General features: G+C 41.1%; 8 protein-coding genes and 1 long non-coding RNA gene across 15 annotated transcripts in view; 2 read left to right on the top strand and 7 right to left on the bottom strand.

The window, feature by feature from the left end:
• Positions 1-4,155: 4,155 nt before the first annotated feature.
• On the bottom strand, positions 4,156-7,846 carry sox7 (SRY-box transcription factor 7). The gene is made up of 2 exons (XM_058612623.1): positions 7,233-7,846; positions 4,156-6,318 (listed from the first exon to the last, which is right to left on the bottom strand). Exons 1-2 carry the CDS (start codon positions 7,462-7,464, stop codon positions 5,348-5,350), a joined length of 1,203 nt encoding a protein of 400 aa, XP_058468606.1. The 5' UTR covers positions 7,465-7,846; the 3' UTR covers positions 4,156-5,347.
• A 1,973-nt stretch (positions 7,847-9,819) lies between these two features.
• Positions 9,820-29,523, bottom strand: pinx1 (PIN2 (TERF1) interacting telomerase inhibitor 1). Its single transcript, XM_058614138.1, has 7 exons — positions 29,370-29,523; positions 28,656-28,765; positions 27,650-27,742; positions 27,300-27,381; positions 26,611-26,700; positions 22,959-23,041; positions 9,820-11,167 (listed from the first exon to the last, which is right to left on the bottom strand). Exons 1-7 carry the CDS (start codon positions 29,386-29,388, stop codon positions 10,535-10,537), a joined length of 1,110 nt encoding a protein of 369 aa, XP_058470121.1. The 5' UTR covers positions 29,389-29,523; the 3' UTR covers positions 9,820-10,534.
• Positions 29,524-34,907: 5,384 nt separating this feature from the next.
• LOC131443261 (uncharacterized) lies at positions 34,908-39,885 on the bottom strand. Its single transcript, XR_009233593.1, has 3 exons — positions 35,892-39,885; positions 35,639-35,816; positions 34,908-35,545 (listed from the first exon to the last, which is right to left on the bottom strand). It is a non-coding gene; the product is annotated as an uncharacterized LOC131443261 (long non-coding RNA).
• Positions 39,886-43,398: 3,513 nt separating this feature from the next.
• tdh (L-threonine dehydrogenase) lies at positions 43,399-49,500 on the bottom strand. 2 transcript variants are annotated; one of them, XM_058614321.1, is made up of 9 exons: positions 49,352-49,500; positions 47,500-47,697; positions 47,134-47,176; positions 46,942-47,012; positions 46,253-46,402; positions 45,976-46,148; positions 45,781-45,871; positions 45,240-45,509; positions 43,399-44,878 (listed from the first exon to the last, which is right to left on the bottom strand). In XM_058614321.1, the coding sequence occupies exons 2-9, from the start codon at positions 47,687-47,689 to the stop codon at positions 44,739-44,741; spliced, it is 1,128 nt and encodes a 375-aa protein (XP_058470304.1). In that variant the 5' UTR covers positions 47,690-47,697; positions 49,352-49,500; the 3' UTR covers positions 43,399-44,738. The 2 variants fall into 2 exon arrangements, with proteins under 2 accessions (XP_058470304.1, XP_058470305.1); XM_058614322.1 differs by lacking the exon at positions 49,352-49,500 and adding an exon at positions 48,425-48,499.
• A 2,087-nt stretch (positions 49,501-51,587) lies between these two features.
• mtmr9 (myotubularin related protein 9) lies at positions 51,588-60,677 on the bottom strand. Of its 2 annotated transcripts, none has more exons than XM_058614056.1 (11): positions 60,573-60,677; positions 60,021-60,205; positions 58,676-58,784; positions 58,388-58,513; positions 58,103-58,276; positions 57,700-57,917; positions 57,317-57,478; positions 57,025-57,166; positions 56,330-56,550; positions 56,053-56,204; positions 51,588-53,598 (listed from the first exon to the last, which is right to left on the bottom strand). In XM_058614056.1, the coding sequence occupies exons 2-11, from the start codon at positions 60,200-60,202 to the stop codon at positions 53,417-53,419; spliced, it is 1,668 nt and encodes a 555-aa protein (XP_058470039.1). In that variant the 5' UTR covers positions 60,203-60,205; positions 60,573-60,677; the 3' UTR covers positions 51,588-53,416. The 2 variants fall into 2 exon arrangements, with proteins under 2 accessions (XP_058470039.1, XP_058470038.1); XM_058614055.1 differs by lacking the exon at positions 60,573-60,677 and adding an exon at positions 60,293-60,312.
• Positions 60,678-66,210: 5,533 nt separating this feature from the next.
• Positions 66,211-118,369, top strand: xkr6b (XK, Kell blood group complex subunit-related family, member 6b). Its single transcript, XM_058613955.1, has 3 exons — positions 66,211-66,975; positions 110,699-110,895; positions 111,608-118,369. Exons 1-3 carry the CDS (start codon positions 66,413-66,415, stop codon positions 112,576-112,578), a joined length of 1,731 nt encoding a protein of 576 aa, XP_058469938.1. The 5' UTR covers positions 66,211-66,412; the 3' UTR covers positions 112,579-118,369.
• Positions 118,370-119,310: 941 nt separating this feature from the next.
• On the top strand, positions 119,311-126,773 carry ccm2 (CCM2 scaffold protein). Of its 3 annotated transcripts, XM_058613375.1 has the most exons (10): positions 119,312-119,711; positions 122,334-122,510; positions 122,695-122,778; positions 123,242-123,425; positions 123,759-123,895; positions 124,250-124,385; positions 124,464-124,521; positions 124,614-124,749; positions 124,924-125,062; positions 125,535-126,773. In XM_058613375.1, the coding sequence occupies exons 1-10, from the start codon at positions 119,682-119,684 to the stop codon at positions 125,837-125,839; spliced, it is 1,386 nt and encodes a 461-aa protein (XP_058469358.1). In that variant the 5' UTR covers positions 119,312-119,681; the 3' UTR covers positions 125,840-126,773. The 3 variants fall into 3 exon arrangements, with proteins under 3 accessions (XP_058469356.1, XP_058469358.1, XP_058469357.1); XM_058613373.1 differs by having other exon boundaries at positions 119,311-119,711; positions 124,250-124,521; XM_058613374.1 differs by lacking the exon at positions 119,312-119,711 and adding an exon at positions 121,514-121,729 and having other exon boundaries at positions 124,250-124,521.
• A 5,918-nt stretch (positions 126,774-132,691) lies between these two features.
• Positions 132,692-138,757, bottom strand: fam167ab (family with sequence similarity 167 member Ab). Of its 2 annotated transcripts, none has more exons than XM_058613377.1 (3): positions 138,060-138,757; positions 135,426-135,792; positions 132,692-133,418 (listed from the first exon to the last, which is right to left on the bottom strand). In XM_058613377.1, exons 2-3 carry the CDS (start codon positions 135,783-135,785, stop codon positions 133,155-133,157), a joined length of 624 nt encoding a protein of 207 aa, XP_058469360.1. In that variant the 5' UTR covers positions 135,786-135,792; positions 138,060-138,757; the 3' UTR covers positions 132,692-133,154. The 2 variants fall into 2 exon arrangements, with proteins under 2 accessions (XP_058469360.1, XP_058469359.1); XM_058613376.1 differs by having other exon boundaries at positions 135,426-135,789.
• Positions 138,758-138,892: 135 nt separating this feature from the next.
• lca5 (lebercilin LCA5) overlaps positions 138,893-143,408 on the bottom strand; it is a 6,106-nt gene continuing 1,590 nt past the window's right edge. For both annotated transcript variants that reach the window (XM_058613370.1, XM_058613372.1), the window contains exons 2-8: positions 142,244-142,656; positions 141,832-142,073; positions 141,406-141,702; positions 141,140-141,277; positions 140,932-141,028; positions 140,511-140,647; positions 138,893-140,416 (exon numbers count right to left, since the gene is read on the bottom strand). In XM_058613370.1, the coding sequence (XP_058469353.1) occupies positions 139,427-140,416; positions 140,511-140,647; positions 140,932-141,028; positions 141,140-141,277; positions 141,406-141,702; positions 141,832-142,073; positions 142,244-142,625 (2,283 nt within the window). In that variant the 5' untranslated portion in view covers positions 142,626-142,656 and the 3' untranslated portion in view covers positions 138,893-139,426. The remainder of the gene's footprint in view (positions 140,417-140,510; positions 140,648-140,931; positions 141,029-141,139; positions 141,278-141,405; positions 141,703-141,831; positions 142,074-142,243; positions 142,657-143,408) is intronic.

Below are 143,408 nucleotides of genomic sequence, written 5' to 3'. Positions count from 1 at the left end.
CATATAGTCTCTCAAGATGTAGTGTGTTGGACAATTCTCTCAGCCACAAGTTGTATATATGTTGGCCCGGAGCCCATTTTCCACACACGTAAAATCAGTTGATGAATGTTTGTAATGTGGATAAAACAATACACAACCATAAAGTTCTTGATGGAGAATTTTAATGGGGGAAATGACTGAGGAAAAAAAAAGAAAAGCACTTCCTTCAAAAGCAGAACCCGTTTGTAGATCCTGCACAAGCTTTTCTGCCTGCACTGGTTTGGTAAGCGCGGCGTACTTATGGGGTAAATGGAAATCTAGCCTTCTCCTTCCCTGGGTTGGCAGCCGTGTGCTGCTGGCCTCCCTCTGTGGCTTCCACGATCGCCTGTATCTGCTTAGAACAGGTGCCGGAGCCTGTTCAGCTGCAGCATTCACCGCACAGGTACGGATGGGAGGCCCTTGGCTGCTTGTACAGTCCCCCAAGTTTTTCCAGGGGTCCCCATCTGTGTCCCTGCACATCCTCTGCCACATGGCACCCGTCCCTCGACGAGTCTGGTCCATTCTTTCGTCCGGCAACGTACACGCCTGCCCACCACCCCACACTCCGCCTGTTGTTGAGCCACAATGAGATGAAGAATAGCTGCACTCCATAATCCCTTGCTGTGCATGTGCGTGTGTGTGTGTGTATGTGTGTGTGTGTGTGTTTTGCCTTCTTTTCCTCTTCTGGCCAGATTCAGGTCCAAGTACAAATTGTAAACAGGTCATTATGCGGCTGTAACACACTCCAGTTGGAAATGCATTCCGACAACATTTAGTATTTACTGACGTGTAAGTGTGTCTTCATCCGTCTCGCAGACTAGTTTTTATTTGGTGTAAACTTGTTGTGATGGGTGAGTCTCCCTTTTACAAAGCTTAGCAATAATATGTGACATTAACATGACTTAGAATGAATGAATTAATCAATTTAAACACAAAAATGAAAGACAAAATGAATCATATACACTATATACTGTATATATACTATAGTACATATAGTATATAGTATATATATATACAAAAATGTGGGGAAAAAAACCCTTTAAAGTTTTAAGGACCAGCCAAAATGTCACACATTTCATAACATAACACACACACACAGATACACACACACGACCTCTGGCCTAAACAATGTGTTATCCTTAACCTTAAAGGGCCACTTCACCCCCCAAAAATAGTGTTTTTTTTACTCATTTGCAGAGATAAATGTGTTATTTGATCATGAGACAATGGATCTAAAATATAAAAATAATAATAAATATAATAAAAAAATAACATAAATTAATAAAATGAACAAAAAGCCGACGTCAAAGTCACTTAAATAAAAGCCCTATACTGTTTGCTGTGTTTCTGTTTTATGAATAAAAAATTGCACAAGTGCAATTTGCATTACCGTAATTATGTGAGAGTTTGTGTTATCGGAAAAATTCCAACGGTTTCTGAAAGCTGAGAAATTGCAATCGGCGTCTTTGTCACCAGAGAGGACAGAGTTGGAAAAACGCCTGCACATAGTTTACATTTTTTGGCCTGTTTTTGGACATTGAGACAAAGACTCAAACAATACTGTTCAAATTTAACACACAAAATCTGGTGTTCATGTACTACAGTGTTAAATCTACATAAAACCTTTTGTTTTTTCTTAATTTTAAAGTGTTAATACGCTATTTTAACATGCAGTCAATTGTAAGTAACTGCCAGATATTGAAAGTTATTCTGGAAAAATTGGCAAAAGCAATTAGTTACAGGACATTTTCTGCCAATAAGCAAAAAAAAAAAGGTCCAGACAGAGATTTTAAAGGCTTAGGTGTTAAAGGGTTATTAAGTTTATCCTTCATTTGACCAAGTGGGAGAAAAATGGGTGAAACCTTTAACCTAACCACAGTGCAATTCCTCAGAAATAAGGTTCTGCTCTTGTGTTTATGCCAGAAAAGGTCCAAACACAAGTACACACCACACCACACAATACATCAGCTCACCCACCCAAAACCAGCACATAATGTACCTATAGTGGCTTTAAAGGGCATCTCCATCTCATGCATTGATTTGCCTTAGTCACGTTGTTCAAATCAGCCACTTCCTCTTGACCTACAGTGAGTACGCAGAGAACGTCATATAGCACAAACAGTCAACCTTCACATATGACGTGAGTGGACGATCCCCCGCCAGCTACACAATGTAGCGCTGGACCAACCAGACAGTCGGCCTCCTCCGCGCCTCCGGAGGACACAGTATTTAAAGTGATCACTGCTCACCTCAGTCCAAGCAGATGGATATAATACTTTACACAGCTGTGCAAAGCTCCGGGCCCTGTCCACACACACACACACACACACACACACACGAGGAGTCTTGTGCCGTTACCTTGACAGTTGATGTTGAGTTAGACCTGCCGAGTTGTTTGTTTGGCCAGGGAAGTGACATGACGGCAGGGGAGGAAAGAGGAAACATAACAGACTACCTGACAGACTCATTCCACAGGCTTGACCTGAGACTGGAGCTGCGCCAGCTAGCAATCAGAGAGAAATAACAAGAGGAGGCTCTTTTGTTTGTTCAGCCTCTGTCCTTACATGTATATTCACAAATATTGAAAATCTTGTATGCAAGTTTGCAAAAAAAAAAATTAAATTCATCAAATTAAAAATGAGATGATGCACTGGATTCTCGTGGGATTGCTGCAAGTGTAAAGTGCAGTGTTTGAGCGGTGCACGGCAATATCACGCCACCGTTGTTTGACACTTTATTTTGGTTGATTGTTTGTTTGTTTGTTTGTTGATTTATTACAAGTGAAAGAGCAACGATGGCGCTCTATGCTGACGATGACTTAACAAGGGAGTAAGAGCAAGTGAGGCTGACAAGCTGAGTGTTTTGAAATCACTTCCCAAAAGTCACATTTACTTAAGTAAAAAAAATACTTAGATCTCATTAAGGCATTTCAGAAAACTATGCAGGTTGATTATATCCTCACTGCAAAAGTATTTTATTTAAGATAAACCAGTATTTATAATTTTATAACAGGGTTGAATTTTTCCAAACCAACCACTTCTGTATGGTTTATTTTATAGTTGTATTGTCTGAAAAATGTTATGTCCTAAAATAAAAATCAGGACATTTTCAATTTTTATATCTTACTGACATATATATATATATATATATATATAAATAAGAATGTAATTATGACTGTAATGTTATGTTATGTCTGATGAGAGGACGCTGCGTTGATGCCGTGTGTTGACTCTTTGTCCTTGCCGGTGTTGCCCCGTCCTACCCTGAGGTGGTGGATGTGATTGTTTAGACACTGCAGAGCATCTTTACCAAGGGAGTCTTCAGCAGCACCCTGACCTGACCCCGCTCCCCCCAACAACTCTGGGGCTGATGCTGCACCACAGACTACTTTCTCACCCCGAGTGCCTGGGGCACCACCCGTCCGATTTTGCCACGTCCAAAATGGAGCCTCTGCAGAGTTTTGAATCCCTGCAGGCACAAAGGGTAATGATGTAACCCCAATGACAGAAGAGCACAATATGTAGGCAGTATGATGAATGTTGTCATTCAGGTCAGTTTATAGTGCTGGACTGTGTGTAATGAAAGCACATTCAGGCTTAGAAGCGAGGTCATTTTCATGTATGTTCAACACAATTTGTGTGGTCACTGCACAACAAGCCAGGTTGAAAAAAGTTTCTCCTGTGGTTAAAAGTAAAGACGGGTAAGTAAGATGCTAATCAGCACGGCCGAGTTTCCTCCCACTCACTGAACAGCGGGTTCCCTTCCCTCTCTCTGGCTCTTTAATGCAAGGCCCAGCCAGGCCCAAACATCCTGACGGAGAGAGGCTTTTTCCTTATCAGCCAGGAAACACCGCTCCTCTGCCACATCCTTTTTACAAGAAGCACGACTCAACCGTTCCCAAAAAATGCAGGAAGACCCAGCCAGACTCCAGGATTTGTCCAAAAGCTCCCCGAATTCCTTTTATCGAAAAAGAAATTTTTTTCAAGAGAACAGAGAGGGTGAGAAGGGGAGGAGAGTGAGTGTGTGTGTGTGTGTGTGGTGGGGGGAGGGGGGGTAAACGAGGGGCGCGTAAAAACAGTCAACGAAGCCTGGGATTTTTATTTTTATTTTTATTTTGCACAGATTACGAAAGGTCTGCATCAGCAAGATATAACATGGGATGAAGGGGTGGTGGTGGTGGTGGGGGGGGGAGTGTTCAGAGAGCGTAAGAATGGCATCCAGAATAAGACTCCAGGAAAACAAAGGACGGTTTGAGATGGAGGCGGGTGGCGCCGGCTGTGCCTCCTTTACACTAATCCTCTGAAGCCCGGGATGAATTGAAAGCGAGAGGAGCCGGATGAAGAAGGATGATGTGATGGAGGGTGGAAAAAGCGAGCAGTGTCATAATGGGCCACTTGCAGTAGTAGAGGGACACGGAGCCCAAAAATAGAGGAAAAAATAGCGTGCCACTGGATTCCAAGATGGACAAGCAGCACACCACGTTTTCCACATTCTATTAGAGCCCTACTTTGTTTTATTGTTTTTATTCAGTTGGATTTTAAGTGTGAACGTGAATCTGTGGGCACATTATCCGAGGAGACTTGCAATAATATAAAAAAAATTTGACCTTTATTTTAAATTATTGTCCGTCACAAACCTAAATCAGCATACACTTTTAGTTACCATTATTATTTTTCATCCTAGAGGTTATGATTATATATATATATATATTATTAAGTACTGGAGAAGTATAAACGTCTTTTTTTTTCTCGTCATAATACACGATGTTAAATTGCATAAGAAATGTCCAACTACGACCTCATTCAATTACAACTACTGAGGTAAGACTCCCACACTAGTGGGAGTGAGAACATAATAATAACAATACAAACATTCGAGTGGAAAGCGTCGATAATAAGCATTACAGTTAGCATTTTAGTGTGAAACATCAAAGGACTTAAATTAGCATCGAGAGCATCTGTACAACAGCGGCAACAGTTAAGTGGTGACATTTACAAGTGGACGACAAGTGTTTCTATTTTATTTTTTTTTACGATTGTTCATCTGGTTTGGAAACTTCACAACAACTGGAGGTGGCATACTTTAGTTTGAGTCTGCATCCCTGAGGTGTCCATCTCCCTTTCTTCATGTTCCTCCAATTGATCTTTGCTCTGTCCTCGGCTCCAGACAATCATATTGCTCAGTAATCAGTTTTTTATTTTTTAATCATGGTGGGATAAAGTTGCCGATAGATGCTAATAATGAGATCGTTCCCCGTATCAGCGGCCAAGTGCAACGTTATCCCCAAGTGTCTGCACCCATTTTTATAGCTGTAGTGTCTGAACTTAGCTTATGAGATGCCGTAGTTGTTGTAGTAGGCCGCTGTCGCGTCGGCCAGCACAGAAATGAGGCTGGTTTCTGTGCTGCTACTGGGACACACGGTGGCAGACACTGTGGCGGCTGAAGCCACCTGGATGTGTCCAGTCACAGTCATGCCGCCACCGCCGCCGCCGCCCTGCTCCGGGTGGTACCCGGCCCCTGTAGAGTTCAGGTACTGGTCAAACTCATTGCGGTCCACCTCTCCCAGCAGCTCAGCCTGGCTCAGCTGGTCTAGAGTCTCCAGGTGGCCGTGTGTCTCTGGTGGGGGGGACAGCTGACCCATATGAACCTGGTGAAGCCCGTGGTGAATCTGGGGGAAGGACGAGGTACTGTAGTATGACAGCGGAGGGCCGGGGATCAGTCCAGTGCCGCCTCCAGTTTGGGACATGTGAGAGATGTGAGCTATGTGTGTGCCTCCACAGTGGATTTGGGTGTAGTCAGTGTGGTAAGGGGGCGGGCTGCCAATGTGTGTCTGGTTCTGATGGTGCTCGTCTGGACAGGAGCTGCCAGACGCTGAGTAGTAGGAGGGGGGTACGTGCTCGTGGTCCATGGCATCTAAGGGGGACATCTCAGGAGGAGTGGGCAGACCGTAGGGGTAGGTGTCGAAGCTGCTGTTGGAACCCGCAGGGTCTCTGAAGCTTCTGACGCTGGGCAGAGCCGGGCTGGGACTGGAAAACCCGCCGTTGACACAATTAGGGCTGGTCTCGTCTTTGTCAGGGGGGTGACAGAGGACTCGCTGCTCAGGCAGCGTGTTCTGGTCAGGCGCCAGTCCACTCAGGAGGAAGGCGGGGTCCACTCGCTTGCAGATGCGTTTCAGCTGCTTCTTCCGGCGAGGCCGATACTTGTAGTTAGGGTAGTCCTGCATGTGCTGAACCCGGAGCCTCTCTGCTTCCTCCACGTAGGGCCTCTTCTGCGTGGGAGTCAAGGCCTTCCATGATTTCCCTGAATAAAAAAAAAAAAGACAGAGTTGTTTTTTAATTTGTTTATTTGATCTAAAATCCAAAATATGCTTCAACATATAACAATTTGAAAAAAGACAAATAAAAAAAGCCTGATTTATGTTATAATTCAGTATAAACATGGATAGTATAAATTGTACAGTAACTATTAAATCTATGAGACATTAAAACATATTTAAAAGAAAATGCTGTAGGCTTGAATTGTCTTTAATAAAATATAAAAGAATGAGGTTATTCTAATTTAAGGTGAAATTAAAACAAGTTTTCTAAAATCAGACAAACGAGAAATGACATTTACAAACTGGTTTAAATTTATATAACAATTTATAAAGTTTTTGGAGTCTTTATTTTGCATTTGCGTGATGATTAAAAAAAAGTCGGAGTTCAAACTTCATACAAAACTGCTTGTACATTTTTTTTGTTTAGCTCTAAACTTTATTTAGGAAACTTAGCTGTAAATAAATTATTTCCTGATATCATCTCTGAAATGATCAATCACCGTGAAGTCATAGTTTACACTTTCGTTTCGTGCATTGTTGTTCTGGTCTTGTCTTTAAAACAGATCAAATCGAACGCATTATTATTATTATTCAATAATAATAACATGAATGTTTTCTGTAATTGGACTGAACTTCAAACGAATTTAACGGAGAAGTGAGACTAACTTTTACATTTAGGAGACTTTGACATGTTTATTAATGTCGTCCGTGAAACTGGACATAAACAGACCAGAGGCAAATAATCCTTTAATAACACTTGCTTAGATATTAATAATTCACTCTTTGTGTCTAAAACAAGTTAAACACTTTTATAAAAATGACAAAGGCCTGTGGAAATTTAGCAAACTAAATATATAATAATAATAGTAATAGTAATGTTTGGATAAGTTTTTCTCACCCAACATTTTGCTGAGCTCTGCGTTGTGCAGGTCCGGATTTTGCACCGCCAGCCGTTTGCGCTCATCTTTGGCCCAGACCATGAACGCGTTCATTGGCCGCCTGATCCGCGGCTCCGGCGTCTTGTCCGCGGGGTTCCTGTGCGGACCGTGAACGTCGGTCACGTCCACGTCTCCGGGAGGACACTCGAAGGACTCCGGCCACGACGAGTACGCGCTGATGAGGGCTGCCATCTGCGCGCTCCAAAAACTTGAGATGCGCCTCACACTTTCTTTTGGACTAAGTTGCGCTCTGTCTGATTACGCGCGACACTGAAGGGGGGAATAAATAATAATAATACAAAATGAAATGTGCGCAACAACTTCAGCGGGTTTTTTAAAAAAAAAGGAAAATCCAGCCGTGGATCAGTGGAGCTACAGGCTGCAGGCAGGTGTGAGCAGAGCGCGCACATGAGCTGTGTTCCTTCTAGTGACTTATGATTCAGTCTTTCCTGGTGGATGATGATCATGGGGGGAGCTTTATATTTGAGGAGCAGGATCCAAGAGAAACCCCGGAGATTCTCAGCTCCTCCTTGTTTGTAAATTGAGAGAGAGAGAGATTTCAACACTACTTAATACTTAAACTGGCCTCACAACAAAGCAACACACTTCACGGATGACACACTTGACAGATAACGCAAACTTTAACAGGAGTAAAACACACTCACTCTGATCATCTTTCACACTTTATATGTCAAAACGACAGCAGTTGAGTGAATACATCAAAACAACGTAAAACTCTTGCAGAGACTAATCCTTGTTTCATCGTACCATATAAAAAGTGACACACTTTTTATATGTGGATAAAAAGTGACACACAAAAAGTGACACACTCCCCAACCTGTTCTGCAGTCAACGACACCACACAGCAAACTATACACTGCACAGTGACGTTTGCAGATTCTATTTCCAAAATCAAGTTGGTCAAGTTAAACTAAGGTGTGGGGGGGGGACTGTCATGAAAAAAAAACCCACACACATTTCCTCATGTGTCACAGTTCAGGTAAAAACCAAAAAAAGAATAACTAATATGTGAACACAGAATGAAAGTTATTTGTGAAGAGTGTGTGTGAGAACTCACTGTGGATGACAAACCACTGAACACACACTACAAACAAATCAGTTTCCTTCTATGGACATATCAAATCCAGGAGTTCCTGTTGACAGGATACTCTTGGGCTGCAGCCATGGAGTAGCGCGCACGCACGCACGCACGCACACACACACACACACACACACAGGCATAACTCAAGAGGGTAACCTATAGTACATTTACAAGTAACTCACTTGGGTATTTTTAATGTTAATATGTATAACTGCATTTATCTTCATGTTTCAGGTTTCATTTTATAAGAATTCTCATACATTTAAATGAGTGCATGTTAAAAAGCATAACAGTAACTCCCCCAATTTATTTATTTTTGCCAAAACAAAACAAAACAAAAAAAACTTTTCCCCCTCCTTTATACCACATTAATCATTAGTCTAGTTCAAGCACAGAAAATACTCATGCCCGAGAAGTTCTAGCTCGGATATTTTCCTGCATCTGATCACTTTCCTGGGCTGTGCCTCATGGCTTAAGTTGAGATGCACATCCTTTTGGTCAGTTGTGCCTGCAGCAGCCGTCAAACTAAAGTGTCAGCTTCATCTCAGCTCAAGTCTCCCCCCCGCCTCCTCTAAACAGGAAGAGGATACGGCACCTGAAGCCACAGATTGTGCACAGACCGGGCACATCAGTGATATATTGGGCTGCACTTCCTTTTCACTGCTCGGACGTGGATGAGCAGTGAGTGAAAGTGTGCAGTACAAAACAAGAGTGAGCTGATCATATCTGTAATTCACCGTCAAACACGTGAAAGCGCCGAGCTGGGGGGGGGGGGGCGTTGTTTCTGAAATGTGTCATGCATGTATGTGTTAACCACTGTGTGGGTGTGACTTGTATCAGCCTGCTGTTGTCCAGCCTTTCAGCGAGAGAGAGAGAGAGAGAGAGAGAGAGACATGTGGCTACTGGAGATTCGAGGAGGGGGTTGTTTGTTCTGTAAATGTTACCATAGTAACTTTTTTTAAACAACGTTTTCTTTCAAGGATTAACTGTTCCTTGTCATACGAGTGTAATATGTTTTTAAAATGAACGTGAGCATCGTCATGTGTGCCACAAAACTGTCCAAATTGAGACAAGCATTTCTTAATCTATAGCAACAATAAAAACTGAGTTTCTACAGTTATTTACATCTTAAAGCATTCGGTGAACTACATGGATGAACAGGTGTCTACGTCTAGTACAAGAGGACGAAGAAGGAAAATACCCTTCACACCCAAGATGCTTACAGTAAAAAGCAGGTTCCTTTTTCGTCACAGGGTGACAAATAAACCAGTCCAATCCCATCAGATTTTCCAAAATAGTGACAAGGAATGTCGTGATGTATTTGCTGCGCAAGATCGGACAGACTTTTCCCTCCCGTGACTCACACTACCCACAGTCACTGCCAAACTAGACTGACTTGTTAAAGGGTTGTCACATCAAAGAAAAAAAGACGTCATCATCAAATGTAATCTGGAAGATGAAATGGTAAGTGTCTTTTATTTTCAGATGTCTTTTCTTAGATTACAAGCAGCTTGAATTGCCTAATCCAGTCTACATTTTATATCTTTATAAATCCAACCCTTTTCAAGTAAAACAAAAAACACAAACATTTGATTTACAGCATTTAACTAAATGCTGCAAGTAAATTCATTATTAAATGTATTTCTAATCGCAGTGTTCTATGTGCTGCTTGAAATACTATCAAGATACAATTAATTTCAACTCTCATATTTGTCACTTAATAACAAAAGCCACTGAAATGTTGCTCAATGATAATGTATTAAAAATTGAATCATACACAATGTCAACATTTGCAAGCATTTTGACAGGTTACATGATTGAAGAAGAACAGGAAATCTGACTGTTTAACTCATGAGACAGACTTGTATAAAATGCAGCACATTAGCTTGATCCAATTCATTTAAAGAGGTTTGTTTGAAACAGTTTGTCGGCTTCAGTCAAACTGCATTTATCTGCAGGAATAATAAATCCCAGTGTCCACTTGTACAAGTCTGTGGCTTCACTGTGCAGCTTGATCAAATATCAAACCCTCACTTTCTCACTGTAGAGTAACAGTGTTGTTTATAAACACACTGATTCACTCATAAAAGGCCATTCCATTGAGCCACAAGAGCTCAATGAAAACTGAAGGATTGTTTTATTTTAACCCCCGACTTCAAACTATTCTTGATGTTTCTTCTTCTTCTTCTTTTTGGATTTCTTAACAACTACCACCTCCTCGGCTGGACCATCGTCAATATCATTCACCTCCTCTCTGTTTTCCTGTTTCTGTTGCTTTTTAAGCTTTTTCTTTTTGGAAGGAGGAAGCGCCTCACAGTTCTGCTCCACACCAGAGGTGGAGCTGCAGGTTTTGTCTACAGCAACTTCATTTTCCTCCAATTTCCTCTTGTTCTTCTTCTTCTTTTTCTTTGAACCGTCGTGCTCCTGGTTCTCAATAACTTCCACAACAATGGGAGTACTCGAGTTCTCTTCCACCACTTCAGACTCATCTGTAGCCCTGTTCTTCTTCTTCTTCTTCTTCTTCTTGGGCTTCTCCATATCCTTGTTGCTAGTGTAGATGGAACTGGATTCCTCAGATGGACCCGACAACTCATTGGTCTCTGTCTCCTCTGTGGATGTCTGACTCTGTGCCTGTCCCCGACCTTTTTTCAGTTGGGCCATTCGCTGCGCGAAATACTCCTGCATCGTGAGGACACTTGTCACAGTCTTGGTGATGGACTCTGTGTCCAGTTCAGAAGCAGCAAGAGTCACGCTCTCCTCCGGCTCACACGGAGAATCACTGCCGCTGCTCTCCTAAACCAAAAAAAAAACCACACAACAGGGAGTCAGGCTTTGACGCAGCATTTAGGGGAATTTGCACAGAAACACACGACACACAATGAATCACAGAGAAGCTTAGGCGACTGTCAATCAACATGCAGTGAAAGTGAGAGAAAATAGAAATGGGATGTTGACGCAACAATAGGTGTTAAAAGAATCACCTTAAAATAAGCAGCACAGATCTGTCACAGTTTCAAACATGCAGACGTTTGTCCTGTCACTGTTATCTCTTTCACCGCTGTCCCTCTACAACGGCTCCTCAACAATAAAGCAAGCTACAGCTCACACTTGATATTATGCTTGTGAAAAGTGACCTAGGGATACAAGCCTAAATTATTATTATTTTTATTACATGAATGTTTCGTTTTTCAAACTGTATATGTGTCTGATGAAGGCAGTGTAAAAATCTAACAATCACGTTGAGTGTATGGGCCTCCCTTAACACTTATTATCACATATAGCATCCCTGTGCAAGTGCACAAAGGATACACAGAATATGTTGGAGCTGCTTGCTGGGGGGGGGGGGGGGGGGTCAGTGAGACTTTTAAAAACAGCTGATGATCGTTGTGTGGTGCATGCAACAGAAACAAAAACACTAGAATGCAATGCAACTCTGGGAGAAAGACTGCAAATTAATCACTTGCGCGGCTCGCTGAGAGACGGGGAGAATTCTTTTTCTGCTGCTTCTGTGTCACTATCACCTGGCCTGTATCACTTTTGACTGTTTGCATATTATGTTAATAATGCTGCTGCCCGATTTGTGCATCTGCCCAACACTCACACACAGCTTGTATGAAACAGACTAAAACTGAAGCGCAATGCAAGCCGTTTTGTTTTAAAGAAGACAGTGTTACCACAGGCTTGTTAGACTTCTTTAGATTTGAAATAATCAAAGAAATGTCAAAAGTCAAACTCATAAAGTAATTTTCTTCGCAAAATGTGTTTTAATTTACTGTTTAAATATTATGTGGTTTCTGGAAACTTGATGTATTAGGTGTTGGGGCAAGCTATGACATTGGAGGTTTGGGACACAATGATCAACATTTTTTGGAGTTATTATGGACCAATAGATTAATTAATCAAGAAAATAATTAACATATGAATTGATAATATGAAAACAGTCATTAGTTGCAGCCCCAGTTCACACAGTACACAAGCCATTTTATTTTTCAATGGTGACACCAAATTAACACTGCTCTTCGGAAAAGACCTGATGGCAGAACAACTCTGCAGTTAATATATAAATATATATATATATATATATATATATATATACACATATATATGTATTTATATATATTAATATATAATGTTGCACCCCCATTAGTCAGCGATAGTGAAATTTACATTTAAACCATCCTTATTATACATCAGTAGTGAACAGGGGCAGCGCACATCTGCGTCTGGGGAGCAATAGGGGGTTGGGTACCTTGCTCAGGAGCACCTCAGCCCTCGACCATCCCCGGGATTCAGACTAGCAATCCTCCAGTTACAGGCCCTATTCCTTTCCACTTGGCCACCTACCACTTTAGTGCTGTAAAATGTATTTTTGTTGAGTAGTAGTGTTGATGTCACGGTTTATTTTAATAATCTAACTTTGCAATTTCACTTATCTTCAGTTATTTTTGGAAAAAAAAAATAGGCCACGCTGAGATCAAAGTAGCAGCTTCTTGGTGGCAAAAGAGAAGGAAAGAGACAATTCCAACACTGAAAATAAAGACTGATGACAAAGGGGGAAAAAAAGCAGCCCTTGTTCATTTGTTTTGGTTCAACCGGCTCCACAGTGAGGGTGCAGGGCAGTGGTCATCACAGCTCTCCAGCCTTTTTGCTGCACATTAAAAACAGGCCCAACTTCACAACTGTGAAGAACAACATGGTCCAGATTTTAACTCTACAGCATGAACAATTTGTCACGTCGCCACCGCGACCCATTTGTCTTCATTTTCCTAATGGCCTACTCAATGCATAATGATTTGTCCAGAAGAATACAGAAGCTCCTCCTGAGGATCGCACTAAACAATACAGTCGCTCGGTGCATTACCTCGGTGCATTACCTCGGAGACGGCCAAGCGGACGGCATTTTTCAAACCCTACAGATGAGAGATAAATTGAAAAAACAGTGTCGTGCCGAGTCACCTCGTGGTTTGGCCTTTCAACATTTACATGCAGATTACACCACTTAGACCATCAGCCCTGATTGAGATAGACAAGCTAACTGATGGCTGGCTGAAACAATGTGGATGTGGATCTGAGCAGGTCTTTTGGGACCTCAACAGACATAAATACAGATCCTCTATACTTTCTCCGGGGATTTCCATACACCATATCTGATTTTAAATAATAACTTTGCTTTTCTTTTTCCTCAGAAAAATTGTTAGCGTTACTGCAAAAGCAGCCACCGGGGACATCCATGACTTCACACAAGTCATTTGTCTTAACCCACTCAAAGTCAATATGATTTCCATAAGGAAAAGAAACCATTGTTTTTGTGGACTAATATATCGATTAATAGGGGGGAAAAAAAGACCGCTCTGCAAATATAACTGGCATATATTGTCTTGTTTTTTTATTACCTTACCTAAAGCTTAAACAAGAGATCACCTGATTTGAATGTTATATAACCTGATTAGTAGTAATAGTAGCTGCAACTAATGATTGTATACATAATCTATTAATCTGTTGACTATAGTCTTGATTAGTTGTTTGGTCCATAAAAAGTCAGAAAACGTCTCCAACCAAAATGATTTTCTTTTGATGATTTGCTATATGGAGCAAAGAAACCAGAAAAAAAATTCACATTTAAGAAGCTGGAAAATCAGAAAACTTGATTTACTAACCCTAAACCCTAACCCAACCAAATTAATCGATGCTCAAAATAGTTGGCAATTAATCTAATGGTAGATGGTCTGTATTTATATAACGATTTTCTTGTCTTGTTGACCGGCTTTGCCATTCACCAGTTCACTCACACATTGACACAACGCATCTATGTGCAGCGTATTTTCATATCACACATCTTTCATACCCATTCACACGCTGCCAGCACAGCTGTAAGGAGCAACGTGGGGTTAAGTGTCTCGCCTAAGGACACATCGGCATGTAGACTAGCAGAAGCCAAGAAACAAACAACCTTCCACTGCACTGAGCTAACGTCGTTTTGTAATCTTTTGAAATTAATAATCAAGTCTCGTTGCAGCCCTAGAGTCTGAAGCCTCACATTGATGTGAGGCACTCGACTGAAGCCAGGTAAGTTTTCTTTAGAAAGAACCCCAATTTCTAACAAGCGGAATGAGGCCCTTCAGGTGCCATTAAACAAAACTCTCCAACTTCCCAGAGAAAATCTATACTCCCTGTTACTGCACAATGGCATCTTCTCTGCTTGGGAAAGTGGCAGCGCTGACCGCGCCAAACAACATGTAACTGGGATTTGGGAAGATGGCTGGGGGCCACTTTAGAGCTGCCTGTGAAATTACTCTCAAGAGAGCAAGAGAGGGTGAATGAGCAAGGAGAGGAGAGCCACAGAACACAAACATTTTCTTCATTGGGGGGAAAAGTGGCTGGAAGTTGGTACGTGGCTCATCCTTGCTGCCGGGGAACTCCATTAGACTCTGGTGTGGCGCGGGGGGGGGGGGGGGGGGGGTGCTGCGCTGAGTGCGGGCTGGTCATGCACCCGCACAGTTTGGACAAAAAGCTACAGATCAGTACGACTCACAACCCTGGAGATTTTTGTTGGCAACTGCTGAGGGCAACGTGTCACCAAGAAACAGATCTTGTTTCCTCAATTTCCCGGTGTGTTACTTTCTCTGGCCTGTTATTTTTTAGTCTCTCAAGTTCCATTGCATGTTGAACACAGTGTGTGCAGCACTTCTCTGTATGCAATAATGCAAAATGAAAGCTTCATTGTTAAGTATTCATAATAAATTATCTGTGAATTTGAAAAGTAATAAACAGAACCACTTAAAACAAATTACCCGTTATAGGACATACCAGAACAACTATGGCAGCAGATTTAAAAAAAACAAAAACACCAGAGTTAAGTCAAGTTACTGTTATTTCCATTCTATTTATGTATTCAAATGAAACTCCCATCTACATGTAAAAAAATAACTTAACCACTTTGCAAACTCTGCATAATTGCTGGAACCACAGAATAATGACTGGGGGGAAAAAAGGCAGTCCCAGGCTGGGACACAGAGTGGGTTCAAGAGTGGAGGGTTGAAAAACACACCTATATCCAGTCGTGTTTACTCCTCCTCCTCCCAGACCCACAACCCCAGGAAAAGGATGCGCTCAGTGCACTGTGTGCAGGTCTGAGATAAGGCTCCTTCAGCAGAGGAGCGGTCTGGCTGGCTATCGGGCCCTTCCTGCTCTGCTCTCTCCCCTGGCGGGGGCTGGGCTGGGCAGGGAACACAGGGAGGGCCCGCAGAGGGTCTCAGAGAAAAGGAGAGGGTGGGAAGACATACAACAGGCCACCTCCTTCAAGATGCTCCAGTTCCATCTCCCTCTGCTAATGTAGCCAGTGGAGGGCCAATGGTAAGATACAGTATGTGCCAAGACAAAGAGGCCAGCACATTCAGGAGGAGAGTCAATCAAGCCAGGAGAGGGGAAGATGGAGAGGGTTTGCTCGAGTGTATATGAAACTTTTTTGACACAAAATCAGCAGAGAAACTGATTCAACTTTGCCGACTAGATCCGGATGAAGGGATGGAACAAGTGAAATTACTTATTGCTTATCCATTTCTTAAGAAAATAAAACTCAAGATCAATAATTAGAAGGATGTCCTTATTATGTTGTAAATGCATGAAAAGATGGTATGAAACTTCCATAACAGAACAACCAAGTTTTCATCCAGACATGACACAAAACAGAAATGAAGCCAAACTATTAAATCTTGGCTCAGACGAGAATATATAATTTCTTCATTGAGGAAGCCACTCGGTCACAAAACCCAGTGGTGGAGGGCTGTGGTGACAATTTGAATGCTGAAGTAAAGAGTTAATATTAAAATATTTATCACTATTATATCATTTTTAGCATAAGAAAAAAAAAAGACCAGAAGGGGTCTGAACATTCTACAGTTGCCACAATTTCAACTATGTTTACATTTGTCTTTTATTACATCAAACATTCCACCACTTTTTTGAAAACATGCATGCACAAATTGAAAACATGCATAAAAAGGAAGACAGAAAGTCCAATATTATTTATCTGGAAAATATCCAATTAAATATTGGGGGTATAGATTAAACAGTAACAATTTTTAAAAAAAAAGAAAACTACACCAATCCAATTCTGAATGCAATTATTACCATGAAAACAGGTGTTTTAAAACGGTGTTGTGATTTCTAGTGTTTTGACAGCCCCATATCACTGATGCAGCAATAAAACAAGTGAATGAGTTTAAATCAAGGAACCTAACACACTCTGCTATATGAGTTTTTATATGCACAACCCGGCAGCTTCTGTGCTAAAAGTAAAATAAACTTGTATCACATTTTATATTAAAAGCAGGATAAAAAAGATTAAGTATGGTGATGTTATACTGTGTATTAGTCTTTTGGGATCTCAGGTTAGTAATTAAAAAAAAGGTAAATATGAGGAGTTATGTATAACTAATAAGCCTCTGGGGATATAAAATAACCTGCTTGCTCACATAGTAATTAGCTTTTGACAAAGCTGCAGTTGGTCATTTATTTTCTTAAAAACTGCCTGTTTGCATTACTTCTAGGTTTTTTTTCCAATAAAATCTAGCCAATATTGGTTGGGTCTGTAATTGCACAAGTGTGCCCTCATTGTCCTGCCACAATAATAAATTTGGCGATACTCAAGGTCTATGGATCAGGCCCTGATTAGGCAGCTGTCTCCCCCTGATGAGCACACAGGTCTAGCAGCCCATTCTTCATAGGCCTGATGTGGGTGGACAGAAAAACAGGTGAATACCTTATACCCTGGTAAATAAGCAAACGCTCCACATGACCATCTATATTTGCTAAGTAAACCACTGCAGTTCTGCGGGAATGTTTGCATGGAGTTGAAAACTATAAGGGTGTACCATACGTAAATTAAATGCCACACATGAAAGCTTCCATGAAGCAATACATTTGCTGAAGGCATGTTTTCTCTGTGCAGTTAAAAGAAAAACAAAACAAAAATGGGTTTTGAAAAATTACACTTTGTGCCCAGTGCGAGAACGTTTATCATAAGTAACAAATGAAGACAACATTATGCATGCAGAACGACTACCCGGTGCTTGTGCAATATCGCAAACGCTTGCCGACAAAGCCCTCCTCAAGAGCATGGGGTCCCCCCTACCCTAACCCCAGAGAGGGGAGATGCAGTGATTATTTTCCCCAGTTGTGATTTATTAGATTAAAGAGTCAGTGATTAAACGGTAGTCGGTGGCTGTAAACAACCGAGAGGGCTGGGAAATCTTTGGGCGGTTAGCTGCACCAGGCTGTAATTGCTCTGGCCCCGTGTATTCACGCTTAAGCCCGTAACTAAGAGACAGACGCACGCTTTCTCTTTTTTTGTTCTGTGCTAATCTGTAAGTGTCAGCGAGCTGGCATGGCCAGGAGGGAGCAGTCCACAGAACTGCCAGGGAGGTAGGTGGTAAATGTGAGTGTGTGTGTGTGTCTTTGCAGAGGGGAGGAGGGGACACTTGGCGGGTCTTGATATTTTCAGCGGTAGAAGCAAAAGGTCCTGTCAACAAACGTGCTCAAGAAAAGGGGAGCTTTTGCTGGAGGTAATTAGATGTTATCCGAGAATTAATTAGAGCTTCTCAGCGTCACAATGAGCCTGGCTCCCTGCATTTTAAGTGCCCATTCAAACTGTATGAACCACACAGAGACATGTTTACACCAGCATCTCCTTTCAACAGATCAATGCTGCAAAGTTTAAGTAACACTCAGTGGAAAAGTCCATATATGTTTATACTGAAAATGATTCAGTGCAGTGAAACTCTACAGTAGGTGAAGAATGATCCAGTTACAAACAGGACACTCAGCCCTGTGGAAAAAAAAAACCCTAAATAAAATAAAGCAAATACTTTAAATTATAGCGTGTCAACGTTCAATGGCAACAATTATCAGTTTATATCCTAAAAAACCCGGCTTTTTTTTTAAGAAAATAGTCAAGGGACTGTTTGCCATGCTAAAATATAAATGTGTTGTATTCATGGCCCTGACAGAAGAGCAATTTTGACACTGAAAAAAAAACCCGTCAATGTTCACATCTGTGGCAACCTATAAGCCTTGCTTTAGACACGAGAGCTAAAGAAAAATTTCTGCATGTGCTCCTGCGCCGTCAGCAAAGCATCCTCCTGCGCTTTGCCGACGCATCTGCCAAACGGCAAGACCCCCAACACACGTTGCCTCTACCCCATATTCCTTGAGATAGCGGTATCACGGGAGCCCCTGCTGACGTGCGATCCTTCATGTGGACCGTGCGTGGGCAGGAAAGACTTGCAACAGGTGCCACCCGAAGAGGCTCGATCCTCGGCCCTTTGTGCCTGAGCAGGAGTGGGAGTGAGAGAGGCCGCAGGGGTCAGACCGACCCGAGAGCAGGGTGCGCCATACCGACCGTCTGACTGGAGAGTTCAGACATCAAAACAAGGCTTGTATCAAATAATTATCCTTGACTATTTTTCTTTCCTGACATATAAACAGTGAGCTAATGAACCAGTGGATGCTGTCCCAATTTTGATGTTTCTAATAGCGAAATAGTTGGAATCGTCAATCCATCTTAAAAACTTAATTCTGTCAAAGATATTCAAGTTATTGAGTAAACCGAAGGGATCAGAAATGTTTTATACAAAAGTAAAAAACTATCCCGAGTAAGAGTTTTTCCCCCCAAAAAAGTAAAGCATACATTTTAAAAAATGTCCTCGTGAAATATTACTTCTTATTCAAAATTATTCAGTGGGAACCTAATCATGTGGCTCTAGACTGAAGACGAAAGAAAAAGATAATTAAACTGAATTTTGTCTTCTTGAATGCACTGTAAAAGGAAGATGTAGAGGGAAATATGGCTGGAAAACTAAAACTATGGCTTGTTTCCACCTTTCATCTGAGCTGGCGGCTTTAAAAAATGACTAACTTTTGTTGATGTATGAATCGGCGGGGAGTCTATTTATCAGCAGGCCCTCTGCGGTCGCCCGCTTGGGTCCCTCAAGTCACAAGCCGCGTCGCTCCCCTTTGACTGATTAATTAGCCAATCAGAGGACATTTTTCACTGGGCGGCAGAATGGTTTATTTCAGCTAATGCCGGGCTTTCGAGCTGAGGCCCGCTGGAGCCTCGTCGGCTCTTTCGGCCTGCCTGAGTGGCCGGGCAGAGGGGCAAGGGAGATAAATCAAGCTGGGCTGGCCCTCCATGTGGCTCCCCTAACTAAACCCCCTGAGGAGGGCACAGAGAGCCGGGGGCGGTGGAGGAGGAGGAGGAGGAAGGGGCGAGGGGGGGTGCAAGACGGCCAGGGGCACTGCTCACCCGCCGATAAGCACAGGGAGCACAGGGCTGCCAAAGTGCCTTCATTTAGAAGTGGCCGGGGCTTTTTGATATCTCGGCAGAGAGAGCCTGTCGTTTGTCATGTGGTGAGTAATTGTGCTAAGGGGCACAAGAGGAGGGAGAAGAAGGAGGGGGCTCACAAGTGTGGGATAGGTGATGGATCACAGAGACCTGTGTAGATGGACAGGTGTTTCACCACAGCCTGATAACCCTTACTGGTCAGGGAGCGTAAATAATTTTAAAGCAACATTTTCAGGTGGCTGAGTGAAAAGAACAGAATGGCTGTTATCAAATCATCTTGTGAATAATGTTTGGTAAAGTAACTCCTACATCTGTTTTTTCAATGCCAGGCTTGAACTTTGTCATCTTATACTGCCATGTGTACAATTATCTGATATAAATGCACCTCAGATATATTGAATTCTGTGCCATTCAATTTGTGAATCACTGCTAAAAAGAGCTTAAAATACTGACCATCTACAATTAAAAGCTGTGCTCTGGTCTTTAATGTGTTTTTCCTCTCCATCCTTCAACCGGTTTCCTACATTAATGAACCATAAAGACAAGCTCATGGCTTCACACCCTCCTGTAATCACGTATACAAAGTTGCTCTTTTTTTTTAATTCTTATTTTACTTGTAATTTAACTTCTTAGTCCATTTCAAATTGTGCATATATAGTATATTATTCTTCCTTCTCTAGGTTTTCCACATTGAAACATTCACATTCAAGGGGCTGAAATATCAGAGAGCTTCTTTTAAATATTAAATAAATCTCAAACCAAATTATCGATAACCAAAATCGTTAATTTTATAGATTTAATAGATCTAGGAATTGTTGCAGTTTTATATACAAAATACTCTGAAGACAGTGGTTCTTTACCTAAATATAACTAATAAAATACACAGGGGGTTTGTAATCTGTCCCATTTGCTCATATGTTCTTTTCAACACATCCAGCGCTGCCTTTGATGAACAGAGGCATGTGGGACTGCTGAGAGTGTGTGCATATGTGCCTGTCTGCATTTCAGGCAGCGTTGTGCGCAGCGATAAGGGGCAAGCAGGAAGCACATCACTGCAGAGGAAGGAAAACCCCAGCAATGGGGGGGGTGAAGAGACAGCAGTGGGTGGTAGGTGAAGTGCTGGAAGATTCATGAGGGGGAGAAGTGGGTAGTTGTGAAGAAGTTGATCCAGATTTGGTCAAGTCTCCTGGCATCCCCTTGTCAGGATGCAGATATGTGATAATGTGAGTGGTGGCCGCTTCTGAAAGCCACAAATCAACACCACCACAACAACAAAGCTCCCAGTGTGTACAATGTGACTAGGTAGGAACACCGGTTTAAGGAGAGTTGGGATTATTGCATGTGTGTATACAAGCACCACATTTTGTGCTGGAACGGTAATGGTGGATGACTGTAAACACAGATCAGAAGGAGCTCAGGGTCACAACAGTGTCACAAACACACTCGCAGGAGATCCTGCACAATACCTAAAGGTTGATTGGTCCATCACCCTCTTTACCTCTTCTCGGCAACCTCAGATGTTGCTGAGCTTCAACACAAGGCCTCATGGGAAGCCATTGTAATTGTGTTCAGTGTTTTCGATATGGTCAATGGTGTCCCTCCTGGCTGAAAAATAACAACCCATAACCAAACGATTAGGGAGAAAATGATGGTGTGTATTGCCTGCATTTCCAATGTTAATCAGCTAGGGAACAGCGGCCATTGTGATGTTATGGCTCGGCACTTGCTGGGGAATAGAGAAGGGTTTTTCCTTGTATATTTCATGGATTTTAAGTTGCCAATTTCTTCAAGCCAAATGCTGGTGATAAATAGGGGAGGCCAGCAAGACGTTTTTCGGTCTCTCAGTTGAAAAGCTCTAATCGTTCCTGTCTTGCGTTATGTCTTGTGTCTGTACATTTAAAATTTCAGTTAATATGAATGCAAAATTAAAAGTCCCATGTGTTTTTGAGTAATAGACCAAGAAGAACTTGTTGGGCTTGAATTTGAGGGACCCAACTTGCTCCTCTCTCTCAGCCTTTAAGCTTTATTTCAATGGCATGAGGGCAGCACCACACCAAACTGCAGAGTGACAACCAATACCAAGAGCAAAAAGACAACTTTTTTGTAAGAGTCATCATTTCAGATTTCTGCAAACCCCACCGCAATTTTGATTTGCCTTTAATAATGTCCGTTGGCATGTGTTTGCTGCAGGACAGAAGCAGAGAAGTGGGTATGAGTGTGAAAGAGACAGGGAGAGGGGGGGTGAGAGTGCAAATCCTTTAACTGGATTTAAGTGCTCCTGCTGCCGTCAGTGGCCCGGTGGCTATGTTAAAGCTACATGCTGTGACATGGCTTATCCAAGGCCAGAGGCTGCTCAGGATTTGGGCCCTGGAGAAGCAGAAAGATCCCATGATGCAGCAGCAACTGATGGAGGGATCAGCACAAGTGGTCATACTTAATTATCAAGAGAGAAGCAGATAAGCTTGAGCCACCTGGCCAGAGGTATGCCATCTTCTCCCATGAGCATGGTTTGATTTTAACATCAGGTTCCTGCCCTCTCAGGTTAGACAACTTCTCTTTCAGTGCAAAGAGTCACTTAGATCATAAATAAAAAGTGTTCCGTGTGAATCATTTGTATCTGGACACAATGCATTTTGTCATAAGCACACGTGTATGCTGTTCATCACTTGGAGGAAATATGTTCCAGTCATTCATCTATTCATACACAACACTGTTTGTTGTCTCTTTTAGGGATGGGCATTTAAAGCAAAAACATAATATTCAACAGGATTATTCAACGAATAATCTAAACTCCAGAGCATGTGAAAGTAATGCAGGGTGTTCACAGTATGTTGAGCTACAAGAATCAGCTAATGAGAGGCATTCAAAGATCCTGGTAAATCTCCAACCTTCTGATCTACAGCATGATGAGCAGATTCAAGATGCATTCAGGAAATCTTGTAAATTGTATCACTTCTGCAAAATTAGGTAGTCATTGTTTTTATTTTTATAACTTCACTTTGTTTCGGCAAGTTGTATGTGCACATTAATGATTGACAAAATAAAACAAGACCAAACTTTATTTACAATGTTGTAAAGTATGTACTGTAATAGTTCAGAGAGTGAATAGTTGTTTTATGGTAAGTTTTGAATAACTGATTATAAGCTGCAGCTTTCTTTGTTTAAAGGATTTTTAAGAAAACAGCTTGAGATGAAAAAATTTAAGTTAATGTTACAGAGGTAAAAAAAAAAAAAGGATCTTACCTGCTCTTGTTCTTTGACAGATTTTGCTCTCTTTCCAAAGATACAGTTAAGGTCTGTTTCACTACGGGAGGACAGGTCCTTTCCTAAAAGAAGGAAAATAAAAGCATTTTTAAAAGAATTACACAGCCAAAACATGTTTTTTTCGATCACTTCTATAAAAAACACACAAGGTTTATTTCAACAACAGGTTCAAAAGTAGAAACAGAAAAAAAGTAAATCCATGAAAAATAAGTAATTAAAAATAATGCACCAAAAAGGTAACATTTTCTACAACATAAAGTTTAAAGCATAAGATTGTGTGTAGGGGTTTGGTGGGGGGGTTAAGGAAGGAGGTCTCCAAGTAAAGAAAAGGGAGGTTTGCTTGGCCTGCTTCTTGCTTCAGGGATAAAACAGTAAAGAAAAATAAACCAGCGACATGGTCTGTCACACCACGCCTCCGGATTCCCATTTTCAAGTCAGGCCTCAAAGACTCCTGGAGCACACAGTCGCCTGTCTCAAGCTCGGGTCCTGTTCGTACAGCTGCATCCTCTTCCTTCAGCAGGGCTCTGATAACATTTGGTTATTTATTGCTTTTAAACCTCTATCTCCCCTACTCTTGGCTTTGAAAGCCACTGCACATACACGTCTAAGAAGTTAAACCAAGAAAGCATGCTGAAAACCAAAATAAATGGAGAGGGGGGGACCGTGATGTTTGTCAAATGTAGAATTATGACCAACATGGCCTTTCTGTTGTTTGGACCAGGAAGTACCTGTCAACATTAACACTACCTTTGTCTTTAACATTACAAAAGGTGGTTGGATGCCATTACGCAGGATGCTGATGATAAAGTCGTTGCTTGAGTGTTAGTGAAAACATGCTGGTTTCCACAGTCACAGTTGAAATAGCAACAACTGTAATTACAAACAACAAGTCAAACAAGACTAAATTACCAAACAGGTCAAAGCAAAATTGATGTCTACTCGTATCAATGTCTCAATATGAAACTCAAAATCTGCTTGGTTGAAAAGCACAAAAACTGCAACAAATACAGTCAGAGCGCACAGCGGATGGAGAGCTGTAGTTAGATTCTGCATCAACCACCCTCCCTGGTCTGACAGGTGATGAATGGAGGCAGCAATTAAAACTGGGTTACTGGTTTATGTTGTGGGCCCCCAGACCTCAGCAGCAGAGAATTTGATGCTTTTCCCCACAAACAAAGGTCATCAATCCTAAGTGCTGGCAGTCAGGGAGCCAGCATGAACAGGATATCAATAAAAAAGCAGAAGAGAGTGAGGAGGAGACCTGCAGTGAGTGCCAAATCAAGAGGTTTGTTATTGTTGTTACCATCGTTTCTTTAGTTTTATTATAAAAGGGATATCAACTGTTGAATAAATATTTAATGACAAATTAAAAATTCAATTTACTGAGGTTAATATTTAGTGTTAAACAACATATTTATATGGTTTTTAATCTGACATCCAACACATTTAAGGCTGATCTTTGGCAAATCCAGAAATATGAGTAAAGTACTGACATTTTCCATCTCATGTAACCAGCTTAGCAACACTAAATCTATTAACAAGCCTTAAGTTGGCAACAGCTTTGCAGGTAGGAGAGTCAGAAACATCGCATTCAGGGGCAGCATGCAAACAGGTGAGGCAGGTTATTTGTTGCCAGGTAACTCTTGGGTTACCCACAGTGAACCAGACCCCAAAACTGAACCATTAGAAAAGGAGACAATAATTTTAAAAACCCTAAAAATAGGACTCTGGGGGTGTTCGATCAGGTATTTACTGTATGTAACTTTCTCAGACATGAAATATTCACGATCAAAGTGCACTAAAATTTCCCTTAAGTCAGAGCAGACACAAAACTGATGTCTCAAGTTTCCAACTGAGTCGTTTGTGGAAAAGAGAATAGTGCCAGCGTTCTGTCTGCTGCATGACAACCGTTGCAGGCCTCTTTGAGTAAAGACGGGTGACAGTGGTGTTATGTTGCCAACCACACCTCAACTGACATGTCTACTGCCTGGATTGAATTCCAGTGAAAACACTCCAACCGGCATTTTCCTCCAATCCGTTTCCCTGTCTACTTTCTAGAAGTCTGACAATCATAAACATAACAGAGATGTTAAACACAAATGTTAGGTGCTACCTGCTCTGTTGGGCTGATAATGGAAGAGGTCTCTTCAAATAGATTACCACTTTAAGACATGATGTGCACCCTAATGCAAAAGTTGATAAAAAAAAAAAGACCCAACTGCACAGTCAGCACAAAATGTTCAGAGGTGACCAGAGAAATATGGCTGTGCAGATTTTGGGCAGAGTATAATTTCAGGAGCTTTTTGACAAAAAAAAAAAAAATCTTACATTACATATATCATGCCTATACACCTGTTACAATAAGTGGAATTTTGTTATTTGTTAAGTAATAATTGGTAACACTGAAAGGTAAGAAGTGCTATTGAGATACTTTGAAAATAGACTCACAAAAAGGGGACAAGTGCCAAAGACAAAGGTATGTGTGGAAAATAAAAATAAAAACACCCTGATTTGTATGCAACTGAGGGAATAAAGGAAGACATCTGATAGAAAACACTTTTGGAAAAAAAATCCAGCTTCATACCCTTAAAGCCTGTGCAAAGTGTGCAAAGGTGCATCTCATCTGTCAGGAACATGCTTTTTTTTGGCTCGTGCCAAATTAAGATCACAAAAACAGGGTGAGAAAGACTGGAGGTCCCAGACCACATTTTATCAGGCAGGGTCATCTCGTGGGTCATGAAGCCCCTGGGAGGTGTTGTTTTTAGGCAAATGGACAGTAAATGGACATCCCAGATGCCCCAAACAGGAAACAGGAAGTTGCTACTGAATGATGTGAAATATAAGCAGCTCTTCCAGGTGAGAAGTGTTGGGATATTTTCTTTTCCCATCCATGCTGACCTGGTTAAGTAGGTCTGAACCCATTAAGAAACAATTGAAGAATCATTGCTTTAAAAATGTGCATGTTTGATAAAGATTTGCAAAAGTTGTTAGAATGCGTCATGAATCAACATCTTCTACCACTTCATGTTAGAAGATTTAAACATGCCAACATTACTAATGAATTTTACAAGTATATTGCTTATGCAGTCACTAAACCATGCTGCATGGCATGCTCAAGTAAAGAAATTCTGCAGTAATCTATGGGATAGCGGTTTGATTAATTTTGCTCTCCAGTGGTCCTGAACACCAAATTCCTCCTCGTGCCTATCGGTGTGATGGCCTTGAACAGCAAATCTTGACTTCCTGACGTGTAAAGGAGTAATAAAAGTAGAAGGAAGAGTTATAAATAACCTCCCCTTGCACTGACCAGGTCAACTGACCCGGCAGGGCTGACAGAGCTCTGATCAGTGTCTGTGGTTCGAGCCAAGACCTCAGGGTTCAGCGAGGAGTAAAGTATGAGCATTTCGGTACATGTGCAAAACCACATTTATTTTGAATGGACAAACACTAGTTTAGGTTAATATGTTAATTTTATTATGCGAACGATAGATGATAATGTCTGGTTTAGATAGTTTTCAAAGCCACACAATATCATGACTGACCATAGCGAGATACACTGTATTTAGCGTGTTCTGAGGTCATGATTATCCTTCTGCTTCATCTTCTGTCAGCTGCAAAAAGACAAACCCACCTTTTGTAAATTTCATGTAATGGACCCTCTTTTTGGAGGTCTTGGATTTTTCTTCCAAGCTGAAGCCTTTCTGCTCATCTGGTGGAGGATCTATACAAAGTAAAGAAAATTGAAACACTGTCATATGAAATTATAAATTAACCACACTCAATATAACCACACCTAACCTCTTCCTGCTCCCATATAACACCAGTCTATATGTTGTGTGTTGTGTGTGAAAAAGGATAGTCAGGTTCCTCTATGACGGTGAATCTTCAAGAAATGTACTCAAAAACAAAGCGTTACACAGTGGCACCCCCTACTGTTCAACTCATGGACCAACTTAAAAAAAAAAAAAAACACACACACATCCTGTTCATGTGAAGTAAAACTTGCCTTTTACCAAAGTTACATTTTATATGCAAACATGCATATTTAAACATAACAGTCAGCTCTAAGCATAAAAAATGGACAGATTCCAAATCAATAGTGCAATACAATGTCAGTGACCAATTCCTTGGTACACAGGCCAACATATAAAAGAAATAATTTGGTTTAGTAGAAAGAGCAATTTAACATCATGCTTAAACTTGACAAACACTACGCAAATCACAAGCTTATGGTGTTGATACCAAAAATAAAATGCTCAATGTATAGTCAACATCGCATAATAAACATACATTACACAGCTTGGTAAAAACAAAATGTACCGTTGCTGTTGTTTTGACCATGGCAGTTGTTCAGCTGAGCAAGTAGCTCATTGAAGTCATCTTGGTGGGCAATCCATTTGTCCTGTAAACACACAGATTAGATTAGAGATAAACTCATATACTTATTTATGTTGCTTAGTATTCCTGATTTCAGACTATTTAAAAAAAAAATGGTGATTTAAATGTTTACAGATACAACCCATATTTTATATAGATACCAATACATATACTGTAAATATAAATAATGCTTAAAGTAAAGTAAATACAGCCCATCACATCACATAAAATGAACCATACCTATGTATTTATTCAATAGTGTTAAATCAGTGTTTAGTGTTGAAAGCACTCACTTCATGGCTGGTATTGGCTCCAAGCCCATAGCTGTTGTTTTTCAATTTTACTTTGATATGATCAGTGGAGCCTTGCTCAGTCCTGCCCAGGCCCTAAATATGAAAAGAGAACAAAAAATGTGACATCAGTACAAGTTAGTTTTATTTGGATAGGGCCAAATCACAACATACACTATGGCACTGTGTATAGTAAGGCAGGAACCTTTATATTATTATATAATTGTAACCTGATATTAAGATGTGGGCGTCTGAGGTGGTAATATATATATATATATATATATATATATATATATATATATATATATATATATATATATATATATAACCCTTTTATGATAGAGCAAAGTTCTCAAACTCATGGACCACGGGTCAGATGCCCACATCTTAATATCAGGTTACAATTAGTTATTTCTGTATGTTTAATAGATCAAATTTGCATCATAAATAAGTTTATATTGTGAACTATTTATCATTGCATATCAAAACAAACTCTTTTATTTTGAAATTCTGTGAAATGTCATCACAAACATTATTATTTGATGTCTTTTTCTCAAAAGGTTGGACTTTTTTTCACTTGACCGGCCCCATACTGACCAAACTAGACACTCAGTGGCCCCCTGGTCATTTGAGTTTGAGACCCTTGTGATAGAGAAGAGAAACACAACGATTCACACAATGAGCTACAGTAGGCATCAGTGAAGAGGAAAAAAAAACTCCCTTTTAACAGGAAGAAATCTCTGACAGTACCAAACTGAAAAATGTGCAGCCATCTGCCTCGACCGATTGAGGTGAAAGGGAAAATGGGGGACAGAGGAGAGTTGGGGGACAAAAAGTTGTATCAAGTTATAGATTTTAGACAGGACAGTTCTGAACCTAACACACAGTAACATACACTGTTCAACATCTCATTAATTAACAGCACATGAGTAAACAATACCAGTCTAAACAAAACCACTAACTGACCACCACTTTCCCAAAAGTGGAAAAAGCATGTCTCAACATTTACCTTGCCCTTGGACCAGCCCATTCGCTCCAGCATCTTCTGGCCAAATTTGGATTCATCCTTACTCCAGGCGCTGTTCCTGGGGTCAACAGACCACTTCTGCTTCCTCCGGGCTGAAAAGAAGCAGCATTATCATTTTTAATAACAGTCAAGGCCACTCTGCAAGCTGACAACAAGATGACTGGATTCATAAGTACACACAAAACTGACTACAGCGCAGAACCAAGATAAGGCACACATATGATCCTTCAAAGTCTGTTTACTCTGGAATAAAGTGGACATATATAGCCCAAGCAGCACACACTACAGTGTCAGACAGCTGTCATTGCTGTGAAAATAAGAGAAGGAGCGTTTTCCTGACAATGCGCTGCGGCACAATGACACCACCTATCAAGTTTGTTGAAAGAGGCACTTCAAACTAATCAAGTACACAACACCGTCCAGGACAAAGCATTTTACTCCGAATAAGCTAACGGAGATACTGTAGATAACATGCAGGGCTGCAGGAGGAAACACGTGTTTACAAAAAGAGTTGTAGGTTATGCTAATGCTAACTACCGGAAAACTTAAAAGCGAATGAATACCGAATACTTTCGGAGGAAATTCTGTCCACAGGAGAAACGCGGTCGTTTAAATTACACATACAAAGAAATTCATATAGTTACAATGAAGTAGAAAAGAATATATACATCAAAAACAGAGAAGAAATACACATACGCTCAGCAAGCATGGACATCCTGGGGTCCTGAAACAGCTTGACGAACGGCAAACAGGTATCTTGTAAAATGCCTGAAGACAATGGGTGACCACCATTTTTGTTGTATACTTGTGCTATTAAAGCAATTGCAAATATGTGTCGCACGCCATATATTCGAGAGTTTATTAATAACTATTAACGATTGATAATGTCACTGTTTTTATTGCAACTTTACATGTAATTATTTTTGCCAACAGAGGGCGCCACGCACAAACACAAGAAGGCACGCAAATGAGTCAGCTGTGTCGGACACATGGTGCCCGCCAGGTCACCCAGGTTCAATGAACTTCGGCTGACACCCGAAATAACCAATGCTGAATTTGCTGATATAAAAATATCTTAATGATATAGCACATTCTTCATTGAAAATTAAAATGGTTAGAATTACATTTTAACATTGAAACTATACAGATTACAAAACAATGACAAAGGCTGCATGATATAATATAAAACAGATGTTTTATTTATGAAATAACATGCATTTATCAAAGCATACGATACTAAGATTTAATATTTGCAGTAAAGAGCTGCTTCCAATCCTAACAGAAGGAAGCAAACAACAAACCAAGTGGTTTACATTCGATATAGTGCTTTGAGCTGGAAAGTGACTTTGAATCGTGGTCCGCCTGTGCTGCCAGCGAACTCTTGAAATCTGAAACAGATGCTTTGATGCAGCACTTGAAGGCAGCTGCTTTAACCACCACCGAGAGAGAGAGAGAGAGAGAGAGAAAAAAAAAGCTGGAGCAGAGAAATTGAAAAGAAAATTCAATTCCATACAAATATGAACATCCTGTTAACCTCATCACACTCCTTTGAGGCTGCTCTACAATCTGGATCACCACCAAATTCTAGTCATTCCTGTCTCGGGCCATATCCTACATTGTAGAACTTTCTAGCAGGCAAAGCTATTTGTCTTTCATTCATTTATCTGTTCATTGTTATAACTGGTATCAAAGCACCGTTGCCTTTAAAGTGCCTTTAAGGTGCATCGTCAAAGCCATGTTTTGTTATATATCGCCTTCGTATGCGCCTTTGTAAATTTATCTATCATCAGAACCTGTACGACTTGTCGGTTTTACAAGTCAGTAGCTAACAAACTGCTAACTGACCAACTTCAAACTAACAAACTGTCTAACTGCTAACTGACTGCTGCTTAACTGTGTATGTGGAATAAACCTTCAGAAAGACAGTCGAGTTGTGCCCGCCGTACTTGTTCTGGTTACCCTTTCCAGAAGGGAGTATTGAGCTGGACAGACCAGCCAGCAGAAATCTGGACATACATCTTAAGAAAAACATTTTATCCTTCACCTTTTGAGTTGTGCTTCTCACAGACAGAAAAAACAGGGGAAAAACACAGCCAAAACATGACCTTCTTGGTCGAAGTAATAAACGGTGAGAATAACCAAGGTTTAGGCAGAAAGATAAAACTGCCAGGTAAAAGACAGTGAGGCTTACCGAAGTAATAACAGTTGACGACAGTGACACATACTTGGCAGGAACAGGATGAAGGCTTTAATCTCACTTAGTTGCTCTGGGTGTTACAGTGGAAGCCTGGAAAGGACACAACTATCTTATTATCTTATCGACAGTTTGACGAGTTGTTTGAACTAGTCAGTGTTATTGCAGGGTTTTGTAATCTGCAAGTCTATAAGCTGCAGTTATAGCACAATTTGGGCCTTGTCAAATAAAAAAACTAGTCACGTTAGTTGTTTAAATTGTGTTGTCATGGCTCCAAATTCATGTTGTGTGGTGTTCAGTCGTCCAACGTCATTTTGTGTTTTTTTATGCCGGTCAGTACTAAGTCGTGTGAATCTCTATCTGAACATGAATCTGTGGTTTAAATTACCACTGGCAGAATGGGATTAAGGTGAGGTTGTACAACAGAATCCTGAGAGGGATCAGTGGCATTGAATGTAGTCAACGTTTTATCGCCCGACTGGCCTCCAAAGACGTTGACAATGCAGATATTATTCTTCAGGATCACGACATGCACACCTGCCGGTCCTGTTTTCTTCATTCACATCATTTTTAATGGGTTCATTACAGGTTAAAGCCATTTATAACTTATTTATAATTAAACAAACATCACTTTCTCACACATAGGTCACACCGAGGTCAGGTCAGGTTCCAACACTTGAAATTTATAGCTGAATTATTTGTGGGGCTCGTTAAAATTGATTTTCTGACTACCACTGCATCAGTCCTGTTCCAGCCTGCTGGAGCAGTGAGACGACCACTGACTAAGAAAGTCCACTTCTTCGTTGTCCCTTCCTGCAGTAAAAGCAGCATATAATCATACAACATAAACATAAAATGCCGCACAAGCCTTTACGTTTCTTTTGAGGATCAAGGGTGGGAGGGTGGTGCTTGGGTCTTGGTCTCCACTGCCATGGCAACAGGTCTCCATGTGGGAATAACAGCTGTGGTACAGAGTGTTATGGCATGTTTTGGCACACTGCCCAGCAGCTCCCTCCCCCAGAGTGTTCTTTATGTCTCGTCCTTCACTTTCTGCCCCCGTCTGCACACTGTGAGAATCTTATTACACGATGACAAACAAAACACTGGGGCCCGGGCGACTCGGGACGCACTCTGATTGGACGGTGTGAGACGGGCCTGCTGGGGTATGTGCACTTCCACTGAGACATCTTACATAAGAGGCAAGGTATCCCTACAACAAGGACATGAGCTGAAAAAAATCAGGTTGGTTTTGTTTTTTTTGTTTCAAAACACATTCCTCCACCCTCTCCTACTACATCTTAGAAAGATTAATCACACTCCACAGTAGCCCGTACCATCACTTCTACACTATAAGGTCATCTTTACTCAAGCTGACTGTTTCCCACAATGGGAACTGAAATTAAACTGTATGTTCAGAAAATAAAAATAATAAAAAAAGATTTCATTTCACCATTCTACATCTCTGCCAAGCGCTTGAAAGCAAATAATGTCAGTCTTTCATACGAGGGTCAAATATTTTTCTGACCAAGTGACTGAATGTAGTAAAGTAAAAGCACCATAATGTAAGCACATTTAATCGTCAAGGTTGATATTGGCCGAGCTGAAAATACTGGGAAAAAAGATTTAATGCAATAATGAAATAATACATTTTTAATTCCGTTACTGATGTTTATGAATTGACGCAGTGAGATCATGTAGTGTTTGTAGTGCTTTACAGGGATGAGTACCTCCTGAATGAGACTGAATGGAACATTTACACTGATTTCAGCTGAATGAACTGTGTTCACTCAGCAAATCCGCGTGCCCTCCCCTCCCACTTTTCCCTCTGCAGCACAAGTGCGACACAAAACCAAGCAAGGTCACCTGGAAAAGCTGCAATTACTGACACAGAGAAATTATAGAAAGGCTCTCAGGTGTGCAGTGGAGCGCCAGTGCTGTCCTCTGGGTTACAGTTTATGATTTGGTAAAAGAGCAGCAGTTTCAGTTTGGTGCATTTATTGATGTGCTGAGGGGGCATTTTCCTCATCTGGGATGATGATTTAGCCACTTCTCTGCTGGAGAGTGAAGCACAAGCAATTAAATTGTATTTCTCTTCTTTGTACAGTGTAATTTGTGTATTTTTCCTTCTTAATTAACTCCAACTTCCTCTTTTGTTGTTGTAATAAAATAACCTAAACAATAACAAAAAACTAAAATAGTTGATCCACTCGATTTGATTAATATAGATATACATCATATACTTATGTTCACCCCTTTGTTATCATTTCATAATTTCGCCTTTTTCCTCATGACTAATGGACGTTAAAAAAATAAAAAATAAAAAAAATAGAAAGAAAATATAAAACACTTATTAAAGGGGACACTAACAGACAATACATGTGAAAACCAAAGCAGTTGATCTACGTTTATGAGTCGACCAGGCTGTAGTGAGTCTGTGTGACACGAATGTAAAATGAGGTAGTAAATAATACTGCATTAACTGTCCAGGGTGTCAACTGCCTGTCGCCCTATGTCAGCTGGGATTGGCACCAGTGACTCCGTGACCCTCATGTGGAGAATAAAGCAGTAGAAGATGAGTGAGTGTATGTATATACTGTGCACAGCCACGTCAGCTCAGCCTTCTTGACACTTTCCCATTAGTTGATTTATTTATCTTTTTTGTTCATGACCCATGAAAAACAACATTGTAAGGGCTATTATTTTATTCATTTATTTATTTTTGGTTTTTGACTGAAACCATTTTGGTAATTAAGTTTCATTCCCTTGTAAAAGTGATTTGAACATTTTGAATTTCTCGCAACACAACGAAACTCTTATAACTTCGTGATGGAAGGTCCGATCTCAACCAAACTTGCGATGATAGATGATGGGCCAGTGCTGAAGAAGTCTATGTAAAAACTGTCAAGTTTGAAAACATCGCCTCCTGGTGGTGGCAGAAAATACTAAAAAAACAAACTGTTACAACTTTGCGAATCCTGGTCCAATCTGAACAAAACTTGCTTGGGATTGTTGTATCCACCTGAAACTTGATATGCGAGACCCCAGACCAGTCCTGAACATGTCCATAAAAGATTACCTCCCCACAGGAAGTAGAAACCCGAAACAGTGTCCTGAACACGTTTACGGACACGCCTTCCACCCAACAGGAAGTCGGGCATTTTAAACAGGAAGTACCCTCTAACATTGCGCAGGGACACCGCTGTAAATAACTAGTAACGCAAACCGTGAATGAACGGGAGATGAGCTAGAGGCACGCATGGCGACGTGGGCACACGGAGACTCGCGAGCCCTCGAGCTCAAACCCGTTCAGAATCGCTTGCGGTACTGGTTTTTAAATTTCTTTGTTCCATAGAACATAAATCATTAAAACCAATTCATTTTGTGGACAAAACAAAACATTTGAGAACATCATTTCCAGGTTTCAGAAACAATGATCAACATTTTTCAACATTTTCTGGTCCAAGGAATCGAAAAAAAATTTGACTGGTGAATTGAATAGAAAAATAAATAAATAAATCAGTCCCTTCTCCACAAAAGCATAATCACACAACCAAAATGTCAGTCATCTCTTCTTCCTGTCGAATTCATAATGCACTGGATGCTGAGACTGGAAGAATCGTCTACTCGCCCCCCCTCCATCTTGGGTCACCAGTGTTTGCAGCTTGCAACAAGCCACTGACCTCTTTGTCTACCGCTCGGTTGTCCCAAGTCTGATCTTTACTTTGGGAAACATCTTGTACATCTGCGCCTCACACTTTTTTATTTAACTGCAGAATATATTCCTGCACTAATGTGTGGAGTGTTATCTGGCTCTGATTCATCACATCACCTACCTGAGGCTGAGACAGTTAGCATTGCATGTGTGGCTGCTCATATTGCTGCTGGTGTTAATGGTACTGCAACACTGTTCAAATAACTATTTGAAAACTACTTTTCAAAACAACTCTACAAAGTGCTTTCCATAGTAGAAAAATAAAACCTATAAAATGGTAAAGACAGAACTAAAAGATAAAATGAAAAGCTAGATGAAATAAAATAGTAAAAATACATCTGTAGTTAAAAGAAGGCATTTTAAAGCATTAGCTATATTTAGTGTTAGTGGCTAGAAGTAAAGAAGTTGTGAGATGGGGGCAAGTAGCAGCATCACCATCCACTGTAGCATTCCCTGCTTTAGAGTCGAATTTATTATATTCCCTTTAAAACCTTGTACAAATCCATATAGGGTTTGAGTTTTCTGGTTAAGGTCAACCGAACACTTGGAGCAGTGTCAAAAGGTGCCAAGTCTACAGTAACAGATCAGTGCAATTCGTTTTAAAAAAATTCCACATCTTTAAGTTCAAAGCACTAACTTGTCAAAATAACACTCATCACAGAATCACTGAAAAAATACAAGTCAACCATAAAGTTAAGAACAAAAGTTTTACTTGATATAAAGAAGGCAATAAATACAAGTTTTCAATGTCTAACATTACAGGCTGAAAGTAGCAGTGTCTGTATTTTAGTCTGGTAATGCATCACATGTACAGTGTTTTGTAATATGTGGTTGTGGGTCAGTGGGGACGGGGGGGTTAAAGTCCATTTAAAAAAAAATATATATATATCTTGGTGACCATGTCCTGTTGGGTAGAGTGACGTAGCAGCCATTGAGGCATGTGTACAGTTTGGCAAGGTCCAACATCTAACAAAAAAAATAAAATAAATAAGAGTCAGAACACTTTAGTATTAAGTAAATGTGGATTAAACTTATTGAGTACCATCTGAAAGAACGTACCTGAAGACATCCCGTGGAAAAGAGGTGGAAAAGGTCAGTTCATCTTGGGCGAAGTCCTCGTCGTAGAAGGGTCGGTTCATCTTGGGTTATCACCACAGCCATCCAGGACGGGACTTCTCCAGGTCGTGGTGTCCAACATGGAGTCCTCTGATCCAGGAATGTGCTGCAGCCTTCATCTCTTCAAAACAAGGAAGAATTTGATAAGTCACAAGAAAAAAAAAGTAAACAAATGACAAATCTTCAGGTAGCTCACCTGGTCAAGTGTGACAGGTCCTCACATCCAGTCAGAGCTCACCGATGGATGCCCTCCCTAACCTATACCTGCCTTTCCTGTCCTACACTGACAGTTACAAGTAATCTTTGCCAGCCATTTGGGATGATGCTAACCCCAATGTCTTGGTTGGCTGCATGAAAAACTGTAAATCTCCCAGTTGCCCAGACAAACGTTCCTTCCGATTCTGTAGCTTCGCCACAAAAACGTCCTCTGCTGAAACCCTCATTTTGCTAAGCATGAAATCAATTCCACTTTCCTGTCCTCAGATCTCATGTTCTCTCCCTGCAGCCTTTCAACAGCCATTGCTGTTGTAACATCTGCAAGAGGCAGCAGTTTCGCAATTCAGAGCTTCTTGTGTGTTTAGCAAGACAAGGCACCAGAGTATTGACAAAGCAGACACCTGAAAATGCTTGACCCCCAATTTAAACAAATGCTTCACCATCTACAAGTGATGTGATTTACACTACAAACCTGTCCATTCCAATCCTTTGTTTCGGAGGAAGATACATGCATATCATGACAGGCGGAGTCACAAAATCAGATGGATCCTTGTCTGATTTTGGAAATTGCACAGCCATGGTATGCCATTCAGTCAGGATCCGTGGCCAGATTTCTTCACACACACGGAGAAGAAGGGGAAGGACGAAATGCCTTACCATGTTACGAGTCGACTCAATTTACCTTGTTCTCTGTTGTGTGAAGAAGACCCAGCTCATAAAATCTTGACTGATTTAAAAATTGAGCAATTAAATAACTCAAACATCGATGCTGTTGGGTCATAGAGAGAGCTTGCGATCTTTTGCATGGTTTCCCAAACATTTAGAGGTCAGGTTACTCAAAAATCCCACTTTGGGCAAGCCACTTTGGGCAAGCCATAAAGTCCTATCATTTAAACCAGCTGCCAGCTTCACAAATAAGAGGCAAAAGACCACTTGTGTTTACACATGATCACTGTTAAACACAAAGCTCCAGACATCAAGTCAATCCAAGAAACAAATCAAATAACGAAAAATAAATTAAAAAGCTGCAGCTGCTCACTCCTGCTACAAGAGGGTACTTGCAAAACAGTCATTAACATGAAGCCAAATTTGGTCTGATTTCTGTCTGAATTCAGCCCACAGAATAAAGGTTTTATTTCAAGTCATCGCATCGAAAGATAAAAGGTTCTAACATTTGGCGCAACTTTCACTTAAATAATCCGAGTTGTCTCTCTGCCAGGTTTGTGTCCTCCTAAAGAAAAGAAACGCGCTATAATCCTGCATCCTACAATCTAATTTATGTAAGAAACTATGCAGGATAGCCCTGCATCCCTAAGGCGAGTAACGCATAGTTTTGCAGGGGAAGATAAAAATCCCCTGCTGGGAGGCCTCCCAACATGACGCGCAAAAAGACTATGAACACAAAAAGGTTCAACTCCTTTAGAGGGAAATAAACTTGGCAGAGTGAGACAAGTCAGCATTAATATTGAATTTGATTTCAGTTAGCAACTACAAAGGCTGATGGCAGTGTGTAAAGTTTAAGACTTAAATGGATATCAAAAGTGTGCAAACAAATGCCACATTTAAAGTATATCATAACATTATATATGGGCTGAATAACACCTACAATCTAATGTGACTACACTTGCATATAAATCAAAAGTTTAGCTTCATAATCAAATCAGGACCCAGTTATCTTATCAAAGCAATTACCAGTTGAGAATAAAGGAAGACCTGGTACAGCTCATCATAATCAATTACTACATTTTTACAGCACTTTGAAAGAACTTTAGACAAGCTACAGTAAACTTTGATGCATTTACTACATGATTCATCAGCTTCCACGATTGTCAACAGTCCAGGTTGCAACCAAAATTACATTTTTAAATTAAAGCCATTTCAAAATAAGGTACCAGAATTTCCTGCAGAAAATCAGACACCTCAAGACTAATCAACTTTAAAATCATCCATTTAAGTTGAGACTAAAAAAGTGACTAAATCCGACACACAGGACAAACGGACACCAGACACACAGGACAGACAGAGACCAGACTCACAGGACAGACAGAGACCAGACACACAAGACAGACTGAAAGAAAGAGAAACAGACACAGAGAGAGACAGAAAGACAAAGGACAGACAGGCAGACAAGACACAGACCAGACACGAGACAGGCAGAGACCAGACACTCGAGACTGACAGGCGGACACCAGACACATGAGACAGACAGACAGAAAGACACACAGGACAGACAGACCACAGAGAGAGAGAGAGAGACAGAACAGCGAGAGAGAGAGACAGTGACACATACCATGATGGCAGTCTTGGCATGCGTCAGTGTGTAAATAAAGGCCTTTGCAAAACAAAAAATTTGATTATTGTAATGCCATTATGTCAGGCATTGTAAATGTTTAGATGCAAATTAACTTTATAAATTGAGTGGACACGATTTACCCACAAAGATCGTGTGGCAAAGGCCTTTAATACTTACCTGAAAGGTAAAAAATATTACCTGTTTTTGAATGAATTTGCTTGTTGTCTAATTGGTGTGCATCTTGCCAGTCTTGCAGCATACATTTTGTTCACCTTTCTGGTAAAGTCAATTGGAGCGTTAGTCTTGGTCCAAAGGTCAGATAAACGTCAGTACACACACACACACGAAAACTTAGTAGGAAAAACAGATCAGAAATGATAGACTGGCATAAACACCAAGACCAAGTACAGTCATGACACAGTGGCCATGAAGAATCAAGATTCAGGTCACAGCAGGTATAGTAATGGCACAGCGGCCAAGCAAGAAAGAAAAACTGCACTTACCATTTGAAATTTTAATTTTAACTAAAACGCAAACTAATTAGGATGGACATGCAGTGATGTCGGTGCTCCTCTTGACTGATGCTAAAAGAAAAGTACAGGTTAGTTCACTTACTGTGCATGGACACGGAAGGCGCCCATGTTTGCCTATGTAAAATTACTATACGCGCAAGGCCAGAGGTACAATGACACAAGTAGGTCATGAAGGTTTTTTCCTTTTAGAAGTGAGGAAAGGCACGAGGAGGGCCAGGACAGATCGACACAGCGGCCGGAAGAGCGATGGCCCGCGGCCTGCGTAACAGTTGGAAAGAAAAAGTGGTTAAGGGCACAGTGGCAAAGCAAGAAAACGTGTTCTTACCTTTGCATGTAAATTGTCAGTGTGAAATGGTAGTTAGCCGTGGGCAGCTAGACTAGCAAGTCAGTTGCCGACACCTAAGTACCATCACTTTCAAAAAACACAACACACAAGTTTTATTTTGTTTATTCCCCTACTCTGCAAACCCTACAACACATGGAGGACAAGACGGTAGCCCCCAGAGAAGAAATAAAAAAATATGGACTCACCCTTTGTAGACAGACCTAAAAGGAAATGTTAGTGCATTATAACTTATCAAGCATCTAAACCCTTCAAGACACTATATCTACTTTAATGTGAACTGCTGAACATAATCATATTCTCAGACCATCTTAACTATTCAATCCAGGCATCTCAGTCCCAGACAACCCCTTCATTCAGAGAGAGAATTTCAAACACTCCATCAGTCACCTCATTCTTTCACATCACTCTCTCAGCAGTTCCACAAAAATATAACCAACAAGGACCAGATTTCAGACCACCCAATAAAGTGGACAGGAACATACATAGCCAACCTGTGGCAAATGCTCCATGTACAACCCTCAGCTATTTGACAGATGGAAAGCAGGAGAATAGAAAGAACGTGGCCATGTTGGACAATGCAGAGATGTAGGCACGGCGGCCAAGAAAGAGTGGGTGACACAGCGGCCACCCAGAATTAAATCATGACACCTACTATTTGACGATCTTCATGAAGATCAATCTGGGGGGAAAAAACAAACAAACAAAAAAAATGTTTGAGTCCAGTCTCCAGCCTTGACAATGTTCAAGTTCATACCGTTACAGGTGTAAAGTAACTAGGTAAGGTGTTCTACAATGTGTTTGTATGAGGTACAGACATTCACCCAGCCTGAGATATAAAGACTCACTTTCAGTGAAAACATTGCTGCCAGCACAAATTCTATTCTAACAGTGAAACAAAGAAATGAACATAATCACAAGTGATGAAAGTTGAAAGTTGATTAAGATTTAAGGAATGCCTTTTAAGGTCAAGTATAGAAATGTCAGTAGCCACACTCTTTAAAAACACAAAAAAACTTATACATGTGTGATTAAATTAATATGATATATTACCATCAGTTAAATACATTATGAAAATTAGCCATAACATTTTCAATGCAGTAGTAAATGCACCTTTTTTTTTTTTGACAGACTCAGGTTTTTGTATATGGCGGGTCCGACAAGGTCTCTGTGAGCAGGAAGCAGGTTGTTCCTTTAAAAAAAAAAAAGTTTGTATTTTAATGACTACATTAAAAGTTTAGAATTATAAAAGACATGTATAACCCTGAATCTGTTTTTAAACATTTAACATGAAAAAAGAAACAAGTCTTTCCAGTGAAAAACTCAATAGTAATGACCATGAGTGGAACAGTGAGTTAACATAGCACTGCAGCCATTTTAACTTGTTTTTAGTCTTGTTTTGTCTATTTTGATAATGGATTGGTTTAAGTTTTTGAGTTTCAGATTTGTTTTTTTATTTTGTTAAATGTGAATATTTCCTCATTTCTTTCCTCGATGTAAGCAATCACTGAATCCAAATAATTTAAGAATATAACTGAATTTAGAAACAGTGAACAACATTTTCTGGACCAAACATGAAAATAAATAACAGGTTAATGAAAATAGAAATGAGTTGCAGCCCCATTTAAACCAATGATTTAACTGCTGTAACCAGACAAAAGGCTGCCAATTCAGATAACTGGCTGACAATTTTGAGCTAAGTTTGAGCATATAATTCAGCAAACAGAGTCACCATTAAGATAACTTGACAAAAGTTACTCACCATTCTGGACGGGCCACCAATCTGGACCAGGTCGAAAACGCCACCCTGGAGCGCCTTGCTGCGTTTTTATACAGGAGCTGATGCACGAGGCCACCTTTTCGGCGTCCGGCGTCACGCCGTGGTAGTTTTCTTTTGTTTTTCCTCTTCTTTTTTTAAAGTTCCCTCCTTTTTTGAGGTTTCATGGCGGTTGGTGCATTACCGCCACAAGTTCCCTCCTCCCGGAACAGTCTTAGTAGCTAAGCAGCAACACTTTTTTCGCGTCTTTTTTTTTCGTTTCACAGCTCGTGCAGCTTCTCTTCAAAGTAGCATCACGGAAGTGTTGGCTGGAGGGAGATTAAATAAGAGGAGGAGGAGGAAGCAATCAGCGCTCATCAGCTGATTGAAAAACACCTGCGTGAAGACGAACAGGTGTGTTGCGTGTCACCAATCAATCAGTCCCTGCTTTATGCTTCTTCTCTTCTCTTCTTCAAACAATGATTTGGGGCATTACCGCCACCATCTGGTATGGAGTGTGGATCGAAATGTTGATCTAACTGAACTATTACCTAAAAGTAAAAATAATAATAAAAAAATAATAATTATATATATATATATATAGCAGACAAGGATTTTTCTGCATATTACAAAAAACACCTATACATGCAACCTATATATGCATATATATACATACACCTATTCATACAAAAACACACATACACATACACACATCCTATATCCTCCAATCAACTTTGTGGTTTTAAGAAACTTCTCTCTCCCTTTGGTATTTCTGACATTGTGTTATAACATGATGAATGGATTCCTCCTGCCCACAGTGATCACATCTGTCTGTATTGTGTTTATTGATAAGAAATAATGTGTCGTTCAATCCAGTATGGCCAAATCTGATCCTCGATATTATATTTTCCTCTTTCCTGCTTCTTTCCGTGTGCCTTGCCACTCCCACTTTGCTTTGGATACTGTAAAACCATCTTCCTTTCCTCTCCTCCTCCCATTGTTTTTGCCATCTCTCCTTTAGTTTTTGTTTATTGATGCTGTTCATTTCTGTTTTGCTTAATTTTATTGTAAAATCTATATTATTATATCCTGTTGCTGCTTTTGCCAACTTGTCTGCTATTTCGTTCCCTTTAACCATAAATGTGTGCTGCATAAACATATTGCTGTGAGTCCCATCATCTGAACTCTATATAATGTTTGTTGTATTTCTGTTATGAGGTCTTGTCTGCTTTCAGAATGGCTGGACTGTAGGCTTGTGATCAGTGTTGGGTATGAACGCGTTATTAGTAACGCCATTACGCAACGTCGTTACTTTATTCAGTAACTAATAATGTAACGCATTGTTTTTTTAAATTCAGTAACTCTGTTTCCATTACCAAACGCTGTGTTACTCCGTTCCTTATGGTGAGGGAAAACCTCGGTAACTTGTAGACCGTATCCCGGTTCAAAAATACTTTCTACGGCGAAACAACAGCAACAGCAATCAGCTGAAGCACCTGGACAAGCGACATGCTTCGAAATAGTTAGTTCATCTGCTGTTGGGTTTAACGTACATGAACAAAACTTGGTACACACGTTCATTAGGTGGGGGCGGTCAAAAAAGTCGACAACGACTTTCCTGTGACTACTACAGGAAGGCTGCCCCCTTGGATTGCACGCCAAATCGGACGCGATGTTGGCCATTTTGCACCAATGGTATTTGAACGGACTTGTCCTACAGCTTTTGTGTGATTACCTTCAAACTCGGTGCAGTCACTGTGGACAAGTTCAGGTGCTTACGATGCTTATGGTTAGTAAAAATGTCACATGGCACACGAGAACAGGAATTCCAACAGGAAGTCGGCCATTTCAAACAGGAAGTGCACTCTAACTTTGCGCAGGGACGCCGCTGAAAATAACTAGGACTGAAAATAACCAGTACCCCAAGCGGTGAATGAACAGGAGGTGACCGCATGTCGACGTGGGCGCACGGAGACTCATGGAGACTTGCCTCAATTCTAAATACAGGTCTACAGCAAATATGGTTTTAAACCTGTACTTATTTTATTCAAACCTGCACTTATCTAATTCAAAGCAGGCTAGGACAGCTGGAGGACATGTCTCTGTGCAAATCATAACTCGTGGATTCATGTCATGCCATATGACGCATTCACCGCACAATGAGCTGTTTATATAAATTATAGCTCAGGTTTAAAAAGGTGCAGGCTTTGACATGTGTCACATTACCAAATAGTTTAACTCATTACTGCAACAAGACAAGAATCTACTTGTTCCATGAAATGCTAAAAATGTAAGGAGGTTTTTTTTTTTCCCTCCAAACTAGGTCAGATCACCTTCAAGTTTTTCTTTTTTAGAGATTTTGCAGTTCATTGCATTGAAAAAAAAATATTGTTTTTCCACTAAACTGCTGTGGGTGCCAGTGGATCTGATACTTAATGGCGTTTGTAAAGACAGATCCACTTAACAAAGCTCATTATCCCCGCATCGAGATAGTAATAAAGCAGCGGGTCATTCAGGTCTCATTACACTGCAAATGTGGGAAGAAAGACAGATATGCAAACAAAATGTAGAAAATGTTTAATTTTCAAAGCCATTTGCGACTCAAAAGACGCCAGAAGTTGCTGAAGACTTTTTCCAAGAAACCATTTTAAACATTTTTACAGGAAGTTGAAATACAGAAACCACAAATGTGGCAGACAGTGTCACATTTCCCTTTTATGTCAAAATATATCCCAGAGTTTCAGGGAAAAAAGAAAAATATATATATATATTTATAAAAGTGGACAGAAACAATTAGAAAAAAGCAGTATTGAGAAATACTAAACTTAAGGAAAAAAAAAAAAAAAAAAAAAAAAAAAGCGCCCATGCATTTAACACCGGACAATAAATAACATGTGGAATAAACAGAAGAAATATCACTCCCACAGCTCAGACTACAGATGCACTGTATCAGAATATCAGATTTTACCCCATAGGCTTTTAGTCATCAGTTTGTTTGTTGTTTTTTTTTTTTTTTTAAAACAGATCATCTAAAGTGCAAAGGACACAACTTGTGCATCTGAAACCCCCTCCATCCAGAGTTTTAGACCCCCGTATATAAATGTTGGATGGGCAAATGGATATTTATGCAAACAAACCTGACCTGCTAGAAATACAAAATTAAATCATTTGCCATTCTACACACCACAGTACAGTACAGGCAGTGTGGCGGTTAGCACCATTGCCTCACAGGAAGAAGGTCAATCGGACAAATCCTCGTTTGACTCATGACTTCACCGTCTTTGTCAGTGTTGATTTTTACATGTTCTCGCCGAGTGTGCGCGGCTTTTCTCTCCAGGCTTCCTCTTGTACATAGTTGTGAGTGTAAATGGTTGTTTGTCACTGTGTGTCGGCCCTGTGATGAACCGCTGACATGTCCTGGATGTACCCTGCCTTTCACACTGTGTCAGCCGGCACAGGCTTTAGCTCCCCGTGAGATCCTCAAAACATAAGCGGTAGAAAATAAATGAATTTTACATGATTTCATTTTGTTTTTCCTCCCCCACAGCCTTGTAAACATTGAGCAATTCATAAAACATGCAAGTCATCTTTTAGCCATACACACTTGCACAGGGGCACACCGTTATCGGATACCTCAACTGACAGAATGCCGTTTACCCAAATGTCCAAGCTGTAAAAAAAAAAAAAAGGGGGGGGGGGGAAGAAGAGAGCAAAGCAGGGAGGGGGATTGTCTGGCTTGCACCCACTTCTACATTCTGGACACACGAGAACCTTGTGTCAGGCAAGCAGAGCCCCTCTGGTTTTACAGAGAGAAAAGAGTGTATGTACAAGCCCTGTTCCTCTTTTCTCTTTGGTCAGTCTATACTCAGAAAGTTCAAACAATACACAGAATGCTGTTGCGCTCAGTTAGCATGAGCCACACATGTGTCTGTACCCAGGTAGTTGAGCATTGTCTGGACGAGCTCTGGCATGTCGTAGTCGTGTTTCCAGCCCCAGTCTCTCCGTGCATTGGAGTCGTCGAAGTTCATCGGCCAACTGTCAGCTACAAAGACACCAACAAAAAGGAGATGCATACTAAATACTAAGTGTGGCTTTGTCTTTTCAGCATTGAACTTGTACTTTGTTTAACCTTAAATTACATTTCACAAACTCAAATTTCCTCTTTCAAATAAGGAGTACAATGAAAGACTACAACACTCATCCCTATGTGGCCTGGATTGACCAATATATTCTTGTTGGGCAACTTAGTAAAGAACGATTACCAAAGCATGCTGGCCTTTATGACCTTCCATGTGATTCTAAAACACAACATTCTACAGCTGATGGATCAAGACAATAAGGAAATTAAGGCACCGTGGTATGAACACATCCTGTGTTTGCCATCAATAAAGTTCAAAACTCACCGATCGCCTGTCTGACGGTGTCTACGTCATACGTGACCTCCAGCTCGGGCACCTGCTTGTGGAGCTCCTGGGCCAGTTCCTCGGGGGTGAAGCTCATGGCGTTGATGTTGTAGGTCCTCATGCTCAGCGTCTCAGCTGGAGCCTCCATTACCTCCAGCGTGGCTCGGAGGCAGTCGTCAATGTACATCATGGGCAGCCTTGTGTCGGGTTTCAAGTTACACTCGAACTTGCCGGTTTTGATTGCGTCATGGAAAATCTGGACGGCATAATCTGGTCAGAGACGGGGACAGACACTATTGCTTTAGTTCTGGAATTAAAGCTGTAATGCGCAGCAGCGTGAAGTGAAATATCAGAGAAGCTCAGACAAGAGAAAGAATGTGTACATTATTAGCTGCGGGCCAAAAGAAATAAGCCAGCAAGTCATGACAACCATCTGGTAAAACCAGTTGCATAACAGACTCGTGGTGTGACCGGAGCAGTACAGGAATAGACATTCATTAAAACTGAAACCCTGCATAAGAGTGAATATAATCTCGCTCACCTGTTGTGCCACCTCCGGGCTGGGAGTCAGCAGAGATGATTCCTGGATAACGGAGGCAACGGAAGTCCAGGCTGTAGCGGTGGTGGTAGTACTGTTGCAGAAGAGAATTAACCATTAACAAAATGTCTGTGTGTTTCTGTGTCTGCACGTGTCGGACCAAATATCAATACTATTACTACTGATCCAAGGCCTCACCTCTCCCATCAGCTCAGCGTGGACCTTGGAGACGCCATAGATCGTACGAGGTCTCTGCACACAGAGATCCGGCGTGGGGTTACGCGGTGAAGTGGGACCGAAGGCACCGATGGTGCTGGGGACAAAAAGACGCAGACCATGCTCCGCTGCAATGTCCAAGATGTTGTGAAGCCCTAAAAACGGGGGGGGGGGGGGGGGGGGGGGTGAAGAGGTTTCAGATTAGGACTATCCAGTTTTTTGCGATTACTTTTGAGACAATACATGTTACAGTTCTCACCGGTGATGTTGACAGAACGAGCCAGGGCCACGTTAGCTTCCCCGACAGCACTAAGGAGAGCGCTGTAGTGGAACAGCCACGTGATGCGATTGTTCACAACAATTTCTCTCAGGTTCTTGTAGTCCAGAATGTCTGAGTAGATGAAGGGACCTAAGGGTGACAGAAGTTACACATTTAATTTCATCTTGTACACGTATGCTTATTAAGAATAAATACAGTTATTGCCATTTCCATCACAGTAAAATGAAAACACGATATATTAACGGCTGTTTCTCCATTCCTAAAGGTAGTATTGTGCACGACAGCCTTGGAGTTCGGTGTTGTTTACAGCCGAAGTCTGTTATCTGCTACATCCTTTTATGCCCTTGAGAAATGTCATTACCAGACTCTGGCAGAACAAGGCCTCCACCATGCGTCACATATTGACTCAGGAAAATTGAACAACCTTTTTCGGGGAAAGTGTGACGTCCCCTCGTACACAGATAATGAAAAAAATCAATATGTTCAAGAGGGCTTTTTAACTTCTCACACAAAAAAGCAAACAACTAGGCAGCAGTACTGCAATCTGTACTGCCAAACAACCTTAAAAAGAGATAACATTTTCACTTGCTTATTTGATTGAGACATTTGTCTCCTGGGAATACACAACTCTGTACGATACTTTAAATTCTGATTATTTTCTTACTCACCACTGTGGAAAACGTTGCTGGGAGGTTTCCTGATGTCAGACAGGATGACATTGTTCTTTCCGAACCTCTTCCTGTAAAGCAGGAAATTATAACACCACTTTGAAAAAGCGTCACAACCTGTCTCGTGTTCCAGAAGTAACAACTGACCAATCACAATCTAGAGGGAATTTATGAACCAAGCACAAATTTTACCTCAGCAATTTGGCGAGCCCCACTCCAAGCTGCCCGAGTCCACCTGCATTGAATGGAGACAAAAAAAACACACACACACACACATTAAATCAGCACTAGTTTCCATGGTGATTGGGAAAAACGGTAAAGACTGAGCCATAAGGAAAAAGGTCACAGCACTCTTGACGCCTACACTGGTTTCTTAACATTCTGCCTTCATTGACAAACCCTGCCAAGAATCCTGCTGGTTCTGAACTCCTGTGGGAGTATGTTTTTGCACTGACTAATGACTTCACAATCTTCGTTTCAATGAATGTGTTTTTTAAGCAAGTTATCTCAAACTGAAACATAGTTTTAAGTAAACTGGGAAAACCTGGCGCTGCCTACCTGTGATGAGCACCTTGGGATGGTCCGTCTCCGCGAAGGACACGGAGTGGAAGCTGGCATCGGAGGTCACCTGCCTTGGGGAGAAGCTGATGCTGCGAACAGCCACAGTAAGAGGCTGGCAGCCACACCCAGCAGGGCTGCTGAGCAGCACCTGCCTGGCTACTCTGCTGAGATTTCTGATGGCAGTCATGCTGATACCTGCAGAGCAAAGAAGACTGTGTTCAAGTCTTTGAGGCCAAATCCAGCACGGACTCATTTACAGAAAAATGCACTCAATGACAATTTTGTCCCCCTTTCATAAAAAAAAAAATAGATGACTTAATGAAAGCCACCTATGTGTCTGGGGCCCATTTTCAGCTAAGTTTATTGACTATGGCATGAATTTCTGAGTGAAGAAAACTGGGCTTCTCTCCATACCTCAAGCACAAAGAGACACACAGTAAAACTGACGCTGAGGGAACAAACCACTGAATGCATGTGCGCTAAAATGATGACATGTGCGAGAGATCAAAGGAAATGGAGGGGGAAATTAAAAAAGTCTGGAAAATGTTTCGGCGTGCAGTGGAACACGTAGTGGCTCTTTGTTTTCAGTCTCACACACACACGCACACACACACAGCAGCACAAGCAGGACTAGTCCAGCGCATAGCAGCACCTCTGCGTTTCCACACACACACACACACAACATAGTTCACATTTATGATTTACCCTACACAAATAATTAACACAGAAAACAACAAACCTTGCAAGAGTGCAGCGTTTTAAGAAAACAAACAAAAAAAACCAAAACAGTATTTCTCCCCAAAATAGACAATACATTAAAATGTTCATTCAAGTAAAAGTCAGCACGTGTGAGTTTATCAATTCATTCACAAAGCCGCCTAAAAAAAGTCTGCGCTTCGCATTGATACAGACGTGAACTTACCGTAGTGGCTGAGAGCTTCCAAAAAAGGGAGGATGGGTGCAACGTGAATGCATTTATACGGCCCTGCCTTCACTGAGAGCCAATCAGGAGGAGAGGGCGTTCAGCGACGCATAAAACAGGCGATCACTGCCAATATCATGGCTGCTTAACCGTAGTGACGGGATTGGTGAATTACAATTCTCCCCCACGGGGTAATTATTGTTTAAATCAAACATATATACGTTGTATTATTCGTCTCAATTGTGAGATAAAACTGTACCGTTTTGCGTACCTGTTCCTCCTTGTGCGCCGTTCACTGTTGCGCCAACGCAGATTTACGTACAGTAAACACTACGTAAGCCAATGCAGATAAAGTGAGGAGGTGGGGGCTTTTTATTGTGTGTGTGTGGGGTGAGGGGGTGTCCCACGTGGTCGTTGGGGCGCGTAAAAGGCTTACAAAATTTTGAATGACTGAGAAAGAGCAGCAGACAGAAACTACTTATATATATATATATATATATATATATATATATATATATATATATATATATATATATATATATATATATATATATATATATATATATATATATATATATATATATCTCTTTGACTTGTTTAGGAGTGCTAACCTAGCCTAATAACAGTTTTCTAATGTCTAATATTTGAGCTAACATGCTACTAAAGAGGGTCACAATTGAAATGACTTAAAATATTAAGGAATTATTTAGGAAAAAAAAAAAGGTTATAGGAAAAAAACATAATACAAAATGTCCCCCAACCGTCGGTTCAAACTACATACAACCCCATAGACGTGACTCGTCTCAAATGTCTTGAATAATAATTATGATATTACACTAATAACACAAAATATACACGCAAGAAAATAGGCAGCATATAGCCTTGTTTCAGAACTGTATCGTAAGTGTGTGAGTTTCTGTTACTCACCGGTGTAGACGAAGAAGCAGCACAAATAAACCCAGAGAGAGAGAGACGTGAAGAGAAGATGTGGCTTGTGTTTCCTCCTGTGATGTACGGTTAGCTGCTGCTGCCACTCTGGCCTGCTGTCTGGGAGTGTTATCCTCACCAACTATTGCATCAGCTGCGTTTATATACGAGCGCCGCGTGTTCCCGGCGGCAGCCGGCGTCTCTCTGATTGGTGGAGATTTGAAGGTGCGGTCCTCTCTCACAGGCCACGCCCACACAGAGACTCTGCCCAGCCAGTGTGTGTGTTTTTTTTTTTTGCGTCCCCTCAGCTACGTGACTTCCCCAAAACTTGGCTCTGACGGTCTCTGACACATAGGCCGACACATTATTGTCAAGTACAATCCTATGCACGGATTATACTGTTCAAACAAAGCTCATGTTTTAAAAATCATGGTTATTATGTAGCGTTGCCTTAAAATTATTAAGATATGTGTTTCTAGTTTTATATTTCCTGGTGTTTATAATGCTATCTATCTATCTTATCTATCTATCTATGCTGCAAATGTCTATCTACATTTAATAACCTGAAATTTGTATTTTTATCTTATATTAATCATAAGTAGTTAAAAAAAGTGAAAAGTTGAGCAGTTTTAGTATTCATTGATAGCTTGAGCTCTATATACCACTATATAAAAGGTAAATCCGTACGGCATGGATATGTATTCCTTTAATTAATGTTAACATTTAAAGCCTCCAGACATGGATTCAATTTGGCAGCGAATAAGGTTTTTAAAAAAAATTCTAATTCAAAGAAACTAAGGAGGAATTTAAGGCATGTAGAGCAGTTGTAGACATGTACAAGAGACAAACAGAAGACAGATTTTTGTAAGAATAAAAATATATAAATAAAAGAACCAGCTATATATACAAGAAGACTCATAAACATCCAGCCTAACATTCACAACATTTTGAGTTCATAGGGAGGTTTAGTTTCCCTAACTCTTCGACTTAAAGACCAGGGGGAAAAAACAGCTGAGTCATATTTATTTTATCAGTTGTATGACATTTGCACAGAAACAGTCAGACCTTTAACTATTTGCTTTTGTCGCAGCTTCATTTTATGGGACACCTTGTCCATTATTACGTCTGCATTTCCACAAAGGACTTTCGTTTTTTTTTTATGAAGAAACTCTGGAGTATTTGTGTGAGATTTTGTGGGTTTGACCATTTGGGTGTTGTTGCAACAGGTGCTACATCATGTCCTCAAGCAGAACATCAACAAGCTGGACACTTTAAAACAAATGTGCTCATGTGTTTTGACACTATTAAAAAAGGAGGAACACTTTTAATGACTAGATAATCAAGTCCTTGTGGTTGAACTGCAGGTATGAGTGGCCTTGAAGGGAGTGCTGTAACGTTTTCTAGTGGCCTTGGTAAAAGTGTGAATGTGAACATGAGGACACCCCGGGTCTGACTGTCAGTTTTGTTTGCAGTCAATAGAGGAGGGTGAAAAAGGTCGTGGAATGTCTCTGAGTGGATGTGAGCTATGGGGTGGGATTAAGATTGGTGCCGGTGTGTGAGTGGAGGACAAGCGCACACCCCCGCCAAGGCATCGACTTACTCAAAAACAAGTTCATAAACTGACAGACTTTCTGTGCAATCAAGAGGGAAGTCCCATTTCTAAAAACATCACAATAATTGTCCCTTATATTGAGGGAATTTATCTTTTTAGCCTACACAAGAGGAAATTATAAGAACTTCAATTCGATTGTCCCTGACAGTAATAAACCTCTGATCTTTTAAATAAGGATACACAACCACATCAATATGTGCTGCCGTTAAGTAAAACGGTGGAAATAGTCACGGCAAGAATTTGTCTCGTGAAGAGTAAAGGCTTCACGTGGCAGCTGATCTTTGGGGCTATTTATTCCCCCCGTCACCTCCCCCAGTCACCTCACATCAGATGATCATTTCGTCATAGCAGTGGTAACATATTCTGTGAGGTGCCTGCCTTTTCTGGACAGTATGGGAAAATGTTGATGATGATTGGACAGCTGCTTATTTTTCACTGTGGGACGAGACCAAAACAATGAGCCTAAAAATGCTCCTTGCAGCTGAGGAGAAGTGACAATTACATGTAACAATTTCATACGATTGACTTTTGTTTGTTTTTTTGTCTAAAAACACATCAGAAGCTTTAAAGGAAGGCGTTTCTATAACAAGGACATTTAGGACAAAATAGTCAGCAAATCCGCCATGTGCTCAAATGCTTTAATAGCTTAAAAAAATAACGCAATACAACAGAAAAAAACCTGAAATGTCGATTACAAATTCTGATTCCACAGAAAGTGACAATAATAACTGTTGTCAACAGTGCAACAACCAAATGAAGAGCAACTCAAGACATTTATTTAAGATCATAATTTACTTACTAGCTAACTTAAGCATGGGTGTGTTTTTGGCTGTTGGAAATAGTTCTGGGCATCCAAAGCATATGTAAACATTGACAATCAGTCAACGCTGCCGTTAATATTATTCCATGTAAATATTGAATATTTTTTTTTAAAAAGACGAGGAACTACAAAGCACAAACACAAAGAAACAAAAATGGATGTAGCTTTGTCTCATAAGTTAAAAACTTTACCCATTAACTGATATTAAGGATAAACATTAGTGTCACGAGAACTTAGGTCAATTTGTTTTATATATTTCTCTCCAATTTCAGCTGCAATTACAGAAAGAAGCAAAGTCTGCGTGGTTTTCCTGAGCATAGGTTTCCTATGATGCGTTCAGGGTGTTGGTGAGAAAATTGGTACATTGGATGGAGGCGTTTCCCATGACACGCTTTCTTTTTCTCTTCTGTGTCGATTAAAAGAAAATGTACAAGTTTGCATTATACATATTGGCATGTTTTCACATTATATAATAGCACGTCCATAATGGCAACCAGTTGTGAGCACTAACAGACAAAATATGCGAGTTACAATAATTATATTAGTATTTTTCGGATATTGTAGCAAAGGCTTCACAAACATAATTGAAATGCAATTTCACACAAAGTGCATTAGCTTTAAATGTTGATTAATAATGCATTTAACGCAACAATTTTATTCACCTTAGGAACCTAAATATGAAGCGCAATATCTGGCACAAAGCAGACACACCTCCAACATGTGATGTGTCAATAACTCTGTCAAGTCATGCTGATATTCAGGATCTTGTCGCCTGAACCTTGACAACAAGAGCATACCACCATCACTACGCCTTTTCTCTATATAGTTAAACATAAACATATTTTATAGTTACAATTCTACTACTACTATTGTTAACAATGAAGCATGGTAACAAAAAAATGGCATTACCAAGTAGGGAGACATTGTTTGTACAAGGTTTCCTTTAAATGATTCTGTGTAGACTCTGAGGCCAAGCTGCTGAGTGGAATGTCAAGTCAGGATCGGAATCGTACTAAACGAGCCTCCTCGTTTACTGTACGATACAGTAGGTGATGACCCTTCCTACGCTTAGTACAGTATATCATCTGGATGTGCAAGGTCACGGGCCACCTTATAGCACTCTAGATGTTGCCATAGTTACTTAGCAGTGCCGTAGTTGTGTATAGATTCAGCAGGATGGTTGGTGAAAATGTGTAGCCCGCAGTGAGTGTCCATCAGTAACAGGATTAATGCCCACAAATACATCAACCTCATTAATTCAGCGTGAAGATGCCGGCGTCACCTTCTTTTTACAACTGTGGACCACAGCTGAGCCGTAAAAGCAAATTCAGTTTTCTTTGAAATTCAGTAACTTATGAGTAGTTCTTCTGTTTCCCTCACTGTTCTGCTTCATCTCAATGTTAATGACGGACACCGACATGATATTAGCCATCAGTGACGGCAGCTTTCAGCAAAAATCAAAGAGAGGCTAAGTTTGATGTTCATGGAGGTATATGGCATGTTTCATGTAGAGTGCAAAAAATAAATAAATAAAAAGAAATCAGCTAACAAGGCCTTAACCAGACTGACAATTAGTTACATTTTCTCTCATCTCACACCCATTTGCATGTCTCATTCTCTCTGTCTAACTATGTCACACACTCTCATTCTCCCTATGGGGTTGAAGTAGGGGATCTTCAGTTTCCAGTTGGGCCAGTTGCCTGCGCAGGCTGTTTACTCGGTTCTGTAGCTCCTTGTTGTATTCAATTATATGTACCATTTCCTCATAGGCTTCATCCAAACACTTGGAAGAACGATTCCAGCGGAGGAACACTCCTGTATTGAAAGAGCAGGAGATCATCATTGGTATTCATGCAAAACCAAAAGAAAACCCCACAAAGATTTGCCTAAATTGTTTGAACGGTGTGAACACTGCAGTAGTGGGCGGGGTATTTTGGCAGAGGGTTGTGTGGGACTCGTATACTGGAAATACAAGTGTAACCACTGAGATGTTCAGTATGACAGAAATGCACAACACTGTAAAGGTTAAGTCGCCTGTCGGAATGAGAGCAAACTATTTTAAATGATCGGAACGTCTTTAAATCGAAGCACAGTCGCACGTTAAGGAGACAGGTGTTTGCAGGACTCGGACGTGACGAAAATCTCATGTATCTATTATTTGATCATGTTGCTCATTGACATAATTTAAAGTGGAATTAATAAACCTAGAGATAAAACTGAGAAACATAAATTCCAGTGATGTTTAATTATCATTGATGGCCAGAATTATATATCATAATTAATTTATGACAATTTGTTAGTGTGCTGTTTAATTTTAATAATCATTATTGCACTTGAAAAATGGAGAAATGGCTTTTGTTTTCGTGTTTTAGGTCAGTTGGGGCAAAAGGCTTCGGCTCCGGCATTTATTAGCAGGTCGTTTTTTTTGAACACATCATCAGTTCTCATTGGCGTTGACAGCCACAGATTTAGACTTCTATGGGGTCTTTAAAAGTTGGTTCAGGGGTGTGCTTCACTCTCTTTGACAGAACTGCGTCAAAAAGGCTCCCGTTGCATTCACGTGCTTCAGCAGCCCTATGTTCCTCTTCATATGCAATGAGGGTGTGGCTTCACGGCTTTAGGCATGAAGGGGGCCTCACAAAGGAACATCTGAACCCAACAACCCCCAGTGTGTTTACACCCCCCCCCTTCCCTTTTTTCCTTCATGAATGGCCTTTGCTCCTGCTCATGTGAGATTCAGCATCTTTAGACGATAGTACTTTTCTGGAGTTAGCGCCACTGTATCTACACTCACTGAAACTAATTTAAACCCGTCTTATTTAAACAAACTCCTACAAACGTTTTTTTTCTAAATAGTTCATAACAGTTCATAAATCACATGAAATCTTTAGAATGAGATAAATGTATAAATGCACTATATAAAATAGCTATAAGCATTAAATGTACCACAGGTTTATAGGGTGCATTTGACAGCAAACCAACAACTAGTGAATCATAACTGTCACTATCAAATATCAGGAAGCTCAGGTATCAAGAGTGTTGTAAGGACACCGTTCTGCAACCTCCAAAAAAAACATGCTGATCGGTCACACCATTTAAAAAACAATCTGAGCAATGTTGACAACACGGAAAGGTGCTGAGATTATGAACGATTATTGTGGCTTTGAACACAAAAGAGTCAAAAACAAAATGCTGATCATATACATATATAGAAAGTATGCCCGAGTGGAGCACATGGTGAATAGTGCCCCCTTCTGTTGAGAATTCAGAACGTCGGGCTAAATTAAAGAGCCATTTGTGGAAGTGAATCTGTTGCTTTGCGAGCAGTTTTAATACTCCTCAATAATGGCAGGTTGGTATAAGCTCCCAACTCAAATTGTCATGACAATTCTGTCATGGTGAATTAAGCACCACACACTTTAAGTGGTTTGTTATTGGAATTACTGCGGTGTCAATAAAGGATGTGAGAACTGTCCCCCGCCAAAACATTTACCACACTAAACGACAGACTATTTCAAAACCTCATGTTTATATTTAAATGCTTCTGAAATATTTTTCATGTAAAGAGAATTTGCTACCTGGAAATGTTATCAAGGCAATACACAACTCTCTTTGTTACACATGCAAACCCCAACCTTCTCTTCTTGTCTGTTGCTGTTATTTAAACAAAAGCTTGACTCAGTCCAGCTGATTACACTAACTCGCTGTTGCCAGCTTTCACCTGAAAACCTACAGAGCTCCAGACGTCACCTCTTGTTTACGCCGACCGTCATGGGGGCAGAAAAAGCCCTTTGCAAAATCAAATGACGCCAGTGTTCGTTTCAAGCTGGCTGAGGTCACTGCGGACTTTAGACCCACAGGTTATAACATCGAACCTGACACACTGAATATATCTAACCCTAAAAAAGCCCCACGGTGTTTTTCTCAAGCATGTAAACAGCTGGAGCGGACATTATCGCTGACCTGCAGTAACCCGACATCTTCAACTTTCTAATGAACCTTCCCTCCTCCTACTCTGGAGAACACTAACACATAAAAGCATGTTAAATAAGCAATATATTAGTGATGACTAGTGATGACTACACAAGAGAAATCCATTTTATGTGGGTTACCATCACGGCACTGTTTTGATTCTGACTGTGGCATGACGGATTCTGGACATCAGATACATATAATACACGACACTGATATGGCTGTGATGACCATGATATGTTTGTACACCACCTCCTGCACATCCTTTTAGTCACTGCATGTTCTTCGGGATCTTACCTTCCCACAGCAGCAGGCTCTGAGGGGCCACAGAGGGCCAGATCACCAGACTGTTGGCCTCGTACAGAGGGTTGGTAAGATGCTCCAGCTCCTGGGGCCGATTCACCCACGACCAAAGAGACACGGTCTTCTCAGGAAGAGACAGTTTGGCTCTATGAAAGGATTTTACCAATCAAAAAAATGTTGTGTACAGGTTATAACGAGTACAACTAATATAAGCATGAATAAAGAAAATTGCGGAAAATATAATTTCTCTAAAAGCGAACTTCAGACTTACCTCTCGGCTGCACTGTTGCCCAGGAAAGTGCCAAACTGAGACGCATAGGCGTGTTCGAAGAGCAGCACCAGGAAACTCTCACTGAATTCAAAGGAGCAGGGAAACTGGCGAAGGATCTGCCACACACAATCCAAGAAGAGCAGGAAGGCAGGAGCCTCTTGGCGGGGCTTGTTATTGGAGAAAGCTGACTGGGCGCAGCGCTGCCGGAATGGATGACCCGCCTGACCAGGTGGTTAGAGAGGGGGAAAGGGGGATTATGGGACAGAATGCAAAGACCATTTAAATGCTTACTGGATTGATTTCAATACCCACATTTATGGGTATTATAAGTGTATGAATATAAACTTCTGTGATGTGATGTGGATATTAGCCACATTCTAAATATTCATGCTGACATACACAAATGCATTTGATCAATTTGAATATCATTTTTTTGTCAAATATGTCAGTAAGAAGGTAAACAAATACAACACGAGACATAACTGAGGACAAGTGTGGAATAACATACTTGCAAGGAATGCAAATCATTCTCTTTAAGCCAAGTTGAGTTGAACTCCCTGCCATCACTGTGCACTGAATTAAATATGAGTGTTACTGTAATACTGTAACTCTTGTCCATCTTGTAGTGCATTCACTGAAGAGACACAGGCCCATGTAAGAGCCTGAAGTACAGAGATATCTGCAGAGACGCTCACCTGGAGCCACTCTCTCTCCACCAGGCCCTGGAAGCCTCTGATGGTCCTGCAGGACGGATCAAGGATAATCTGAGCCAAGGAGGTCACCTGCAGGGTGGAGTCTGTCCCTTCTGTGCCATGAACAAGCACTGATGCTCCCTCCCTGAGAAAAAAAAACCACAACACTTTTCCTCAGCGCTTTATGTATTGTATAGTCTATACAGACACAGCGCTGAATACTGAGATCATGTTACATCAGTATACACACAACGAGAACAACAAGAGCAGGTGAATTTCAATGTAGTTTTCTGACCTGTCAATACACTGGGCAGCCAGACAAGCAGTGGTAAGGATTTCCTTGACATGAGTCTGCCAACTGGAAGCCTCCAGTTTACTTAACCAGCGGTCCATGCTGTGAGACTGGTCATTACACGCCTCTACCAGCTTAATCAGGCTCTCCTGGAGCACATTGGCCCTGAAAATGACAGATGTAACACAGAACTAAAAGATGTATCTAATAAATTCCAGAATCAACATGGAATATACAACTATTTCACTGTTTCTCACACATAGTACCAGAAATGATTTTTATCCAAAGGTTTTTACAATAACCAAGACCAAAAGCAGAGGACAGTTTCAAAAACAAAACTAAGAACTAAGATTAGACACTATTTCATGGATCAACTGATGGCCCACCTTTCAATGGACTTGTGGATCCTCCTCCACTGGGGGTAGTTTGCCTCTGATTCAAATCCTCCACCTCGAGCTTTGGCTTGTTGGGCAACACTGATAGTGCGTGTGTCGATGATGTAGCCACGTTTGCCGGGCCTCAGAGTAGCATTGATCAGCTTTTCGTCTTCCTTACACCGTCGCCCGTTGGTTCCAGTCAGAGGTTGTCCTGATCGCATCATCACCTGGAAATGGAGAGGAATTGAGATTTAAATATACATTATATATCATATATATATATATATATATATATATATATATACTATGATATGTATATTTTTATTCATTTCAACATTTATTTCATTCAAGTAAAAAAGATTTTAAGACAGAAACAGTCTGACTCATATCAACTCTAATTCTTTACACTTACCATGCCATTATTTTTGTGGTAATAGCTAAGTACTGGGAAGCGGCCACCATGGCGGAAAGTGGCCAGTTTTCTCAGTGTGTCGTCGTCAATATCTTTGGGCACCGCCACTAAAGGGGGATATGACGGACACACGCTGAAGTCCTTGTTCACGTCACTTAGTCTCCACTCATCAGTCTGACAAAAATGGGATTGGTGGCGGGTTAATATGCACACGTGCAAAGCAAGTAAAACGGAGGACTGGGGTTATGCAAGTGTCAAAGTTTCTCTTGCAATGAATGAACATACCATAGACTCCAAGTCTTTAAAAGTGTCTTCAGGAAGGAATAAATTCCAGCCATCTTCTAGGACTTCAAACATGGGTCGGTAGAAGAAAGGGTACATCAGCGAGACTAAATCAAGTGTGGACAGAGCCTACAAATGCAGAATGTTAAGAATATGTTTTGATTAATTACACATCTAAAATCCCCCAAATAACAACCAGGATATATATATTTTTTTTAATATCAAAAGGGAATATTTAACAATGAACAGCAGTTAAGTAGTTAGTTAGTCAGCTAAGCCTTTTGTTTTTACCTCTATAGAGCTGGCAATATTGAGACATTCCTCCATACCAGGGATGTCTAGCTGGATCACCCTCAGGTCTTTGCATTTGACAATGATGCTTCCTAGAGACCCCACAAACCTGAAAGTCAAGTTAAAAACTTGTTTTACAGGGTATAAAGGGCAATAAGGATGTGAACGTGTTATATAATAGGAAAGACAGAGTCTCAGTGCTGCCTCAAAACCCTTTAGTACTGACTGTGACTTATGACGTATGTTATTTCAACGTCATATTTTCTGTTACTCTGAAACTCCTCACAGTAAAATACATGCACATTAAAAACTACAATGAGGTGTGATAACGAAATGTACCCTGTTTGACAAAAAGGTAAATGTGGTTAACACTCTCAACCACACAAAAACAGAAACAGCACAGCAGCACAGAAAAATCCCTCAGTCAGGTTCAAACTTCCTGTCACAGAATTTCAGATCCGGTTAAAGAGTCACTGCACTTTCACTCTCTTTTCTCTCGTTTAATTCTGGCTTATCAAGAGATGCCACGATGCAAAATACACTTATCTTATTTTGTAGTCATCATCTTTTTTTTAGCACAGCTAATGAATCTGCAGTTTAAGAGAGAGTATCTGGACAAGTTTTAGTTGTAACTCTGGTATTATTTACTTGAACACACACACAGCGGGCCCACAATTATATCGGGTAGATTGCAACAACAAATAATTTCTTCTTTTTTAAAAAAAATGAAAAGGTATGACAGCACACACCATATAACACAAAAGCCTAATAAATGCCACTTTTTTATCTTTATGTAAACAAAAAAGACCGGAGTGGTCATATGTCTCAGAGTTACAAATTTACTACCTTCATGGGAGCTCAAACCCTCTCTATAGGAGCTCAGCTCAAATTGGCTCCCACATCACTCAAACCCAGGTTGTTAGGAATTGTGTGTTTTTATATCTGTACACTGGGGTGAATAAATTCACAACTACAACCAGAAAATACAGCTAATATGTATGCAGTATTAACATATCAGCAGCATTTTTGAGTGACCACCCTTAACACATGAATGATAGCAGGATCCTGGTTCTCTTAAAGCTGGAGTAGAACCCTAATTAATGTAATTGGTAACATCTGTCTGTCCTACTGTTGATGTTGTAAATAAATGGATATTGTGCCTGGTTTATACATGTTGTAATTAGAAGCTTACTAATACATGCACATACCAATATATACAATACTTAATAACAAAGCTAGTTGTGGCCTAAACTTTGGTGTGTGTGTTTTAAGTACTGTATGTTTAGAAATAAATGCAAAATGTCTATACAAACTATACAATAAACACAATGGTGTAGCTCATCACCTCTTCTCTATGGAGTCAATGTTTGAGTGAAGCAGCCATAGCTCCTCCGTGTTGTCCTGTCTGGAGGAAAGAATGAGGTGGTGACCTGTCAAACACAGAGTTCCCTCTACAGTGGGCATGAAAGGCCGATGCAGGACAACCCCATCCACCCTGGGTGTTTTTATTAGCTCTGCAAACTCCATGACCTGAGGGAAAACAATGGTACAGGTTTAACTGACACGTAAGGACAACTTCTTGGCTGAAGCAACTCCTGCTAAATAAGACACACCAACCCACGCAACGCCAGGCTGCTTCTTAACAAAGACACTAGTACTCGATGTCATTTAATAATACTAAACGGGAAGTCTGTCAGCCGACAGCAGTTAGCTTGACTCAGGAAATGAAGTGGCTAACGTTAACTAGCAAGCTAATCGTGACAGAAAAGCTGTGGAAACATTGTCCTTGATTATTGCTTTGTACCGACACAGTACCGCCACCACACACGCTGTCGGTGTAAAGTAAAACACGTACATGTGTGTTTTTCTTGGATGATAAAAAGTATCGATCAATTACCTGGTTATCTGTTCGTTTACGTAGTTGGGCGAGACTGGTACGTTCACAAAAACACTCCGTGTTGAAACAACGTGGGGTTCAGTTGCCGAGTCCCGCGAGCCTGCCGAGAATTGCCATGCATCTGACGGGAACGCGCACAACTCAAGCGGAAATCATACTTTTTGGGATTTACCCGGAGACAGTAGCTTATGTTTACACGTACTTGGCGAATAGTGACGTTCTTCTTACGATAAATTCTGGAAATAATAAAACAAACAGGGGACGAATTTTTGGGAAGAGCTGGTTTTAGAGCTGATAAGATTAGCATCCACGTTTTATTTAGCCAAGAACCTGTTACACATGTGAAATTAACTCTCATGTGCAAGAAGACATCCAAATATAACATGATCCACCATTTTATTCTAAAGATCCACTATTGCGACTGTATTAATTAGTGCTGCACTGTTCACTATGACTTGACTAATAACAGTATTAGACTAATAACAGTTATCTCAACAGAAATCTTAGATATGACATTTTAGATCGAATGTTGACCAAACATTCCAAAAATCCTGTTAACATTAGTTAAGTGTTCTCCACTTGCCCAGAATTAAATGGTCTGTGTCACTGTGAGGTAAAGATGAAATGAACATGTATGTGTGTCTTGAACTTGCTGGTGATGACTTGAGATCCTCATGGCTAGCAGATCAGAATACCAGCCTTCTTTTTCATTCCTGTAGGTTTGCACCCCATCTCCAACACGATTACTATAGCCTCTAAAATGGTTACCTAACTTAAATGCATCAATATTATTGAGTCAGACTAAGTGTTTAACACTTACTTGTGGATGAGTGACAGCACTGATATTGGGTTTAATGCTACTGTGGGAATACTTTTCTTGCCACTTTAGCTACTGCTGATACTGATGCTTTTAATACTACTTATGGTGTTAATGGTATGGTAATACCGTACTAATAATACCTTTTATTTAAATAGCACTTTTCAAAACCTTGAAACCATAAAATTTGAAACCGATTTTGCTTGTCTGATATCTACAGGAAGGGAACTGAGGGACCATGACTGAATATGTCTGTATATATATATATATATATATATATAAATATATGTATATATATATATATATATGTATATACAGACACAACCATTTTCATCTGTTGGCAGGGTCTTTCCTATCCACCTCCTGGTGTATGAACACTGGGTGGCGACATTGGAACATTTTTGAAAGGCTGCTGGAGCTAAAATTCAATATCACCTTGATTTAATGCCCGGAGGGTACATGCTGCATGATCATGGGAAATAAATGATTGTGTCGGCCAAGTCAGGGAATGTGTGGGAGTTATTACATAACAGATCAGAGGATGCTACATGAGTCAAAGGAATTAACTTAGTGGTGAAGTGGTTTTAACCACCTGCAACTGAGACTGAGATGAGCCTGGAAAACAGGAGGGACACAGTGATGATAGGTCAAGAAGAGTGAGATTTAAAGGCCACGATAGAGCTAATGTTCATATAGTAGCAGCTGGGTGTTTATTCTTAAAAAGGTGGGTGGGGATTTTGTCATGGCTCTGCAGATAGGGAGGAGGTTTGCATGCTAAGATTTTAAAAAGCATATGAAGGAACGCTCAATGACGTTAAATGGAAGACTTGATATAGTGAACAGAAGGAGAGGAGAAGATGGATTGGTCGAAGACAGTGTGCCTGTTTGCATTAGACACATCTTTATCAGGATTGTGTGTGCGTGCAAGTGAGCGAGCGAGAGAGAGATGTATTGCCGATCAGCACAGTTTTTGCTTCACTTGCAGCCTGTCTGGACTTAACAATAGATGGTTTGCTCTGGGCTCCTACATACCTCATCATAGTGAGAGCTGTAGATGCCAGAGCTCAATTGGTTGTGAAACCCAGCGTGCTTTACAAACCAAATAACTTCCCTACATCTGAGTAAAATGTGCTGTGCTCTGTGTTTTTTTTCCCCCTTCTTTTTCTTCTTCTCTTTTTTATTTGAAGAGAATAAAAAAAGCTTCAAAGCAAGTGTTCATTTAACATCCACATACAGGAGACGAGACACCGAGCGTCTTTTCTTTAATGGGATGCTGTGACAAATGTGTTGGAGGGGATCATTTTCAGGAGTGGAGTGTCGGATATTTAAAGAGAGTGCTCACTTTTGTCACATCATACATCAGACGTCAACATTTACAGACACGTTGGTGATATTTTGGTTCATCATCATCCAGCAGATTTCTTCTGTTTGTATCCACACCTACACCCATTACTCACATGCAGCTAATTTGATTTCCAGAAAACACAACGTCTCATCCATGATTTAGTCTCTGTGTTTAACCATCTGTTCTGAATGTGGATAGGTTGTTGAATTCCTATTATGTTATTTTGTGATTTCAGGCAAATTTTCTTTCTTTCTTTCCTTCCTTCCTTCCTTGCAGTTTTCAGGCAGTTATCTCCTCACACCTTGTTGGGAGAATCTGTAGAAAGGTGCAACAGCTCCTGCAGGATTCAGCGCTCATTACATTCTTTGCATTATTTAGCACATGTATCACATTTTACATTTACTGCGGTAAATCTTGTGAGCCTGATCTGAATGCTGGTCTATTTGTTGTTATCAAATTTTTACATGTTCAAGCTGCTTGTTATTATTTATTTATTTATTCTTATAGCATTATAGCAAACCATGGAATATATTACCTGTGATTCCTTTCTAAATGTTTATAGTCATTTACTGATACTGGATGAATATCTTATAAGTCAGTTTACATATTTTCCCACTTATTTTCCCTAAAAATCACTGCAGTGTAACACTGGCTTTCTCTCACACACGCGTGCACGCAGACACACATTTGTGCAACTATCCTTCTTAGGACGCTGCACTGACTTAAAAAATAACAACATTATTCCTAACCTTAACCATAACCAGTTAATACATTACCCTAACTTTAACCTAACCACAATCTTATGCTTACTGTTTATGTCTTTGTTACATACATACTTGCAATTCTTATAGTTCATTGCATTTATGTGTATGTTGTAGTATACGTTGAGGTTCAGATTCTAAATTAGAGGAGTGGCTATTTTCCTGTTTATCACGTCGATAGCTCTGACTTTTTGTACCACTGATAACAAGCTAAAATGTGAGAGTTCCTTTGTAATTCCATTACTAAATGAACCGTCAACTATTATGATAATTGATTCATCACTTTGAGTGTTTTTAAGGAATTAAAACAAGCCTCCTGATTGTTCAGCTTCTTAATCAAACGATTACTTGATTAATCGAGGAGATAATCGACAGATGAATCGATTATGGAAAGAATCATTAGTTGCAGCTCTATATGCAAGAGAACACCATTTACAATGATTTACCTTAACATGACTTGCGATTGCTTCATAACTTGACATTCTCATAGTGGTGCTATAGTTGTGTTATGGAAACATTTAAAAAGTTTGTTTTAAAGAGCCGCACTTGCTATGTTGAACCCGTGAACTGGTGAAAGCGGTACGAAAAGAATGACTCCATAACCATTCCTCAGGGCTGCTAAAAATTCTTTAAATGTGACCAAATGCACACAAGAGGGTATCATTATAAAAGCAGTTCGAGTAGTAGCCTTGATTTCTCTCCTCTCCTCTCCCCTCCTCTCCTCAGGGCTTTGGGCCGCCACACTGCCTTTTGAGCTCAGCTCCGTTGCTCACAAGAGACGGTTTGCGGCTTAACGCAGACGAGGCTCACAGTGATCAAAACAGTCACAACGCACGACATCCGTTGGAATTATTCAGCAATGATTAGCCATTTCAAATAAAACGTGACTATTATGTCTATGTGAGAAAGGGAGAGTGAACGGAGGAGGAGGAGGAGGAGGAGGGGTGTAGTGTGTGTGAGAGAGAGAGAGAGAGAGAGAGAGAGATGGGTGGCAGGTTCAGCACTATTTCAGCACTGGACAGCTCAAATCCGGTGTCTGGACAGGCAGAACAGAACAGAACAGAGTGACATTATCCAATCAATCTCACCCCGGACGTGACCCTCTATCTCTGTGAGCTCAGTCTAATCACAGCACTGTTGAACCCATGGCAGCTCTTTGCTACACGAGAGGGTGGAAAAGCATCACTTTTCAGCAAATCCTTAACCCCTCGATTGCTGCTGAGAGGAAAATGCTGCAGAAAGGAAGAAAAAAAAACCCCAACATGTCTCTTAGCAACCATTACAGTGACCTATAGATTCCCCTACGGATACATTTTCCTGTACGTTGGGGTGTGTAGACGTTGTCCAGTGTTTGTGTGAACTTGCAACATACACCCTCTTCATTCTCCACAGTCAACTTTATCTATCTGTCACAAGCTCTCTTCGTGTATATATGACAAATCCTATATACACGCATTAACATACAGTAGCTATACATCATAACCTTGCTCCAAATATATGGCAAGTTTTCATAGTCTGTTAAAAGGTCCAGTTTGTAAGATTAAGGTGAATCTGAATAACAACAGTAATGTTTTTACTGTGTACTGTGTCCACTGAATGTATGATTTGTTGTTTTCATTACCCGAGAATGAGCAGGTCTTCTCCACATGTTGGAAAACCATGTTTTTAATGGACAAACCTTCGTGTTTTAATGATAACTAGAGCCCATAGTGTGTATAATATAGGTACATGCTTAGAAGGGAAGGGTACTATTAGATGAGACGCAACATGCAGCTTCACCAGTCGACGTTGTTATCACTCGGCCTAGAGGGGAAAACCTGACCGCAACATGAACCTCCCAAGAAACCACCATCAGCTGCACATTAAACAAACCTTTTTAAAAGTTTATTAAAAACAAGCGCTAATTGTCTGCCGGCAGTCTGACTGTGGGTGGTGCAAGGGAGGTCCATTGCAGCCCGGGCCACCAATCAGCTTCCAAGATCCACCTAAACACACATATGCATGCAGGGAGGGACAGAAACAAGGAAAGGTAGGACAACCCTGGGGTTGTAGGAACGTTGCCAAATCCTACACACTGTACCTGATAAGTCTGATTTTGTTGATGGGATAGATATAAATTACGCCTATTTAAAAGTAGTTACAATACATATGGAGATAAATAAACAAAATAAAAGGCACAGGAAGGTCACTATAAACTTTAGCAATAGGAAAACTTTGCAAGATGCTTTTGTTTTATGCTCACATTTCCTCTCTGATGCAAATATTCGAACAACAGCACTGGCTTTTCTTTCATGGTGAAGAGGCATATGTTGCGTTACATCATGGGGTCCTCTCTGTGTTGGGGGCTTCAAAACGAGACACTAGATGGCAACCAAGTTAAGAGGGAGAATCGGTGAGTGTGTATGTGAGAGGAGTGTGTGCGTGTGTGTGAGAGAGAGAGAGAGAGAGAGAGAGAGAGAGAGAGAGAGAGAGAGAGAGAGCACTGGGGAGAGGTAGTAGCGAGGGGGGTGAATTGCATCGGTGTGGGACAGTGGAGGGACGGTCTGCTCATGGCACACAGCTTGCAGCTGGAGCAGAGCTGCAGAGAGGGGAGACAGCTGACGACGACGGACTCTTATGCACAGGTAAAAACCTGGTCCACCACATTTGGACGCACAAGGTCAATACTGAACAGAGGGAACCTGTAGATTAGATCACTGTCACCAGGTGAGAACAGGTCTGCAGTGGAGGGAAAGCGAGAAAAGATGTGGTGCGTCCGTGGCGCCACTGGCGCGCCGTGCGGGAACAGAGTGATCCACGGCCACGCGCTGACACCCAGCATTTAGATGGCTCCAACATTTGGGGTGCAAAACAGGTGCCAGGGAAGTGTCGTCACGAACCCCGGAAGCCGGAGGAGGTGGGAACATCAGAGGGAAAGATGGCAGCGAAATCCGATGGTCGCGGGGTCGTCACCGGTTTCGCCCAGCTGCACAACCTGGACGAGGTGGTGGGGACCGGGGAGGACGATGATCGGAACGGTAGCTCATTCCACATCTGCCACTGCTGCAACACCTCGTCGTGCTACTGGGGCTGCCGGAGCGCCTGCCTGCATTACCTCCGGGGGAAGGGGAAGGGGAGAGATGCGGCGCGGCCACCGCAGGAGGAGCGCCTCTGGCTGGACTGTCTCTGGATCATCTTGGCACTGCTGGTCTTCTTCTGGGACGTGGGGACCGATCTGTGGCTGGCCATCGACTATTACCACAAGCAGGACTTCCTGTGGTCAGGCCTGACCCTGTTCTTCGTGCTGGTGCCCTCGGTCCTGGTCCAGATCCTGAGCTTCAGGTGGTTTGTGCAGGATTACACTGGGGGCGGGCTGGGCTCCGTGGAGGGGCTGAGCAGTCGCAGAGCTACAGCCTGTCTCCAGAGAGACAGGTGCTGTCGCCTCTCTGTCTGGGTCTGGCAGACCGTCATACACATCTTTCAGATGGGACAAGTGTGGAGGTAAGACAAACTCAAAGTTTATCCTTTTGAAGGAAAACGGTGAAACCAATCAAAAGCCACTCCGCTCATCCATTCACAACTCTTTCGCCTCCTCTTGGCTGTCACCTGGTATAACCTGCTGGTGTGAACATGACCGGGGTGAAAATCAGCTCTCCCCCCCCCCCCCCCCTCCTCACCCCCTCAGTGAGACTGTCCACTGCAAACCACAGTCCATACATTTACAATTATTTATCACATGCATTCGTGTTATTATGACAGTTAAGCAGCGTACAACACATTGCTGCGGTGTCCACATCAAAAGCACAACAGAAAAGAAACAGAAAAGCCACAGCTGTAATTGTTTCATCACAGTGCGCCATTGCGCTTGTGTGGTGAGGGAAGAGGGCTACTCGTTTAAAGAGGGACAGGTTGTGTTTGTGTGCGTGTGTGTGTGTGTGTGTGTGTGTCTCCTCGATTCACCTCCTCTCCCTCCCCGCAGTCAAAATACTCCCAACTCTGCAACTACGGAGGCCACACGAACATCTGTTTTCACGCCTCACAAAACTACATCTTCCTCCCCACAGACATGATGTCATCGATTCCTCTGCGACGCTCGACGTGTAGAGAGCCCAAATCTGCCTTTCGGCCATTGGTCATGTTCAAACTGATGCGTCGGGGGCGAACGGCTGGATGTGTAGCACGGTTATCTGTGCGCAATCAGATGTGAATGTGTCATGTAGTGGCTGCGTTTGTAGTAGAAATGGTGCACATGGCGCGCGCGCGCGCAGCTCATCTATCCAACGGCTCAGACTGTTCAGTCAGCGCTTCTGAGCAGCGAATTGTTTTTCTTTTTTTCTTTTCTTTTTTTTTTTTTGGTGCAGACAGACGCAGTGGCTGGCATTTAATGGGAAAAAAGTAAGGCATGACGGCTGCTGTGAGAGGACTGTCACAGACTGTAAAATGTACAGCAGCAAACACTGAGAGACTCAGTGGAAGTGGTCACATCCTCTCATCCTGGCTTCCAGGCGACGTTTGTTGTGTTTGTGTATGTGGTTTTTTTTGTGCAACTTAGGCTGAGACTGGCCAAAGATTGTGTAACATCGTTTGTGCCTGACAACACAGTTTGCTTCCCATCACACAGATTGACTTTGATGGCCAGTGACTGTGTTGCAGTCTAATATGAGAACTATCGTGCCGTATAGTGCTTGATCAGAGTAAACCCGAAGTGAAACTCAGTGGCACAAAGGAACATGGTGATGTAGCCAGAGTTTCCTTTCATGAACCACGCTTGTGTGTTCAAAGACCATGAAAAGTCTGTCCCACACGAGAGGATAATTTCAGGTCCAGATTGGGCTCTTCCGACAATCGTGGATGCCAGATTTGAACAGATTATCTGTCCAAATTATCCTGTAGTGTGAGGGGTTAACGGACATAATTTAACGTCATCAAACACAGTAGAGTCTTCTTGATTTCATAGTACACGTGGACGTGCAAAGAACCCCACAAAAAGCGGATGTTGCGTACCACGCTGACCATCCGCGTCTATGACTGTTTATATTCTGAAGTCACGTTAAATCCCTGGAATCTCCTCCCTGAAATCGTTTGATGTGTGGTCCTGTGTCTCAACTGTATCGTTCGTTGTTTCTGTGGTCTCCCATGTTTTTAAAATCTGTCACTAACCGACTTTCCAAATTTGAAAACGTCTGATACGTTGGGGTCATGTCCACTGGAGGCGCCAAACACACACACTTTCATGTTTTAGTGGGGACCAAAGTCCATCAACATTGCCGCCCATGAGTGTTTTTACAGGATATAAACATAAAGGCACTGGTAGCACTGAGGGTTTTTATATTGGTACAGCTTTTGAGGAAGGAGTTGTACTAAAAATGGCTCCGCTTTGTCATTGAGACAAGGAGAAACTGTTTTTCATTCAGTTGTCATTTTTGTTCACGCGCACACAGCAAGTACATATTTACTAACATAATGAGTGACGAGGAGAATGTTTCCCTTTGCTTTACACGGCCTTTAAGTGAAACGTAGCTCACACTGTTGCAACATCTGTCAAAATGGGCTTTCCCAAGATGAGACAATGACCTGTGCTTTCCTCCTCTCTGTTTTTGGAGACACCTGACGGCTGCTGTATTGATTACAGCTGCAGTTGCGCTGGCTCGAGTTTATTTGCATCACTGTAGTTTCATATGTGTAGAAGAGGCAGCATTGAAGTCCCAGGGATTATAAGGGATACTCATACACCACTGAACAAACATAAAACTGGTACAGCAGATGTTCAGTCATGTCTGACAGGTTTCATGTATGCATCATGTACGTTATGTCTACCATAGTGCTGACATATGGATTCAAGCGTATACAGCATGTGTTAGTCTGTGTAACACATGAAGTGGGGGCAATGAATCAAAACCAATACTTTTATTCAATATCAATATAAGAAAGGTTTCCTATACAAACACACTTGTTGTTTTTCAACTTCAGATGTGTTGCATGTGTCTGTGTTTCTTGTTTAAAAACCACAGTGAACTGGTTTCTTCAACTTTCACCCAGGAGCAAAACATAATCTTTCATGACCTGACATTTTATAATGATAAGTATGGATGTGGACTGATTAAAGACTTTTGGTTATGGTTAAAACATCTAATTGGTAATTGGTAAAAATCTTGAGTTCAATATTTACAGTTATTGATTTAAAGCAAGATGGATGAAAACTTAAATATACATGTTTCTAACATTTATATTGTATGCCGCTTTTTAACCCTTTAACACCGAGTGTAACGCAGACTATGCATCACTAACCAACCAAATCAGCGTCTTTGTCCCCAGAGAGGAGAGAGTTGGAAAAACGCCTGTACATACTGTCGTTTCCATTGTTTTTGGCCTGAAATATGTTTAATACTGTTCAAATTTACATTTAACACACATAATCTAGTATTCATGTACACCTACTGTGTTGTTTTTGAAATAAAACTTTTTGTTTTTCTTCATTTTAATTAATTAATTTGTTCATACACTATTTTTACGTGCAGTAAATTGTAAATAACTGCCAGATATGAAAAGTTATTCTGGAAAATGGGCAAAGGTGCTTACTCATAGGACATTTTCTGGCCCTTTTAGGGTTAAAATAAAATAAAAAGCAGAAAAAAAAGTCCAGACGGATATTTTGAAGCTTAGTTGTCAAAGAGCTAATTGGTATTGAGCATAGACCACTCAAAAATAGAATGACTAAATTGCAGCCTTTAGAATTTGTTTACTCTTTTAAATTGTGATGTCGATTTCAAAATAGTGTTGTTATTTAAGCGAGGTTGTCTTGATGCTTCAGTGGTGCTTTGGTGAAATTGAAGGTGATTTGCCTTTTGTGGTTTCAGACTATACGATTATTATTTTGGAGGATACAGCAGGACATCTCCTTCTACCCACAGTGATACACGCTTAAGGGACAATAGGATTTAGAGGCAGGAAAAGCTGACCCTCTATAAAACAAAACCTAATTTAAATAAAAAGAAGAGCCACTCTTATAAGAAATGTAATGTGATATGGCGAACATGTTGTGGCAGCACGAAGCTCGGGGTGAGGGATCATTGTCAGGCCACTTTCTCCCCACGGACATGATCCGCTCGGCTGCTGGTTCTGGGTTGAGGGTCAAAAGCTGTTCTTGTCAGCTAAGCGAGAGTTCACAGCCTCGGACCCACAGGGCTACAACTTGATATGGAGATTATTAGCCACCGCGAGGGGACAGCCTTCCAATAGCAAGCATATGTTTTTACATTTTAATATATTCTCGGGCGAAACAGTCATTTACGACTCTGCTCAGTTAAGATTTCCCTTTGGAGAATAAGTATCGAGGTAGACGGTTTGATCAGGCAATTGATTAATCTTGCCATCTTTTAATCAGTGTAGACCAGTTTTTATTTAAACAATCACACATTTACACTTTTTTTTTGTTATGCCAAGTCACTCAAATGTCATTTGACAGTTACGTTCTATAAAGACCTGTTTCGTGTAGTTTTTATGCTTCAAGTTTTATTATTTTAAGTGCACCGTAATGCAGACACAGTGGAGATCGAAGACACGGATCCTAAGTCTTGTTTAATAAAAGTTCATTAAAGAATGATTTTATGTATCATTTGTAATTATTAAGTTGTTAAAAAATAGTGGTAATTCTTCATGACTGAGGATGCAGCAGCTTTCCTGGCATCCTTACTGAGATACTACAGAATCAGTGTGTGATATGTCTGCCTTCATTAATATGTGGAAAAACAGTCGAAGAGCTGACAGGAGTCAAAAACATCATCATGTCTCATTAGTCACTTCTATATCCACTTCTACTTTTAATTATCTGTTGTCTCTCTCTGTGCAGTGTGCACCTGAAAGGCTGAGTCTCTGAGCTTGTTTTGCAGTTACCTCGCTGTCAGTTGTCGAGGATTTCCTCTTTCCCAGGGAAACATCTACTATGTCACTGTCTCCCCACAGCTCTTTCATGTCCTCCCTCCCTGTGAATCGGCGGCGTTGCCGTTCGGTGTCTCCCTAAGCTTTTTCGAGATTCCGCTCCACATGCGCTCCGGCACACGGTGGATCATACATACACTGAGGTTTCTTGGCAATGCGGTTGACAGCTTAATCAGTGTAAGCCCCAAATTAGCATCTGACTGCGAAGGAACTGTATCCATCGCCTCTCTCGGAGGAAAGCCATGTAGAAAGTTTAATAAGCTTTGTTGTTCACAAATCCCAGCAGAACTGGATGGAGCAGTGTCCTCTTCTGCCTTTTTAATTTCTCATAGTTGGCTTAAAATATTGTATAATACATACATTCTCTAGTGAAGAGTGAGCATTTATATAACCTATTTCTCTTCTCACTCACTCATTTCTACCACTTTCTCCTCCACGGTCATGGAGGTCAGCTGACATGGGGCGAAATGCAGGGCATAAACCACCTGAGCCCATATATTCTCTCATGTATCTCAGAATTAACTTTCTTTTCACAGCCACACATATTTATTACATCAATGTGGTTAAAATATTATATACTTTGAGGGACACTCTACTGTGTGAGAAAATTCTAGTGTAATTACTCACATATTCTTATGAACAGACCTGCTGTACAATATTAACAGCCATAACTTAGGATAAGACACAAACTAGGCGCCTTTCAAGGTTCCCTCACTAGATACCAAGGCGCCAGAGGCATCTGGACCTGATACACTTCCTCAAGGCTTACTAACTATATGTATTAGACCTGGCACGCTGCACGCCAGAATCTGCGATGATGCCTCACTGTTCCGATGTCATTGTCTCAGTTCTTCTTGGATCTGAGCTGTCTTCAATAAAATCTTTCAACTTAACTCATCACTGACTCCACATGATCCATCGCTAGTCATCTCAACTGATTATCAAAATCTCCGTAACAGCTACTAACTGACTTTGGCTCTCTGTAGAGCAAAAATGTCTTCTGTGGCTTCTAAGGAGGTTTCATTGTTAAAAAAATTAAATAAATAACCTTAGTCACATGCTGCTAAGGAAATGTAAAAATATAGGATACAGCATTTTTGATGGCCATAAGTAAGGAAGCGCAGCATGCATTCCCATAATCCCCATCTCACGTAGCCTCAGATTTCCATATTCATTTAGTCTTTTTAACTTGCCGTATTATTGATGGTGCATTTTAAATCTGCTCTCTGCTGTGGGAAAGCTGATTTCGACCACTTTTACAGAAATCTGTGCCACTCAATCTTATATTTTGTCCAATTTTCCTTTATGTTTAAAGTCATGTCAACAGAGACTTGAAGAATAATTTGAAAGATGGTCAATATCTGTCCGGATACATAGTGCTTAACACAACTGCGGACCTCTCGCTCCTGAAATCACTTCCCATACCCTCCTCTTAATGGGAGCTGTCCAGTGCTGAAAGTCTGACCCGAAGGTTTTAATGCTTTTTCTTGGCATTTCTTTGAATTCATTCTGTCCATAACCTTAAACTCACCGAGTGTTATAGAGTATGAAAGCATGAGAGCACATATTGATTTATTTGTTCTCATAGTCCTCATAGGTGTCACATAGTCCTACAGGCAAATACAACACTGTGCTGCGCGGCGTCCTAACCACAAACAAGATTATATCTCAAAGACGTGCATCTTTTTCTTTTGGTATCGTAAAAGACTGGATTTATATTGCATTGAGTGATAAAACACTTGATGTGAAGACAGGGAAGATAGCTGTATTCAGCTGATGTTACCAATGGTGAAATGAAATCCATGACATCCATGTCCACCAAAACGAGTAGAGTATTTACTAGATGTTATCCTCACATTGACTCCATAAGAAGTGTGTAGGTTGTTTTAGTCTACAAATCAGCCGGGTTCAGTGGAAGGATGCCATCAAAATCAGACTGTCCAGTTTCAAATGTTTAAAGTTCAAATGAGACCACACAGAAAGCTTTTAACCCTTAGAACACAGAGCATTTCGGCTGTTTTTTTTCCCATTACTATGTTGAAACGTACAGTATATATACAGAGGCTATAAGAATGTGCAATATAGTGTGTGTTATATCCTTTTTTTTTCAGCACAACCTAGACAATTTGATGAAAAACTGTATAAACACACTTGAGCAAAAAGTCCTCAAAATGTTTAAAATCGGATTTTTATTTGTGACATTTGGAAATACGTCACAGTTCTTTTTGCTACTTTATATCACTACTAAAAATGTAATATAAAATGAATCATAACGTTGACTCAAATACACATTTTGTAAAGCCTGAATATGTGCTCTATAAACACACATCCCCAGGATGTCCATATAAGGAGTGGTGTATTATTCCCACGGCAAATTACCATGGGTGCACCTGCAGCACAGGGTTAACAAGCTGGTAAACAGATGTACTTCTGATCATTTTTTAGAAATAATTTCAGTGGCTGTGGTTGTATTACTGAAACTACATCCATCTTGTTATGAAGGAAATCTCCAGTTCTGCAGGAGCCAAAGGGGTTTGAACACTACAAATCCCACGCTTGGATTACTCTTTAATCCAGAGCAAGAGTCGGCTCTCACCATTGACTAACATGAAGCCTCTGCCTCGCATGGCTGACATGTACCTCTGTTTTCTAGCCTAGTAAATATTAATACAGACTGGGAAGTAGTCTACAAAAGCGCCTCTTGGCTGGCTGGGCTGCTTGTGGTTGCCAAAAAATGTTTGTACATGCAACGGAGTGAGACTTAGAGATGATACAATTCAACTCGCTGCCCGCTCAAGTAAAACAGCTGAGGGGTTGAAAGCAGGAAAAGAATGAAAGCTTGGGGCAAATTGGTGACAATCCATATAATTATCATTGAGAGTTTAAAATGATAAAAAGATGAAACCATATTGCTCCCTTCACAGTGAAAGCAACCAAGTGTTTTTTGGAGGGAACTGAGAGACGTCTGGGTCCAAGTTGGCTGCTCTTCCAGTTTGCTGGCAGAACAAATAAATCCGAGAGTTCCTTTATAACCCAGTTGTTCTCCATCGGTGTAAAAAGAACATGAAAACATATAATGTAATTTGGTGTAGAAATGAAAAACACGGCGTTATATTGTTTACAAATAATAAAAGATGAAAAGAGCACACAGACAGGGGAAACGCACGTCTTTATTAAGGTTTACATCTGTTTGTGTTATTTACAGGAAGCACATTAATCTTCCCTTGCTGGAACACAACAGTGCAACACTACTCATTTTCTCATTAGCGCTGATAACGGGGGAACAAACCTTTTAAAGTCAGCGCTCCAAGAAAACCCCCAATTATGTGACAGAGGAGCAGGATGCAAGAAGAGCCAGCTTTTTTTCTGGGAACCTATCGCAGCTGGGGGTAAAGAGACAGAAAGCCATAAATGGCGGCGAATTAAGTGCCTCGCTTTTTCAAGTGGCAGGAAAAAAAGAGACGTGGAAAAAGGGATTCAACTGCTATGTTGGTTAAGTGTCATCAGATTTGAGTTCAAGCTGGGTTATTGAATTAGATGTTGTTGCTGGAAAACGCGCGATTCAGCCTGCAGTTTTTGTTTAAATCAAAAAAAGTGTGTTGCTGCTCACTTAACGGACAGATGGTTGCTCAAACTGTGTCATAAAAAGAGAAACAACTTTTTTCTTTTTTTTTGCAGAATGCTCTCGGTGACATTACCTTTGTTGGTGAGTTAAACCCTAAGTAAATGAGTAGCTAACACTTTAGCTGATTGCGTTTCTACAGGCGACGACACCTGCTGTTACTACTGAGAGCTCTTAAGCTCAGTGCAGGGTGAATGAATGAGGATAAAGAGCCTGTGATGATCCTTACTTTAACCACATCAGGCCTGCCTGCGGAGCAAAACAATATTTTGTAGTGGAAGCCTCCAGGCCCTGATGTTGCATCCTTGCTGTCTCTCAGAAACAGACACACACACACACACACAAAGGAATATTAAACACATGGGCAGATGGGTTACCAGACACAGATTAGTATGCACATCACATACGAGTGTACGCACACTCCACACCTCAGGGTATTTTTTTTTTAAATAAACCTCCTTATTTGTAGTCTCCCATCCCAGATCCCCTTTTCACTCATGGACGCACAGAAACACGCACTGTGGCAGAATTATATATTTCCATATCCTCTCCTTTCTTTAGGCACTTTTGAGAGAGTTGGTGCAGCCAATAGACGATGATCTACTCCCACCATCTTTTCTCATACATTCCTCCTTAAAAAAACATGTCTGCTGTGATTAATGGGGCCGGTTTGAGACTTCACCAGGTCAAAAAAGGGCTGGGGTATCCCTGGGCAGGGTATCCAACCTCCTCCAGGTTTCTAGTAGAAAGACTAGACTGCTAAAGCACTCATTTATTACATTTATAACACGTGTATCATTGGTTGGCTGCACATGGATATAGACAACTGAATTAGGTGAACGACAAACCGAATCTTTGATCTATAAAACTGCAGTGTGTAACTTTCAAATATAAATACAACCAGATGGTGTATACACACAAACGCTCCCTCCGTCAGGTCTGATAGTATTGCTGGACGGGCAGCATACTAATAAGGTTGCATTGTTTCTGTTCACAAAGACCAAACAGAGGCAGAATAATAACATCAACGACGGCGACAATCACCAGCAGTTGCTGCATCTTTAAAGCAGAAATCTGGTCTTGGTCCGTGATTTACATGGTTACACAATGCACTGGCTGCAACGACACTGGAGTTTATTTTGAGTTGCTTGATTCGGAATATTCATAATAGTACATGGTATGTGTTACTGCACAGTGCTTTAGGAAATCAACAGGTCTTATTTTAAAATGAATCTGACATCTTAGGTGAATTCATGTCTTTAGTAAGAACCAACAGGCATGTGAGTGTACACAAGGAACAGCGAAGTCAAAGAAGGGAGGTTCTTTTAATGACGATAAGAAAACACAGAGAAATGAGTCTGTCTCTTTTGAATTTGTTTCGAAACATAATTGCCAATATTTTTTCCTATTTGCTTCTGTCTGTATGCAAACATGTTTACAATCTGTTTGCTACAGTTGTAGCCCGCATGCTTGTGGAACTTGGCTCGTGAGGATTTAGGATTTACTGACTCTGATGTCTGCTGTTTGTTCAGTGTTGTGTGTGTGTGTGTGTCTGTGTGCGTGTGTCTTGTTCTGTTCGGCAATTACATTGGTGGCATCGGTTCAATTCTCGGCCGCCCCTATACACGACTATCTCTCCTTCCCATTCTGCTCTAAACCATGCCTGTTGCCACTTCACGACAAACTCACTTGTGCATCTCGCGTGATGTATATGTTCCTACATTACTCCACCGCACATTCTCCTCCAGAGAAAATCATTACCTGGGCCCAGAGGACATCGAGTCGGAGTTGGAACACTCGCGTACAAAAGGCTGTTTTTCATCTGGACTCCCTGGCCTCAGTACTTTTATTCCCACCATATATATATATATATATATATATATATATATATGTTTATTTCTGCTTTTCTGTAGAAAATAGGTGAGGCGCACACACTCCCAGGTGTACAATTTGAGATCATCACACGCGCTCTCTGTCCATTAGTGATCCTCATAAGCTCAAGCCACCACATTACCATCTGTCCTCCCTGCGAAGTTAACATATGTTTTTATTTTTATCCCTCCCTATCACTTACGCCTATTAATGTTCTGAGACTCCTCATAAGCCTTTTATTCCCCTCCATCCATCTTGGAAGGAGACACCACACTGTGTGCTCCTCGGTCCTGTCTCATCCTCTTCTCATTTACTATAGTTAGAGCCTCTCTACACCGCGTGTGCTCAAAAGCTGTGTCCCTTACCGCTAGTTAAACTCATGATGGTAGCTCCCTCCCCTCCATTTTTCTCTTTATGTCTGTGCCTCTCTGCTGCCTGTGTTGCCTTCCTCATAAAGTTGTGTTTGACCTCCATTTGTGTCAAGGAAACTAGAGCATCTGGCTCCTGCCCCATTACAACTCCAAACCCTGCCTCCTTCATCCTGCCATACCACCCATCTCTTACTCCCTCCAGATCCCATTTTCAGATTTCCCACATTCCGCCGCACCCTCACACTTCTGCTTCCTCTCCCTGTCAAAACATTTAATTCCTGCAGGAAAGTGTTGGACCCGGGTTTACGAGTCAAACTGTGGATTAATGGCTCTCCTCTCAGACTACATGTCATTTCTTTGGACGTGCGGCATTTATTTCACAGGTCTATTTATACTCTGAAGTGAAAAGACTGCACTTGAAAGAAAGTGTTCGCTGCTAACTACCGCCAAAAGAAATGGAGCGGCTATGTCCAACATTTGAAGGAACAAGAAGAAAAGATTCCATCTCACCAACCAAATAAAGTCACTCCTGGGTTTTATGTTTATAGACATCCATGTAGCGCTGTGGAGCTATGATGCTGTGTCAGGACCAAACAACCTTACATTTGATTGGCTTACAGTCACGCTGACATTTAGAAAGTTGAACTTTTCTCAATTTCCGAACACACACACACACACACACACACGATGTGAGCGAAGTGACAATGCAGCGCGGCGATGGCTCCATGCCGCTCCATTCATCAGCTGTTAGTCACTTTTCAGCTCAAGTCAAAACAATGTCACTTTCTATACAACTGCCGACACTCAACAGGTGACGCGGCGAAAGGCCAATTTGAAGGAACGCGTTCGTGGTCGAGATGAGACACTTCAGCCTCGGCTACGTCAAACCAAGGCTGCGCTGTCTTGTGCAAAGGAGGATCTCGTAGTTTCCATTGTGAAGCTGTCCATTTTCATTTCGCCGAAGAGCGCGAGATGTTTTTGAAGCGCGGGAACCTTTTGCAACACATTACACCCTTCTGGTGAAGCGCCATGCCTCGGCTTGTTAGGTGAAAAGAGGCTGCTGGCCACGCAGCTGTTTCAAGCTGCTCTTTCCAGCCCCTTCAAGCCTCTTTCACACTAGGCCCCCATTAAAAAAGGTGATTAAAAATCCCATCGCCAGTGGTTGTTCTGCCCCGTGAAACAGAGCCGATAACACAAGCACGATGGAGCTCAAGTGACAATGTGACGCTGGCTACTACTTTGTATCTATTACTTCCGTCCCTCTGTCAATCAAGTGTCCACTTGATCTAAAAATGATTTAGGACTGTTTCCAACACCTAAGCCTCAAAATGTTTTTTGCTTATTTTAATCCTAAAAGGGCCAAAAAATGTCCTGTGACATTTGTGCTTTTGCCAATTTTTCCATAACTTTCAATATCTGGCAGTTCTTTACAATTGGCTGCATGTTAAAATAGTGTATTAACAATTTAAAATGAATAAAATTAAAAAGTTTTACGTAGAACTATATTGATTTTGCGCTTTAAATATGAAAAAAATACCACACTTTATGACTCTTTGTCTCAATGTCCAAAAACAGGCCACAGACATTATCTCAACTCTCTCCTCTCTGGTGACAAAGACGCTGATTCACCGGCTAATTCAAGTGAAATTACTGTAATAACCATACGTTATTACTTTGACGTGCAACTTCTGAGCTTTCAGAAACTATTGTAAATGTTTCCGATAATGCAAGTGTGCTTGAGCAAACGTGTCAAAAGGGTTTTACACATTCTCATTGGTCAAAAATCCAATTCAACTTGGTATTAAATAGTTTTTTTTGGCCAGTGGAAATGGGGCAACACACACACACACACACACACACACAGAGTGGGTAGCATCACGGAGGCTGCATCAACCGAACGCAGAGAAATCTGCGTTGTTGAAGACCGCCATTGTTTGAGTCTAATCATGGCTGATGCTCCGGGCATCACTTTGATAAACAGACAATCTTGGCTCATAAATAATTGAGCAGCTCCGTTAGTTCTGTCTTTCTCACAGTTTCTCTCTTTCAGGGCTTTCACGGCCGCCTCTCCTCATTCTCATGTGGTGGTGGTGGTGGTGATACCCTGCTTAGCGAGCTGTTACACACACTGAGACACTGTGATGGCGAGAGAGCTTCAGTCTCACGGGCACGCTCTCAGAAATCTGTTTTCATGCAAACACATCACAGATAAGGTGGTTACAAGTGACCCCCCCCCCCCCCCCCCCCCCATTATGTAACGTAATAGAAATTGAGTGTGTGATTGTAATGATTAGCTTTTGTTCGTTGGATTTAATTGGATGGCATTAAGAGAAGGATTTCCATTCATATTTGGTGGTTTTGCTAATAACAGCTTTTATCAGTTAAGTGCTTACATGTGTCTGAAAGAGGCAGAAAGTTGTTGCCGTCAGCTGAGAATTAAGTATTCATTTCATTAAAAAAAAAAAAAAAAATCTGAATTTACAATGAATTTTGCAACGTACAAACTTACAGGCTAAAAAAAAAAAGCTGTAATAAAATCTGATCTGACCTACATAGTGTTTGGGGCCTTTTTCATATTTAGGACAGCTTCATTTTGAGTCCTCCTGCTCAGCAGTCCATTACTGTCCTTCGCGTGTCCTTCCGCTCGTTCTCATGACTGTGGCTGGGTCACTTTCTCCAGGTGACCACGGTGAGCCAGGAAAGCCAAACTGGGTCCTGAGATGATCACAGTACAGAGGTCATCATCATCATCATCATCATCATCACATCATCATTTCTTTACTCTTTCATTCTCCTCGTGTCCATCTTGTCTTTCATTGTTCCCATTTGCCTTTGCTCCTTCACTACGTCGTATTTCCCACATCTCCTCCTCCATCGGTCATTTGCTTCTCTTGGGAGCTGCAACGAACGATTATTTTCATAATCGATTAATCTGTCGATTATCTTCTCGATTTATCGAGTAATCGTTTGGTCCATAAAATATCAGAAAACCTTAAAAAATGTTGATTGTGTTCGGCAAACCTGGAAATGACGATGTTCTCAAATGTCTTGTTTTGTCCACAAACTGAAATGATTAACTTTTAATGATTTCTTTGTTATCCAGAGCAAAGAATTTAAGAAGATATTCACATTTAAGAAGCTTAAAAGATCGGAAATTTTGTTTTAATCATGAAAAAAAGCTTCAAACCGATTAATCGGTTATCAAAATAGTTTCATCGATTAATTGTTTCAGCTCTACTTCTCTTATCTCTGGCTCTGTCCCCCCCAGGATACTTGCTCGTAGTCTGTTTGCCCTTAATGGTAAAAGCAGCCTGCATGCTTTATAGGCCCTGCAGGATATTAAAATACATACTTTATTAAGTATGTTGTGTGTGTGTTCAGGCAAACTTGACTGTTATGTCTCTATCCCTCACTTTCAACTTCAGCCACCTGCTTCGCACTCACAATATGCGATGACGTGAGCATGTGTGAACGCATGTATAGGAGGTGTCGATGTACTTCTTACTTCTCATACTGCGATGAGTGTTGAAAGTCCTTTCATATGGTGCAGTGTAAAACATCTGATGCAGAAAGACGAGGTGATAATAAGATCATTACGGACTCAGGGCTCCTTTATTTTCAAAAACGAGGGGTATAGCGTTTTTAAATCACAAGTTTCTACGTGTTTATATTTGAATCATAATGAATTAAGGGGTTCGAGTTTGCATGTTCTCCCCCCGTGTGTGCGTGCGTGCGTTTTCTCCCACAGTCCAAAGACATGCAGATTTGAGGATTAGGTCAAATTGGACACTCTAAATTGACAGTAGGTGAGCGTGAGAGTGGATGCTTGTTTGTCTCAATGTGAGTGTGACCCCGCCTATCGCCCTAAGTCAGCTGGGATTGGCACAGCGCCCCCTGTGACCCTCATGTGGAGGATACATGGATGGATGATGTTGTACCAAAGTAATGCAACAAGAAAAAAACTTCATTTTTCAGTTTGACCTTGAGCGTTAAAGATCAAAGTCAAACATCTCATTGTGTTTAAGGCATATTTTAGGCTGAGGTTTGACGTGTAGCAGTTAAAAAATGTCTGCTGTTAGTCACTATTTCACTCAAAACATGTTGTGTGTCTGCCTTAGTGTGTCATCAGCATAAAGAGGACAAAGAGATTAATCACATGCTGGGAACAAAAATGGCAGTTTGCGTTCAGAAAAAAAGATGAAGACACACCACATTTTAAAGAAGATGATGATGATGATGATGATGAGACATTGTCATTGTCCTGATGTATGTGCCTCACACTCACATCTCATTTACAGGCATTTCCTTAATTGGAAATGACATCTTAATTCCCATTCCTCCCAACAATATAGGATGAAAGGTGTTTTAATATACAGCACATGACTTAGGGCCAAGAACACTGATCCACTCTATGTTCCCTCTGCAGTGGTTTTAGGGTGAAATGGAGTTAGTGAGATATTTTCAGCCACCGTGTCTGAGTGGATTAGTCCAGTATTTCTTTAAGGGACATAATAGTGGAAAAACTGCTGCCGCAGCTCCCTTGCTTCCATTTGGATCGCAGGTTTGGAGGAAGTAACACAAAGTATTATACAAATTAGGAATTATGTAAATTAGAATTAGAATGAGTTATTTTTGCACACACGCAAATTAGTGAGAGTGAATTTGACCTCTGCATTTGTCCCGTCCTTTTTTTTTTTTTTTGAAGGAAGTGACTTTGAAAGGACCACAAGTGACTTTTTTGTCAATTTTATTTATTTTTTTCAATCCCGACGTCCTCTGTCGGTGTGGGAATGAGACATGTATCTCAGATCCACAGTCTGATGATCGAATCACACATTTAGCTCTGGAAATGAGTAAGAAACTGTATATTTTTTGGGTGAAGTGGCCCTTTAAGTGAATACTATTTGCTGTGATGCATTCATTTCTTTGAATCTTACAACTTAATACACAGAAACACACATACAGAATCGTTGTGTTGTCTTTTCTCTCAAGCCCACACGCTTGTATTCGATAGCATATGGCAAATTGACACGTTTGTAACCTCACAAATAGTGACAGGCGAACACATTTTCTCGCACTTCTTGTCTTTTTATAGTTGCCACCCTGGAAACTGACGGTAATCTGTCTGCCTGTGTTTGCCTCTGCTTATATTTCATATGGATTTATGCTCTGTGGAGTGTTTATGTAGAATGTGACCAGATTAGCGGACCGTTAAATCATGGACGCTTTTGGAATAAGCATAGTATATACCTGAGTATAAAAAAAAAAAAAGAGTACTTGACTGTTTTTTGCAACAAGGAGAACAGAGAGTCTTTGGGAATTCAGAATCAATAGTACAATCAAATGTTTGAGTGTCTGTTTTTTTCCCCCCAAACCATTTATTGCCAAGAGACGGGCGTTTTTTTTCCCCCTCCTTTGTTGGTATTTTCCCTCACGGCCACAAGAGATTCCCGACTGGTCTTTGTGTTTTTTTATTTATTTATATTTTTTGCATGACTGAGCTTTTCCTCTCACTCTCACCTCCCCACTGAGCACAAAATCTCTGCTCTGAAGACAAGTGAATAATGTAGCAAAAACATGGAGCAATATGCAGCACAGTTACGCAGCGCAGGCCGACAGCAGACACACAATCTACACGGTGATTAATTCACGATCAGCTGTGCAGCTACACGTTTGCCCCACAGAGTATTTTTACTCTAATAATGACGTCTTCACTCTGTGTCACCTTCAGAATTCTTTCTTTCTTTCTTTCTTTGAAGTTTTGTGAGTGTCTGTGTTGGACTATGGCAGTATTATTGACTTGTTTTATTTTGTGTATATTATTGTAATGGTGTTTTATATACTATGTGAATGGATTCATTGGTGATAAATTGATAAATTTTCTGTTTTTTATTAGTGTATGAAATGAAATAAATGAACTAAACTGAACGAAAAACTAAAACAACGTCCTAAAATTGACGTGTCTTGATACAGCTCCTAAGCAAGAATGGCAATTTTCCAGTTCTTTGGCAAATCCACCAGTGTCTGTGGGGAAATCCACCAGTTTTCCATGTAAGCACACATCAATTTTCGAGCTGTAAGTGGCATTTTGGGCAATTAGATATGCTCACTTAAAAAGTCAATAATGGAATGGAAAAAGAAGATAAAGCATGTACTGTATGTTCTGTGCAAACTTATTTTCCTTTTTAAACGAAGCTTGACAGACCAAACAAGAGAGAGGTGGCATATTGGTTGTCTATATGAAAACACAAGGATGACGTTTTTGAGGTTTTTTCATTCTGGGACCAGTTTTAATAAAAATTCATCACTCATTTTCCTTTGTACTGCCCCTAAACCAGGGGAGTCAAACTCATTTTAAGTTCAGGGGCCACATACAGCACAATTTCATCTCAAGTGGGCCAGACCAGTAATAAGGTTTTACATTTTAGTATCTTTTCATAAAACATATGAACAGCCTGAAATTTCTTGAGAAAAACAAGTGCAATATCAACAATATTATGCACAAGTTAAGCATTTACAAAGGACCAAAACCTTTAGCCACAGGTATCTGGAACAGGAAAAATATCACATTTCACAAATCGATCCTGCCGTACGTTTGACACCCCTGCCCTAGACCATTGTTACTTCAGTATCAAGTTAATCCATAAACAAAGTACAAACTTTGCATGTCAACTCGTCTCGTGTGTTTTTTATATGAACAAATGAGTCATATTAAAAAGTGCATTCTATTGCTAATGTCGATGCTATAGAGTCAGTAGTAGAACACACTATTGCGGCAGACTATTAAAGGTACATTTTTGTTTTACACATTTTTTACAAATGTTCTGTCTGTGGGCCACAGTCAGAGAGCTGATATGTAGATGTGTGCATAGAGAGCTGCTAATGAGGTAATGCCCTGCTGCAAACTGTGACCTAGATTCATAGTGGAGCCCAGTACTGCACTGACCATTCAGACATGTACTGTGGCAGTCCTTTGCTTTCGTGTGAAACACGCTTGCCTCTATGCGTCAAGAAATGTGGACCAAGAAGAGGACAGCGTGTACTGAGGTGAACAAAACACAAACACTGTCATAATTACATTGTGTCAACAACATGCATCTTCATTAGGTGTTGGGCTGCATGAAAACAGGTGAGAGGAGACAGGAGTTTGTGAGATGTAGTCGCGGTGACGGTGATGGTGACGGTGAGGTCTCAAAAGGAGGTCTGAAAGATTCATTTTAATATTTATAACTGTCTCTGGGGACCATTTAACTCCAGGAATACAGACTGAAAGATTGCTCATCGTGGTAGAATGTGTAAACAATTCTGACAGCGTGGGAACATTGAAGTGATGGTGATTTTTTAAGATGTTATGGAAGATCACTCATAGACACAATTCTTAATGTCATATAAACACGTTAGTCCGACTAAAATCAAGCTAGTCTTAGTCAGACTAACATACCTGAATAATGCGATTCATAGTCCGATTACTCCTGCATGTATACGCTTAGTCGGGCTGGAGTCAAGTCGTTTTTCTGCGATGTAAAGGTCAACAGGAAACAGATTCTATACGCATTAGATTATACGGAGACACAGCGCCACCTACAGAGGCGGATGTATGTCAGACGTACACAGTCAATAAATAGATTTTCTCCTCCACATGTATACTTGGACTCGGCAAGTTGTCCGAATGCCCGACTACAGTCTTAGCTCGATTAAACTGTGCATGTAAACGTACTGAACGTGAAAGCTCATCTTTACTGAACTGTCAAAGTACAAAAGCACACGTAAACCAAACTCAAAAGCTAAACAACAATTTCCTCAGTGTGTTTACAGACTGTAAACACATAAATAATTAAAATGTGTACTTTAAATGTGGAAAAACCTGGCAGTAACTGAGGATTAAGAATGAGATGTTGGTAAACATGTACCTGTGCTGCGGCAGAGACACCTGCGTGTGTGTGTGTGTACCTTGTGTCCAGTGAGGTGGACAATGTTGTCTGCTCACAGCCATACACCTGTCTGACCCGCTGACTGTGATGCTACACTGCACTGCCTTGTCACAGCATGACCTCGGCGACCGGCAGTGGACTGAGCAGTCTGCCTGTTCTGTCCCGTCTTCTCTCACATTTGAGCTCACTCTCACTGTCCTCTCCTCCTCTGTCTCGCTCCCTCTCATTCTCTCATTCCCTCTCCTCCCTCTACCAGTTTTACCCCCGGTGGGCCTTAGCAGCCAGCAGGTGATGACAGTTGGATAAGCAGTCGATTGCAAGTTCACTTTTGCTCAACCCCGCCGAGACTCAGCGGCATCGACCGTGCCACAGAAACAAAGGGACAGGGAGACGAGGTGGTAGTAAATAGAAATGATTTAAAAACAGAGGAAAAGCAGAGGCATTTGTTTAGGATTATATGCAAGTCTCTGTGGAAAAATATGGATAATATGCTGTAAGTTGTTATTAAATTTTTGTTTTAGTGCATTAATTGGATGCTTTAATTAAGTCTGCGTTAAATGAAAAAAAGAAATAACTCAGGTCCCTTTGACATCAGCTTGGATATTTTCCACGACACAGTCAGTGAACACCACCTACACATGTTTATGTTTATTTGCTGTGGTCCTTTCAGCTCAAATAAGACGAGCAAGTCTGAGAATGAGTGCTGATGCAGGTGGGTGTAAAATCAGATGTATAGAACCCTGCCATCCCCTGATTGACATTTAATTGCCATGACGACGAGTGGGCCGAGCGAGATGGCTCCCCTGAGAGCTTTTAGTCACCAGGTAGCGAGAAAGATGGAGACTGAGGTCTTTTCAACTGAGCTTATCGCCGCTGTCTTTGCACCTATTCACCCTCAAAGGCCACACTCTGCAGATGTTCACCGCCGTCCCTCCTTCAAACATCCAGCTGTTGGCCCCTGTATTCGCATGTAGCAGCGAGTCATGATTAAGTGTTAGACGACAATCAGTTTGCTGGAGTCTGGCGTTCCTGGCTGTCACAGTGTTTTGGGTGCTAAGCGCCATTGCTAATTGTTTCCCCCCCTCGGTTGGACGTCGACAGCTCGGTGTTGATTACAAGGTTCTGTGGTAGATTTCAGGTTCAGGGAAACAACACAATGACGGCGACACTCTCTGGCTTCCAGATGGTGTTTGTCTGTGTGTTGTAATCTGTCCCTGTACAGTGTTGACTCATCCCACTGAGACTCCCCTTGCTCGTGCTGCTGCCTTCCCACCTTGCCTCCTGTGTCCTGGCTTCTCTCTCTCTCTCTCTCTCTCGCAGACACTTGTTTCTTTGCAATCAGTAGGAACTGTTGTGCAAACAGTGATCTGAGCAGCCACGCTAATGTTTGGGTGTGGAATACTGACGGAAGACAGAGACAGCGGTGGGAGAGCAAAGGGAATTCCTGTAGCCTGTTTTTGCCCTAAAATCTGCAGGTATTTTTTTGCAAACGAGTGATCCTAAAAAGGTGATTATGCCCATTCCCATGTGCCAGAAACAAAATGAGTTGGAGGAACATCACAATGGAGCTGAGTGACAATTTTGCAGTCTTTCCTATTTTATCTTTTACTTCAGTCGCTTCCTCGTTAAAGCTCAGTGAGTGAATGGTTTTACGTTGGTGATAAAATGAAATAAGCGAATAATTCAGCTATCGCTCCATACGGGTGTTCAAAAACTCGCAGAAGAGTCGCGTCTAGTTGCCATTGCACTCATTTATAAACACGAGCCTCCCCGCTGAGGTCCGTCTGTGGAGGAGTTTTAAGCCCCTCAGCACATGGTGTCAGTCGAACGCGCCACGGTCCACTCGACTTATTGGAGTCATGGTGGGTGGATTCTTGGGTCGGTGTTTTGCTCAAGACGTTTTTAGTCTTCTTATTTTGCAGGGTGACGAGAGGCCGACGCCTCCCACAGAGCAGCTTTGTCCTCTGCCTAAGGGTGCAGTCATTTTACGTCGAAATTATTAGCTGCTGCGTTAAATTAAGTAGAAAGATCTGTAAATGATACGAGGAGAATATTGCTGAAATATTGTTGGGGCATGAATTTGACTTATTTATAATAGTAGGGAAGAGAAAAACACATTGGAAACAAAAAACCTGCTGATATTTTACACACTTTTCTTGCGTTAGACCAGGCAGTTCTCATGATAAACTGGATGGTGTTCAAAACAATTCTGAAACAATTAAAAAGGAAAAACGAAACACGGCTTTCTCTTCAGTGGGTAATAAAAGATTGGGATTGGTTCAAAGCTGCATTGCATAACGTTTACGAGTGACTTATTTTACATCATGACTGAGCAGGTGAGGTGGAAGAAGCACATACCGCAAGTAAAGCGAAACAGCTTCATACAGCAGTGGTATAGCTAAGCTAATAACCTCAAGATGCACCCACAAAGAGTTTCAGATGTGGATTCAATAATAATCATGAATTCCATGCTTGACTACGTGCCTGTATGTGCCGATCGCAGCAACTGCTGTTTCCTTTACCATGCAGCTCCAATTAAATTTCCAGTCTGGACAAGCAAACTGTAGAAATAACATCACAGGACAGCAGTGCTTCTTTGTCCTCTCTCTAACCCTGTATGGTTTGTATGTATTTGTTTGTGTGTAACAGAGAGAGAAAGAGATTAGGTAGGAGTGGAGGAGAGAAAACTAGGTCATAGCATATACCGTAGGGTCATAAATACCACACTGTTTTGGTAATTAGTCAGAAATCCATAGGGGGAGACAGAGGTTTCGCACTGGAGCTTTCACTGGCAGCGAAAAAAGTATTCCGGGGAAAACGATTCAATAACTGGCACCAGCAAATAAGCTATTTGGCCTTTCACGCTTTCAAGTTACCAAACACTGTAACTTTAAGTTAATCTGCTCTTCAGCTCCCACTGTATTGTGTAAGTGTAAGGGTGAAGGAGAAAAGATTCACACAGAGATTCATTAGGGAGTGCAAGCTGGGTTTGGTATACGGTAAAGTTTGACATTTTAAGTGGAGACCAAGGCCTTTTAATGATGTGCCTTCACTGGATCAATGCGCAGGGAATGACGGGCTGTATTAATGACCTACATAACACATCCCAGCAGTTCAGTCTCATTTTAGTCTTATTTCATGCAGTACATTGGAACCAAACCTCAAGGGCAGAGGGCATATGTGAATATTTTGTGACTCCACTCGATATTACACAACATCTCTGTTTCTTTTTTTTTTCCACAGCTGCCAGGTACCATTCTGGTTACAGGCGGCTCATCTGATAATTGGGAAAAGGAGTTGTGTGTAAAGCCTGAGGCTGTGCGGCTACTGAAACAGTTCTCCATTTCTCAGTGGAAATTACAGTTGGTCTCTCACACACAGACAGAGGAAACTGACGTGGGACAGAGGGATGACGGCGAACATACAACGCAAACTCCAAACTGGCATTAGTAAAGCTTAATCATTATATTTTACTCATCTTTACACTGGTGTTGATTAGTTGGTTTCTTGTCCTTCTCCATTGTGCTCCGTACTGACATTTCTTAAACTACTTGATGGATTTCTTGATGGAGAGATTCTAATGGTCCAGAGATTTTATTTGTTTGTTGATTTGTAGAGTTAATGGACTCTCAGTGGTCACAGTCTTTTTTTTTATAATCCTACTAATCATGTATGTTTATTGTCATCTCTTTTAGATTTTGGCTTATTCATCTAAAAAGAACCTTTTTAAAAACATGCAACACTGACATAGGAATTATCCGGGGCCAATAAACGGAAATAAATAAATGAACACTAATAATATTAATGGGCCTGATTCCCAGGACGGATGAAAATTGCCATTAAGGTTATGTTAACATATATAGTGTAAAGTATACTTTAGAAATACACAGCGAAATCTAGCACCAACAGCGTCCACAACATATTTAGTTAATAAGTTGTTTTTCTGAACCAGTGAAGCTGAGCTGCACATCAGAGGGAAAACTGAAGTTGTTAATTTTATTAAAAGCAAGAAACTCCACTGTGCTGCTGACCTCCGCCACAGCATCACCACTTCCTCTTTTAATGAAATGTCTTTTATAATGAGTTTACATCTTTATTTATGGATTTAATTGAAATACAAGAAAGTGTTTCGATCAAAAAAAAAAAGAGAAAAGATTGTTGATATAAATAAAGAATGATCAGTCACACATTAGCCTTTTGGCTGGAAATAAGACTCGGATTGAGGATCCCACTAATTCACGGGCTGTCAATAAAGTTATATTTCATCTGCCTGCCAAAGTAAGGAGGAACACGAGCCAGTGTGTCCAATTAGGGTGAAAACTGCTTTAGACTTGTGCCATTGTTACTGCAGTCTATGTGAAGTAACTAAAGGCAGAGTCTGCCTCCACCAGATCCTCTAAGAACTCACAGAAACACAACTGTGTGAGATGTTTTCTATCATCTGCAGAAAAAGAACATTTTTCTTTACTTCTTTCACAACAAATATTTACATTTCTGCTACTTAGGTTAAACAAGAAAGAGGGTTGTCGTAGTATATTTGAAAAGACCCTTAAAATGAGAGATGAGAGGAAAGACAGGAAAGAGAGAAATAAGAAAGTGAAGGTGGAAAAAAAATACCCAGACAGGTTCAGAGTGGGTCACCAAGAGAGAAGCCATGAAAGAGACTTTGTGACGTGCGTCTGCCCATGAACTATGCATAAAGGGTTTGATCCGAGTCGCTTAGCCTCATGCACGCCACAGACTCGGCTGTGAACTTAAATATCCTGCAGTCACATCTTTTATAGTGTCTACACTGTGTAACTTGACCTGGTTAAAGCTATTCCTTCCTTGGATGTAGTACGACGTATATAATTCATTATGAGGTAAACATTTTTAAAGCCTGACTTACGGCCCAGACTGTTTTCCTCTTTCTTTTCCCTATTTCTTTATATATTTTAATGATAATATACCTAATATGCCCTGTGATGCACTGGCTATCTGTCCGGGGTGTGACCCCGCCTTTCGCCCTATGTCAGCTGAGATACTTTGAGAATTCAAAATGTTTAAAAACTGCCTGCCTGACGAATGTATGTGATTAATGAATATATCAAATTTAGAGCGAGTAGCACCTTGAGTGAGGTCAGAATATCTTTTCATTTCACGGCAGCACTCTATGGAACAGCTTAGCACTTCCTGTGAGGGGAAGCTCCAGCTTTGCCACCTTAAAGAGGAAAGTGAAGGAGTGGCTCGTATCCTCTCAGACCTGTGAACGCTAATGAGGAACTTGCAACGGGGCTACGTGTAACTCATCATGTGCAATATTTATTTTCACTTTACTACCGGCCTGTAAAATTAGCAATCGCTCAAGCAGATTATCTCTCTTCTGTTGACTTGTTTGTTCGTTTTATCTTCCTACAGTTGCTTTGTCTTAGTTTGTTTTTTGATGTTCCACCAACCTGCCAGGGAACTGCAGTTTGAAACTAGCCTTGGGCTATAATATGACATATTAACTAGATAATGCTGTATTATGTCCATTAACCCTTCTGTTACCATCCTAGGATATGACATGCATACTTCTCATTACCATAACTCCTAGACCATTTGTGATATCTAGCAAATGTGACCCTCATGTGGAAGATGAAGTGGTAGAAGAAAGAGGGATGGAGCGATGGATACTGGAGAGCAGAGAAATAGAGCTTTGCGCCCATATACTAGCCCTCAGGACTTCCCGCAGAACGAAGTCCAATCACAGACAAGATTCACCAGTGCGTCACACGTTGGTGACGTCAGCTTCTCAGCACCGCAATTCCTAAACGCTTGATTAACTGGCAGATATCGTAAGTGAAAGTTATCTTGGAAAAAGGGGCAGAAGCACTCACTCATTGAACATTTTTTGACAATTCTACAGCCATAAAATCAAAATAAATCCAGGCGGCCTGATTATCATGATGGTCAGAAGGGTTAATGGGCCACACGGTTGGTGCAGTGGTTAGCACTCTTGCCTTTGCAGCAAGAAGACTCGGGTCAGAACAAGGACCTTTCGTTATGGAGTCTGCATGTTCTCCCCGTGTGTGCGTGGGTTTTCTGCAGGTTCTTCAGTTTCCTCCCACAGTCTAAAAGCATGTAAGTTTGGGGATTAGGCAAAGTGGACACTCTAAACTGACCGTAGGTGTGAGTGTGGGAGTGGATGGTTGTGATGGACTGGCGACTTGTCCAGGATGTAACCCGCCTAAGATGTACTGTCCCCTTGAAATAGACATTGATCTGGCTTACTGATCAAAATAGTGTTACAGCAGCACGGAATCAGTCGCATTAACAATACAATATATAAAATACACAAGAATGGAATATAAATGAATATATAAGAACATACTCTACAGCTATACAAAGAATAAGAATAATATATTATAATGCAACAACAAACGGAAACAGAATGGCTAACCTACTTCCTACACCTGACCCACATGCACTGGAAACTAAAAATATACTGTATAGCTCTTTTTAAAACGTTGTTGTTGCATTGTCAAGAATTTATTTTACATTATTTTACTATTCCGCTGCTCATCTGTTAGATGAAGGTGTGTGCGTGAGGTGGCCGACTTCAGGTCAGCGCACAGTCTCACAAGGTGAGCCACGGCCACTGAAGCCTCCGCTGATTACTTATTGACTGGGCGTCACTGAGCGCGCGCTCCATCCGTGGTGCTTCAAAGGCAGAGCCGGCAGTGCTGTGATGTGTTCCACGACGGAACACAACAGTGTGGGGAATTTTCTCTCTGACAGAGACAGGCACCGGCGGATACAGTAACTATACTGTATACTACACTCGGTTGTAGACTGTTTTTGCAGTGAATGTCTACAGAATACAGCCCGCGTGTCTCTGTTCCTTCAGCGGTGCGCTGTTATTTCCCATCCTGCTTTAGCATCACAAGCCGACTGTCATATATTGAGCCCTTTTCTGAAGAGATTTCTCTCTCTCTCTCTTGTGTGCTGCCTTTGATGAAAGTGTGTCACTGACTTGAGATGGATTTGTTTGATGTGGTCTGATGTGAATTGGGGAGGTTGCCTGGGTGCAAGCACACTAAAGTAACACACACACACACACACGCATACACACATACACTAGCTAATTATCCACTCCCAGATGTTAAGGTTTGGATGTGTTGTGACCCTGGCACTGCTATAAGCCTACACCACTGACAAAGGTCATCAGATTAAACCTGTTTATTAACTGGGCTTAGAGAAAAACGTGTGAGTGCAGGGATGAGGCTGCCGAGTGAGAGGGAAAATAAACTGAAAATATCTGAAGACATTTATAATAATATGTCGTGAAAACTGTCTTTTCTTTAATTTTTTAAAAGAAATTTGAGTGGCGACACATGCATTTTGAATGTGACGCTGAACACTGAGAGTGTCCTTATTTCTTCTTCCCTGTTCATTAAAGAAGGGGCTTTGGGCTTCTGGGCTTTGTTTGTTTGTGCGTACCCTGGTGTGTTGTCAACGTGGCTGCAGTGTGGAAAAACTCGGCCTCGGTAATAATGAAAAGTGGACGTCAGCAGATTAACAGCTGAATCAGTCCAACGCGTACAGTATGACATCAGTGGAATGCGTGAAATAACTTTTACGGTGACGTGTAATCTTACCACTGAGCAACCTGAAAGACGAGTGTAGAGGTCTGGTTCTGGAGACACAGGTCCCAGGTCTGGGTAACCCTATAACTAACCCAAAACAAAAGCCTTATAAATGATGCATAACAACCTGTATGTTGATTTAACTCGTGAATTCTGTGGATTTGCATATATTTACCCCCCACAACCTCCTAGGCAATCAACATGGTGTGGATCCCCTGAGTTTACAGCGACTAAGACGTCAGTGCATCCTTTCTCCATCTCTGTCACTATTCCCCTTGTCTCTCTGCGTCCTTCCAGTGCCGTGTGCTTCTAGTGTGCCGATATTGACAGCTTGTTTTTCCCCACAAAGTGCTGAGTTTTCTCCAGACTGTCACTTCCTATTTGCTACTTAATATTTCAGCGTGAAGTGTTTCTGGGTGTTGTTGCTACAAGGTCTGGGGCTTTTGGTGACTCGTTTGGAAAAAAAAACTATTTGTCTGTTGTTAAGAGGCTGATGTGAGGGAGAGAAAAAAAAAAACAACAAAACGTTTGAATGAAAAAGCAGTTTTTCATGATAGCATTTGAAATGTTGGTTAACAAATTATGGTACAACTGAGCGATCGCTTGCTAAGCCCCATACAAGTATGGCACTTTTCCACTATACAGTTCTAGCACGACTCGGCTTGGCACGGCTCTGGCTGGTACTTTTCTAGTATGCAATACTAAAATGTGACGTCGACAGACTGTCGCCCACTGATTGGTCAGATAGCGTCGTCACCAGAAGAGTTACTAGCGTGACGTCCGACACGAGAATGAGAGCGAACAATGCCGAACTGTAGATCGGTTAAAAAGACTTAAAAAAGAGACATGTGTTAATCTCCAACATTTATGGAACAGAAAGCAACAAATGATCTTCTTTGTGAAATTAGTTCATTCTCTTCTTGATTTGCCACTTTGAATCATAAACTCCAGCCATGTACCCCATACAAGTTTGTTTTTTTGGTTTTCTATCAAGCAAATTGAGAAAAGTAATAGCAAATATTCCTACAAATGAATGTAAGTTTCTCATTAGTCCCGTCTCTGTCGTTTCCTTCCACAGATCAATTCTACCAAATGAAGGTACAACCCATCACAGTGTCTTAATAAAGAAAGACAGGGGGGGACACTTGTTCAACTGTTCTGTTTTTTTTTCTTCTTTTTTCCAAAGCTCTGTGCTGCTGCTAACAGTGTGATTTAGATGTCCCTCCTTGATGTTAAAGCATGAGTAGGGTTTTTGTCTACCGTCCCTGTGAGAGCGGCGGAGTAATAGCAGCTGTTCAGTCCTGATTAGAGCCACCGTCCTTCCAGAGCGAGGCCCACACATCTCTGTCCTACTTTCTCTTCCTTTCTTCCTCCTCCCAGTTTTCCTTCTCTGCCCGCAGCTCCTCTACAGTCACGCTACGAGCTGCAGCTTCATTCTCAAAATCACGAAAAAAACGCCGCCTCGTCGACGTCCCTGCGCCTGTTTTTTCACTCCCGTCGTTTGTCCACCCGCCCGTTAGTCCCCGTTCTTTGAGGTGACGTGCTGCATTTCTGGCAGAGAGATCTTTAAATACTGAGCAAACGAACAAATGAACAAATGCAGGCAAACAACAGGTTAATCGATTTGTTTTCTAAAACAAAACCTACAGTGGAGCAAACACCAATGATTGTGGGTCAGAGCAGATGCTGTTTTTTTTGTTTTTTTTACTAAATATGAAGATCAAGCCGTGTGTGTTGTACTTTTTATAGTCGGCTTTTTGTGTCTCCGGGCTCAGATCTCTAATGTGCTGTGACATGAACTCGGGCGGCTAAACTGCACATTTGCTTGAGGTGGATCTGTGCATGTAAACGTGTACGTGTGTGATGAGATCTTCTTCACGTTAAGTGGAAAAGAAGCTGCAGATTTTCTTTGCTGTGGGGGTTTTCCCCTCCACTGTCCTGTTTTTCCAGTTCACTTCCCTCCAGGCTCTGGGTTGTTTTCTAAGTTGGAGAGAGGACTGCACAAAGTGAAGTAGATGATAGTATGAGATCATGTTTTACATTCACATCTCTCTGTGTGTGCTGTTTTCCAAAAAAAATGATGACAGGACAAGCTGTGTCTGACTCAAATTACCAAAGGGTCAGGGGGAGCAGGCGCTTGTGGAATGATGGGATGTTTCTTTTCTTTTCTTTTCCATTTTTAAGACTCTCTACTGCAGACCCCATTACTTTTGCCATGCACTAAGGCTAGGCAATATGGCTTATGAATAATAACATGATATTTTTAGGCTATATCACAATACTCAAGATATATTAGGATGCGAAGCTGCACACCGGTTGTTTCTCTGGGCTCAAGAAAAGTTTGCACTTCTCAAAAGAGAGAGACAATACACTCTAAAATAAAATATCTTAAAATACAGTTATTACCTTTCACTTCAGATCAGGCCTGACTTATTTCTTTGGGTTTTTAATATAAAACGAATTGAAGGATATTGACTTGTGTTAGAAATTATGACATTGCGATAAATGTGGTCAAATTCCGCTGCAACACAAATAATTAGGCTATGTTATTGGGTGACTTTTTTAAATGTAATTTTGTCGATTCCATGTATTTTTTAATCAATGTGTGTGTAATTTATAATATTTAGTGTATTTCACTTATTTATTCTATACAATAAAGCTTTAAAAAGCCTTTAAAACCAGGACATATCATCACAGATTACTTATCACAATATGACAATATCCAAAATCTAACATGATATCTTGCGCCATGTCATGCTATAGATATAATATCAATATATAACACAGCCCTACCGTGTACCAATAAATTACAATTAAGTACCAAGTCAATCCAGATGAAAATTTATCATAATTTGGTTAATTTTTAGTGTATTGTTAAGTGAAATCATCAGCGAAAATGGACCATGTTATCACCTCGGTGAGGTGGATTTGAATTACTGTCAAATAGTAGTGAAAGAGATTCTAATCTCACCGTGACTTCTTTCTTGATTCATCCTATTTCAAGTGTGCGAGCAGAACTGACTACATTTTAACTTTAGATGCTCGCTGGCCAACAAAGAAATCAAAGGGAAGGCAACAGGACGTACCTACAGGATGTCACACAAAATCCTCTGTCCATGGAAAACATCCTTAATTATATTAGCTAAACTCCCCTCACAAGATTGTAGGTCCTCAGGTGCAATTATCTTTTTATTGAATTTAATTCAAAGATAAAAGAAAACTGTAAAATATTCTGTGCCAAATGACTAATTTCACACTCGAAAAACATTTTAATAATCCCAGCCAGGGATTCCCTAAGCAGTACGAGTTTGGCTGGTTGGTGTTGTCAACAAATCCAAAGTGATGCTGCATAATAAGGAGAGCCTTTTAATGAAGAAAACTATAAATAGGTACAAGGAGGAAGAAAATAGGATAAAGGCAAACGAGGAGGATGACTAACAGACGCTTCCTGTCCTGTACCTTCTCCCCTGGGCTGGGGGTGGGAGTGGATTGTTCAGCCTTAAGGCTCAAAGTTTTGTGAATGAAATGGACTCGTTGGCACGTTGCCAGCTCGGTTTTCTCCTGTTTTTCTTTTTTTCCTTTCCATCCCCTCCTCTGCTGCCTTTCGCTCCCTTCTATTCATCAGGAGACTTCCCAGACTGCAACATGTTGGAGTCCAGTTACCATCACTTAGCAAATCTCAGGAGTCATCAGCTCTGATGCTCTCTCACTCAGTCCCTCTCTGTTTCAGCTCAGTCAATGTAAGCTTTAAATTATTGTTGAAATGCAGCTTCCATATCGTATATATATATAAACTCTTCATATAAAGACAAAGCACAAAGTAACTATAACATTAGAGAATGAATTTAAAAATATGTCAGCGTCATCAATTACAGTCTTAAGGATGTGATATACTTACAGTTTTATAGCCCGTGGAGTTTTATTTAGCCGTAGACGCGGTGTATTTTTTCCTTCCACAGGTTTTGCAGCAGGTTTTAAGAATGAGAAAATAAAAAAAACATACACATCCTGCAGAGTGTTTTATGATGGCATTGTATGTGGGGCAATAAAAAAAAAAGATAGATGCATCTATTTCACTTTCACCATTATTTACCGCTTGTTCACATTCACTTACTCAGCCCACATTTACAGGCAAACACACACACACACGCGCACGCACGCACGCACACACAAACAACCTCATTTAAACTCTCATTCAAAACAACCACAGGCCCTCTCCTCTTTCTTCCAATCTGTCTCTCCATCCACCCACTGAACCCAAAGTGCTCTCCAGCCATAATGGCCAACCTGTGTTTCACCATGTCACATGACGTGTGGTACAAGCCTTAATGGAGGGAAACATAGCTCCATTCCGGTTTTACAAGTGTACCAATCCTGTCAGCGTTTCGAATGCTTGACTGCAGTGAGTGGCAACGTGTCGACAAAACACCGCCCTGCCAAGTGTTTAGACATTTACAGTTAAGCTTTATGATATTCTCTTATTTATTATACGTTTTTTAACTGTTTTCACAGCGGTTAGAAGACAAGGCGACACATGCCGTGGTTTGTCTTGGATGTGGCAAATCAGTGCATGACCGCTGCTAGATTATTGAGTACCACTGCTAACATGATCATTAATATCAATGTAGCACTGTCACTCATAGCTTACTGAATTGAAAGAATGAATGAATGAATGTATGTACAGTATTTACTTATTCAAAAAATGGGCACATTACACATTAAAGGCAGGGTTGGAGATCCTGGAAAAACTGTTCAAAAGTCAGTCACAGGAAACGTCACAGGAACGTGCAAAAACGTGCTCCAGAAAATGATCTCCCAACCTAGCTTTAAAGAACATTTCCATACACATATGCCAGATTATAGCCACTGATTTTACAATTACATCTGTAGTCCCAAAACAAGAAACATATAAACGTGACACAAGCAATGAGGACAGGATATTTGATGTATAAGGCAGACCAGGAGTAGGGACGATAAGTTTCAAGCTCCTTTTGGGAACAGATTGTAAAATGGCTGGTGCTGAAGTGATTATTGTATTGCTCATAAAATTCTAAACAAGACAATGTGCAATTTACTCAATTTCCCTTCATATCTTAGTGTAATAAAAAGAAGTGCATAAAATAAGATACAAAAGACAAAAAATAATACAAGTACCAGGTCATTTAATTTAAAACTATTTTGACTTTCTGAATATGGACACAACAGTTCCAATTCTGAAAAACAATTCTATGGGAAACTCACATTTTATATCCCTTAAACACTTTGAGATCCACCCTAAATTAAACTCCCAAATTAGTACCACTTTCTCTTTACAATAAGTGCCATACTGTTGCTTATTAAACAGTGCTTTGCCACAATTTGCAACTTCTTGTATATCGTTTATGAACAAAAACAAAATTTAGTGAACTCTCATCATCATAAATATAATGTGTGCTACATATGGTCCCAGGACTCTTTAAACACTTGCCAGCCTATACTGTAGGTCCACAGCTAAAACATCATAACCGAGGTGGCAGCAGTGATTGACACTGTGTTCCAATGACTTCAAATTCAGCCTCAGCTCACAACCCTGCATGTTTCATACAATAAGCACAGGCTGTCAGGCAGTATCTGTCAAACAGTGCATTTTTTGACATTCCCGTTAAGATTAATCCCCCATTTTTCTACTGTTCCTTAAAAAACACACATCCCTCCCCGTCATGTTGTCAGTACATCATATGTACTACAATCTGCTCACTCTTTTCACCACCAGTATGTCTCTTAGCACACATCACAGGCTGTTATTTTCCAGCCCAGAGGCACACAAAATGCGATATAGCTGCTATCATACACACATTACTTCTCTTGATATGACAGATATTACTGCACAAGGGATGATGGTGTCTGTTCAAACATACAATCATTTACTCCGTGCGTCGGTGAAGCTCAGAGGCCGAGATTTGGTGTCGGAGGAGGGGGGGCGGGCTTTCAGCCTGTCAGCATCCAAGCTTCCCTGCATAGATTCATGGAAGAAAGGAAAACGCTCCCAGGATACCTGTATTGATCAGCCCCCCTCCCCCGCATCGCCATTCCCTCCTTTCCCTCCTATCTTCCATCTCACCATCCCCCAGCACACAAAGATAAGACCCCGGAGTTCTCAATCAAGCTCAGAGTCTGTTGTCTCCGTCTCTGTGTGCTTGTATGTTTGTGTGTGTGTGTGTGTGTGTGAGCGCATGTGTTTGTCTTTTGTTTTTATGAGCTGAAAATGCTGACGCCATTCAGGTTTGCCTCGGAGGATTTATATCATATTGTGTTGGTGTTTGGGTGATGGGAGGAGGCCGTTTATGTGACGGAAAATGCTGTAATGGGCAGGACAAATATGTTTTTTTTCCTTTTCTCGACCACAGCTTTTTGTGCGTGTCCCTCTGTGTCTGTCCCGCTGCACAAGCACCAGTCTACGACCTTACAGCACCCTGCAGAGCTGAAGCATATATGGAGAATTTGTCATGGTGGGCATTCAATATGCTTTCTGTCTGTCTCCCCGACGCCTCCACCTCCTCCTCTGCCTGATATTTCGATCCGTCACAACAGGTTCTGCTCAGTTTGCCTGTCAGTAACTAGCAGTTGGTGACTCACACACATATGCTTTGTGTCACTGGATCCCCTCAGGTTAGCATGGGGCTTTCCCACAGTGACACCGTCTGATGGTGTGATGTGTGTATGAGGACCAGAAAACAGGAAACAGATAAACCACAGGAAGCGAGGACATTTTCGTGAAACGTCCCTTGTGCTCTGTCACACCTTAAACAGGCTGTTAAGACTTGATTTTAGGGTTAGGCATTTAGTTCTGATGGTTATAGAAAGGGAAAGGGAATGCATCATGATTATGAGCCAACGTTTAGCAAGGAAATGTCTAAAAATCTCAATATTTAACAGATGAATCTGAGGTATTTAGCGACAGCACTGCCGAAAGCTGGCCATCGCGAGTGGCGAGCCGCAATCACAACCTCTTCCGCTGTATTTCAGTTCAGTGAAAGAATCGAGTACTGAACGATTCTGTGAGCAAATCTTCTTAATTAACTGAGTTTAATGATTCTGTACAAAATAACTGCTTTACAGGTCACTAGTCACTAGTTTGTGACACAAACCAGTCACAGACACGGGGACAAACATGCACACTTCACATAGAAAGACCAAGAATCAAACCCAGCATCTTCTTGCTGTGAGGCAACTCTGCTAATGATTATTACCAGTACTAACTACTAAGCCAGCATGCCACTCCGCAAAGCAAAACAGAGAGCTGTACATATTGATACTGTTGTGTAAGAATGAAAATATGATAAGCTTGTTGAAAGTGATAGTCTACTGTGCCGTTTTGTCTCTCTGTGTGTTTGTGTGTCCCTGTAAACCCAAGCAGCGCCACTTATAATGGCTGAAGTTACATATTCTGCATGTTAATAATGAGCTCGCTCACATTCCTCTCCTACACTTACACCTTTTCAAATGGCTGCCTGTCTTTTGAAATACCATCTGAAGTGAGCAATGTTCCTCTCCACTTGACGAGCCAGTGAAAACAGAGCTGTGTTTGTGAAGCTGTGATTTCTGCTTTTTCCTGAGAGGATGATTAATTTATCAATGGATGACTTGATCATAGTCAAACATGCACACATGTACCAGTGTTTGTGTGCGTGTGTGTGTGTGCATCTGTGAGTGAGAGCTTGTGCACAGTTGAAGGCAGCAGTTTCCTTTATTTGCATGTCTGGAGTGAACATCTATCATCATCATCATCAAGGAGCTGCAAAACAGTGTAGGCAGGCACCACTGCCACTCTGGGGAGAGAGACTGAACACACTTTCAAACCTTTACTGCAGCGTTATCAAATGCTTCCTAAATGCCTTCACCTCGGGGGAAACACACACATGCATACACAGATGAAAAGACCGCTTTATAGTCTTGTTTCGTGTCATTTTTTTTTTTGTTTTCCCATCATCGACCTTGTAACACACAAATCCAGGGATGGAGATATAACACGAAAGCGCCTAAAGACACCTTGCTCAATATTAAATGATAAAGTAATTATTTATACATACACATGTTTACCATGCCCTCTGCATTAAAATGTCTCCCTTCATTGACTGGCTTTTTTTTAAAAAAATGGTGATGGCCAGAGTGGCGCAATCCATTTTGGAGAGCCATGGGGATTAGTGGGCAGTACCACAAATGAAAGGGGAGTGCTGAAATGGTACCGTCTGATAGATAGGAGCAAGAGACAGTGTGTGTGTGAGCAGAATAGCAAAAAGAGCCCCCAAGACGACGAGGGGGTGCATTGTGGGAGGATGGGAGCAAGAGTGAAGGAGGGAGGAGTATGGTGGAGTGGAGGCACAGAGCCAGAAAATTGCATTGCGTGCTCAGTGATTAGTTTACCTCCTGGGTCTCATTCTCTCTCACTCCCCTCCTCTCACTCTCCTCTTACTCCCCAGGTTCTCTTCTGTAGCTTTGTCTCACTGCATCTCGCCTCCTTCTACTTCCTCTGTCACTACATCAGACTGTCACTTCTCTCTATTCCCTCCTCCTGTCCTCGTCTTTCTTGGCGATTATCTTCTCTGCCTCCGCTCTATCTCGGCCTCACACCCTTCCCACCCTCCCCCCCTCCCTCTCCTCGAGTGCTGACTTGGCTCTCACCTCCACTGGTTAGTTATCTTCAGGGCTTGAAAAATGCAAAAGCCACTGAACCTGCAAGCAAACCCATCAAACCTTTTAAAAACAAAGTTTGCACTGTGAGGGGATTTTTGGTGACGCGATAATTTACACACACCCAGCAACATTTACCCCAAAAAACTTTCAATCAATCGCAAAGTCAGGGAAGCCTTTTACCTCTTAAAGCCAGCCCTGCTTATTATAGTCTTAAGAGCCGTAAAACATCAGCTTCAAGTGTTGCACACGGTACAACACAGGTGCTGACACTGAATGAAAGCCAGCCTCCTCATAGACTCTTTTGGTTTGGACGCTTTCTTCTTAATCCGTATATAATCTTGCACTTCCTCTGAAGTGCAGCCACAAAACAGTAAGTGAGAAGCAGGGAGAGGGCAGACAGCAGTAAAGGTGGAAAAAAAAGATTTAACTTCTGAGAGTTGAAATATTTTTCTCCATTTTAATATCAGCGGAAGGTCGCAGAGTCACTAGTCATTATTAATTATTCCACCACCTCACTAAGTTTTACTTAACCATAATGTTTAGTCTTATAGTGACAACGTTTTCTTTGTAGCAGAAGAAAATTATATATATGTGTGTGTGTGTGTGTGCCCTCAGGTAAATATTCCACAGTACATTTGATATAAAGAGCTGTGTAACCAGCTGCAACGTGCTGTGTGTATGGAAATGTAATTCAGAAATAATATCACTGCATCTGACACATTAACCTTTAAAAAACAAACAAACAACAAATCAAAGAGCTGACACAATGTGTCTTTAAAAAACAAATATGGCACGCTGAGCACACACGCCATCATCTACCGGGTGAAAAGCAGGGCGTCGCCTAAGAGCATACCATAATGTTACGGGAAACTGGTAGATGCAGATGTGTGAAACTGGCTCATCAGCAGGTTGAATCTGGCTGGAAACGCTGCATTATGCAGTTTAGTTTTAATTGGAACTGTAGAATCAAATCAATCAATTAATTATTCCTGCCTTTCATTTGATTACCCAACTGAACATAGGCGCTAATGCACAACTGAAGTGATCAATAGCCGTCTGAAAGGAAAAGGCAACAGCCCTTGTTTTTAGCACTGATACCGAGTCTGCACCTCCTTATCTGCATCATGCTTTTATCCATTATTGGAGAATGACTCCACACTATCTTAGATCAGCCTGAACCTTTTGGCTGAGGTCTATCTGAGCCTGAGAGCCTTTCATCATGTGACTTGTTTTCCTCTCCTCTCCATTTGTTATGACTATAGATTATTTATCTGACATTACCCACTCTTCTCCCTTCTTTTATCCTCTCCTTCGCCCCCCCCTTTCTCCTTCTCCTTTTTCAATCACTGCCATCATATATCCTTTCCACTCGTCTTATCCGTGGCGCTATGTCACGTGATCACAGTGTAATGAGTTGGGGGAACCGGAGGACCGTTGCTAATGGTGACAAATGAGTGGCTGTGCAGAGAAGAAAAGCGAAAGAGTTCAGTCCTGTACCTGCTGGGGGTCAGAGTTTATTATCTCCACAGAGACGAGGTACCTTTCGACCACAGACACATGAAATGTGAAACACTTTCAGCTTTGCATCAAATAAATAATTTCAGTAAACACGCTTTGATGACTGAACAGGTCACAGATTGCATTAAGCTGAAAATGAATGAATTTGACATTTTTCCACTCTCAATAGTGGGATAATAGTTCAGATTGCATGTCCAGTATTTGTGAAACAGTATGCAAGGGTGGATATAATATAACGGATTGAGCTCAGGTCACTGCATTATTGTTAAAACAGACAATTTGTGTTGGTTTTAACGTATTTCTTTTTGTCAAATAGCAGTTCATATTCTATACGTTGTTTTGTGCAGTGTGTCGCTGTGGCCTAAGTTTAGGTTTTGTCAATATGTTGAATAAAGCATTATACTGTGGATTTTTAATACTGGGTGTTTTTAAAGACACGCAAAGACATCAGATAAAGCAAAAGTGAAAACAGGTAATGCATAAAAGAAAATAAAGCTCTGGGTTATTTGTATTATATATTCAAATTTGTAATTTCTGATCCTTTGTATTAGGACTGGACAATATGCATCGCAGGGCCACATAAAGAGACAAACAACCATTCAACCATTCACTCTCACTCTCACACCTACGGTTAATTTAGAGTGTCTAATATCCCCATATTGCATGTTTTTGGACTGTGGGAGGAAGCCGGAGAACACTGGGAAAACCCACACACACGGAGAGAACTTGCTCGAACCCGGGCCTTGTTGCTGCAAAGGCAACAGTGCTAACCACTACACCAACTGTGTGGCCTTTGAATCAGTTCATAATAATCCAAATTAAATATCAGATGTCTAAAGAGAGCTGAATAAACTAGCTATTTCTTTATTATATTGGTACTGAAGAAAATGATATTCCCATATTTATTGTTACTGAAGTATTCCCCAGCCCTCATTTGTATTCACTGCTCATCCAGTAAAATCCTCAGTCGTGTTAATGACCATTGAAAAATTTGTCCCTTATAAATCACTTCTTCAGACGCACCGTGGGAATTGGTGTGTACAAACGAAGTGCTATAATTACAGTGATAATGTTTAGTCAAGACATCAAAGTTGGTTAACCACGGCGCACACCGAGAACTGACAGGGCGGAGCAGAACTGACACAGCATCACTGATCTCAGCCTGCCGTTCCTCATCGCTTTCAGCTCACATCATGTCAAACCAGCCTCCACTCAACATTTGAGCGGCTCACGGTGTAGGAATTGCCTAATGGCACTGGTCACAGATGGCTGTGAGTGAGTGTATTTGACTCGCCTGTGGTACTCAGCCAAGCTTTCATCCAGGACTATTTGCTGCCATAAGGAGGGTAAAGACATAAATGAAGGATCAGTACAACATGGTTAAAGGGGAGGCCCACTGAGTCACGTACAGTACATTTACATAACATTAGAAAAAAAACAAATGATTGTGTCCACCAGTTAGTCAGAAGAAGATTATAACCTGGATGACTGAGACCCTTCACCGACATACAGTATAGCTTCAGTCGGACCAGAGTCAGACTCCGGCTGGCTTGGGCGTGTGCCACAGTGCCCGACTCCTGGCTAATAGCCAGAAATAATAGAAGCCATTAAACAGAGGAATAAGACAACCACGAGCCGATTTCACACTCTGTCAGCTTTAAGAATTGGCTGTTTTTTAGTTAAATAATGGTAGAGGGTAGAATGACTCAGAATGGCACTTGACAAGCGAACAACTAGCCACATGCTAAACAGGAAAGTGCCTAGTACTACCAAGTTGGAAGCAGCGCGTTTTGCCCCGAGCAGAGCAGAAGCGGACACACTTCATCCAGTAAATCGATTCCCCATTAGTGCTTGTATACAGCGACAAGGTATTTGTCCATAGCTCGACTAATCTTTGCATGGAAACATACAGTTTAAGCAACTAAGAGTTTTGGGGAAAGTGCAAAAAATACCAAGGGCTTGAAGACATGTACAAATGTCTTTTGAAAACACTTCTATTTGCATCCCCCTCACTCACACAGGGTAGAGGCAATGCTGTGGAAATGTTTATTTTAACAGTTTTCTTTGGCAATGCACAACTTGATGTTAACATAACACTGACATCACTGTTAGTGCTGCTGTGACAATGTTAATTTCACTGGAAAGGGCAGAAATTCTATCATTATACACTTGGATGAAATGCAACATGATAATACGGACATGTCAGAAACTAGTTTCTTCAACAAATGGTTGAGCAGAAAGAGGAATCTTCACTGCCATCTTGGGAAGGTATAGAATGTAGACATCAGAGCAAATGACATGGGGAAACAAGAATAGAAATGATGTAAAGAAAGAAGAATCTATCATTTATACACTGGAGTTCATTGCTATTTACTGCAAGTCTAAGATGCCGTCACCAAATTAAATATATATTTTCTGTCAACCAGTACTCTCCTTCTCACAGACACTTTCCACCACTAAAGTAAAAAATCCACATGTGCAGAGACTGCATTCTGTCTTTATGGTGGTGTGTTGGGAACGGTTGAAAACAAGGCGCCGACAGAGAGAAGTGAAGATATTGAGCCAAAGATGGGGAGAGATCGAAATCTCCCTGATAAAGGAGGTTTGAACCTCATTGAGAGTCCATGTGCAGCCCCTCGGAGTGACTCAGGGTGTGACTCATTGTACATTGCAGCTGGCATTACCTCCACCACACACACAAACACGTTCCCGCACAGCATTCTTACTGAGGACACTCAAAGACATAATATATTCCCTAATCCCTTACCCTAACCTTAACCATCACAAGTAAATGCCTCGTCCTAACCTAAACCTAATTCTAACCCTCAACCTCCCAAAAAAAACTTTAAAGTTGTGAAGACAAAACGTCCTCACTCCCTATTGGTTATATGGTTTTTGGTCCTCACAAAGACACACAAGAACCCGAACACTTCTTTTTAGGACTCTGACTTCCATACATTTGGACAGCCTTATCCCTAACCATAGCTATTACCAGTTAATGTCTAACCATAACCTTATGTTCAATTCAAATCTTACTCCTAAACTTAACCACTTCGTCAGAAATTAGGTTCTGCCTCATATGGACCAGGTTCTGACCCTTATGAGGACTACTGGTCCACTTCAGAGGACATTGCATTTACTTACATTCATTTCCTGGAGACTTACTCTCACCTTGACCATAATTACTACTGGTCTAATCTTAACCCTGGCCCTAACCTTAACCTAACTTTCAAACATGTTTTCACCTTCAAATGTAGTTATTTACGTGATGGGGACTTGATATTTTTCCCCATATGTGACTGTGTAAACAGATTTAGGTCCCCACAACATAAGGAATACCAAGTACACACACACACACATCTTGCCAACTTTAACAGCATCTGTCCTATAAGTCATGCTAGTGGGAAGGCTCAGGAGCTCAGGCTATGTTTATATCTCATAAGCTGATTCATAAGAAGGTCACAAGTTCTGTTACAGCAGCATGAAACAGAGATGGTGTGTCACTTTATAACACATGAAATCTGGCGTCATAAAAAAAAAAAACATGAAAAAGGTGTAATCTGCAAGACCTGTGTGTGTGCATGTGTATTGCATCTAACTACCCACTCATTGGATTAGTGTAAGGTTGGCTGGATGACTAATCGGTCAATGACTTTGGAGGAGCGGGATGAACAACATGACCAAGCAGCCAGTCGTCCACATGGTCTGTGGGTGCATGTGTGTGTGTACGTATTTGTCATTCCACCTGTCCGTCACTGCTGCTCATGCTCAAGATGTGTCCTCGTGCAGACATTGTAACCACATATGTATAACTGGCTGTGTATCAAGTTTGTCAATTTCAGTTGTGGAGGCAAATCATGTGCTTGTGATTCCATACATGCATGTATGTGTAGGTGTGTGTGTGTGTGTGTGTGTGTAGTGTGGACGTGGGGGTAGGGAGGGGGTTAATGGCTGCCTGTGTCTCGACAACAGTGGCAGACGGCTGGGCTTGGAACACGACCCCGGCACGGTGTCGAGCTGTTAGGCCATGCGTACGATGCTTAACGAGCCATGAGTGATCGCTATGATCTGGCTACAAATAATTCATGAGCAGCCCTGTAGAGGAGCTATGGAGCTAAAAGGCAAAGGAGAGGAAGCATGAAGAGGACAGAAGCCTAAGTGGAGAGAGGGAGAGGGAGAGAGAGAGAGAGAGAGAGAGCGAGAGAGAGAGATCCATCTGACATATGTGTCTGGAATAGAAAGGAAATCCCCTCTTACCTACAGTACTGTCAAGTTTGTGCCTGCTTATGTGAATGTGTGTGCTTATTTGAAGGGAGCCATTTGTGTTACTACAGCTGAAAATTCACAGTGGGAGTGTTTACACAGTGCATCACAATTGCAGGGTGTGTGTGAGACTTGTGAATGTGCAATATGTGTGTGTGTGTGTGTGTGTGTGTTGGGGAACGTGATGGAGTGAGTTCATATTTTTGTGACAGTTGTGAAACCCAAAGTGTTTAACTGCACTTGTCTTTTTTCTATTCTGTCTTTTTTGCTGAAAACAACAAAAACAGGACCTCAGAAAGCAGTGGAAGGATGGAAGCGTGTACAGCAAAAAAATGCTCATCCTCCTCCTTAATACTGCTTGAAAATAAAAGTGTTAAAAGTCTAAAAAGGAGTAACACGCTACAGTATTGATACTTAAAAATATAAAGACAGTCATTGAGGATGAAATAATGTACCTTGTTATATTATCCATAATCATTACATTTATTAGAAGTATTGTGTATGAAGTATGGATACCTGGTTGCTCCACTGTTCAATAATTTTCTTGCCGCCAAAAGATTTTTGTTTTTCAGTACATTTGGATGAAATATGTCCAGATATTTATATTGAGCAGGGGAAACCACTTTCCCTCTAATCCATGGATGTCAAAGGTATGGCCCGTGGGCCAGAACTGGCAACCCAGTGGGTCCAGTCTAGCCCCTTTGTGAAAATTAGAATTAGAATCTAATTATAATGTGAAATACTACATTTTTCAGTTCCAGATACCTGTAAATGTATCATATTGTTGAATTGGCACTTATTTCTCTCAAGCATTTTCAGGTTGTTCAGAATATGTTTTGTAAAAAGATGTAAAAAAAAAAAGGGAAATGCTTGTTGTTACTAGATTATTATGCGATTATTTGACTGGTCCTGCCCACTTGAGATCAAATTATGGCCCCTGTTTGCTTATGACCAAATACCTGAAAAATGTAATGACGTTCCAATCAACATTATCTATGTGTAGTACAAATATTAGCCCAGTGTTCAACATTAGCATCTGACCCCAAGTACTGTATCACGGAGCTCATTTATCAAAGCAGTGAACTCTTTCTTTGTAAAGTCACACGCTACAGAGACCATAAGGATTTCTGTGCCCCCCCTGCAGCGGCACTACAGACCACTGAGACGTATCAGTGGAACACACACAGACTAATGGAAATTGGGAGATGGAGACAAAGGGTCTGCGCAGGTCTCTATGGCATGTCATTAGTGCGGGAGAGGGGGGCTTGACTTGTTCCATCTGACATTTACCAGTCCCAGTGAAAATGTCACGGAATGCCAGCTTTTACCTCTGGATATAATAGTGCCTCTTAGAGCCCAGAGCTATTGATCCCAAAAAATTTTGTCCATTCTACCCCTCTCATGTTTCCCCCCCCCCCGTCACTGTCCCGAGAAAGACCATCATCCTGGTGCTATGAAATGTCCTTGCCCGGCGAGACCTTTCTGTTTTTGATCACCACATGCATTAGTAGACTTGCTACAGATGGAGAAGGATGCAATAACAGTGCTCAGCAAAGGATAGATCTTCCTCAGGAGGTGGGAGCCCTATCCGATGGTTGCCCTGTAACAGAAACATCTCATATTTGCTGTTATTCTCATGTTTGGTGCCTCTGAGCAAATGTGAGAGGGAGATTTGAACTTCAGACGTTTCTTAGTGCTTAAAAATATCACATGTATTGATCTGTATTTGTGCCTCTCCTGTTTGTTTTGGCCATTGGACTAAATTTAATGATCACAAGAAAAGTTTTTTGTCTGGTTTTTGTAGTCAGAAATACAATAGGCCTAAATTATACTGTAAATAATATTTCTGAAAAGGTTTTCAAGATGAGAGCAAAAGTGTTGAATATATAAATTAGAATGAACATTTTTGGTGTGAATTTTACATCATCAAACTGTAAGCATTAAGTTAAGGGTTGTATCAGATGCCTTAGGGACTGATTAATGTACACATCTCCATCAAAACAATAACCAAAAAGCAATCACCCTTAATTAGATGATGCATTCTTTCCAGAGTTCTCAACTTCATTTAATCCACGCACAATTCTCTTCCCCAACAGCAAATGTAGAAGCTAATTATCATGCTTAAAACCACTCATAAGCATTTTCTGGCATTGTTTGTTGTGCTGCAGTGTATTTGTGTCTCACTTTGAGGGACTGAATTTAGATCCTTGGTCTCTCATTTTGTTTTGGTGAGTGCTACTGTCTAGTCTATTTCTGTCCGTGCTTCGCTATTGTCCTCGCTTGACTGACTTCACATCAAGTGCTGGATTTATTTAGCTACTGTGCCAGCTCAGGCAGATAGACCCTGCAGCTACCACCCGAAATGCAATGACTGAGCTCACAGTTAAGATAATGATAAACCACCACAGTATAACTATCATACTGGTTTCCAGCTCCACAGCTAGATTTGGGGTCAACATGTTTTTGGGTAAAGCCTGTTGCACTTTTCTTAGCACTTCACTTCCAGTCATATTCAAAGAATATAATGCTCTTAATTAGCTAAATTACAGCCCTCAGCATATTACAGTTTTGTTCAGCAGTACTCTTGACCAAGTAACTCTTGGTCATGACTCATGAGTCAAAAAAACCCCACAAAAATTGTTTTACAGATTAACATCAGTTTGATTCAATTAGCCACCACGTTTTGGCTGCATTAGCCACCATGGTTTCACCAGGGTCACCATTTTGAAACCAACCACATTAGTTATGAAAATAGCAGCAGCTGATAATATGGGTCATGTAGTGCAATTACAATAATGATTATTTCCTTGCTTACTATTTTCGTTGTATAAGGAGTTCATAACCTGTGTTGTTTTTCTCAGTACTGCTTCACAGAGACTGTGCGTTAGTGTGTGGAGTCATTTTTCTGTACATATTTGTGTTTATGGTCATTTACATTTCAACAGTTTTTACTCAGAATGAACAAATGTTTTTGCAAATCATTTAGTGGTTACACTTTAAAACTCGCAAAACAGGCTACAGCTGTCAAGTCTGTCCTGCATGCTCATCAATAAACATGAAATATGGGTAGTGGTGATACTTTTTGTTTAATTCTTTCTCCAAACAGATGTGCAATTCTCTTTGATTGTTTCAGCTTTTTGAATGCGTTTTACTCACAAATTTATGAAAAGAAAGTTTTCTTTAACTCATTTAGAAACTAATGATATGGATACATATTCCTGGTATTAAGAATGTAGCTAAGCATGCCCTCTAGTGTTTTTTTTTTTTTTTAAAGTCAGCCGTGTATGTGTGAACTGGGACTTAACACTCTATTCGTCCTTGGGGCACATGATATCACTCACTCCCTTTTGTATTAATAAGGTCAAGTATTTGGTCGACGAGTCCAGAAAAGTGCACTTATCTAACTCTCTGTCCTTGCTGTCTCTGCAGGTACATACGCACCATGTACCTCGGCATACAAAGTCACCGGCAGAAGGAGAATCAGCGGCGTTTTTACTGGGCTATGATGTATGAGTATGCTGATGTCAACATGCTGCGACTGCTAGAGACCTTCTTAGAAAGTGCCCCTCAGCTGGTGCTGCAGCTCTGCATCATGATCCAGAGCAACAATGCTGAGTGGCTTCAGTGTAAGGAGTTAGCTCTTTGTTAATACTACCATTTTGTTTGTATGTAGTTTTCTGTGCTCAGTTCACATATCAATGTATTTGCAGTGCTTAATAATTACAACTGTACCCAATATCCAACAATCATCGCTCCTGTTATTGAAACCTTTTTTTTTTTTTTTTTTTTTTTCTTACCATTCCAGTTTCGTCAGCATGCAGTTACCCAATGAAAGCAATTCAATCATAACAAGTGATATCCCGCTCTTACGGAGTGTCTATAGAAATGCCATCAATACATTTGCTGAGAGGCACCATACTGGTGCTCTGCAGATAATCTTGTATCATTTTTCATGCAGCAGGTTACTGCTCTGACATATGTGCTGTCTCTACTATTATACATGTCTTATGGAAACTGAATTTGTGCACTAAATGGAAACAGTGTTGACTGAATGACCCATGATGATCTTGGCAATAATATGGCTTTCAAGTGGTGATGAATCACTTTGGCTGAAATAAATCCTACTGTATGCAGTAAGTGGAATGGCAACCAAGACTTGATAAAGCCTTCTTTGGGTTATGCTTCATGCTTCATGCCTATACATATATATAGATTTTTTTTCTCTTCATCTTTTTCTTCTGCTGTTTGAAGAGCCATCTATCAATATCTCCCATTCTTACAATTTCTAGTCTTCCTCTGATTGTATTCTGTCTCACTCTCTGTCACTGTATTTCCCAGGTGTTTCTGCCATGTCCTCCCTCCTGTCCCTGGCCTGGGTGCTAGCCTCTTACCACAAACTCCTGCGTGATTCGCGTGATGACAAGAAGAGCATGAGTTATCGAGGTGCCCTTGTGCATCTTTTGTGGCGTCTTTTTACCATCTCCTCTCGGGTGCTCTCCTTTGCCCTGTTTGCCTCAGTTTTCCACATCTACTTTGGCATTTTTGTGGTGCTCCATTGGTGTGCCATGGCTTTCTGGGTCATCCATGGCGGCACCGACTTCTGTATGTCCAAGTGGGAGGAGGTACTGTTCAACATGGTGGTGGGTGTGGTCTATGTATTCTGCTGGTTTAATGTACGTGAAGGCCGGACACGGTATAGAATGGTGGCTTATTACATAGTAGTATTGTTGGAGAACGTCATCCTCAGCTCCCTCTGGTATGCGTACCGCGACCCAGCCACCACTGACGCCTATGCCTCTTTTGCCCTATGCGGCGTCTTCCTGTGCTTTGCCTCAGGTGTGGCTTGTATGGTTCTCTATTATGGGGTCCTACATCCCATGGGCCCCCGGCTGAGGGTCCTGGCCAGTTCCTGTTGTGCTGAGCTGCTGTGGGGCCTTCCACTACCCCCTGAAGCTGAGCCCATGGCTCCCACACCAGGCCCTCGTGGCTCTCAGGCCACTCCCACAAGGGGTCTGGCTGGGGAATATGTGGAGTCAGATGAAACAGCCACGGACACCTGCCTTCCGGTTTTCCAGGTGAGGTCCACTGAACCTGTGGATTCAGCCGGCAGACCCATCCAGCCTGAGGGTCCTCTCATCAAGATAGACATGCCCAGAAAGCGCTACCCAGCCTGGGATGCGCACTTTGTGGATCGGCGCCTGCGCAGGACCATAAATGTGCTGCAGTACATTAGCCCCAACGCAGTGGGCATCAGGTATAGGGACGGTCCGCTTCTTTATGAACTCCTGCAGTATGAATCTTCCCTCTGAAGGCATCCTCTTCAGTAGGTCACCTTCTCTTACACACAACGATGCACATGCATTTCCTTTCTTTCAGCCTGCTCTTCCTCCTCTTCATACATGATTTCTTTCCACGTGACTGTCCAATCTCTCCCTCATTCTACTGTGATCATTCAACTTTCCTGCAGGAGATGTGTGTTTTGTCAAACCGAAAATCTGTCAAAACACAGTCATGATTTATTTTTCGGAGAAAAAAAAAACAGCACAGAGCGCAAATTATGAACCCACAGTATCTTATGTGATATACAGTATACAAAAGTCTCATATAAACCCCTCTGCATACAGGAGGGTTCTGTATGAGTGTGTAGATAACAAATGAATGTTTCATTATGAAATGTGTTTAATGCATTATACTGTATTGGTGATTAACCTGTGAATACTTGTGAAGGGCATATTGTATGTCCCTGTGACATGGGACCGACGCAAAGCCTGATGGGAATGATGGAGGAGAATCTCAGAGGGGGCAGGTCTTTGCACATTCTAACATTTACTGCCATTCTTTATGTAAATCATTGAAATGTATGATAATGTTTACCAAGTCCTTAGCCCAAGAATTGAAAAGCACTGACAGTTTTATCACGATACTGTAAATTCTACAAAGAACACCATCAAAAGTGTATCTAAGAGAAGCTCCTCAAAATGGTTTTACCATATGTGAGCTTCTGTGTATCCTGACTGTACCATTTTCTTTCAAAATCCTAAAGGGTAATCACATCATGTATGGAAGAAAAAAGAAGCACACTGACCTTCAATTTTTCTACAGTACAGACTGCCCTCCACTGGAGGCAAGCTGAAACAGCATGCCTTACTTAAGTCAGTTTTGTCCATATCTACGAGAGCACAAATTATTACGAAAACCACATTGCGTGGGAAAAACACAATGAAATGAATGTTAACTACAGATGACATGAGCACAATTTTCCTAAATTGGTGGGTAAGAAATCATAGAAAAAAAACATTCCAGACTTTTTCAAAGGTTGTAGGTTTCTAGTGATGGATAGAAGGGTACAGACGTACTGTATGTTCACATGTACAGAGCAAAGACAGCCTTCAAGGAATCCTCCACCATTCCCTTCTGATTCCTAGAAAGTACAGACATTTCCACCCACTGTTGTTTTGTTTTTTTTGTTTTCTTATGAACAAATGTTTTAGGTTGATTAATATATGCTTATTTGGTGCAAAGAAAACAAGACAAATGTGAAAAGATATTTCTATGCTATTATACTTCAGTGCATATATGTGTCCATATATATAGTTATTAACATAACAACTATTTTTGTCAGGGCACACACTTTTTTACATAACAAAACATGTTGCAGTGTTAAAAGGTGTACTCCTTAACATCAGTATGCCCTTAAAGAAGTTATACTCTTGTATGGGTGTACAGGGCGACTATTCTAGCACCTGCAGGTGTATTTAAAGCAAAGCCAAAATGCGTCTTAAAGTACTGTCTTCAAAATGTATCTGCCCCCTCCAACCACTAGATGCAATCCGTGCAAAAATGCGTGCCATCTATAGGCCTGCTTTGCAGCAGTTATACACTGATATAGTAATATCTCCCAGCTGAACATGAGGGAGCACACCACACACCACCATGGACCGTGGACATCCTCAGACACTCACAGGATGTCCACTGTATTCAATCATGAGGTAAAATACATATAAAAAATCCCAATAACAATGCCTTCTGAGTCAAAGAAGCAAAAGTTTCCAGAGAGGGCAATTGCATTTCATACACTAATTTTACCTACTTACTTAATTGTTCATTTGAATATATAATATGTGTTTTATACATTGTACTGTTTGGCATGACTGTAGTATGTGGCATTAGTACAAATGCACCCAACAAGGGAGGCCCAACAGCCCTACACGAAAAAGATAATCCTTTTTCTGGCTGACTGGCTTTCTGCTTAGCTGTGGCCACATGTGCCTGTTAACATCGTACTGTAAAAAGCAGAAGCCATGTAAGACCAGGCTAAAAGGTGAGAGGGGGGTTTTTTGCCAGGGTTGGAGGAGAACATGAGGGCAGATCATGCTAAAGGGTCTGACTGGAGTTTGGGGTTCGATTCCTCATGTGGTTGCGTGAGAACGTGTTCCAGTATTTATGTACAACCTACACCCTGGTGTCAGAGGACGCTTGCATGGTCGGTAGAGCATGCACATGCTTGTGTGTGTGTGTGTGTCTCCTCAGCCCTTTCCCACAGTTCTGTTCTCTCGCCGGTTGTTTGACTCCATCCTTGGTTGCTGCTCTGCCCTCCTCCCATCTCTATGGTGCTGGGTGTTGGTAAGCTCCCGCAAAACACTCTCTCACACTCTCTGGTAACTGAACAACGGGGTTGAGGCTGAACAACTGGAGATCCTGACATGAGAACATGCAATGAGGTACACTGCCATTACCAAGAGCTTCAACATCCAGGGTCTGCCAGATTCAGCTTAAAAGCGATGTTCAGCCCTGAGTAATTGAAAACTAAAACTGTTGGGTCAGCTTAGGTGGTGCAAACATTCAACACACCACGTGTATGCAAACAACCAACTTGTTCACTGTTTACCATAGTAGCCAGAGTAGTTCCCCTCTCTGTTGTAGTGAATGAACAGCCATGTTAATAGTAAGTCGATGAATGAATAATAAGTATATCAGTATTGTCAAACTAAAAAAACTAAGCAAAACAGCCAATACAGGGGTTCCTCAGGACCAACAAACAAGACCACTGAACCAGCTGACTCAGGTGTGTCTCAATGCAGTTCTCATCCCCAGGCATGTCCTCAAGGGTCTCCATTTTTTTCCTTAACATACTGCATCCTGGACCACTCTTCGGCTGGGAATTAAACTACTAAATTATGGTTTGCACTTTTTGGTTTTGGGAATGAGTGCTCATTCTTATTATTGTGGTCGTTGGCTGCCTGGCATCCTTTCAAGACACTGCTTTCCTTTTCCAGACATGGTCACATGTCCAAATCAGGTGCAAATACACTGTGATTCATTGATTTATTTGTGTGCGTGCAACAACAGTATTCCATAGCATCATAAACAAGATTAGATACAGCTAGGCTGCATTTCATCCAGTGGTGCTTAATGTCGTACAACACCGAATAGTTATGCTTGTGTAGTTGTGTCATTTTAATATTAGCAATGACAGTTCATTAAACTGGTTTTTAATTAAGTCTACAAAGAGTCTACATATACAGGTCTGGATTTTTATGATACATGTGGTATATTTTACTTATTTCTACAGATCAATCACCAGTTTCACTCTGTATCCCTGAAAATGATTAGCTAGAATGTTGTTATTAAGTAGCTTTTGGTTTTTAAATATATGTTTTCCTTTGTTTCTTTAAATTACACACAGGTTTCTAGAGCTAAGCTACACAAGAGTGCAAGTGAAGCAATCACTATACTGTAAAGTGTAGTTTTCAGGCTACCGCGCTTTATACCATTAACAATATCACAGAGAAATCACCTGCAGAGAGTTGTTTCTGTCAGGTTATCAGGCCACCTCGACATCCCTCAACAGCCACAACTCACAGCAAGAGCATTTGAACAGCCAGATTGTTCTTTCTCAGTTCTTGTTGTGCCTTGTTACTTTGGGTGCTTCAATCCAGCCATGGCAGCCAGGTCCGCAAACAACATATGCCAATGTCTTTCTTTACTCATTTCATGTGCCAGCACACTCACCAAGGTGACAACACCAAACAATATCCGCACCTCTTGCTCCACCAAACCTGATCAAGCCAAGTCAGCAACTCAGCTTACACCTCATTCCACAAATTAAATGAGTCTGCAGGACTGCACTATTACCTAATTACAGTGTTCCAGTTAAACTTCACAATGTGACAGAACTAAGTAATCTGGGTACTTATATGAAACCCAATGACTAGTTCTTTCAAAAACATAGGAGAAATAGTAAGGCAATACTGAACATCTTCTTTACATGAACATAGGGTTCCTCATCTTTATTACGTTTGAGAAAGATGAATCACGTCAGCTCAAGCTGATTAAGTAAGTTATAACTAGCAGTTAAAGCTTAAAAGCATTTGTTTTGGACTGTTTGGATAGATAGTCAGGTGCCAGCCATGAGACTGGATGATTTGGTCGATGATTGTTCTGTACGTTTGTCTCTGCCTTCGCATATTTTCCTGTCTTGCAAAGCTGAATGATTTGTCGTGGAAAGATGTGAAATTTCTATGTCGTTTGTCTCGTGTGAACAATACATTCTCTAGCCAAAACAATAATGCCTGCAGTTGGAATAAATGGTGGAAGAAGTCAGTGATGACAAAAACAGGGAAAAATCAATTATGTTACATTTTTCTTACGATGGAATAGTGAAACAAGGCCAATCACTGATTCACTTTGGAATAACTTCATCACCTGGTTTTCCATCACCTCCCAGCATGCCTTCAGAACTCATTGTGAGGTGACCCTCAACATTTAGCATGTAAGTGCTCTTGACTGCACAACAAACACAGTGATTTCTGCATTTATGTGTCGCGGCAGGCCATTGTAATATATGACTTGGTTTAAGTCTGTATCCTTGTGTCATGACTATCTGTTTTGCAGATGTGGTGTTATGTTCAGATGATAAAGTGGTGCATTCTCTTATTTACTTTTGATTGATTTCTGTTAATAACCTGGTGCTGAAGTAATACATTTTAACGGTGCTACCACTGTGGACGGCAGAGTCCGCTTTTTGGCTTTCTGAGAGCATAACCTTCCAGTTGAGTGAGAGAACATGCGCCTCACAGACCTGCAGACACATGCTGAAGAGCTAGCACCTCAAACCCACACAGTTTACAGCAGAATTCAACTCTCAATGGTGCCATTTTGATTTTCCAATCTGCACAAAAACCAATAGTTACAATACTGGTCATGTTTATTACAACTGTTTAAACATACAGTATGTTTTTTTGTTTGTTTTACTATGATTCAGTCTGGTCAAGGATTTTATTTTTATTTTTATTTCTCTGAGAGAATGAAACTGGCAGATGATGAAAATCATCTTTTGGCAAAGGCACAGGAGCACAAATGTACTTCTGCGAGCAAAATCTGAGTTTAAAAAAAAAAACTATATAGAACGTGATTGCTGTGTTGTAAAATTCCTGTCATCTATATGTCCTTAATCTGTGTGTACCTATTTTTGTTGTTACTGTAGAATTGGCTGTAATATTTTGTTTAAAAATGAATTTGATATTCCAATGAAGCGACTATGGTTGTCATATTAATTGCTGCTGATTTTTGAAAGATTATTAAGAGGTGTTGGGAAATATTGCTTTGTTTATATTCAATCAATTATTTCTAGATTGTGTTTGCTTGTTGGTGTATTTCAAAGCGTATCAGGATATTCCCTGGGCTATATGATTTATCCAGGGTATTCCAAAAGTCAACACAATGTCAGAAGGCTAATTTGCTACATGCTGTGTGGCATTTTTATGAAAGTGTACTCATACAACCTATGTTGTGATGGAGAACATATAAGGAATGATTTATTTGATGTTGTTAAATATAAAATGTACACAAATTGTTCCATGGAATTCCCATTCTTTAAAAAAGCAAAACTGATGTCCAGTATTGTACCTACACCCTGTTTTTGGGAACAATATGAATATTATTAATATCATATGGTGCTAAAGTTCTTTTTGTATGTTTTGGTTTTTAGAAGAAAAGAGAAATATTATGCTGAAATGTAATGTTAAGCCTTACTGTAGATTCATATATCAGACTGTTCATCCCAGAAGAGAAAAATAAATATAGTATTTGAAAGTGCAATATATCAGTACTGTATTCACATGCACACCTCACATTTTGACAAAGAGAAATGACTGGAACTTAATCAACTGCAAATATGTAAAGTATGAGTATATATAATTTTAACTAACAAAGGAAATGTTTTAATGAATGTGTCCTAATGCTTTACATCATGATTTTAGCCTGTGTTTAATAAATCTTTAATTTAAAAAATGCCATCTTAAATACTGTAAACAATAAGCAGCCCTTTGAGCAACAGTGCTTTATAGATAAATACCACTTACCTTTCCTTTCTTGTGTTGATACTCGGCCAATCAAAGTGTGACTGGATGTGTTTCCACTTTCTGACACTGAGGACATTCCATATTCCCTGCTTCAGTCTTTACGCCACTTGTCTGACATCTGTCTCACTTGTTGCTGTCACTTCTGTCGTCATCTTGTCCTGAAAACAAAATATTGTTTTTATGACCAATTAAAAGGGCCACATACAGCCATCACAAGCTACACATATTTTACCGTCATGTGTTTAAATATTTTTCAGAGCTATACACTTAGCAAGAGGGCATATTTTATGAACTTTCAGTTATTTGGTTCTCTGCCAGGAGAAATGTATATAATTCTATAAATGGATAAATAAAATTGTAACTTTTTTTGTTGTGTTAGTTCGCAAGTCCTACTTAAACATGACAGCCTTCGTTGAACATTTTAAAATGTTTGGGAAAACCTCATCTGTCAAAACCCATATGATAGATAGTAAGAAAACAACAAGACAAAAAGCCATGAGTTGTCAGCATGTCAGACAATAGTAATTCGAACTTGTGTGAAGTTAGTCACTCTAGTTAAATTACTATTTACTATTTAAAAGTAAACAATAAAAGACAACCTGAGCTGACAGTAGGATGCTGCAATGGTCTTTTGGGCGGTGTACTCACTGAACACCGCAGCTGTTTTGGTTTGTGCAAAGCAAAGCATGCTGGACCACAGTTCTACGCCCAAAATGGCGGCACGATTGAAAAGTTTTGCTTGTCTTTTCCGAGTTTGTCTTATGTACAGATTATTTCTTTGATTGTTTTAGCTGCACGGAAACGTACCGTTTTCACATTTGTATCGCATCAGTGTTTTACCAATGACTGAGGAGTAAGATAAACACCAGCATGGCGTTAAGTTTTCAGCCCAAATTCAGGCATCACTTTACTAATGCTAGGCTAGGCTAAGCTAGGCTACAAGCCAACTACTGTCAGATGAGTTAGTGAAAATGCTTTTGTAGTTATGTCCTCTCTCTCTTGGACCTCCACTCTGGGATGGATATGAAGAAGAAGACCGCCTCATAGAAATGGAGGATGATGTGAAAAAAGTGAAAAAGGTAGGCCATAAAGCTACTTCATGGAAGTTGACTGGCTAAGGCTAGCTTAGCAGTTAGCTGCCTATATCCAGTCAAACGTAGTGTTAAGCGTCACTTAGCTGACCAGCGGCAATGGGTGAAACTTACAGTATTACACCGACATGTTCACTATCTTTTCCGTCACACTGAAATGTCATGGGTTATAGTCAGGTAAATAACAAATAAAGTGTATTACGATTTATTATTAACGTATGGATGTGTTTTATTCAGCAGCATTAACTTCAACAGTTACTGTTCGCTCTACAGTGAAGACATTAAGATGTCGTTGGTTGTTTTTGTGGGAAGTAGACTGTAGATTTAACAGCATTGTCTTGGTCAGTCAAATGGGTTGTTGTTGTTAGGATTTGTTGTAATCGTGTCGTTCTGAGAGCCCATTGTCAGCTGTTTAAGAAGGCAGTGTCAGTCATGTTTATACACTGAGACATGCCTGTATATTTTTGTATTATGTCAAAGGGACATATTTTCTCTGTTAGTCACAGGATGAGACTAAAGGGCAGTACCCACCAAATGCAGGCAGGATAGATGATTACAGATTAAGATGCTTCAGTAGTGACATATCTGAAATTATCATCTTTCATTTGCTAATCTTTCCATCCTTCTTGATTTTTTAATTAGGGTGTTGGAAATTTAGTCCATCTATCTTTCTATCGGGTTTTGCCAGGTTGATCTTTTTTGGATCCATTCCTTAGGTCCACTGTGAACAACACTGGGTCTTTATATGGATTTTGACCTTTTTTCCTATGAATGTTCTATAATAGCTTTCACATGTTCAGTGTCATGTTGGTTGTAACTTTAGACGCATAGCACTAAGGCATGGCATAGGTATGTTACTATGATCTTGTGTTGAAAAAAAAAAGGATTCTTACAAAGTGTCAAGTTGATATCATGTTGGTGCAAGCTGGACTCTCATGTACAGGTGTCATCTGTACTTACAGTTCTTGTTTGTGCCACTTGGTGGTGACAGTGAATAGCATTATTGTATCAGCTTGCTCGTAGCACACTGGGAGAGATATAAAGTCTTGACATAATGATAGAGATGCAGCCTAGCTCTGGACATTCAAAAAAGATAACATTTCACTGTAGGGTGACAGTGGTAAATCTGGTCATAGTTTTTAAGTGAAACGTAATACATACATATTTCAAATCACACATACTAGTGTGTCATTGTGAAATACAGTACACAGCACCAATACGATATACAGTATCTCACTTACCTTTTATTTGTAAACACTTTCACTTCATATTCTACCTGTCGAGGACACTCACTGGGGTCACATATGGTAGCTTCTGTCTGACATTTCAAAAGGAGAAGCTATTAAATGTTAATGCACTAGATTCAAGAGCTACATACTGTTAAATTATGTACTGGGCAAACAGCTTGTGTTCTTCTATGAAGTCTTGATGCCTATGATCAAGTGTCAGCACATCAGGGAGCAACCAAACTATAGTGGAGAAGTCAAACAAAAATATTTAATATTATATATATAGTGAATCCACAAGACCAGATTGTCGTAAGGACATTAGAATATATAATCTTGTTTTTCTGTGATTAGTGATATGAGTGCATCAGTGATGGAAGGAAGCAATCTGAAGGTGTAGAATAGACATGATCACCACCACACTCATCCTTTGTTTTGAAACAAGAGCTTTATGCACTGTTTTTTTTTTTTTTGTTTTTTTTAAGTTTCAACATTTAAAGTTTCTATGAAGCGTGTCATCACAGGAAGTAGTGGTAGGTCCCTTTCCTGTTCGCGTGTCTAAGTAGAGAGACAGTTACTTCCCTTCCTTTGCGGGGGTCACACCCGTCTCATATACATTCACACAGGCAACGTTTGATCCTGTGTGTCAGTTGGCAGCTGTGACTGCATGAGGAGAGGCAACAGGTGACTGTTAAAGACAGTGTGAAGCATCCGTGGCCACGCTGTGTACTTGCTTTTGAATAGGAGACTCTTGAAGCGTGTGAGTTCATGGAGCATGAGGTAGGCTAAGACTTTTTAAAATGTTTTCAATATAGGGATATATTCTAAAATCTGCTGCGTATCCAAAATGTCGATTAAGTGTATCATGTTGTTTGCCAAGTGCATTGCTCTTAGCTCTTGATAATCCAATTTTTTATATGAATATTGGCTTAAACCACTAATCCTAGCATTATTGTAAAATGCTGAGTTTTTGTACATGCTGTTTTCGACATTTGTGCAAAACAGTGGGTAATGCAAAAGGGCTGTAAATTTGTACTCTGCAGGACTTGAACCAGCTCATTCAGGGGAAGCAGGGTCAGCAGAAATTGCATAATGTGTCCAGGTCCACCATCAACAGAAGTGTGATACAGCTTCCTCTTGGCTTTTTGTGAACATCAACAACTTGTAGCTGCATTGGAAGTGCTTCACATCATCACCAGCCCATTTTAATAACTGACCTAGCTGTAATGATCTTAGACAGTCCGGCATATTTTTCTATATCCCATTGAAATAAATATTGTATTTTGGAAGAACTTGGCAACAAAAGTGAACCCTGATGCCGATGTATCACCTCAGACAATCTCATTTCTCCCTACTCTCTTTGTCTTTATTCTTTATTCACTAGCCTGGTATCGTGTCCCCGTTCAAGCGAGTCTTCCTGAAAGGAGAGAAGGGGAGGGACAAGAAGGCTCAGGAGAAGGCTACAGAGCGCAGGGCCCTACACACCTTTTCACTCTCTCAGCCCGACCACCGCATCGAACCTGACATCCTGCTTAACGACTACATTGAGAAGGAAGTCAAAGTGAGTGATATACTGTCCCTGCCCATTAAAATATTTTAGTCCTCGTCAGTTAGAGAAAAAGCACTGGTGAATCTGTGGGTTGTTTATTATTATTATTTTTATATTTTTGGGATTTTAGTTCAGATCACAGCAGTGCAACATATATATATATTATATATGTGTTTGTATTATGTATATGTTTCAGTACTTGGGGCAGCTGACATCAGTTCCAGGATACTTGAACCCATCTAGTCGCACAGAGGTGCTACAGCTCATTGACAATGCAAGGGTAAGTACATGTGTGGGAAGGTTCAACCTAATTCAACCCCTAATACAGACTAATCAGTCTGTATATACCTCAGTATTGGGGTCGGGTTTTATTCTGGTACTGGTAAAATAGCTGTGTCGCTATGACATCACATTACTCGGGTCATGCTTTTCTGGTGTTTTGTCTCCCATTTGTTTCATCTTAATGCAACATGTTAGCATGTTCTGTGGGTGACTCCTTTGTCTGTGTTTGATGTTTAATCGTGGCTGACAAACAGCATTACAACCCCCTGTATTAGATTCATTACAGCCTTGAGTGACAGCCTTTTATACACAGTGTTTGGTGTACCCGTAGTATAACTATGCAGCCCAAACCGTGACCTTTGTAATGTTTGTTTAATGGTGATGTGGGAATATTATAGTTGTCACACATGCCCGTTATAATAATTATCTTAACAGAGATTGTGTGTTTCTGTGATTTTCAGAAGTCCCATCAGTTGGCGGGCCAGCTGACATCCGAACAAGACGCAGTGGTGAGTTTGTCGGCGTACAACATAAAACTAGTATGGCGCGATGGAGAAGACATCATCCTGAGAGTACCCATCCATGATATTGCTGCTGTGTCCTACATCAGGGACGACTCATTGCACCTTGTGGTGATCAAAACAGGTGAAAACACACACACACACAGTTGTTCATTATACAATGTCTTGTTGCAACATACTAGTTTGTGTCTGTATCTCACTGGTTCTTTGTTTGCCTTATATAATTCAGTGGAAAATAATAAGAACCAGAACATGATAATAAGAACCTGATTTTCATTTGTTGAGTTTTACTGTCTGAGAGCGTAACCAGCAGCAGTGTTAATTATTAGTCACAGATTTTTATTCTGATATTACAGAAATAGTCAAAGTCATGCCTACTACTACCTTAGCCAATAGGCACTACATTTATATAGTTTAAATAATTAGATTAACTCTTTAAATGTTTGTGTTTTTCCAGCCCAGGAGTCAGGAGGCTCTCCTTGTCCCAGCTCATGTCCTGACCTCAACAAATCTCAGACCCTGAGCTCCTTATCAGAGAGTGGAGCTGTGCTTGTGGAAGTCTGCTGTCTGCTCGTACTGGCTGTTGATAACAAGGTAGATTTTGCGCATGACTTCATGCCAACAACCTTTTAAAGTCAAATGTTAAAAATGTGGATTTAAATCGGACTGTAAACTGCTTGTAGTGCTGCTTGCCAAGTGTCAGAATGTAACCTGAATCAATTATGAAACATACCCTGCTGTTTTTGGCACAGCGAGATTGCTGTAAGCTTCCAAAAGCCAGCAACTGCTAATGTGTGGAAAGTGCATGTTAATAAAACCTAGTGACTGGGAAAACACTTGAGATAATCCTGGTGGTTGCTGACTTTGTAGAAAGTTCTAAGGTGGCGAGACTATGGCAAAAAAAGGAAAAAGAATATTAGTTTAAGTTTTCTAACCCTTGTCTTTCAGGCGGCTGCAGAGGAACTGTGCCTTTTGCTCAGCCAGGTCTTTCAGATCGTCTACACAGAATCAACCATTGACTTCTTGGACAGAGCCATATTTGATGGAGCAACCACACCCACAAGACACCTTTCGCTGTACAGCGGTAAGGAATGGAACAGATCAGTGCTGTTTGTTAAGACATTTGTTAAATTTCAGAATTTCACATGTAAACATTTTGCAGATGACTCTTCAAGCAAAGTTGATGTTAAAGAGGCCTTTGAAGAAGAAGGCGGCACATTGTAAGTACACCGTCCGAGAGTCTTTCTAAGTACAGTGGGCAAGAAAGATTTTTGCACTTACACTTGTCACTTACACGGGACGAATTATTCAGTCCTTTCCAGGCTTCTGTGGAAGCAGAAGGAAACTCCCCAACAACGTCCACCCCAGCTTCTCCTCAGACAAAGACTGCGAGTGAAGGAGAGCTCAGTACCACTGCTACAGAGCTGCTGCAGGACTACATGACTACAGTATGATGATCCACCTTTTCTTTCTTTGTCCATCTGTGTGTGTGTGGTTTGCCTTTTCATATATTGGGTTTAATGAGAGAAATACCATGATTTGTTCTTTTAGGTTCTGTGGGTGTCTGAGGCGTTTGTCATCTGCTTACATTTTTTTGATCTCTTTCATTTTCCGTCTCATAGCTGCGGACAAAACTGTCATCGCAAGAGATCCAGCAGTTTGCTACCCTGCTCCATCAATACCGCAATGGTGCATCCATCCATGAGTTCTGCATTAACCTTCGACAACTTTACGGTGACAGCAGGAAGTTCCTCCTCCTTGGTATGACCACTCTGAAAGCTTGAATAGAGAAATTTTTGCGTTCAAATTGTTGTGATATTGAAACTGTTTGCACAGTGTAACAGCGATACTAACACAACTCCAACAGTGTTGATATTGGTCACTTGCTTTCACTTTATTATTTGCATTTCCATTGTCAAACATGGATCAGTACTGTGTCTGTGCATTTGGGTACCAAGCACGTTCTTTGCTGGCTCCTTCAGGGTGGAGCTAGACACACTGCAGGCTTTTGATTGGTCGATAGAGAATTATCACTTCCAGCGTAGGGGAAACACTGCTGTGTTTTTGCATCCAGCTTTCTCTCAAATACAGCTTGTCTTCTTGTGATTAAAAAGCTACATGGCAGCAAGAATTACCACCAAATGCTTAACGTCCTCCATTGTTACTGTTTGGTTTGCTGTGTTGCTTTGTTCTTAACCAAAGTTTTCACAGTATTTTTGTTCACCCACTTTAGGTCTCCGACCCTTCATACCAGAGAAAGATAGTCAGCACTTTGAGAATTTCCTTGAGACGATCGGTGTCAAAGACGGCCGAGGAATCATCACAGACAGCTTTGGCCGATATCGGCGTACGGCAAGCTCCGCCTCCGATTCCACCACCAACGGCAACGGTGCAGTGGGAGGAAGTGGCGACAGCGTGGCCTCAGACGAAGGTCAGGAGGCATCGGCGGGAGATGAGTGGGACCGCATGATCACCGATATCAGTAACGACATCGAGGCTCTCGGCTGCAGCATGGACCAGGAGGGAGTGGCGCCCTGACACGGTCGACTGAGAACTGTACGGATACGGACTGACAGCCTCTCGTCAAATGTACAGTAGGCATGAGCTGAACGGATCAGATGAAGGTGGTCCTTGGCACTGACCTAAGATTTGATTATTTGTATATTCCTCTAATTGTCAAGAGGACGTTCCGTAGTCCATAAGCACTCAAGGAAAACCTCAGCTTATTACCATGAAAACATGAAGTCAACAAACGCACTTATGCAGACTCTGTCGATGACGTTTGGGTAGTTTGTTGGGGGTTTTTTTTGCATTGCAGGAGGATTTGAAGCCTCTTGTGTGTTTTTTTTTTTTAAAGTTTCTTTGATATTTGTACTCCTTTTATTGGCAGTATCTGCCACTGCTGTCGGCAATGTAGCGAGAGGACTGTGTGATTGTTTAAGAAGGTTAAGAGTGAAGCTGTCGTGGTTTTATTATAAGTCATTAAGCAGTTTCGCCCACCAGAAGAACTTTGGTTTAATGGAGTTATTTCACGTGTGTACGTTTGCTGTGAGAGTGTAAACATTTTTGCTATACAAGTTTGTTTTCAGTAGGATTATTGTACCGTTTTTGTCTCACACTATAATTTGTTATAAGTGTTTACTCATTTATATATAATTTTGCCTTATTAAAACTGACCAAGGAAATGCTGTAAAAACAAAAAACAAAAATTCTCATTCAGTTGTGCACGATTGAGTGGGGACTGTATTTTGACAAAGCCAGTAAGCTGATGGCTGATGTAACTTTATGATTCTAGATATTTGTTTTTCTCATGCAGGTCATATTGTTGTGTCTCGTGACATCACATCTGTCATTGTGCCTTTTTTCCCGCTGCAGTACCGTTGCCAACCGTCTTGTCACATGCAGACAAGTCCTGATGAGCTGTACCTTCATTTGTTGATCAAATCATAGTTATTAAATAACAGCTACTTCACACTGTTCATCTGTCGATGTTGTGAAATGACAAGCATCAAAAACATGGTCGCAAAACATAGACACAATTAAATTTGACTCTTGTGCAACAAAACTGGCACGAGGTGAAGATTTAAAAAACAAACAAAAAAAAAACCTAAGCATGATCCTCTGTGACCGATCATTTGCTTGGATGCACCTAAGCTGCTGTGAAACTTCAGCCTGAGTTTCATCAAAGCAGTCATGCTGGATGTAGCTTAATGCCCTCAAAGTTGGGGATTAGTTTTTCGGGAGTCTGCGGTAGAAGTAACAGGCGGGACATTCCTTTCTGTGAAGCCACTCACACCAGGCTGTGAGGCCACTTCCTCCACAGGTCTGCCATTATGGCCCACTATGTTTAAAAGCACAAAACTAACTTAAAAAGTTGATTGTTTTTGAGTTTGTTGTGGGATTGAAGCAGAGGTAGCGCGTGCAGACTGGAACACTACACCTGGGCTCATATAGCCTGTTAGGCTTGAGACACTGCCTCATACAAAAGGATGACATGGCCAAGAAACCTGTTCTTTCACTGAGCAGACACTTATTGCCTCCTCACTTTTACTTACACCCCTTTGCGACGGCATCGCTTAAAGACTTTTAGTATGGGAGAGTACATGAGTGTTTTTGACGAGCTCCTTTGTGTAATTTGACTCCTAATTGGCCTCTAATTTGTCATTTAAAGTTTACACCGCCGCTTTCAAAGGACATAACGATTAAAAAGATGCGTCTGTTTAATTAAAGATACCGTGCTGTTTATGAGGAGGCTGCCAATTATCATATCTGCCTCTACACTGTCTACTCTCATATCGCACAGAAGAAACCTTGACTTCTTTATGCCTGATTTGAGTTTAGTCAGATTTTCAGTGGGAAAGAATGTAGTGTAATTCTGCATAGTCCTCATTTGACTTTCTGCTCGCAAAGATTTGATTGGCCATGCTCTGAAAACCAAAGAATCATGAGCCAGCTCGGTCCTGCTCTGAGCTTTTTTCAGGCTTTTTGTACTCCGTGTACCGTTTTGGTTCTGTGGCCCAGATATGCAGAACATTTGCAAGCGTGAAGCAGCCACAGAGACGGATTTCCTCAAGTGTTCAAACAAATGTGTTCAAAAAGTAACGCCATGGCTGCATAGCTGTCCATTGCTCTGAAAGTAATTTAAATTGGTATAAAAACCAGCCCATTGTAGCTTAGCTCCCTTTTCCTGCACTGTTTTCATACATAATCAAAAGAAATGTGAAATTTTGATAGATATTAATTTTCCACACTGTAGTTTCAAAGCTATTTCAAGGCCCTGGATATGCTAAATATGTGTTATAAGTGTTTCTCTGACCTCATAAATCTATCTTAATACTTCAGGGGTGTAATAGTGTGGTCAGGTTTAAAGCCTCATTCGTCTGCGTTGCACCTTTTTTTCCTTACACACAAACTGCAGTTCCAGTTCAGCACTTATTTCAACACCATTAAAACATTTGTTATGTTGTTCTTGTGTAAGGTTTTCCAGGAATATATGGAAAACAGCAGTAAGGGTTGAGCTAAATTTAATATTTTCGAAAGTGTAGTTCAATAGGTGTCATCACATTTATCTAAATCAACATGAATGCTTTGTGACGTTGTTTCTCCTCTTCTCAGCACACTCACACTTTATCACGATGACACTACCTTTGTTTTCTCTCCCTCCCCCGAGTTTGTGCTTCTCCTCTCTCTCTCTTTCTTTCTCTCTCTCTCCTTGTTCTTATTTTCACAGGTATCCCTGATTCCAGAGCTCCAGAACACGACAGCTCAAGTAATACAACGATAACCATTACTACATATATTATATAGCTACTCATTACTGCTAATGTTAATAATATCCTCATCCATGCTTCATCCATGGCTTGCCCTTTTCTCAGGGTCACATGAGGAGCTGCAACCAATCCCAGATGGCGACACTGATGATAATAATTGTGAGTGATTTGTGAAATGCTCCTGGTCTCTATCTTCTTCTCTTTCCACTCTTTGTAAATATGATGTCTTGTCTGTTATCTGCTAAACCTCTGTGTGGTTCTTCCTGAGGTTTCTCCCATTTTTATTTCCCCATAAAAAGTTTTTTTTTTGTGGTGTTTTCCCCTCACTCGATGTGTGGGTCTGAGGACAGAGGGTGTCACTTGCTGTACAGACTGCAAAGCCCTTGTGTTTGTGATGTTGGGCTATATAAATAAAAGTGAATTGAATTGTGCTTAAGACGACACTTTCCTGAGACGGTGTGTCTGGGATTCTCGCCCTGAGCTTCACCTTGCTGATGTGTCTCCTGTCAGTCCTTCACGCTCAAGCATATAGCGTTCAGTCACGGTGAGAAGCGCTTCTCAGAGGTGTCACATCTGTGACTATTCCCGGAACAGAACATCTACATGTGTGAATGTCAGAAAATTGTAAAGATAGTTGTTTATTTCTTTCAGTTACATACAGGACGGTGCATCCAAATCCCCCGAAAACAACCTTATTCAATCCCCACATGGCCTAGTTTAGGCATCAGGATTGTAGCCACTGGTACTTTATGGGCTTCATGCTTCAACAGCGGAGATGGTGCTCGATTTCATGCCCGTCAAGTCATATTTTCATGTAAATGAGATGGTGTAGGCATGAAATTAATAAAATGCCAAACTCCGGGGACAGCTGTTGGGCAGAACACGAGTATACAAAAGCACAAAGCACTGATTGTTTTCCCTTTTGTATCTGGAACAAACTTTTTTTTAATTAAATTACCAAAAAAAAAAAAAATGGCTAGCACTTGTTTCATTATAACAGCAAAAAAAAGGTTAAATCTTGACATCATTAGAACATGTATGTGAAGGCCATTTGGCAGCCTTTCAGTCAGAAGGAGCTGTGGCTTTTAGCGGCAATAAGCCGTCATAAAGCCGGAGCTCATGCATGAGAATCTCGGGCTCAACAGAGTCTTTCACTACATGCCACCTCAGGCTATCTCATTTGAGAGTGGGGTACACTGACTCCCACATGCTCAATCCCGGGCTGGTCCCAACTGTTTATCCAAGATATTGTTGAGCGTGCACAGACGGAACAAAGGCTATAGAGCAAAAAGAGACACAGGCTCATTGAAAGAAAGGATGTGGGAGACCAGAGCTATGTCGTGTCCCACAGCTTAGAGGAACACATTTGGCCAAGAGTTAGAATATTATATGATATAAACCCCATTGTAACGTTTATTCTAAAGCCACGGGCCGCAGCCAGTACATCTGGTTTACAGTGGCTATTTGTAATGCACAAATACTTTGTGAAGTACAAAATTCACGTATCTGTGCTTTACTTTGTTGTTTGTATTTCTCGCAACTTTTACTTTTACTCCACTACATTTCCTCTAACTGTCTTTGTTACTCGTCACTGCCAAATAAAATCAGAAGAAGAGTTGATGATGCCCTGTATATATAGAGAGAGAGCTTTTTCTAGTCTTCATGAGCAGCTTTACACTATAGTTTTGCCGTTCACACGCTGCAACATGGGGTTAAGTGTCTTGCTCAAGGACACCTACAGACTAGCAGGGCCAGGATTGAACTGACAACCTTCCAGTTGAAAGACAACTCACTCTACCACTGAGCGACCATGGCTCAACTCTAACTCCTCACTTTTTTTCTAATACTTTTACTTCTAAAAACCTAAGTACATTTTATATATCGGAAAATTACTTTTGATACTTAAGTACAGTAAATGTCATATAAAAAAAAAAAGTGACTAACTTCTGCCAAAGTCATTTTCTACCTGCTTCAAATGTATGGGATTCCTTTGGATCTTTCTGTTTTTCTGCCTGAATTTGTCATGAAAAAGTCATCTGTGCACTCATGCTTTATCTAATAGTACACAAACAATTAAACCAGTAACAGTACATGGCTACCAGGAGCACTTGTGAGGTGAGGTTATTGCTGCCAATGGAGGTTCAAACAGTAACTATAAGTCCAAGGGTTCACTTACTTTTTCCATTGTGAATGTTTAATAAGTGAGTTCAAATGTAATTAAACCCCTAAACCCTTTTTTTAAGTTAAAAAAAACATTGTACATGAGTATCCAGTGATGTTATTTGCTGAATTAAAGTATTGATACTGGTCAGTTTTGGTGTGGGTTTGAGTTTCACTTCCCCTTTTATTTTGGTAAACGTTCATGTCTTCCTGTCGCGCGGTTCCTTCATTTGTCTTGACACATCTCCCCTAATTTTCCTCATTCACTTCACCTGGTGATCCTTAAGTAAACACTCGCACCTGCCCTTGATTCCCTCTTCCCTATATAGTGTCCCCAGTCCCGCAGTCATGTGCCAGTGCGTCGTTTATGCTCGCAGAGAACACGTCAGAGTCCGAGTCTGTGTCGCCTTTTGCTAAGTTAGCTCGAGTGCCAAGTTTTGTCTTGTTAATTCAACTTCTAGTGTCTGTCTGTTCAAGAGGATGAGAAAGACCCTTGGCTCTTTCATCGTGCCTCTTGTCGCTTGCATTTGGGTCCAAGCAGTGTACTCATCCTTCCTAACACATTGCTGTACATACCTGTATATTCTGATTTATTTCATCTGTACATGAATCTGGGCTCTTTTCATAATCTTCTCACTGGGAAGTACATGTTTTTCCCCATTCATTTAAAGTGTTCACCCTGGATCATTATCATCATCATCCCGCGACAGCCTACAATTCAAAAAGAACAAATCTTTTATTTTACGTATTGTTGGAGGCACATTTAGAATATATTCCTCTGCATTTCAGCAGTGATATAACTCCATGAAACATTAAACAGATTACACCATCAAATAAACTTTGTTTCCAGATCCATTTGGTGAGATTTTGTTTGCGTTCACAGCAAATTAAAGCAGAATCTCTAACAAACGTCAGACTCTTGATGGGGTTATTTATTGCCAGGTCATTTATGTGAACAGAGAGGCACTAACAATGACCCCCGTGGAGTATCATATTTGACCAAACCAGTTCCCAGGCACAGTATGTCCCTTTAGATTATAGGCTTATTAACGCAAGATCAAGACCATATAACAGTTGTTCTCTTACCAGGTGGCACCGTGCCTCACTTCTGAGGACAACAGCACACACTGAGACAAAGACGGCGTATTGTGTTGGCACAGAAAGCCGGTCATGCAAATGCCCTAACAGCAGCCACACACGTCAGCATTGCCATCACTTCAGCGCTTGATATAGGAGCTAATCTGTTTCTCGAATGCCGCGATTTTGTGTTCAGATTGCATCAGAGCATGTCTGAGCCACAGAAAGGGGGCAACGCTTTTTCCGCCTGCATGGACTTTGCGTGACGGAGGTTGACTCGAATTTCATGTGATTCAGATGTGAGGAAACAAACTGTATTGTGGTGAGAGCGAGTATATAATGTTTATCCAATGTCATATCCGATTATAGGAGAAATGCCAACGTAATGGGAGGGATTTCAAGAGGAGGCATGCAATCAGGTCTTCGGGTATGCGTAACAGAGTTGTGCTTCAATATTTATCCTTGAAATTCCAGCACGCTTTTGTTTTAAACAGACACTGTCATCGTGGACGTCAGTTCCTTGCTGGAGCTTAAATATTAAAGAAGACAATGCTGCAAACAAAAGGTCAGGATTACTGGAGAGCAGGAGGAGTTCGGGAACTAGTGCAAGTCCATCCATTCATCCATCTTCTACTGCTTTATCCTCCACATGAGGGTCACAGGGGTCGCTGGTGCCAATCCCAGCTGACATAGGGTGAAGCGTCCTATTGAACTTAACATGTGCGTGGTCTTGGCTCGAGGACAGAAACCACTAAAGCACCCGCCGACAGGTACCTGGTAACAATATGACCGATAAAAGCCATCAAGGTCTAAAGCCAGTCTGTTCAAATGGCGGCCCGTGGGTCACGTGCGGCCCATAACCAGCTTCGTAACGGCCCACCAGAAATGACTGAAGAAATAAGTAGAGAAACACTATTCACTGTCCTTCAAAAGGTCCTACATCAATTCCTACAGTAGTCTGATAGGTTTGATAGCAGTGTTGGTTCTTTTGTATTCTGTTAAAGACACTTTGAGATGTTTGTGGGTGGAATATGATGTATTTTTCTCTTTTTTTTCCAAAGAGAAACAAATGCACCTTTTTGATTTCATGCACTTTATGCACCTGAGATGTTAATTTTTTTATTTAAAATAGTTACAGCTAATACTGTGTACGTTTTTTACACACTTTGAGGTGTGGGAAGTGGAATAGTCCTGGTCTAAAGGTCTAAAACGAGAGGTTGCTGTAAACCGGCAGAGGCATCAACCCATTTGTACTTAATGAAGTCAAGGATTATAACTGGCTAACGACACTGGCCTCACAACAACGCGAAGTGAGTGAGTGTCACACTATCGAGACCCGAGAGCCACTAGCAGAGCGAGAAGCGGCGAGAGTGAATGTTCATCTTTGTGACGCCGATGAGTCTCAGCGGGGCCGAGAGGCCGAGGCCCGGGGTCACTGGACACTCGCACAGCAGGTCCGACAGCTCGTCGCGCTCCTCCAGGCCAAAGGTGGCGTCGTTGAGCATCCTCCGGTGCAGGTGACACGTCTGCTCGATCTTCAGCTTGTTGATGTCGCTCCGGAGCCGCATGAGCTGCCTCGCCAGCTGCTGGTCCTGCAAGCGCATGTCAGTCTGCAAAATAAATGAATAAATAAATGAATGAATAAAAAAGAGACAGAGACTGAAACTACAAAACAAATATCAGGAGCAGGTTTCACCAGTTTCTAGTTATTCATGTAGATCTTTCCATCTCATGCAATTAAGCGGTTTCCACTTTTCAAACTAGTCCTTTCGACACATTATTTAGTCATAGTTTTATTAAAATGTTTTTCATTGTGGACTACAGCATGTCCTTAAACCCAAAGAGCACCCGTTATTTTATATCTGGTTTACTTCAACGGCATTTCTCAGCCCTCCTCCTCTCCCCAGGCCTCATTGTTTTTAATTCCAAACAGTGTTTCCGACAACAGATTATACATAATTCATGTGATTTAAATTCACAGGCGTTCATTGTTTAGGAAAATCCAAAGAGAAAAGTCACAGTGGGGAGGGGAGAATCTGTTTTCTTTCTGTCTTTTGTGTCCGCTTGTTGCGTGTGTGCAAACATTTGCACAAAGATTACAATAATCTCTCTTGTCCAAAGTGTTTGTGGCCACATACTGTGTGTGAATGAGTCTGGTGCCTCTTTGCGTGCTCTGTTCAAGCCCGCGAACCGTGGGTGAATGTGCAAACTAATTGAGTAAAGTCAGAGTAAATGAGTGTGTGTAAAGAGACATCTGAGGCCACTGACTGAGGACTATGGAACTCAGGTTGAATGGAATTCCTCTGGACAGTAATTGGTGATTAAGGATGTTAAATGTTAAATTCTTATTAGATAAGCCTTGAGCTGCAAATATCTGCAAAGAAACATGCATTGAATGTTTCTTCGCTCAAGCTGGTTTGTTAGTTTGTTAGTTTGGAAAACAGTAGAGACGTGGCAAAACAAGATACATACAAAAAAATATTCTTATTTCAAGGCTATGAAAACAAATGTATTTGCATTTTCAAGCAATTATACGCTTATATAAACATACTTTTAGGTAGTGTATTCAATTTCTGCCAATAAACCCTCTATTACATACTAAACCTTGGTTTACCACCATCTGTCCTGAGCTCCTCTCCTCTCTCCTTTAAAAGTTTCTTTGCAACATACAGTACAACATTTTTGTCAGTGCTGCAGCATGGGTAAAGACCTGTATACAACGTAGGGGTTTGTCCAATAGGAGGTTTTGTCATGCACCGTCAGTTGTGTTACTTTAGTTCAGTGTCACTTCCTGTTTTATTTTGTGTTAGATAGTTTTAGTTCAGTGTCACTTCCTGTTTTATTTTGGAAAGGGGTTTCTCTACTTCCTGTGAGCGCCTTGTCTGTCTTGTTCTGTGTCTCGCCTGATTCCGTGATTGTGTTCACCTGGTGCTCATTACCCTCACTCCCTACATATACTCCCTTCTCCCACTTTCTGTTGCCAGTGCGTCTTACGTGTATTGTCAGCGTCCGTGCCGCTTGAAGTTCGCATCAGGTCAGAGCTCTTTTGTGATGTTAGTTTAGTTTATGTTCTTGTTTATTTAGTTGATGTTCTTGTTTGTTTTCTCAGCTTTTTTCAAGTCAAGTATAGCTTAGCTTTTAGCTTAGCGTTTAGCTTTTTCCTGAGCTGTTTTCTGCTCTCATTTTGTTTGCCTGTTTGAAGGAGTCAATAAAACTCTTATAAAACCTTCTTCTGTTTCCGGCTTCGTGCATTTGGGTCCAAGCTTAGTGAGAGTTCGTAACAACAGGTTTCCACTCTCTCTTAACTGCCATGTGATGGGTCAAAGTCTCCTGCCACTTGCATTTACGTTATGCTGAAAGGTTATTATGGAACTATTGATTAATAAATAACTGTCCAAATAAGTGTCCACTGTTGAATCTCAACTTTACACGTAAACAAAGTCTTATCCCTCAAAAAAAAAACTTTTAAGTTGTGAGGACCAGCCAAAATGTCCTCTAAGGTAAAAAATGAGAGGAGTTTGAATCCAAATTTGTTCTCAAAGTCTATTACTATAAGCACACAAGCATCTTTGTATATTCATACATACAGTTGGCATGTGTACATAGCAATGTCTCACCAGTTCCTTCCTGAGCCAACTGAGAGCGTCGTCAATGTTCCCGAATCCTTTCAGCACACCAGACGACAGCTTTCGCCGCTGAGACACGTCAGAGATCACCGCGCCCTCCTTAGGTGCCGCTAGGTTCCCGTCGGCCTCCCGTCGAATCTGGCCTTTTCCAGTCCCCGTCTTTCTGAAGCCCTCTGCCTCCAGCCTTGCTTTCCACTCCAGATAAGAAGGCCTCCTGGTCTCCAGTCTGAGTTTCTCTGTCAAGGCCTTCAGGGTCATGAGATGGTCATCTTTTGACATTTCCTCCTCTTCACATTCAGCACTTTCAGAGACCACCACAGTGATGTGAGGAGGTGAGAGGTCGTCCATCATCAATCTGCTGAGCACACAATAAAGCTCCTCAAAAATGTGAACTTTTGAGGCAATGGTTATGACTTTTGTTTGTCCTTCTTGCATCTATTTTAAAGTAGTTCTTTCTAAGGACTTCCATTAGTTTTTTAGAGGCAGATATGGAGAACTGCAGAGGAGAGAGGAAGCAGGCGATGACATGTTTTCTGACAATACCGCGGTCAATCAGTTTTCACACGATAAGAGACAGATGATAAAAGTCCTACAGCTCAACTTTGCCACGACACACTGCATAACTGGATCTCAGAAAGAGCGACTGGTGATTATCATTAAAGATATAGCCCTCGGCTCATGTCTGACATTAAAGGAGGAGCACACTGAGGGAACACACCTCAGGGATTTGTATTTAACAGGAACAAATTGTTTCCATAGCAACCGCATGGGCACTGCAAGTGAATCAACAGTTTTTCCACATCCTGTCATCGGCGCCTGAACCGACCTGAAGTGACAGATGACTGGCAGTGGAGCACAGTTTCACAGGGTTTGGAATGTTAAGTGAAATAATTGTAGACGATATTTCAACACAGACTGTAAAGCCTAAGACACACAAACATAAGAACTCATTCTGAAGCAGAAACGTGTGTCTAGACAAAACCAAATCTCACCGCAACCTGTCATATGTAGCCTAGCAATGAAAACCACAACTATCAACCACATGGTGCTTAAGGAAAAGTTGAGTTGCCCTTTTTTTTTTTTTTTTACCAGGAACCTGCACTAAATCTTTAATGTAGCCTCTTAAATGATATAGCAAACGCACACTTGTTGGCCAATGGTGGCAGCAAACGGCGACTCTCTGCCAAGTGTCTTCTTACAAACTCTTCAAGCTAAGTGGTTAGCGCTCACTTATTTCCTTATGGGTACAGCAGAGCAGCAGTGAAGCCGTTGCCCGTGTGTCTAATGACAGGCTTGGCTCTCTTGCAAAGTCAAACAGACATCCGGCCGTGCAGCGTGGCCGACTTGTCAATGCTCTTGTTTTGTGCAGGAGTCGCTGTGATGGACCACAGAGTTACAGGACACCGCGGAAGGAAAATCCATGCCACATGTATTTTTAAATAGAGTGCGTAAAGGCCATGTTCTGTATATGTACAGTGAAGAATTGATTGAGATTGAAACTGCAGAGCTCAGCTGTTTAAATGGATGGGGGGGCAGGTATTATGAAATTAAACCGTGGGCACAGTTATGAAAAAAGTAATGGTTTCATATTCAACCAGGCTTGTTGGCTGTTTGTCCATTTCAGAGGCATTTCTTGATGAATCTAGCCGCTTGAATAGACCAGCAGGAAACGGGCTGAGAGACAGCCAACTTTTATATCCGGAATATCAAATGGAGACAAATAAGAACAGCCAAAGAATCCTCCTTATAAGCTGCCTAATTGCATTGCTCTGCTGCAACCTGTACTCGCAGTATCTCCACATCAATTAAACATGTCAAAAACCATATGTCGCTAAAGAGCTCAGGAAAATCCAGGCCTGTCTACGTAACAAAACATGACAGCAGAGTCACGAATCAGGCCGAGGTGTGTGTACAGTATCTCTACAATCTATAACATAACCTGCCTTTGAGGCAGTCCCATTCACAGGTGCTGAATTTCAATCGGCAGTATGTGAGAATATTATTTGCAGGGTCCCGGGTTTACTCAAAGAGATAACACAAAAGCTATAAAAATTACACAGGCATATTGGATTCCTGCATTATGGCGACGGAAACTTAATAATGCAACTTAACCGCCAATACAGGCCAAACTGATAATAACAGAGGGAGAAAGTAGATATCTAGCAACAGGTGCTCGTTTTCCAATTCTGTGGAGAAAAATGGGGGGCATTAATATACATTAACACACACAAACACACACATGGAAACAACAGAGCTGAGAGATGTCATGTGTTTCCAACATCAAACACGATCCCTGTGTGTTCAAGAAGTCAGCCCTGTATCTCTGTATTTAATTTAACACATGCACAGAGAGAATGTCAAGATATGAAGTTGTCAAAGTTCACACATTTTACAACATATTTTCATACTGTCCCTTAAAAAATCACTTGTCTCACAAGTTATTTTCTTCAAATAGAATCATTTACATTAAAAAAAAAAAAAAAAGCATGGGTGATGCATGATAGTCTTCTTCACATTGAACTCACACGTTTGCGTTTATTCAGGCTTCTCTGATCTTTTCTGACATGACGTGAGACACCAACCGCGTGAAAGACAGTAAATCGAACTTGCATATGATTCATTTACCTTGGAAGTTGTTTCCCAGACTTCAATCTCTCCAGCTCTTGGACCACAGTCTCATCTTCCCGTGCTGCTCCACGGTCTGCTTGTTTTGAGCAGAAGGCTGCAACTGGTGGAGGTGGAGGAGGAGGAGGAGGAGGATGAGGAGGAGGAGGGGCGGGGAGGTTGCGTCAGGTTCTTGTTGCCTGGAGACCTCCCAGGAATCCCTGTCAGCCTTTTCCGCCACATGAATACTACTGCAAGAGCGCCACAGTCTGATGAACAGGCAACAAAGTTTCCATTTTTTTTTTAAAATGGTTTTTTACTTTTATTGAACAAAAATACAATAAACAACTCTTTTTTTCTCCGTAAGACAACACATCTGGGACAGCGAGTTCAAAATATTACAAATTCAGAATATGAAACCAGCTGGATGTAGGACAAAGTTTCCCTGCTTCCATACATACAAGCATTTTCCCTTAAAAAATAACTAATAAAAATAATTTCGGAAAGAATAAATACAAAAAGATGCACATATCTGGAGAATGTACAGATACTTATTTTACAGCCTACTCAACTAGCATTGTAGAAACTGCTGTAAGAATCCATAGAAACTTTTTTATCAAGGGTTGTTGTTGGCTAACTTTATAAATAAAAAATATCTGAATAAACAGATATTAAGCAACCAGTGGTCCGTTAAACGTGTTTTCTGTTTACAGAGACAGAGTGTATCAGTGCAGAGGACCAAAGCACTCAAAGTCCTGGTGCTGGTGTTTTCCTTTTTTTCTTTTTCTTTTTTTTTTTTATAAATACAAAACATGTACTAATTCCCACACAAACTACAATTCCACTCATTGAGCTCAACATTGTGTTGATTTTTCAACATGATTTAATCTTATAAGGGGGTCAATGACTTTTTTTTTTCAGCAGAATTCTAATAAAACATTATCATAATAATTCCACATTTAGCAATCACTCTTCACAGAAAGTTGATTGTCACGTCACGTAACGACACCGGGGTTTTGCTGAACGTGTCTTTAAGTCCTCGCGTTGTTTGGACAAAATTGTTGTAGGTGCTCTGCTCCTGTGTCTGCACACTGTATTGCTCAGAGGAACTACATATTCTGACAGGAAAGCTGAACTACAAACCTGTAAAACTTCCTAAGACTTGACAAGCGCAGCTATAAGTGCAACTAGTATTAAAACAAAATGGTTTTTAAAAAAGTCCCGTATAAGCACGTTCAATTGCACATTGTTATTTTTTTTCAAAAAACATTATTTAGGACACATACAATGTTTAAACTATTTGTCACATGTAGTATTTTCTATACTTTTGCACAAGATGTCTATGTTTGGTTGGTTTGGTTGATAACGTTCCATTTGTAAACCAAGTTTCACAATGCCAGTTCCTCTATGTCATCGTCAAATGAGATGATGGCTCGCACGGAAGGTTTGCTATCCGTGACATGGATGCTTAAAGAGGACGTTGGAGGACTGGAAGACCCCGAGCGTCCGTCCCTCCTCGAACGTACTCCATTGGCAGGTGGAGGACTACTGAGCACCTCCATTTTAATGGAGGTGCTCACACCGTCACCAGTTGGTGTAGCCACAGCGCCAAATAGCTGCTGCATGAGGTCAGACTTTCTGTCCTTGCCCACTCCTCTCACCGTGTCTTTGTCTGTTTCTGTCTCCACTCCCCTGAGACTTATAACACCTATTGCCTCTAGGGCAGAGTCCCCATCTTCTTTGGTCATAGACGGAAAGAAACCGGGAGACCTTCGGGAAGATGGATTTCCAACAGAAGGGGTGTAGCTTCCGAATGCCATATCGTCACTGGGGATTTGGGTGCGCAGGGCTCTCCTCCTCGTTCCTGTCGACACCGCTCCACCCTCTGCATCACCGGCTGACTCCTCTGGAGCGGTGAGGCTAAAAATGGAAGAGTTTTGGTTCCTCTGCTCAGAAAGGCGAGGAGAGGAATGGTCACTATTGCTCCTATTAGAATCAGGAGACTCGGCATACACGGAGGCCTTGGTGACCTGCTTTTGATAATCTATTTCGCGCATCTTTGCCAGTAGTTGTTCTTTTTTGTGACGTGCTCCCTCTGCTGATTGCTGATTGGCCTCCTGAGCTTCCTGATTCCACCTCTCCACCTCCTCCTGGACAAGTCCACGCTTCCTGTTATTCTCTGTTTCACTGTGTTTCAACAGGTCTTTACCATCTCTTTGTCTCTTTGCCTTCTCATCCAAGTGATCCTGATGAAGTAGCTGTTTCTTCTCCTTCTCCCTTTTCCTGTCCCTTTCTTTGTCCTTGTCTCTCGTCTTCGGCTGTTCCCGTTTCTGAACCTTGTCCTCCGTCTCTGCTTGTCTGGCCACTCTGTCAAGCTCCTGTTGACAAAAAGAGTAGCAGGTGGGAGACGGTGTACTAAACCAGTGGACGAAATATGAATGGAGGGTTGAGGTGAGGAGGGACACTATTTACCTTGAGTGAAAGGTATTCATCAGGTCCGTGTTCTTTGTAATCACCAGCGTCGGTGATGGCAGGTGGAGGTGTGGGGAAATCCAAACTAGATGCCCTGTATTCAGTCTGCACTGCTTTTGTGGTGTCTCTGCTGTTGACTATACGTTAATAAACAGAGAATATATGTTAGAGTTCATTTGAATTAACATCATCATAACATAACCTCTTTTCTTTAACAACAAAAGAAAACACAAATTGAACACCAGTCAACACCAAACCTAATCTGATATATACAAGGAACAGACTGCAAATAGCAGAAACAACATTTTGGGCAAGGTTTCACTGGTTTTTGTGCAAGTGCAAGTCCCCAAAAATGCAATCAAAGAAAAACAAACCAGATCATTGCACAAATGCACTGGAGCTGTCAACAATTTGGCTTTACCTTTCCGCTTTGTGTTGCTGTCAGTATCTTTTTTAGGCGACGGTCTCAACATGCGGTTGGCATAGATGTTCTTTGCATCCAGCTCTCTCTTTGTTTCCTGATAAGAAAACAAATAAAGAGGTCAAAAAAATTTCACGCATGTATGCAGCTGGCGTTTATGAATCATATAAAGTAGCATTTGTAAGTATATTTTTGAGTCTAAACGCACCTTCAGTTTATTGGTCAGTCGTTCCAATTCCTGCTCCAGAGTCCTGTTCTCCTCCTGGGCACTGACGGTCTTCTTCTTCTCTGCAACCAGATGCCTCTGGAAACTGCTGTTGCTCAGCTCGATGCTACGCTCCAGGTCCTTTACATATACACAGATTATTTTCATGCGATAGGAACACAGCAGCTGATAAAGTGCATTATTTGTTCATAAATCTATTAAAAGATTGATTGAGACGGAAAAGCTCACAAAGCCAGTAAATACATTACCTTAACTTTGCGTTCTGCCTCTTCAGCACGTGCTGTCTCTTCCTCAAGCCTGCGGTTTAACTCATCCCTGACTTCCAAGTCTCGCTGACTCACCAGCTTCTTTAATCGCATGATGGTCGTCTGATTTTTTAGCAGCTGCTCCCCGCTGTCCTTCAGCCTCCGCTCAGAGGTCCTTTCGCGCTCTTGGGTGCGCCTGAGCTGTTCGCGCAGCACCCGGGTCTCGTGCGCCAACATCTGGGAGATCTCACTTTTGGTGTCGTCATAGTGCTGCAGGGCTTTTTGCTGACGGAACTGAAGCTGCGGCAAGGAGAAGAAGAGAATCCTTTTTTAGGATGTTGAGGTGAGGAGGGAGGAAAGAGACAATCAAATACCGCTGCAGGCCGCAAATATTCCAACGCAACAAAACGCTACGGTGTCACACTTTACCTGTCTGAGGATACGGTTTTCTTTCTGCAGCTCATCAGTGCGACGCTGCAGCTCGCAAAGGGCGTTACGCAATTCATTGATCTGTAACACGCGGCCCGAACGCAGCCTCTTAGTCATTATATCTAGGTCTTTAACATGTGTGGACTCCTTGCTTTGTGATCGCACTCCCTTTCGTTGCTGCATGATCATGGGTTGCCCTCCATGACGCAGAGGACGGGACAAACCCTGACGGCCCCCACGACCTATGAGACAAAAACACGTAAAGTCTTATTTTCATGAAAGGTATTCACTCCTACAGAGAAATCACAATGATAAATCTGCCTTTCACCGTCATGCACTGGACAGTGAAGCAACCAGTGAGGTTTAAGTTTTACTGAATGATGTCACTATTACACTTTCTCGCTTCACACACCTGTCTTGGAGAGTGGGGTGCAAGAATTCCTCTTCGTCTGCACCTCTCTTTTCGGGGGGGGTGATGGAGATCGAGTTCGGGAGTATGGTGAAAGCGAACGGTCTGACTCATTCTCATAATCATCCGAGTAAGGGGACCCACTACTTCTCCGACCCTCTCCATCTAATATGTGGTCTCGATCAGCATCGGAATGCCAGGTTCTGGTTTTTGATCGACTCTCATCACCGGAGCCTTTTTCATCTTCATCCTGAGTCTTGTGCCAGGAGTTCTTTTTGTGTTCATGTGAGGACGATTCTCTGGAAGCTGCGTGTCTGCTGCTGACTGAGTGGCAACTTCCGCCGTGGTTGTCTCTGTCATGGTCCGTGGCATTTTCAGAGTTCATGTTGTCACTTGGAAAGGAATTGCTGTTGAATCTGAACACAAAAGGTGGAAAAGGGACACATGAGACTTTGAGAAATGTGGATTTTTCTGAATTCTTCCTCTTTGGTGGTTTGGTGCAATTTGCCCATGTAATTTTTTTTACAATTCTTTCTTAAACCTTTACCTGTTGTTATTCACACTGCTGCCTTTGATGTATATGCAAGCCAACGGCAGTTAAAAGGCAGATGAGATGGAGAAAAGCAGAACATGTTTTATTATATTACCTGAGACAAAGACCTAGAAAGAATATCAAACTGCTGTGCATGAGCATATGTGTCTTCAATGAGCTGATTATTTTGATCCTCAAATGTTTGAAATCTGCCAAATAACGTATTATATTATATAAAACAGTCATCCAAAACAGTTGTGAAAGCTAGGCCAATTTGATTTTCTCGGGTCAATGTATCCATATTGTGTATCTTGGTTTCTAAGCGACAACAGGGGGTGGAATTTCCCAAGAGGCTGAATGATGTATTATATCACTAATCCACTCCATTGTTGCTACATAAATGAAACCAGCCAGCCACTGTCTGCCTTATGAAACAGACAGATCATTATAACCTTACCACAACAAGATATGTGTTTAGTATTATTGTTTTTATGAGGATAAAAAGAAGGTTCCCTGACACATCACAACCAGATCAGACAACCAATGTTCCCAACTTACATTCCTACTTTATTGACAGTTGAGTAGTAGTAGTGTTAAGAAAAAACATTCTTCTTCCAATAATTCACAGCAGGCTGT

This window comes from Solea solea, chromosome 17, assembly GCF_958295425.1.
Source record: "Solea solea chromosome 17, fSolSol10.1, whole genome shotgun sequence".
In the NCBI taxonomy this organism is placed as follows: Eukaryota; Metazoa; Chordata; class Actinopteri; order Pleuronectiformes; family Soleidae; genus Solea; species Solea solea.
The sequence above is the reverse complement of the archived record's forward strand: the minus strand, read 5'-3'. Positions and strand labels throughout refer to the sequence as shown.

What these genes read in the sequence shown, in the direction of transcription:
- fam167ab (XM_058613377.1), bottom strand. Translation starts at nt 135,785, where the DNA reads ATGATGGACGACCTCTCACCTCCTCACATCACTGTGGTGGTCTCTGAA. An exon ending in GTTGGCTCAGGAAGGAACTG is followed by an intron (nt 133,419 to 135,425) that starts GTGAGACATTGC and finishes TTTATTTTGCAG; the next exon opens with ACTGACATGCGCTTGCAGGA.
- xkr6b (XM_058613955.1), top strand. Translation starts at nt 66,413, where the DNA reads ATGGCAGCGAAATCCGATGGTCGCGGGGTCGTCACCGGTTTCGCCCAG. An exon ending in CAGATGGGACAAGTGTGGAG is followed by an intron (nt 66,976 to 110,698) that starts GTAAGACAAACT and finishes CTGTCTCTGCAG; the next exon opens with GTACATACGCACCATGTACC. An exon ending in CAATGCTGAGTGGCTTCAGT is followed by an intron (nt 110,896 to 111,607) that starts GTAAGGAGTTAG and finishes TGTATTTCCCAG; the next exon opens with GTGTTTCTGCCATGTCCTCC.
- ccm2 (XM_058613373.1), top strand. Translation starts at nt 119,682, where the DNA reads ATGGAGGATGATGTGAAAAAAGTGAAAAAG. An exon ending in ATGTGAAAAAAGTGAAAAAG is followed by an intron (nt 119,712 to 122,333) that starts GTAGGCCATAAA and finishes TTTATTCACTAG; the next exon opens with CCTGGTATCGTGTCCCCGTT. An exon ending in AGCTCATTGACAATGCAAGG is followed by an intron (nt 122,779 to 123,241) that starts GTAAGTACATGT and finishes TGTGATTTTCAG; the next exon opens with AAGTCCCATCAGTTGGCGGG.
- tdh (XM_058614321.1), bottom strand. Translation starts at nt 47,689, where the DNA reads ATGACTGCCATCAGAAATCTCAGCAGAGTAGCCAGGCAGGTGCTGCTC. An exon ending in TCCCAAGGTGCTCATCACAG is followed by an intron (nt 47,177 to 47,499) that starts GTAGGCAGCGCC and finishes CATTCAATGCAG; the next exon opens with GTGGACTCGGGCAGCTTGGA. An exon ending in ACGCTGAGCTGATGGGAGAG is followed by an intron (nt 45,872 to 45,975) that starts GTGAGGCCTTGG and finishes CTTCTGCAACAG; the next exon opens with TACTACCACCACCGCTACAG.
- sox7 (XM_058612623.1), bottom strand. Translation starts at nt 7,464, where the DNA reads ATGGCAGCCCTCATCAGCGCGTACTCGTCGTGGCCGGAGTCCTTCGAG. An exon ending in AGAGCTCAGCAAAATGTTGG is followed by an intron (nt 6,319 to 7,232) that starts GTGAGAAAAACT and finishes TTTTTTATTCAG; the next exon opens with GGAAATCATGGAAGGCCTTG.
- mtmr9 (XM_058614056.1), bottom strand. Translation starts at nt 60,202, where the DNA reads ATGGAGTTTGCAGAGCTAATAAAAACACCCAGGGTGGATGGGGTTGTC. An exon ending in ATCCACAAGTCCATTGAAAG is followed by an intron (nt 57,479 to 57,699) that starts GTGGGCCATCAG and finishes TGTCATTTTCAG; the next exon opens with GGCCAATGTGCTCCAGGAGA. An exon ending in GCTGCCCAGTGTATTGACAG is followed by an intron (nt 57,167 to 57,316) that starts GTCAGAAAACTA and finishes TTTTTTTCTCAG; the next exon opens with GGAGGGAGCATCAGTGCTTG.
- pinx1 (XM_058614138.1), bottom strand. An exon ending in TGGGCTGGTCCAAGGGCAAG is followed by an intron (nt 27,743 to 28,655) that starts GTAAATGTTGAG and finishes TTTCATATTTAG; the next exon opens with GGCCTGGGCAGGACTGAGCA. An exon ending in TGGTCAAAACAACAGCAACG is followed by an intron (nt 26,701 to 27,299) that starts GTACATTTTGTT and finishes TACTTTGTATAG; the next exon opens with ATCCTCCACCAGATGAGCAG.